This window comes from Pinus tabuliformis, chromosome 6, assembly GCF_031772625.1.
Source record: "Pinus tabuliformis cultivar Carrire ecotype Pingquan chromosome 6, CPIR1, whole genome shotgun sequence".
Lineage (NCBI taxonomy): Eukaryota > Viridiplantae > Streptophyta > Pinopsida > Pinales > Pinaceae > Pinus > Pinus tabuliformis.
In genome coordinates this window covers 392,058,439-392,202,617 of record NC_142292.1, presented here as the reverse complement: position 1 = coordinate 392,202,617, position 144,179 = coordinate 392,058,439, and positions in this window count along the sequence as shown.

Genomic DNA, 144,179 nt, shown 5'->3' with positions numbered 1-144,179 from the left:
CCATGCAAAGGTGAAGCTATGATACACCAAGAGCACTCTTATCATTTAGCAGCACTACAGCTTGACATGGACAACACCATCAGCATGGACATACCAGCACTATTGTTTCGATTCATGTCATGAGTCATCTCTGTCGCATCACTATTATGGGCCATACTGTTGTAATCAATGTAATGTAACATGGAAGTCCAAGATTCCCACATGTAAAGTTAGAGAGTCATGTAAAGTTGAAGAGTCATGTAAGTCAAATAGTCATGAGGGAAGTCGAATAGTCACAAGGGCCAATTTCACCCTTGGCTATATATACCCCTCATTTGTACATACAAAGGAATTTTAACCTTGGCTCCTCCCACATAGCCTTGAGATTCTGTAATATTTTCTTTGAGGAGCGAGCAGTGGCTCCAATGACCCGCTATTGGGGTTAGTGATGTAATGGTAAATGGATGTGTCTTGGAACTTTCTCTTAATTCAGAATCATGTTAACAGTCCAGCGCATTTTCACACATGTATTGTATTCGTTTGTAAGACTATTCTTTGGACTCTTGTAATGCATGTTGCTTTAACCTGTATTAAGACAGTTGGACTATTTCGGCTGTTTTAGTATATATGTTGTTGGAAATGTGTTGTATCAGTTGTTAACACTGTCTCGTTTGTGTGGGCTATCCCACCGGACACTCCACAGATTCATTCTCGTAAACTTGTTATAACGCACGTTGCACTCATGTGGACTATTCCACTCAGTGTTGTGCATGCTATCTTCTCACCTTGTGTTTGGGACTATGCATCCATGTGGACTACTCTGCCGGAAGCTATGCACGTCCTGTCGTGTTGTGTGTCTCTAGCAGAATTGGGACTATTCCCTTTCAACATGAGACTCGCTTTCACCCTCTCCCTCTGTAGTGAAATAAATTTGACACGAGCGGCACTAAACATTCACCAGGCACGTGAACCTTGTTGTTCGAAGACAAAGTAAACCACTCTCATGTGCTGACAAGCAACAGCTAAGGAAAATCTGTAAGATAATGACAACCGGGCCATCGTACCGGATGAGACTCCTACACCAAATGGTGTGAGGTATATTTGGGACTTCATACTAAGGAGATCTCCTGAATGTTGGCAGGTCCAGAACTGTCAACATTTCTAGTGCTAGAAGGAGGGCCAAATGACAAGCTGAGTCCTCACAATCTGTTTTGAATATCTGCATACTTATCATGACTAAACACATAATTTCTCTTCTGGAGTGTATGCCTTATGGAAATGACCTTGAAATCTCGAAAGAGATTTGGAATAACTTTTCACGTAAGAAAATCGATGGTGGAGGCCAAGTAGCCTTGGATATACATGCGATTGGCGTTGTAGGCTCCTGTGAAAGGCATGAAATCTTTGAGGATCACATGATCTGAGTGTTGTTCACATACATGCTTCGAGGGAACCCACTGCATTGGTATGACATGCTGCCTGAAAAATCTATTCACTCTTTCCATCATCTGATCGTAGAGATAGACTGTTTTTTCAATCATTTTGCCTGTAAAGTGCTCAATAAATAAATTCTGAAATTACGAAAAGCACCTGATGAATCTGTTGAACAATTTTACATGCCCCTTCATAATCTTTCATATCGATTTCTTGAAGATGAAATTTATTGGGAATTCCTCGATGGAAGATTTGAGTATCTTCTTTACATATCTAAAAAATCCACAACTCTTAGAACCATTTGAACCCATCCCAGCGTACTTCGGTGATGGAGATACACAATCACAGGTAGATACAGTTGCTGTCACTAGTGATTTTATGCCTCCCCCTCATCAAACAACTCCACCCCCACAGAGTGATGTGGGAGAACATGCACACACATCTGTTGAACTATCACATCCTCCTACCCCACCTGCTCTTGATATCTATGCCAATTTGGCTTGCAAGCCTATTGGTTGTCATGTGGACTTGTTACTTCAACCTCTGTCCCCGCGCTTTGCTGATCCTATGGACTATATTGTCTTGTGTTCTTCCATTCTGGACTCCACACTTATTGTGAATGAGGATCAAGTTGTTGATGGAGTTGGTGTTGTGTAGCCAACCTAAGCTATCATTCATGATGAGTGTGTGTAGGAATCTAAAGAAGAACCTGCAATGAAGGATGACTCCCTTCCATCCATGCCTCATCCTCTCTATCCTGGCATCCCTTGTGATCCTGCCACTTTTGATCCTCCCTGTGAAAACTCATTTTCAGATATTTCTACTTCTGATTGTTCACAGGACACACCGGATGTTAGTTTGTCATTACATTGTAGAGAGGACACATCTTCCTCCGAAAATATGCCCCATCCATTATCTATCATTTCTGAAAACACAGAGGGTCAACATCCTTGCTTCTCATCTACTTCATCAAATCATGAGGATGTCAACTAACATCCCAAATTTTCTAGTCATGGTTGTCATGATCTCTGTACTTCTTCATTTGATCACGATGTTGATTCACTCGTTGTTAATCTATCTAAGCCACTGGTCTCCGATGATCTACCTATTCATGAAGTGGAAAACCCGCAAGCTTTCGAGGCACTTCAGCCTAGGCTGATGGTCATGTTAGGCCCTTGCTATCGTGAGGTTGGTTCCACTTTTGATAAAAAAAAATATGAAACACCCAAGGCTCCTCATCACTCCTTGCTTTGCATTGAAGATCAACCAAACACCTAGATTTTGCTTCCTCCACTCGAATCACATGATCCCATCGCTCAAGCTTTGGAGGAATATCACACAATGAACACGCTTGCAAATCATAAGCTATTAGTATTTCTCATGTTCTCTTGTATGTCACAGTCCAAAGAGTGTGTATGTTTACCATCTGCACACAGTGCGTCGCAACACCATGGTACGTATGCATAATGTTTGTTTTGTGCATTCACTCTTTTCTATTCTGTGGATGTTTTAGAACTCGGAGAGTGTTGGTATTTGTTGATCTATCTTTCTTATTCGTCATTTTACATGCATATATTTATTATTAACCATGCCTTCAACAACATGGACCAGCCAATGCATCGGTGGATGCATTGGAAATATCAGTAGGCCCATGCATTGTTTAGCATAGGAGTAGGAGTAGTCTTCACTTCTTTATTTGCTTTGCTTTCTGGTTTGCATGTTTGTTTTCTTGCTTAATTGGTTTTCTTGCTTGCTTGCTTTTCTTACTTTTTTTCTCTCGCTTTACTTATACTTTTTTCTTTTTTATTTCTTTACTTGCTTGTACCCATAGGTTAGCCTCTCGTGAAATCGTGTTTGGATCTTGAGAAAAGATGGGGAAATCTAAGAGGACTTGTACATCTATCAACACTTGGTTATTTGTTGTCCTCTCCCTTTATGAAGAGCTTGTTGTCTTCAGTCAATGATACCTTGATGGAAAATGCATTCTATTCAGAGCAGGTCTTGGTGAAAACACAACACTTGCATTGTTAAATACTACCACCTACTCTAATCAATTCTTTTGGGTTAACCCTTGTTAGCTCAGTCAAGTAAGGTGAAGGGGAAAACCTTAACAAGTATGTTAGAGGTATACATAACATACTTATCTGGAGGAAAAACCTCTTTTGCACTCAATAAGTTGAGATCCCTCTTCCGCCTCTGAAATAAATAAGTTCCCATGCACAGTTAAAAATAAAAATAAAAAATGAATAAGGTGAAAGAAGAGAAAGTCTTCATGGGTAGAAAGGTGATGTAAGTAACTCTGTTGGGGTACTGACCAAGCTCATTGGTAGCGGAGCGATGCTTGTGTTCTTGCACGACTCTGTTGGGATACTGTCAAGAACAACTGGCGATGGAGCAACACTAGATATGAAACTTAAACTCTGACAATCATATTACTTATGCACCAATATACCCCTTGTTGTACCTTAAGAAACCAATTTCCTGGCTGTGTAGAAATTGTGCTTAAGACATTAACGTTTATAATTATTGTCACTTGTTTTTCACTTAATTGTATGTTGTATTCTCAAATGAATGACCTGAAAGACTTGGTTTTAAAACCTCAATACTTAGGTGACATGAAAATCTTAGAATTCCATTTGATCACTGAATATAAATGATGAATGAAGAAAGCTTGAAGAAGTCATAGACAATATGTTGTTTTACACAGAATCTACTATCTGTGACACTTGGAGAAGTTAAATATAATATGTTGTCTTACACAGAAACTACTATCTGTAACTTAGAAGATTTGTAGCGGTGGGAACTTCAAGTATAGGAGCACTTTTTTAAGGGATTTTAACTTCATTTACATAAGAAAATAAATACCTGCAGCTTCATTACCATACTTAAAGTAAGAAAAAATTTAATGACACATAAAAGATAAGTCACAAAATCATACCCAACAATGTGTGGAAAACTTCTGATTCTTTCATTAATCAACAGTTTTATCAAGAATACAGTGGCCTATTCTCTAGGTTCTCCAAAGTTCGAACCCTTTTTTTTCTATAATATTTCCTCTTTATACATCATAGGATAATTAATAACCACCCATAACTAGCAAACTACCTAACTATCCTCTAACTGCTTTGAAGTAAAGATCATTACAAAATATTACATTTGAGGGTAAAAACACCTCATTCATTTTAAGAAAACAAGATAATAAGAAGTAATAGAAATCATAGAATGATGGGAGATTGCTGCTCACTGTTAGAATCTATAGCTTGAGCCTGTGGTTATGCTGATGTATCTCTGTGTTGCTCTACCATCCATTAATGGGGTATGAATGATTGAGGAAGAACTTACTTTCTTAGTCATGGCGTCTAGTGGGTCATGTGGGCAATTAACAGATGAAAGTGGTGGAAAATGTGGAATGAGCGACGTGGGGCGGAAAGCTTTGGGAGCTCACCACGGGGATAAAGAATGTACGGGAGCTTCAACGAGGTTGAACCCGACAGTAATTTCAGGCCACACATTTCGGTCAACCATGCTAACATCACGGTCAACTGCGGGGGTTGAGCTTTAATTAATCTTCGTGCTCATTTCTTCCTTGCAACACACCTCAACGTACTTATCAAGCTATCGCTTGATTGCACCTCCTGAACCTGCATGACCTTTACACAATGGATCGGTTATTATGGAACTCAAAAGAATTAACACTCTGGTTCATAAACTTGTCGCATCTGCCTTTTCAATGACCCTTTAACTCTCATACAGACCCGATAGGAAATAAAAACTGCCAGTTAATGATTTATCGGGTTCGATTTTAAAGATAAAACCTGATTACTTTCTGACCCGATATCCATTGGATCCTGTCTCTTTCGATGGACGACTGAGATTGGCCCGGACTTCAGCGAATTAAACTATATTTGATACACCATCGTGTCCGATTTGTGAAATAAACTTCGTTCTAGTTACCCACACAATTGTCATCAGATCTATGGCCTATTGATCGGACGACCCAGATCTTCTCATGGGGTTATCACTTTCAAAAGCCATTAATAATATACAATCAACCATTTCTTTCAAATCTTCGCATTTCCTTTTATTTCCTTTATAACATAATATTTGGTTTTTCTTTCATATTTTTTATTTTTCTTTCATTTTGTGATAAAACTGAAAATAAAACTTAAATAACAATGAATGTTACAACATCTGGCTCCAATTGGGTATAGTGCTTTTGCCACAGAAGCACTAAGAATTACAAATCAATGCCTTCACCTTGGGCATGGAGTCATATATTGCTTAACCAATTCAAATTCTATGGCGTTTGTACAATGAATTCACTTCGATATCTACAATGATAGGATGCTTATGCTTCAGAACTGGAAGTAATGATTGAGGTACTACCCATTGACAGGCACCTGTAGAGTTTCACCATCAAGATTCTCTGCAGTATTTTTCTTAATGATTCTCATCAAAGTTTTGTTAGTGGATTCAACCAATCCATTTCCTTGTGGATTATAAGCAGTTAAAAAGATAAAATGGCATTATACTTTTGACAAAAGGCAACAAACTTACTCAAATTGAACACTTGAGCTTTTTCTGTTATGACTTTGACAGGGCATCCAATTCTGTTGCACGTGATTTCCTCATATGTATTGAGATCCTCATAGGACCAAGCCAAATCATCAGTGTATTGCCTGAAAAGCTTAATATATCTCTCCTTATAATTAAGTGAGACTTCCTTGAACAATTTGACCAGCTTGGGCTCCTTCTGGGTTCCAATATTGTGATCTTGAATCTGTTCATCCTGTGAAAGGAAACCATCGTCTGTTCCTTCTTTAAAATAGGCTCCATCAAAGAGGCACTTCCACACCCCTTATGTTTGCAGCTCTGTATTTACACAAGATGAAGTAAGCTTCCTCTGGTTATCTTCAGCGAATTTTGCATTGTCATGCAACATGAAGCAAGAGAAGTCATCATTTTCCTGGCCATATACAGGTGAATTACTTGCTTCATTATTTGTGATTTTTCTAATAAATATTGTTTCTCTGTACAACCTCCTTTCTTCCCCACCAAAAATTGGTGCCAGCATAAGAAAAATCTAGTTTCAAACCACCACCCAATTTAGCCCCCCATGACCTATATAGTAACATTCCAAACCTAGTAGGGATATCTCCTACCACTACATCCATTACCAAACTTTTGGCTGGAATCTGGGCTAATGCCACCACCATACCTTTAATGCCCCCAGACACTTGACTTTATGTGAATAAGAAGAATACAAGTCTCTATAAGGTTTAGTAACTTGTAGGTTTAACTGTTTCATCACTGATAATGGCATAAGGTTATGTGAGGCTCCGGAATCAAACATACAATTGTGCAAGAGTAAATCATGAACCAATAAGAAATGTAGAAAGGAGGTTTTGAAGAATCTACCTCCTCCACATGTAAACCAAAAACCACCACTGGTTTATCTTCTTGCAAATTCACAATGTCATTTATATTCACATTCTGAGATGGATTGATAAACTCTGTAATTTCTCTCTGATATGTTGGTGTTTTAACTAACTCTGTGAGGGGCACTTGAATTCTGATTTTTTCTAATTCTTTAGTTAAACTAAACACATGACCCTGTTTAGTGTTCTTTTCATCTTCATCTTCACTTCTCTTCATGACTGAAATCTCTTGTGGAATGGAAACAAGTTTTTCTAAAGGAATTTTTTCACTTTTTTCTTGAATAGACTCACCTTGAAGAATTTGAGTCTTGATACTTGTATTCTACTACTGCTTTCCTTTATTCAATTGTTTTGTAGGTTGTGGTTCTTTTTCTTATGGAGTCACCTTTTGTAAGGGAGCTGGAACTTGCTGCTCACCTTCATCTTCTTGATTTCTAGATCTTTTCCTTGATCTCAAGTCATATTTCTTATGTAGTTCTGCCTGCATAAAATCAGAAAACCACTTCCAACATTCATCAATTTCATTATCATCATAGATGACATCTGTTTCACTATATTCTCCTCCCTCAACACCTAGTTCATCTTCATCTACTACATACAATGTGAAAATATGGTCATCATGATCCTTGGAATGCTCTGGTACTCCATCAGGATCTGCCTCTATCTACAGTGGTGCTTGGATATGATCTTGATCATTTCTCTCCCCCTGTAAAATTTCCAGAGGTTGTCTACTATATTGAGGATTAAAATTTCTATTTTGTTGTACTTGTCTTTGAGAATTATTACTCTCTAATTCCAATTTAATCAATTTATTAGACAAATTTCTAATTACATTATTCATATCCTCTAATGTTTGATCTTGAGAGGATTCTACTTTAGTCTTTCCCTTATCTTGGATGGGTTGTGCATCTAGTGTTTTACATGCAGCCACCAGATTTTCTTCTATCTCGAATGCATCTGTTTGGATCTGATCAAGGGTTGGGGATCTCCTCTCCCTCAATGTGAATCCAAAATTTGACTCAAAGCTGCAAAAGTTATTTTTGCACCACCAGGAGGGGGCTTAATTGACATTAGAATACTATTGTACAATTTATTAAATCTTCTGACAAATTCAACTACAGTTTCATCAGATTTCTTCTTTATAGCATTAAACTCTGTGAGTGAATACCCATGGTCTCTTTTTTCTCCCCATCTCTAGGTGAATAAGCATTCCATATCTTCCCAAGAATGAATAGAGTTATTAGGAAGCCCTTTAAACCATTTTCTTGCTTCTCCATCCAAGGATTGAACAAAAAATCTTAGAACAACATCTGGATGTTCAAAATTTAAGTTTTCTGCAAAATTACAAAATATTGATATATGATTCTCTGTTGTTTGTCCATCCTCCCCTATGAAACGAGGAAGAATCTTCAAGTATTCTTGTGGCATTTGATTCAACTATTGTGGAAATTGAAAAGGTGCATACCTATTCATCAAAAATGCAGGTGCTACCATATTTGCTCTTGAATTTATTGAACCTTGATTACTAGAAAATGTAGAACCTGACTGAGGAGTAAATGGAGTGTGAAAAAATGGTAATGTAGTTATAGGTTTAGGCTGAATAACTATAGTAGATACTGAAAAAGAAAAAAACTCTAAAGACTGTTCCTGATAGTTGGGTTCTTGGAATGAATTGGATGTAGAAGGTGACTCTTGGTCAATAAAAGATGAATGTGAAAGATGTAATGAACTGCTGCCTGGTGGAGACAGTGTAGGACTTGGTGTAACTGGAGTTTTAGGCCTTCCAACCCTCTCGGAAACTATCCTCTCAAGATTTGAAAGGGCTTGAACTTTCTGCTGTGAGGTATCTGACCTTGTATGGGGTCTCTTTGGAGCCAGAGTTATTGCTTTTGTTCAAAAAACCAAATATTTCCTCCTCACTGAACAACCAGAGGAAAATATTGAAAACCTAGGGAAAAGTGTTCTTATCTTCTCTCCCCGGCAACGACGCCAATTAATGTTGTACCTTAAGAAACCAATTTCCTGGATGTGTAGAAATTGTGCTTAAGAAATTAATGTTTATAATTATTTTCACTTGTTTGTCACTTAATTGTATGTTGTATTCTCAAATGAAGGACCTGAAAGACTTGGTTTTAAACCCTCAATACTTAGGTGACATGAAAATATTAGAATGCCATTTGATTTTTGAATATAAATGATGAATGAAGAAAGCTTGAATAAGTCATAGACAATATGTTGTTTTACTTAGAATCTACTATTTGTGACACTTGGAGAAATTAAAGATAATATGTTGTCTTACACAGAAACTACTATCTGTAACTTAGAAGATTTGCAGAGGTGGGAACTTCAAGTATAGGAGCACTCTTTTAAGGGATTTTAACTTCATTTATATAAGAAAATAAACACATGTAGCTTCATTACCATACTTAAAGGAAGAAAACATTTAATGACACATAACAGAGAAGTCACAAAATCATACCCAACAATGTGAGGAAAATTTCCGATTCTTTCATTAATCAACAGTTTTATCAAGAATACAGTGGCCTAGTCTCCATGTTCTCCAAAGTTCGAACCCTTTTTTTCTATAATCTCGCCTCTTTATACATCATATGATAATTAATAACCACCCAAAACTATCAAACTACTTAACTATCCTCTAACTACTTTGAAGTAAATATCATTACAAAATACTACATTTGAGGCTAAAAACACCTCATTCGTTTTAAGAAAACAAGATAATAAGAAGTAATAGAAATCAGAGAATGATGGGAGATTGTTGCTTGTTGTTAGAATATATAGCTTGAGCTTGTGGTTATGCTGATGTATCTCTGTGTTTCTCTACCATCCATTTATGGGGTATGAATGATTGAGGAAGAACTTACTTGCTTAGTCATGGCATCTAGTGGGTGATGTGGGCAATTAACAGATGAAAGCGACGGAAAATGTGGAATGAGCGACATGGGGCGGAAAGCTTTGGGAGCTCACTGTGGGGCTAAATAATGTATGGGAGCTTCAACGAGTTTGAACCCCCGCAGTAATTTCAGGCCACACATTTCGGTCAACCTTGCTAACATCAAGGTCAAATGAAGGGGTTGAGCTTTAATTAATCTTCATGCTCATTGCTTCCCTGCAGCACACCTCAACGTACTTATCAAGCTATCGCTTGATCATGCCTCCTGAACCTGCATGACCTTTAGACAACGGATTGGTTATTATGGAACTCAAAAGAATTAACACTCTGGTTCATAAAACTGTCACGTCTACCTTTTCAACACCCCTTTAACTCTCATACGGACCCGATAGGAAATAAAAACTTCTAGTTAATGATTTATTGGGTCTAATTTTAAAGATAAAACCTGATTACTTTTCGACCCGATATCCATCGAATCTCATCTCTTTCGATGGACGACTGAGATTGGCCCGGACTTCAGCGAATTAAACTATATTTGATACACCATCGTGTCCAATTTCCGAAATAAACTTCATTCTAATTACCCATGCGACTATCATCGGATCTATGGCCTATTGATTGGATGGCCTTGATCTTCTCGTGGGTTTATCACTTTCAAAATCCATTAATAATATAAAATCAACCATTTCTTTCAAATCTTTGCATTTCTTTTTATTTCCTTTATAACATAGTATTTGGTTTTTCTTTCATATTTTTTATTTTTCTTTATTTTTGTGATAAAATTGAAAATAAAACTTAAATAACAATGGATGCTACAACACCCCTCATCCCCAATCAAAACAACTGAGATGACTTGACTTGGAATGTGTGTTGACCAATCAAGAGCATGGCAGGTGCTACATCTTTCAATCAAGCTAGTCTAGAAACCATGATGATCAAAGAATCAAACAATACTTCCAGAAGGCTTAGACTTGCTTTTCAAAAAACAAGGTCCATTCAGAGAGCTGGAGTTGTACGAGTGTGTTGCCAAGTGTTGTAGCGGCTACAAAAACCCTCCAAAATTTTGGTTCGCATGAAAATTTCAGAGCCTACCTTCGATCCTGTGATTGATCATCCTTAGTCACTTATTGGTAAGATTGTGATTTCAAGCTGCCCTCATTGAACATAAGAGTTGTTTGCGTTCTCATCTTTATGCAGCATGTTTCATCATCGAGCATAGTGGTTTTTGTTTGTCATGCAAAGGGAATGTTGTTTTTCTTCAAGGGAAAAAATGTGCACATGAGTGGTTGTCATCACATAGACATGTTTCACACTCACTTCATGCACTCTTGTCACGAAGGTTTTTGCATCAAGAAAAGTATATCTTATTCTATCTGGATGGTCTATGTTATGTCACTAAGTGTTCGTGTACGATCATAATCAAGTCTTATCAATGTTTAGATATGTTTCAATGATCCAACTTCCAGGAATTGTGTGCTTTGCTTCTGCAACCACCAAGCTTCCTCCCTTACCTGTTGAAACCCCATAGTGCACAGAGAAACCAACCTCCCTTGCCTGCTGAAACCCCGCATTACGTAGAGACACCAACCTCCCTTTCCTGTTGAAACCTCGGAGCCTGTAGAGGCCCGAGGCAGCACTACTCTCTAAAAATGTGCAAAGCAGTTAGACAGCCAAGACTGCTCTCCATAAATGCGCAGAGTAGTCTAGCTGCATTGCACTCAGAAATTGTGCAGGGGTGTTATCCCCGGATGCCCATCCTGCAGCAGTGTCCTATGCCTCAAAATTCTGCAATGTTGTCCAAGCTGCCCTATCTATCTTGCATGTAGAAACTATGCATACGGGCCTCCTAGGGCCTCGTTCCGACAACAGTCACTGTCCACTGAAATTGCGAAGATCTACCTCTGAGTGACTACTCGAAAAGGTGAAATGCTGAAATCACTTCCAAGGAGTTGAGGAGAAGGACCAAGGAACCAAGTAATGGAAAAGATCAAGACTGCATGCAAACTCCGTCAAATGCATGATCATCTTGAGGGTAAGTATGGTAAGTAAAGAACACCTTTTGAAGTTCATCTCTTAGTTGAGTTTGCAAGACTACTTTTCATTGTCATATCATCATGTCCTCAGTAAGATGCATGTGCGCAAACAAGAAAGGTTATTTTATGTGTTTCTTCTACATGTCTTGCTTCCTTTTCACTTGTTCAACCAATTGGCGTCTTCAGCATGTTGATTGTTATGTCATGCTTGCGACCTCGTTCTAGTAATGTTGAAGGTTGTGTTTTAGTTGTGTTTGCTATGTAAACATCTATTACACTTACACATGATGTTGTAAGTACTATCGTGCAAGCGTCATTGTGGACATCCGAACATCTATCACAAGTGTCACGCTTGTCGCTCACACCCATCGGTCAGTCACACTGAGTGCATGTTGTCTTTATTGTTTGAGGTGTCTTGTCATCAAGTCATGTTGAGTGTGTGTTCACAACTTCATACATGTATGAAGTCACTCATTCACATACTTAGTCATTTTGTCGAAACCTTGTCGACCAGACCACCCTCCAACAACTAGACCTCTTTTGAGTTGCACTACACAGTCTCAGCCCTCAGTGATCATGTACTCTTGCCCAAAAGTGCAGAGCTTGAGGTTGTCTCCTTAGGTAGTCTGCACTATGTAATCCTAGAATCGACCCAATTGACTGTCACCCAAAACAGCGTAAAATTTTCCTAGCAAGTCATCCCAACTGCGCTGCCTGCAAGTAGATCCATCAAACCTCCATCTGGTCAACCGAAGAGTTTGACCAGGCAGTGACCCTGAGCCTCACTCCAACAAAAAATTGCGTAGAATCTTCCAAGAATTCCCTATTCCGCTGACTGATGAAACTGTGTAGACCTGCCAAATAGACACCCATTGCATGTCATTGAACTTTCCTAAAAAATTGCACAGTTTTCTCAGCCAGTCACCCTGTCAGCCGGCCTATTGCTCCTCCTGAAAACTACACAGTTTTCATGGGTAGTCTCCTAGCTGCTTAGCATCTCGCCCAACCCAAAAATTGTGCAAGGATGTCCAGCAAGCCAACCTCCCATCTTTGCATATTTTTGGCTAGCAGCCTCCCACAACATGCTGCCAACCTCCCTGGAGAATCTGCGCAATTTTCACTACCAGCCTCCCCTTGCTTCCTGCATTGTCTTCTTGGAAAAATTGCACAGATCTTCCCTCCAGCTGAGCCAGATCCTGTGGACAGTCACTGTTGATCCAAATTTCCCATCTCAACCCCCTAGTGACATCTACACAATTTTCACTAACAGTGCCTAGAGCCTGCATCCCGGATCGAAATGTGTTTTTTGTAGTTTTAGAGCCTTGTCCTCTCTCCCGGTCACCTGCATCCGAAAACGAAAGATGATGCATCATGATAGACTATGAGATTTATGGATTTGATGTCATCTCATCATGAGTGATTGCAGATATAGGTACATGGATGATACATGGTGCGACAACAAACGAGATGAACAAGGAGTGCATGTTAGGAGATGTGTTCACGAATGAACGAACACACAATGAAGGAGACACATGTGCATGCATGAACTATCAAGCAAACACCAAGACCAGCAAATATTTCACACACCTTTCCATGCAGAGGTGAACCTATGATAAACCAAAAGTACTCTCATCACTTAGTAGCACTGCAACTCGACATGGACACCACCATCAACATGGACATACCAGCACTATCATATCGAGTGATGTCATGAGTCATCTTGGCCACATCACTATTGTGGGCCATATTGTTATAATCAATGTAATGTAACGTGGAAGTCCAAGAGATCCACATGTAAAGTTAGAGATTCATGTAAAGTTGAAGAGCCCTGTAAGTCAAATAATCATGAGAGAATTAGAATAGTCACAAGGGTCAGTTTCACCTTTGGCTATATATACCTCTCATTTGCGCATGCAAAGGAATTTTCACTTGGCTCCTCCCACATAGCCTTGAGAGTCTATAATATTTTCTTTGAGGAGTGAGCAGTGGCTCCAATGCCCCGCTATTGGGGTTAGTGATGTAATGGTGTACTGATGTGTCTTGGAACTTTCGCTTAATTTAGAGCCCTCTTAACAAGCCATCACGTTTTCACACATGTATTGTATTCATTTGTAAGACTATTCTTTGGATGCTTGTAATGCATGTTGCTTTAACCTTTATTAAGACAGTTGAACTATTTCGATTGTTTTAGTACATATGTTGTATCAATTGCTAACGTTGTCACGCCCATGTGCACTATCCCACCTGACACTCGACAGATTCATTCTCGTAAACTTGTTATAATTCCCATCGCACTCATGTGGACTATTCTACTCAGTGTTTTATGTGTTATCTTCTCATCTTGTGTTTGGGACTGTTGCATCTGTGTGGACTACTCTTCTAGAAGTTTCGCATGTCCTGTCGTGTTGTGTGTCTCTAGAAGAATTAGGACTATTCTATTTCAACCTGAGACTCACCTTCACTATCTCCCTCTACAGTGAAAGAACTTTGACAGAAGCAGCACTAAGCACTCATCGGGCATGTGAACCTCGATGTTCGAAGACAAAGTAAACCACTCTCATGTGTTGACAAGCAAGATCTAAGGATCTTTAATATAATGGAAACTAGGCCATCCTACTAGATGGGACTCCTACACCAAAATGGTGTGAGGTCTACTTGGCACTTCATACTGGGCAGGTCCCCTGAATGTTGGTGGGTCCAACACCATCAACACGATGAGGGATTGTAAATTGATGAAGGGTATGTTCACTATTTGTGCTACAATTCTTTATTATGTGAGTAAATTTTTTAATTGAATTAGTTTGTTTTCATGCACATGTTTTATCTAATAAAATTGTCACTCTTGCAATAAAAGAAAATATCACACTTGCAGAAATAAAGCTAAATTAAAATGTAGAAGTAAATAAACAAATCAAATCCAAATTCTCTTTACACTTGCAGAAAAGAAAACTAATCTAAAATTGCAGAAATAAATATCACACCAGTAAATCTAGATATACTTCTCACTAACAAAAATGAAGCTAAATCCAAAATTGCAGAATGAAAATATAACAGTAGTAAAACTGACACTGCCAAAGCCTTGAAAAAAATTATACTTCAAATTGATCAAAATTTTCAGGTGAATTATAGATCCCTTTTTCGTCATCCTTCACATAATGAAATGATTAAATCTATAAAAGAAATCTTCAGCAAACTTTGTTACAAACTTTTTTTTCACTATCATAATCATTCATTGAAAATACAAAAATGAAAGATTAGCTGAGATAATCTAATGCTACAAAATTAAAATACAAAACTGAAATATTAACTAAAAATAAAATGAGACCTTACAACTCCCAGGGGGCCCTCCTGTGATTTGAAGGTATGTAGTGATCAATCAGAGATTAAACATGCATTAATACACAATGCACAGAGGAATAAAAAGATCAATTTTATAAATGCAAAGAGTGTTTCAAAATAATAATCAGTTTGTCATCATCGTGCTGAGAGGCAGGTTTTATAACCTCCTTCAATAATTTGCTTGTAGATTTTTAAGCTTATCCTACTCGACATAAATTCTAAAAATAACATAAGATATTATGAAATAACGATTCTTCATGATTTTCTATCAGAGAAGCAAATCATGCTTCATCCTTATCATCGAGCTTCTTGCTCGACTGATTCATCTTTGGTTCCTTTTCTGCTCGGTTGACTTCCAGGTTGACCTTCTCATACGACATCCTAATCATCTTGGTGGATCATGAAGATAGGTGGATATCATTATGCCAGTTGGAAGCTACCTTACCATACATTTCGTTCATCCACTGGTGTTTCAGAACCTACATATTCTTCAAGTAAGTTGCAGAATCAATCATTAGCTACAGAATTGATGCAATTCGATAGCTTATGCAAATATTAAATCAAATAATAAGGAAACAATGAAACTATGAATAAAATATGATTAGGTACCTATTTTTTCCAATAACCTTGCAAGATGACACCTTATTGAGATTATTATGGTCAAAAAGGAAGGGAATGGAGTGAATGGAGTTTAGGGAAGGTGTAAAAAAGGAACACTTTTGGTCCTCAACATTCCCCCACACAAAAGATAATGAATTTCCTCTTGCACAAAATTTCAAAATTTGTAACCCACTATGTCACTCAGCTACCTCCAAAGCTTGAGAAAGAACATCTAAGTCAGTATTCTCTATTTTTCTGATTTTGGTTCTGGTTGCCATCCTTGGTTTCTTCATTAAAATCCTGCATTGAAAACCCCTGATTTTACTTTTGAGAAGTTTATTTTCATCCTTTAAATTCTTGTTTTTATTGTACAAGTGGAATATATGTAAGAGAATATTATCATTTTGAGTCCTTTGAACATCATTCTATAACTTCATTGCTTCATATTCCTGCTTCAGAAACTTGTTTAACACTTATAATTCATAAATTTCCTGTTTAAGAACATTTTCAATTTTGGATTCTTCTGGAGGGATGAAATGAATTCCTTCACTCATAATTTCTTCTTGATTTGTGGATAAATCAACAGCTTTCCCTTGGGCTTTCTGTTCAAGAGATTTTATAGAGTCGTAGATTCCTTATTGAACAGGGTCAATTTTAGGGGTCTTTCTTGTTGGAATTGCAATTGGTGATGGTATTTTCTCTGATTCTTCTTATTCTAAATAAACAAAACCTGGAGACTTTTTAATGGCTGATTTAATAAGTCATGCACTTCTTCTTGATGGTTTTTCAATAGTAAAAACTCGCTTTTTCTTGCTACTTTTGTTTTGCTTTGTTCCTTCCTTTGATGGACCTTCATGTGTATCGACATATTTATTCTTTCTAAGACTCTCTAAAACATTTACAAGAGGGTGTTCATCATCAGAAGTGTCTTTTGTGTGCTCATCTTGTGGAATTTTGTCAGGCCAGGAGGTAACTCCTCAAATCAACTTTGTTTATTCATTAATATTGTTCATGGTTATATACATGAGGGAGTGACTCTTGGGTTTCACCTCCTGATGATTCTTCCTTTTCCATTATTTATTATTTACATTACTTACTAGTGTTCACCCAATCCCCATGATTAGGTGTCAACATTCCGCCCCTTAATCTGAAGGGATGTTGGTGAGTCCAAGCATCATTCTAAATATTTCAATATTTTCTCTTCCAAGCACTTTGGTGAAGATGTCTACAATCTGCTCATTAGTGGAACAATGGCATAGATGGATTGACTTGGCCTCAACATGATGTCGAATCAGATGGTATTTTGTATTGATGTGCTTCGTTCAATCATGGAACTTTGGGTTCATGGCCAACTTTATTGCAAAGTTGTTTTCAATCATCAGTGGAGTTGAATGTATTTGTTTTACTTGCAAATCTTCCAAAATTTTTCTGCGCCACACAATTTCTTTTGTTGCCTTAGCTCCTGCCACATATTTTGCCTCTATTGTGGAATCTGCTGGAATTGATTTTTTGCGTGATCTCCAAGAGATAGATCCTGATCCAAGAATCATAGAATAACTAGAAATAGATACCCCAGTTTCTTTGTATCCATTAAAGTCAGAACCAGAGTATCCAATCAAGCTAAAGTCACTCACCTGTGTATACTTGAGTCCAAAGTATTGAGTTCCCTTCAAGTTCTTTAGAACTATTTTTGTAGCAGACCAATGTCCCTCACAAGGCGTTTTCATAAACATGGAGAGGATTCCAACATCAAACAAAATGTTTGGTTTGGTAGTAGTCAGGTAGTTGAGACTTCCTACAAGTTGTCTATACTTTGTTGCATCCTCAAATTATTTTCCTTCAGTGGATGTGATCCTTAAGTTTTGTTCCATTGGAGTAGTTAGAGGATTACACTTAGCCATGCCAAACCTATTCAAAGGATCTCCAATGTATTTCTTTTGAGAAAGGAATATAGACTTTAGATGCTGAGTTACTTCAATACCAAGATAGTAATGAACATAGCCCAAATCAATCATTTCAAAACATTTCCACAATTCCTTCTTTATGGATGCAATGTAGCTCTCATTATTCTCTGTCATCAAAATATCATCTACATATACCAGAAGATATACAATTATTTTGTGAACTTTCTTGACAAACAAAGTTGCATCATCAAGATTATAATGTTTGAAGTTGAGTTTCAGAAGATGCTCAGTTAACTTTTTCTACCAGGATTGCGGAGCTTACTTGAGGCCATACAAGGATTTCACAAGTTTGTATACTTTATGTTCATGTCCTTTCATAGCAAATCCTTCAAGTTGGAACATAAAAACATTCTCTTTTAGATCTCCATTCAGGAAAGCAGTTTTTACTTCCATTTGATGGACTTTCGAATTGTTTTGAGCTACTAGGGAAAAGAGTGTTCGGATGGTAGCCCATTTTGTTGAGGGGGGAAAAGTTTCCTCATAATCAACCCATTCCTTCTGTGAAAAACCTTTTTCCACAAGCCTAGATTTGTGCTTTTCAAGTGAGCCATCAACTTAATACTTGTTCTTGTAGAACCACTTGCAGTAATTGGTTTGGTTCCCAATGCAAGATCAACCATCTTCCAAGTGCCATTCTTTATGAAGGCATCATACTCCTTTTGCATCGCTTCTTTCCATTCATCATGAGAAGCAAATGCTTTGAAGGAAGTTGGTTCAAAATATGTAGACAAATTCAGTTCACAATCATAAGAAACATCCATATCAACAGGTGAATCAGAATCATCTACATCACCTTCATTTTGCCTAGTTGAATTTCTTGTTCCCGTCTTCCCAACCTCATCAGGATGAACAGTTTCAAGTGTCTTTGTCAACCACTTTGGGGGACCTTTCTAAGATGGTCCAGGCTACTCAATTGATTGAGTTGGGATTGAATCAAGATTGAGTCTCCCAATTCTGTCAATCACATCACTCAAAGTATCACCAATGGTTGAGTTTCATGTGGGGGAGAGAGTGCTTCAGAATAAGATTCCATAGATTGATCCAGTATAGGAATCCCCCCTTCAAGATGTGGAATCTGAATATCAAATTCTTGAGATGATTTTACATTTCCAAATCTATCCAAGTGATCAAGTTGTTGCTGAACAACATTGTCATCTTTGGAAGATTCAATAAAGATTGCATCTCTAGATACAAAAAAAATTATTAACTTCATCATAGAGATGGTATGATTTGTAGTTATTTGAATACCCCAAGAAGATAAACTTATGACTCCTTGCACCAAGTTTGTTTCTATGTAATTTTGGTATCAAGGCATTGCAGGTGGAACCAAAGACCTCGAGATGCTTTACCAAAGGAATGTGGCCATACCACATTTCATAAGGAATCTTGTTTCTAATAGCATTGGATGGACATCTATTCTTTACATATACAACACATAGAATGGCATCAACCCAAAACATCAATTTTACATTCTTGAAAAACATCATGGAATGTACCATATTTAAGATTGACCTATTCATTCTTTTAGCTACTCTGTTCTGTTAGGGATTATAAGCACAGTTGTTTGATGTTTGATCCCATGTTGGCGAAGATAGTTTTCAAATTCATTTGAAGTGTATTATTTTCCATTATCAGTGCGAAAAGAGCCAATATGATATTATGCATCATTTTCAATGCATGTATGGAAGTTCTTGAATGTTTGAAAAGAATCAGATTTGTTCTTCAATAAATAAACCCAACACATTCTGGTGTAGTCATCAATAAATGTCATCAAATATTTATTTCCATTTGCAGAAAGAACATGCATTGGACCACATAAATATGAATGAATCAGTTCAAGTTTTCTATGTGCTCTGGAATGTGAATCATGAAAAGACTGTTTTCTATGCTTTCATAGAATGCAAGCATCAAATTGCTTAAGTTTCCTAGGAATTGTAAGCAAACCAGTAACACCATTTTTCTCAACAAGTGAAGGTTGTCATAGTTCAAGTTTCCAAATCTAGCATTCCATAATAGACTTGATGGGAATGTACCTTCATCATAATGAGATTTGTATGAGAATTTTTTTGCACAAGCAGAGTTACCTTGTAGTTGGAGAAGCCTTTCTTCTTTTATCCCCATCATGACAAGTGAGTGATCTGATGCTTTTATCACTTCAACCTTGCCATCAAACATATGAATGGAGTGTCCTTGCTAGCAGATGTGGACCAAGGACAACAAGTTTCTCCTCAGCTATTGGAGATATAAAACATCAGAAGAAAGTCTGGAAGACCAGGAAATTTGAGCTTAATTGGGCCAAGCCCTGATGGCTTCAGTTTTGATTTCTCTATAAAGTACTTTTCTCCATCAACATTGTCAGTAAATTCTTCAAAAAAATCTCTTCTAAAAGCTGTCTAAAAGTCATGTGGCAATTTTCTCCTGAATCAAGCAACCAATCATTTTTCCAAGAAGCAAGTGAAGCATTAAACAAGTCTTCATTTACTCCAATATTACAATGTGCCACAACATAGTGAGCGGATTCAAGTGCTTTACCTTTCTCTTTGTCATTGGTTTTACCTTTGGCTTGATTTCTTTCCTGCTCAATTCTGTCCCAAGGCAACTTGCATGTGGATGCATCATGTGATCCATATCTATTGCAACATATGCAATGCAAATTAGACTTTTCTCCTTGAGAGTGTCTGCCCCCCCTGCCTATGAAATTTCTTCTTCCCCTTCCTCTTCAACCACCTCTTCCTATGGAAGAATATTGAGAAATATTCTTCTCTCTATGTGCAAGACACACAACTTCTTCAGAATACTGAGGAGTTGTCTTGTTCCCAAAATATTTCTCTCTCTCAGCAAATTTATTCACAAGGGAGTCAAAGGTAATTTCTTTGAGGTTTCCATTTGCTTGCAATGACTCAAGATAATTTGAATAAGTGGGATAAAGTTCCTTGCAAAAGCTATCAGAGGAATGTCTAGTTCAACATTAGTGTCTTTCATATCATGCATAATATATTTTACTTCTGATGCGAGAGAAAGAGGATCATCATTTTTTAATTCAAGGCTAAACAATTTAATCATTAGTTAGACAACTTCAAGCATAGAGTCTGAGTCATAGAGTTCCTTCACTTTTTGTAAGGCTTCAAAAGCATTCGAAAATGGTGAAATATGGCAACTCACCTCTTCATTTACAGATGATGCAATCAACTAGGCATAGACCTTGTTGTTCTTGTTTTCCCAAAGGGAAAATTCCTTGTCTAAGGTAGGCTTTGTTGGTTCATTATCTCCTTCTCCTACACAAACTCCTTTCCACAGCTCATTGAAAATGAGAGTATGTTTGATCTTCCGGGACCATTCTAGATAGTTCTCTTTGCCGGTGAGAACCATTCCCACAATAGATATCAATGAATGAATTTTAAAATCTATGTACTGTAAAAAAAATCTTCTGCTACCAATAAAATATAAGAAATTGCACCTCTTCTGATAATATATTGTGAAAAGTTTCACTTCTATTCTGGTGTATTTTTTTTTTGGACAAAGGTATTATGTGGGGGAGGGTTATATGGGAAAGGGAATCTATGGGAAATCGGATAACATATAACAAAATAGGAGGGCCTACTGTGCAAGAGCGGGAGAATATAACAAAATGGGAGGGCCAACTGTGCAGGAACAAGACTAGAAGGAGGGCAGTGTATGTATATGGAGGAGGGGTCAGTTACCATAGTTATAAAAAATGCAGTTAGGCTTCACATATCCATGAACCATTATATGATGCCCCTAGCCACTGCTTGAAATATGACAATAAAATTTGAACCAAAATGACCAACACATACCATACATATCACGGTCATTCAACGCACTGTGACTATTTCAGTGAGGGAGAAACGATCTAGTGAGGGAGCAGTGATTCCAACGATTTAGTGAGGTGAACTGATACCATCGAGTCAGAGGGCCTACTTTTCAAAGGGCCAATTGTTCATAGGGCCAACTATTCGGAGGGCTGACGCTTCATAGGGCCAATTGTTTGTGCCAATGGAGGGTCGACTGTTCGGAGGGCCGCACAGTGGAGTGGAGTCTCTAGCGTTCAATGCATTCAACACGTCATTCAACACATGCAGGAGGCATAGTCGAGGTATGCGTAGAATATGGGTGGATGCACAGTCGAGGTATATCGAACCAGAACGTTTGGGCCAAGAAACACATATGATAATGTATGGAAGGTGGGTTTAGGCCTCAGGATCATGGCAGAGGTGTCATTTCTGCAAAATAGGCAGAACATAGGTAAGAGGGAGTTACAAGGGCAAAGAGGGAAGCCAAAAATGGATTTGGATATGATACCATTTCAGGCGAGGAGGTAACTCCTCAAATCAACTGTGTTTATTCATTAAGATTGTTCATGTTTATATACATGAGGGAGTGTCTCTTGGATTTCACCTCCCGATGAGTCTTCCTTTTCCATTATTTATTATTTACATTATTTACAAGTGTTCACCCAATCCCCGTGATTAGGTATCAACAATTTTTTTGTGTAGGTACTTCATTTTGAATCTTAGGGTTTTAAGAAAGTGTTCTTCAACTTCTTCTTGTCTTAGAACTAGACCCATCTTGCTCAACTTCCTTAAAATGATTTCGAACTAGAAAATCCTCCCAATTATCCTCTTTACTCTTCAAATGCGTTTCAATTAATATTTTTACTGTCAATAGAGAGTATTTTTCTTTGGATATTAGCAACCGTTTTTATTAAACTACAAAGCAGGAAATATGTCAAATTGATTTCATTGCAATCAATAAAATGCATCATCAACCGAGCATGGTAAAAGAACATATTCCCAAACCTACCCTCACATGTTATGAACTTCTGAATTATTAACAACAAATTTCTCCATTTAATTTTAAAGCTATTACTGAAATTCCCTTCTCAAAAATGGAGGTGTCCAATATACCTAGGCATTATAAGAACATTTCCCAATCTTTCTCTTTGATTTTTCAGGTTTTAAACCAACTTTCCCCATTTCTTGGCAATCCTGTAGCTTTTTCCATGAATGAATTTGTCAAAACCAGCCTGATCTCTCCAATTTCCACTTCTATCCTATCATAGGCTCGAGAAAAAATACTTTGTAACCTCTTTATCATGCCCATCAAACTTTTCAAACAACGGTAACCATCGTGTATGTTGCAATTGTTTCTTTACTTGTGGATAGGCTTCAAGAAACTTGGCTCCATTTGGGTCAGAACGCACAATAACTCCCATGGTGAGGAATCTTCAGTCCCTAATTTCCCTTTTTGACAAGATTATGGAGTGTAGCAAGGACGGGAATGAAATTTAGGTAGAAATTGAGGTGTTTTTGGAAAAGAAGAATGAAACAGAGCCTAAGGAAGTGGGATATAATGCGAAGGAAATGGGATAGTGTACAAGATAAATAGGATATATACAGATAAAGGTAATTGAATTTAAAAGATAGCAAGTTTTTAATGTAATTCAAATTTCGTGATGATTATCAAAATTTTATGCATTGAATGGCGAAAACCAACATTATGTCATGACAAAGGTAATCATTACATAATATGGTGGAGGCAACGGTTATAATCATCTATTTATATCATAACTCAATGTTTGTCCTTTATTATTTAACTAATATTTACATACCTTTCATTTTGCCTTACTAATTTTCTCTTTTTGTAGGTTACTCAAGTTGCTTTAATTGTGGTCTCCATTCAGGTTGCTTTGGCCATGATCTTCATTTTCTTTGGTTGTAATATGTCATGTCAACTGTGGAATTTCCATGGGGGTTTCACTCAATAAACCTCTAACATAGCACGTGCATTCGTGGCATACTAAAAAATACCCTTAATTTGATGACATATTGGAAAACACCTCTAAAAATCCCATTATTTAACCCTCTACCAATATGAACCCAATACACCTTCCCAATTTAAAAAACCCCTACTTTCATTAGATATTGTAGGTATCAATGTTTTCATTAACATTTTTTATACCCGTTTGTATTTTTTCATTAAATTTGAGCTTTGTTTTTTATACTTGCCAATATAAAGACCCTTTACCCCCTATTATATGCTCAATATATTATGTCATTTTTTGCTCAATATATATCCCCCAATATGAATGCATATGGTATAATATTGCTCCCCTGTGAAGACCTCGTGGGAATTTCAAGAGAGCTGCAGATTATTGACAATTATGTAGTTGTCTTATTTCTACAAAGAGGAATAAAATGAATCAGACAAGAATAGGGAAATTAAAAGAAAATCTAGGCTACCAAGAATTCTTGGTTTTCAACCTATATTTTTTGTATAAACATGCCAACAATGTTGGCTTTCATGTTTATATATATATATACATACATACATACATACATACATACATACATACATACATACATATATATATAATTTAATTATTTATTTTTCTTTATTTTTCTTGAAAAAGAAAGTAAAAAGCTAAGTTGGAGAGGAAGAAGAGTCTTCCTTGACCAACTTCAAATCAAGATTATCTTTTAGAATCTACAAGGAAAGTCACTTTTTCTTCATCAAAGGTTTTAATTCTGGCTGCTCCATTATCAAAGACAATTTCAATCTCATAAGTACCAAGCCAATGAATTTGAAATTTTCCTTGAAAATCTTTAAAATTAGAATAAAAAATCAATGCCCAATCGCCCGACTTGAACTTCCTATCTTTGATAAACTTATCATGTCATCTAGATCTTTGTTGTTGAAATATATTGGTTCTATGAATATCATGTTGTTGTATCTCATAAACTTCATTCAATTGCTCCATTCTTTGTTTTTGGGATTCTGATAGATCAAGACCCAATTTGGATGTTGTTTTGACTGTCTTTATTTAGAACTCAATAGGAAACATGACTTTCTTCCCATAAACAAGTTCATTAGGAGTATGCCCCGTTGTGTTTCTCCATGTGGTACGATATGTCTGTAAAGCTCCTAGAAGCTTTTCTACCCAATCTCTTCTATTCAAATGTACAATCTTGGTAAGAATTGCTTCAAGTACTTTATTAGTAGCTTCAACTTGTCTTTGCTTGTGGATGATATGGAGTGGACTTTTGATGTTTGATCTTGTATTCCTCCATTATATTTTGTATCAACTTGGATGTAAATTGAGTACCTTGATATATCACAATTTCCCATGGAACACAAAAACGAGTGAAAATATCCTCAAAAATAAATGAAACTACAACATTTTCAGTTGCAAAAGGAAGTGGTTTAGCTTCTACCCATTTTGTCACATAATTTGTGCAAACAAGAATGTACCTTTTTTTCCTTGATGGTGGATTGATTGGACCAACAAAATCCAGAGCCCACCTTTCAGAGGGTTCAATAAGTACTTGAGATTGTAGAGGCATCTCATCTGAAGGAACGTGATTTCCCATTCTCTCGAAACTATCACATCTCTCAACATATTCTTTGGCATATTTAAAAAGATAAGGCTAATAATATCCTAAGAAGGATTTTACAAGAAGTCCTTTTATCAACAAAGTGTCCTCCACATGGTTCATCATGGCAAACCTTTAATATTTTTGGTACTTCATCTTCTCTAACACATATTCGAATGATTAAATCAGGTCATGTTTTGTACAATTATCCATTTATCCATGAATAAGATGCATTGGTTTGAATAAATTTCCTTTCCTCCCAAGGAGACAAATATGAAGGTAAGTTTCCTGAATAATTAGTGATATCTGTAAACCAAGGAGATTTAATAGATACTGCAAAAATATATTTATCAAGAAAATTATCTTTTACAGGAACATCCTTATAATCATTTTAGGTTCTAGATAGAAAATCAACAATCTTATTCTCCTTTCCAGGCCCATCCTTTTAATTCTTGTAATAACAATAACCATCTTGTAACTCTGCCATTAGTAATTGATTTATTCATTAAATATCTAATTGCAGAGTGATTTGTGTGAACAAAACTTTCATAACTAGTGATATAGTGTCGAAATTTATTAATGGCATGTACAATAGCTAAAAATTCCTTATCTGTTACAATATAATTTAACTTTGCAGGAGTCAACTTCTTACTTGTGTAATAAAAGGCATACGGAGTCAAATATTTTTGTCCTAGTACATCTCCTAAATTTGTATCAGCATCATTAATTGAAATATGAAAATAAATACTCAAATTTGGTCCTCTTAAGATAGGTGCTTCATAAATCTTTTCTTTCAATGTTTCAAAATATTTTTGGCAATTAAAATTCTAAATGAATTCATAGTCGTTTGTAAGTAATTTGAAAAGTGGAGAGGCTATCTTTGTGAAGTTTTTTATGAATCTTCTGTAATAACCAGTAAAACCGAAAAAAATTCTAACATCTCTTTGAAAAATAGGAACTCATAATTTAGAAATAACTTCTACTTTAGATGAATCCACTTTAATTCCATCTCCTGAAATGTGGTGGCCTAAAACAATTCCCTCAGTGAACATCATAAAACATTCTTCATGGCTTAATGAGATACTTTTTTCTTTACATCTAATGAGAAATTTTGATAAATTTTCAAGAGCTTCCTCAAAATAATTACCATAGACAGTAAAATCACCCATGTAAACTTCCACACAATCATGAATTAGATCAGGAAAAATGCCTAGGACTTCCATTTGGAATGTTGTGGGTGCATTACATAATCCAAAAGGGAGTACTCGATAAGCATAGGTTATCCATGGATAGGTAAAAGTTGTTTTTTCTTGATCTTATAGAGCTACTTGGATTTGGTTATATCCATTAAAACCATCCACGAATGAAAATTACTTTTTTCCTGCCAATGTATCAAGGACTTGATCTATAAAGGGAAGTGGAAAATGATCTTTCAAGGTGGATTTATTCAATTCCCTATAATCGATGCATACTCTCCATTTTCCATTTTATTTGGAACAATCACTAATGGTGAGACCCACTAACTATTTGATATTGGGTAAATGAAATTCACATTCAACAGTTTTTGTAACTCCTCTTTAACAATTTCCCTTAAATTTGGATTCATCCTCCTTTGGGGTTGTCGAACTGGTTTGAAATTTTCTTCAATATAGATATGATGGATACAAGTGTTAGGATCAATTCCTTTCATATCAATGTATTCCCATGCATAAGTAGAGGAATTTTCTTGTAACATCTTTATCAATTCTTTCTTTTGGGATTCTTCCAAATTACCATTAATGTTCAAAATTTTCCCCGAAAAGATTTCTATTAAACAATTGCCAATTGTTTTCATAGAATGCAAAGCCATTTGATGTAATGATATATATTCAACCTTGTATTGTTCTTGAAAATTTTGGTCTTGTTCACAATATGAGGAAGAATCATTATTATTCATTAGATTTAAAATTTGATCTTCTTCATCTATTTTTGAAGTAGCAAATATTAGTTTTATATCAAAATCTTCATTATCATGATATATCCAAACTTCACTTTCTACTTCTATCCTTATTTTTGCAGGAGGGTATAGTGTGAATTTCTTAGTAGAGCTTCCATCAGAGATAAACATATCACCAGATCTACAACTTATAAAAGCATCAGTTGTGGCTAACCATGGTTTTCCTAGAATCAATGGATGTCCTCCTAAACTATTATTGGGAGTTAAAATCATAAAATCAATAGGATATTCCCAAGAATCTAAGGATACAGATACATCTTCTAGTACACCATCTGGTTTGATAATATATTTATCTACTAACTGTAGCAATGTTGGTGTGTATTGAAGATTAGAAAGTTTTAATTGATCCATAGTTTTTTTACTCATTATATTGATAGTTGCTCCTAAATCGATCAATGTGTTTGGAATAATGACACCATTAATGTGTGTTTTTACAATGGGACTACCTAGATCTAGGTATTTTTGAACTATTGGTTTTCCCATCATAATATTTGCAATTTTTCCAATCAACTGAATTTTTTGAACTTTTCTTTTTCTTCATGGTTTTTTAATGCTTAACTCCATGATTGTATTTGAAAATATTGGTAAGTCCCTTATACCTTGTAACAAATTAATTTTGATGCAAACATTATTAAATTCATCTAACATATCATATTTAGGAAACACAATTTATTTTTCGATTCCTTTGTCAATTTTTAGCCTTTCAAGAAATGGTGGATTTTTAACAAAAACAGAAGGTTGTGTTGTAATGGGAGTTGAGTTTATTGAGGTATCATGTATAGGGGTTCCCTCTTTTTGAGGAATTTCTTCTTGATTAAGAGATGTTTCTTTTTCAAGCGGTTCATCCTCTCTGAATTCCCAAATAACAACAGATGGTAACTTCTTTTCCAGAACTCTGCCAGATATAAGTTGGACATTGTTTAGATCTAATGGAGTTATCATACAAACTTGGAAATTATGACCTTCTATATTGTAAACAGATTGTGAATTTTTATTATTCGGGTTTGGAAGTGGCTGAGCAGGTAGTTGATTGGTTTTTTAGGGTATGTCGTGGATGGTAATTGAAGTGGTTGATTAGAAGGATGAGTTTGATTTTAAAATTGTGGAAAAGTCTTTGATTGAGGAGGATAGTATGGAGGTTGATATGGAATAAATGGCCATTGAAATTGATTATATTGAGGATTCTAGGAGGATACTACCAACCTTGTGTCCATAATGAATTTTGAGGTTGCCAATTTTACCAGGAATTGGAGTATTCCAATTGTTCTGAGGTTGTACAAATGATTTGTATTGAGGATTAAGACCTTGTACCATATTTGGTTGTTGTGGTGGCCATGGTCTTTTACCAATACAACAAAGTGACTCAACTTGGCTTGCTTCAACTTCATTTTGCAAGACTACTTTAAGTCCAAGAATTGAAGGGAATTCCTTTGTGTCATGACTTTCTTCATAGATAGCACATATTTATACACTATCAAGAGGATACTCTCTTAGATCATGTTTCTTTTTGCATTTAGGACCAAAAATTGTTAATGCAACATTTTCAGCGTCTTGCTTGTTTTGAAGCTTAAGAGTGTATATTTGTTCACTAATAGTCCCTAAGATATATGTTTTGAAGTTGTCTAGAAATTGCCTATTTTTGCTCTACTTACTGTCCCAGTTGCAGATTTATTAATCCTAGACATAACATGATCTCTTGGATTTTTCCCACTTCCAGCCTTTCCTCTTGAAATGTGTACACACAATTCACAATTTCTCTAAATGATAATTGAAAAACATCTCCTTTGCCCATTAAATTTAGAATATTTACGCACTCATCTCTAATGGATTTTAGCAAAAGAGATTTTAGAGTTTCTTCATCTAGATTATTCATTTTAGCCCTTTTAACATTATAAGCAAATATTTCAATGAAATCTTCAAGATTTTCATCCTCTTTTTGCATCATTTTAAAGACTTCATCTTTAAGGTTATGAGACATACAATAGTCTTTGTATTTTTCTAGGAACACATTTTTCATTTCCTCCCATGTTCTTATGGTATGTGTTCCTAATCCCATAAACCATTTAAGTGCCCAGTCTTTAAGAGTGGCTGGAAACAATTTTAATTTTTGAGAATCAAGCAAGTAGTCATAAGATATATACAAAACTTCAAACTCAAAAAGAAATGTTTCAGGATCCTCATGTCTTACTCGATGGAAATTAAAAAGGATGGAGGGTGAGATATCCTTCATTGTAACTATGGTATCTTCATCTAATATGGGAAACCAAAAAGGTTATGATTCTTCCCTACCACCTCTTCCTCCACGTTCTCCTCTACCTCCCCCTCTACCTCCTCCTCTATTACCTCTTCCACCTCCAATCCTAAATTCACCATTTAGATTATGTACTTCTTCTTCCCCTACCATTGTAGATTCTTCAGAGCTAATGTAGGGTTATTCAATTGGATTTTCTAGCTCCTCTTCTGGTTCTTCTATCAATGGAATAAAATAAGTTTATTCTTCTTCACTAGGAATTTCCAGTTCTTTTCCTAGAATTGGTTCTCCAGTTGAAGATAGAAATATTACTCCTTCTGTTGGGGATGTAGGCTCGTCTACTATAACTTCAGTAGAAGAAGTTGGTGAATGTTTTGGTTGTATTTTTTTATCTTTGTACTTCAGGAGGCCTAAGTCTACTTGCAAATGATGGAATATGATTTTTGATGGATGGAGTGGAACTATGAGGTCGTGGTGGGGTGAGTGGTGATGTTGGAATGGAACTCCTACCTCTAGTTAAACCTACCCCTAGAATATCTTTCCCTATGCATAAATATGTTTTTATCATTTTTTTTAATAAAAAGGCTCCTAAAAGAACAAAATCCTAAATACACTTCCTTAACAACAGTTCCTTGAAAATGTTTGGTGATTTAATTGACTTTAAATTACTGCATAAATTATCGACCAAGGCTTGTAAACTGATGAAGTGTATGTGCACCAGTTGTGCTAGGATTCTTTATTATGTGAGTAAATTTTCGAATTGAATTAGGATTTTTTCATGCACATGTTTTATCTAAGAAAACTGTCACTCTTACAAGAAAATAAAATATCATACTGACACAAATAAAGCTAAATTAAAGTACAGAAGTAAATAACAAAATCAAATCCAAATTCTCTTTACACTTGTAGAAAAGAAAACTAATCTAAAATTGTAGAAATAAATATCACACAAACAAATCTAGATATACTTCTCACTGACAGAAATGAAACTAAATCCAAAATTGCAGAATTAGAATATCACACTGGTTAATCTAATTCACACTGACAAAGCCTTGAAATAAATTATACTTCAAATTAATCAAAATTTGCATGTGCATAATAGATCCTTTTTTCTTCATCCTTCACACAAAAAAATGATTAAATCTATAAAATAAATCTTCAGCAAACTTTGTTCTCACTGTCATAAGCATTCACTAAAAATACAAAACTGAAAGATTAGCTGAGATAATCTAATGCTACAAAATTAAAATAAAAAAATGAAATATTAACTAAAAATAAAATGAGACCTTACAGCTCCCGGGGGGGCTCCTGTGAGTTGAAGGTATGCAAATATCAATAAGATATTAAACACACATTAATACACAATGCACAGAAGAATAACAAGCTCTCTTTTATAAATGCAAAGAGTGTTTCAAAATAATAACCAGACTGTCATCGTTGTGCCGAGAGGCAGGTTTTATAACCTCCAATAATTTGTTTAGAGATTTTTAAGCCTATCCTACTCGACAAAAATTATAAAAATAACATAAATATTATTAAATAATGATTCTTAATGATTTTCTATCAGAGGAGAAACTCATGAGGAAAAATATCAGCTTCATCCCTATCATCAATCTTCTTACTTGTCTGAATCGTTTTTGGTTCCTTTTCTGTTGGGTCGACTTCCACGTTGACCTGCTCATACAAAACCATTATCATCTTGTTAGATCATGAAGATAGGTGGATATTTTTATGTTGGTTATCAACTACCTGTCTATGCATTTCATTCTTCAACTAGTGTTTCAGAACCTACAGATTCTTCAAGTAAGCTGTAGAATCGATCATTAGCTATAGAATTGATGCAATTTGGTAGCTTATGCAAATATTAAAAATAATAATAAGGAAACAATGAAACTATGAATAAAAGATGATTAGGTACCTTCGTTTTTCAATAACCTTGCAAGATGACATCTTATTGATATTATTATGGTCAAAAAGGAAGGGAATGGAGTGAATGGAGATTAGGGAAGGTTTCAAAAAGGAACAATTTTTGTCCTCAATAGACAACATGAGAGATTTTGTGTCAATGTAATATAAAAAAGCTATACCAAACTCATGGAACTCCAGGTTTTGAAGGAAAACCCTAGCCTCTTGGGAATCAATGACCAAAATAACCCAATAGCCAATTGTTAACTTCCCAACATATATACGTGTGGTAAGAAGTGGAAATAATTCATACATAAGAAATGGTAAAAATATATTCATGGACTTGAATCTACATTTCATGAGCATGCATGTCTAAATACATGTTAACAAGGAACTATAATACAAAATGAAAAAAGAAAAGGTTATCGGCATATTGGAGATTGGATTTCAAATATCTAATGAAGCATCCTTTAAGATCATAAGCTAACATGCAAATAAGCCAACTCTCTTGTGCAATAAAATTTACTACTAACTGGTCAAGATGAACTTGGATTTGATGGTCTTCATATTTTTCATAAATGCATGTACCTCCATGACAACTTTGGACACTACTAGCAACGAGTTAGCTGGATGGCAAAGGTTCTCAAGGATTCAAAACTGAGATTTCCATTGGACTAAGGTTGCACCACACCTTTTGCAGCTTGCCCATGCAATCTAGGTGAAGTGCTAGTTGTAGGGATAATAGGTCTCGTGGCTAATGGAACTGAAGGATGTTGGAGATAAATTAGAGCCATTTGACTAGAATGCACCTCAGTTAAACTCAGAGAAGTTTTTTTTTTCATGTTTCATTGCATTTACACTAGATTCCAATCCACTTTTGTGAGTTCTAATACTAGAGGATAATTCCATACACGGGCTTAGTCCACTTGGATTTCTCATCCCTTCTACCATATTGCCTCCTGAGTTTTTCAAGATTCCTGAATAAATATGTATAGAATATGCCTGAGGAGAAGAATCATTAAAATGGTTTCTGTTCTGAACAGAGGATGTACATAATTAGCATAATTTTGTAACATTTGAACTCCATTATTTGATCTTGATTCAAAACATCTTCTCAAAAGTAGTCAAACAATCAGTAGTTGATCAGGAAGAGACCTTTATATGACACACGCTTGGAAAGTATGTGTCAAAAAATTGTTAAATCATTAAATAAGTGTTTTCACCTACAACAATGTTTTTTGCTCTGCGGGATTTTCAGATACATTTGTAAATATTTTCTTCTATTGAGAAGGTAGAACTGCATGTGAGCTACCTGACTACTGTTGGCCATTATATTGTGCATGTAAAACTCCAAGAGAACTACCATGATTAATATTTGTGGAGCCATTATATTGTGAATATGGTCTATCTGGCTGATGTTGGCCACTATAATGTGCATGTAAATTGACTCTTGTGGCTAATGTTCGAAAGGAAAGCGACAATGTCCCAGAATTGGATGATGTTGATGAACTTTGTTGCATTTGTTACTAGTGCTCCTACTATTGATGTAGATGAGGATTACTAAAAGATGTTTGTGGGGATTTCGACCCCCAGATTTTTGTTTTTGAGGTGTCTAGATACTTGATGAGTGTATTGAGGTGAAAACTAGTATTGTTGTATTTCTTGCTGTGGCAGATATAGACTATGGGTAAAAATCAATTATTGTGGATTGAAATGAGCCTTGTTATGATATGGTGTTGGCAGTATGATACAGGTGTTGTCCTTGATGGAAACTTAGTAAGATAACAGATCACAGTTTAGGCTCATAGAATGAAGAAAAAGAGATATACGCAGGTTCCCTTTGATAGAGACACGTATACACGTGGGTTAGCTGACCTAAAGGTGTGTATACGTATACACGCACTTTCATGCAAGGGAAGGCGCGTACATTGGGTTTTGGTCCATGGTACTTAGTCCTTGGTATTTGGACCTATGGTTTTGGACCATGGTATCTCGTCTGAAATGTTGAACCCAACTATTTGATCCAAGGTATTGATTCTTTATGGTTTTGGACCATTGTATTGAGTAAGGCGTAAGGCTATAAAGGGAGGAGAAGATCATTAGGAAAATACACTTAGAAAGTTTTGAATATCTGATGAAGTATGAGATCTAGTATGCAGGTTATGGGTTCATGATGCTTGCTTGATCTGGGCTAAGGAGGAATCTCACTGGTTGATGGAGAACAAGATCTAAGGATAGATCAGGATCAAATGGTTTGAAATGAATCATCTCTATATGGTTTGATTATTCTTATTCTAGATCTGTGTACTGACGCATGTAATGTTCTGATCTGGGTATAACTTAAGTTTGAAATAGCTGCAACTCATGAATGAATATTTACATATGTATACGCTGGTTAACTTTGATAAAAGCGCGTACATATGTAGGTTATATACATCTAAGTAGCGTATACCATATACATTATGATATTTGAAGTTACAGGTGGTTCTGGTAGTTGATGCAAAGTCTTAGTTCTGGTGACTGTTTACTGGTGTCTGTATTCTGCATATTCAGATTGGTTGATTATGTTTAGCTTCAGTATTGATGGATGAGATCTATAATGGATCAATATCATAATGACTTATCTTTATGTGATCTGATGGACTAGATCTGGTTGCTAACATGCTTATTATCCTTGTATATGTAATGATTTGGTTATGTCTAAAGTCAGGAAGTGCAGCGAAGACATAAGTAAGTAATTAATGACATATACGCTGGTTCGCTTTGGTGAAGTTGTGTATACACGCTGGTTCAGCTCTTCCAAGTAGCATATGCACTCTGATGCATGCTTTTTGATGATACAGTTAGATCTGAACATTGTTGCAGAGTTCTGTGTTTTTCTCTATGTTCTAGTGATTGCAATTTGTTGACAGGGTTTCAATGTTTCAGTATTGGGTGATTCAGAGATTGATGATGCTAGTGTTGATTGATTGTGTTCTTCAATGATATTGATGGGTCCAGTATGAAAATTGGATGAAACGTGGCCTTCAGATTATGGTGTTGTGCTTTAGGAGTATCCAGTCTGAAAATTTATGAAACGTGGTACCTAGAGGAAGAAAGAGAAGGTTGTAGCCTTCTATAGGTCTGCACCTACATACTAGTACATCAGGTAGTACAAGATCAAAGGGGGTGGTAGCTCCCTTCCAGTAGTAGCTGGAAAATGAGTGAAGGTTGAAGCATTCAGTAGGCTGGCACCTACGTACTAGTAAAATGATCGACTGATACAAGAGCTAAGGGGGTTGCAGCTCCCTTCCAGGAGAAGCTGGAAAATGAGAGAAGGTTGTAGCCTTCTGTAGGTAGAAGCCTGTGTATTGGTATAAGACTACACCAGTACAGAAATATTGTAAAAAGAAGTTTCTTATTAAAGGAAGATAGAAACGACTTGCAGCAGGTGGTTTTCACCCACATTGGGTTTCCACCTTACATCATGGTGTTCATGTGTGCTTCTTGTGTGTGATGATCTATTCTGTTTTTACTACACCTTTTTACAGTTCATATGGTTAATAGAAGTTATGATACACTAACTAAAGATAAATATTTAATGGATTAACTGAATCATAAGTTTACTGGATATACGCTAGTTGCATTAGACACAGTTGCGTCTACACGTGAGTTCCCTTAACTGAAGTAGCATATATGAATCTGAGTATGGAAATGAAAAAGTTATATTGATTTGATAATACTGATTCACCCCCCCCCCATTAGTATTATTTCCAACAATTGGTATCAGAGCTAGTCCTTTTGTAGAAGATTGATAGCTTGAAGGAGATCCGTAGAACAATGGGAAAGAAGCTTAAGAAGAAAGTTCCTAAGAGGAAGAAGACATCTTAGAAGAGCTATGACAGTGGGAGAATCGATTTAGGAATATGTGGAAGAAGCACTTCAGATTCAGAATCACTTCAGAATGAAGATGAATACGCAAAAGAACTATCAGGTATGAATTTGTTATCCTCTGGTGATACATTTCTCCATCCATTTGAAGATGATGAAAGTGATAGTGAAACGACTAAATTTTCTCTTATGGGTGAGAAAGAAAGATATCAAATAGAGGTAGAATTTAAAAGGCTTACAGACAAAATTAGAGATCAACAAGATCTATTGCACAAAATGGAATGTATCTCCAAAGAAGAAGTTACCAAACTAAAAGCTCAACTAGAGGAAGGAAACAAGGTAAGGAAGCTATTCAAGGAAAAGGAAGATCAATGTCAAAAGTTTCAGGATGAAGTGACATCATTAAGAAATGAAGTGAATGAAAGGAGCACAACAATCAAGAAACTCAGAGAAAGATCCATTTACTATGAAAGTCTTGAAGATACGATCCTCTCTCTAAAAGAAGATCTTGAAGAATCAAATAAGCAGAATAAAGAACTACTTCAAGCTCTTGAAAAAAAAGAAAACGAAGTTCTTGAATTAAGACATCAGTTGGAAGAAGGAAGAAAAGTTGAAGAAAACATGCAGAAGTAGTATCGTGAAAAGGAAGAGCAACTTCAGGTTGAGGTAAATATTCTAAAAGATAACTTAGAAGAAAAGGATAAGCTCTTACGATTTCAAGATAGTACTAAGATCATTGATGACATTCTTAGTAGTCAAAGGTCCCCTGCTATCAAAACTAGTCTTGGTTTTCATGAATCTGTTGAAGTTGAATCTAGTTCACAAAATAAGACAAGGAACTCTAATGCACAAGTTGAAATACTCAACAAAGAGATGAGAGGTCAATCCCATCAACAACCAAGGAAAGAAATTCTTCAAAGAAAATATTTTACTCCTCCGATGAATAATGTTGAATGTTATGTATGTCATAATCTTGGACATGTTGTAGCCAGATGCTGAAGTAGAATGGTTCAAGACCATCACACAGAAAGATCATCACGTTCGAGGTACTTTAAGGGATATTTTTTTTCTTGCAATATGTTTGGGCACACAGTTGTTGATTGCTACAGAAGCAATATAAAACATGTAAGATGTTATGCATGTAACAAGCTTGGACATATAGCAAAGGAATGCAGGAACAAAGTACAGGCACCATACCAAAAGGAGAAAACATCATCAAACCTGAAGATATGGAAGAAGAAGGAAGTACAGTCAGAAAGATGTGGCACAGCACAATGTACAGACATGACCAACTCAGAGGAAGCTGAAAGTGTAAAAATTCAGTGTTCTCAATCTCATACACAAGTTTCATAAATACAAGTCATGTATATATGCGATTTAGACAATGCACAGTCGCATATATGTCAGTTTGAGAAAAGTAGTGAGACAAGCTCAGGAAAAGGGTCTGATATGATTCAGTCCATTATTTTCTCTGTTTGATAATGGTTACAATCTGTTGATGATGTGTGGAAATGTCTTGATACTTATAAGTGTTCTGATCCTAACTTGATGATGCTGATACCTTGATACTTCTTGCTGATATATGCATGATCAGATCTGACAGTAAACAAGATGGCACAGGTCCAGGGGGAGCATATACTTTTAATAATGCATTGTTGGCATTATGGTTAGTAGTCCTTGGTGATGATGCTTATATGGCTAAATGATACATCTTGCTATCATATGGTTATGAGTTGTCCATGACAAAATCTCATATGATTCTTGGGGTTACATAGTTGGTGTTCAGATCCGATTTGTGGGTGATTCTCTGATGATGTATATATGGTACTTACATGGTGATCTTCATAAGGATAAGGAGAAGATTCCTATAGTTCTTGGTGCTCACATGGATGAGGATTGTTGCTGTTGATGATATCAAGAAGTCTTGACAAAAGATCTTGAGCTTAAGATACTTAGTGCTATATACAGTATGCTAGATACATGGATGATTACTCAAAGTTGCATTTTTGGAGACATGATGATGATGAGTTCTTACCTATATGATGATAGGTTGATACTTACATATGTTGATTGATGCAGATGTTCCCTAGTGATGATACATGGATGATATATAAGATCATGCAGATCTTGATGTTGATGAGATAATGTGAATGATTTGGATGAGTTGATATCTATATGTAGACATACCTTGTTACAGATTGATGACTTATACACTAATGGACATATACAGGTTGCTAGTCTGAAGTTTGTTGATAGAATGGAGCAGATCATACAGTGTATATGATAGTTGTTGATGACCATCGTGGTCCTGTTTAGATATTTGGTCTCTGTTATAAATGTCATATATATCATTCAATGTAAAGGTCATATCAAGACTCATGATGTAATAATATGTCTCTATCTATTATAGTCATTTGATGAATCCCTTTTGGTCATATGATGTAATTTGTACCCCCATTATGCATAGGAAGGATGATGTAATATTTCAGTCATGTATAAACTATTGGTATCTGGTGTATCCCCACTTGGTTGGGAGATGGATGTATGTATGAGTATTTGGTGATAGAAAGGTCATTTATGATGTATAGAGTCATGTTCTTCTTGTAGAACATCGTTTTGCAGACCTTGCTTACAGTCAGGGGGAGCATGAACATCACACTTCAGCAGAGCAGAGATTTTAGCATGTAATCAAAGGGAGCATGGACAGATTGGTACACCTTGGCATATACAAAGGGAGAGCTAAATCAAAGATTTCAGTAGGTACTCAGGGGGAGTATGGACAACGGAATGTATATCAAGGAAGAGAATATCTTGGTCTGCCCTTTGTCCTTGATGTCAAAGGGGGAGAGTGACTTGGTATGGTTGTTGCCATCATGTCCAAAGGGGGAGATTATTGGCATTATGATGCATGTCTTGTACTTGATGGCAACCCACTTGTAGAAGAACATCTCACTTATATATAACTAGAAGAATCTACAGAAGAGAGATGAGATGTGACAGAATACATGACAGCTCAAAGGAAGCAATTCAAATGTAATGTACAATGACAACTCATTAAGATGAAAGTTCTTAGTATGGCAAGTTAACTTTGCCATCAAGTCCAAAGGGGGAGATTGTTGGCATTATGATATAGGTGTTGTCCTTGATGGCAACTTACTAAGATAACAGATCACAGTTCAGGCTCACAGAATGAAGAAAAAGAGATATACATAGATTCTCTTTGATAGAGGCACGTATACATGCGGGTTAGCCGACCTAAAGGTGCGTATACGTATACACGCACTTTCATGCAAGGGAAGGTACATACATTGGGTTTTGGTCCATAGTACTTAGTCCTTAGTATTTGGACCATGGTATCTCGTCTGAAATGTTGAACCCAGGTATTTGGTCCAAGGTATTGATTCTTTATGGTTTTGGACCATTGTATTGAGTAAGGCCTAAGGCTATAAAAGGAGGAGAAGATCATTAGGCAAATGCATTGAGAAAGTCTTGAATATCTAATGAAGTATGAGATCCAGTATGCAGGTTATGGGTTCATGATGCTTGCTTGATCTGGGCTAAGGAGGAATCTCACCGGTTGATGGAGAACAAGATCTAAGGATAGATCGGGATCAAATGGTTTGAAATGAATCATCTCTATATGGTTTGATTATGCTTATTCTAGATCTGTATACTGACACATGTAATGTTCTGATCTGGGTATAACTTAAGTTTGAAATAGCTACAACTCATGAATGAATATTTACAGATGTATACGTTGGTTTACTTTGATAAAACCGTGTACATACACAGGTTGTATACATCTAAGTAGCATATACCATATACACTATGATATTTGAAGTTACAGGTGGTTCTGGTAGTTGATGAAAAGTCTAAGTTCTAGTGACTGTTTACTGGTGTCTGTATTCTGCATATTCAGATTGGTTGATTATATTTAGCTTCAGTATTGGTGGATGAGATCTATAATGGATCAGGATCATAATGATTTATCTTTATGTGATCTAATGGACTAGATCTGGTTGCTAACATGCTTATTATCCTTGTATATGTAATGATCTGGTTATGTCTGAAGTCAGGAAGTGCAGCGAAGACATAAGTAAGTAATTAATGACATATACGTTGGTTCACTTTGGTGAAGTTGTGTATACACGCTGGTTCAGCTCTTCCAAGTAGCGTATGCACTCTGATGCATGCTTTTTGATGATACAGTTAGATATGAACATTGTTGTAGAGTTCTGTGTTCTGGTGATTGCAATTTGTTGACAGGGTTTCAGTGTTTTAGTATTGGGTGATTCAGACATTGATGATGGTAGTGTTGATTGATTGTGTGCTTCAATGATATTGATGGGTCCAGTATGAAAATTGGATGAAGCGTGGCCTTCAGATTATGGTTTTGTACTTCAGGAGTATCCAATCTGAAAATTTATGAAATGTGCTACCTAGAGGAAGAAAGAGAAGGTTGTAGCCTTCTATAGGTCTGCACCTACATACTAGTACATCAGCTAGTACATGAGAAAATGGGGTGGTAGCTCCCTTCCAGCAGCAGCTAGAAAACGAGTGAAGGTAGAAGCATTCAGTAGGCTGGAACCTACGTACTAGTAAAAGGATCGGCTAGTACATGAGCTAAGGGGGTTGCAGATCCCTTCCAGGAGAAGCTGGAAAATGAGAGAAGGTTGTAGCCTTCTGCAGGTAGAAGCCTGTGTACTGGTATAAGACTGCACTAGTACAAAAATATTGTAAAAAGAAGTTTCTTATTAACGGAAGATAGAAACACTTGCAGGAGGTGGTTTTCACCCACATTGGGTTTCCACCTTACATCATGGTGTTCATGTGTGTGATGATCTGTTTTGTTTTTTACTGCACCTGTTTACTGTTCATATGGTTAATAGAAGTTATGATGCACTAACTAAAGATCAACATTTAGTGGATTAACTGAATCATAAGTTTACTGGATATACGCTAGTTGCATTAGACACAGTTGCTTGTACACGCGGGTTCCCTTAACTGAAGTAGTGTATATGAATCTGAGTATGGAAATGAAAAATTTATATTGATTTGATAATACAGATTCACCCCCCCCCCCCTCTCAGTATTATTTCCAACATATGGATGGCTCTTTAATCTAACTAGTTGTACAGATGCCATTAGGGAGACTGATTGTTGTGGCTATTGCTAGTATTGTTGTTGTGTAGGTTTTCCTGATTAGCTTTGATAAATATGAAAAGGCCCCAAAACATATGGTGTGCTCCTTCTTCCCACTGGAGATGAATTTTTGTTGGAGACAGGAGCTACATATTTATGTTGTGAGATGGCTCCTTTGCTCCCAGTTGTAGTCCTTAATGTTGGTGTGCTCAAAGACTTTGAAATGGAGGTGACCCAACTAATATCTATATATATATATATATATATATATATATATATATATATTAAACCTGCTTATATGCATGTTAATTATGGATCTATCAATTGTTAAGAGGGATTAAATTTAGCGAAGTGCAAACCTTTCCTCAAGTTTCACACTAAAAAAAAAGGTTTGCACCTTGAGAGATTTGATCCCTTTTAGCACTTGATAGATTTGAAGTTAAAATAAATCTAAGTTGGTGTAAATAAAACCAAAAATATATTCAACCACAAAGAGATGCCAAACATCATATTAGATATCTTTAAATTGCTTGAATCATAATGAATCCATTTATAGTATGCCCTCAATGAAAATTTCTATAAAAGTGATAGCGGAATAAATTCAATCATTTTATGTATTATTTGCTTGAATTATTATACTAGAAGAAAAATAAAGTATGTCCTTGATGAAAGGTTACATCGGCCACATTTCCATCTTTGGTAGTACTTTATGAAGTTTGCTTACCCTTTAATTTTTTCTAAATATTATGCTTCATCATCAATGTTTAATGTTGATCGTAATAGAGTGAGATAATGTTCCGAACTTAAACAAGAACGCAAAAAATCATAGATATGACCATAAATACAGAGATGCAGCAAAAATGACACTTCATTTCATTAATATCAAATACTGAAATATGCTTACAAACAGAATGGAAAAAAACTAGCTTGGGCGATGGTAGCTTATCTCTAAGAAGAGATGTGGCAGCTACATCCCTATGAACTCTAGTACAATGAGGCACGAAGGCCTATTTATTATTGATAAAAAATGGAAAACCCTAAACATCCAAAAACCTAACCCTAGGAGATGAAGCTCCAAATCTATGGGCCCCGTTTGGGTAAATTAGTACATCAACTTCTCGGGGACGTAACTTTGGCATACGATCTACATTTGACGCACACAATAACGGGTTAGAAATATATATGTGAAGACTACAAATTTTAAATGCAAACATGAGTCAAAGACTCATGTTTTCCGATTTTTCCCAAAAAACGTTGTTTAGGGAATCAAAACGGCTCTAGAAGTTTAGGACCAGAAAAACCCGAAAAATTGCCAAAAATGGTAAACTATGCTACAATTAAGGAAACTAAAAAAGTGAAAGAGACAATGTTGGGGGTCCAAGTTGAATAGGTGGTTGGACACCAATATCCACCTAGATCAGTCCTCCCCCTTAGGAAGAAATAGTCCCCATTGCATTGAGTGGCTCCATGAGATGGGGAAACTTCTACTGAACTTGGTCCATGGTGAGCCACTTGTCTGGGTGCAGGAGTTGGCCTACCCCTAAAGTAGGGAAAGAGAAAGAAGGTACCCCTTTGTTATTAGGAAAACTAGTGTCCATTCAGAGCTGCTAGTCCCACTAAGATGGGTAGCTATCTTAGAAACAAACAAACTAAAGTTACTTGTGTTTTCCTTTATGAGAGATAGATGAGAGAGAAGCAGAGAGTACCAACCTCAGTCTTTCACTTGGCTCCTTGCTTGTTTCCTCCCCCCTTTGACAGAGCTTCGCCACTCTTTCCTCACTTGTCTCGCTTCAAAGAACACCTGCAGAGTCAAATCATCATAATACCATCAAAGCATAGAGATCTATAACCATAAACAATATAGGATCAGATGTATATTAACCATACAAATGCATACACCAATACAAGATTTAGAAATATACAAGAATATGGAGGAAAACTCAAATAGCTTTATTGATAGAAGTAGTAGAAGAGAGGATTACAACCAAGCTATTTGATCTAGCACCATCCTCCCAGCATGAAAGCCCTCTTCACCTCATGAAAAGCTAGATCACCCAACAATACAATGTTTCACAGAGAAACCAATAGCACTTCCTTACAAATTACAAAATTCCAGCCTCTGGATCTCTAGGATAAGGGATCCATATATAGATATTTGCAGGTGGGTGAGTCAGCTTCTGGGATTTTGATTAGTGTCATTTCACTGATAGTTCTTGGTTCCACTTGGATATTTCATGATCTATTACTCATCCCTGGGTGAATTCAGAGAGGCAAGTGTCAAATGAGTAGTTTCTAGAAGATTCTCTGGGTTTCCACCTAGCAAACTTCCTTTTCCATTTGTCTGCTCTCACTCATCGCACCCTACAGAAGGGCTTTTTAGTATGCATCGCACCCTTTACATGTGACAGGTGAGATGCATCGCACCCTCAGCATGGAGCAGTCTGTATGGTCCAGTTTTGACCAGTTCTGAGCAGTTTTTCAAGAAGAACTTCTGGGAAATGATGTAATCAGCTGACCTTGCTCCTTTAGGGTATGAAACAACACTTTTAGGGTTTTAGAAGCCCTTGGTTTATGGACATATGTGATTGGGGTTATAGTACCCAAATATGTCTATAACACCCTTCTTTTTCTACCCCATCAAGTTCTAGTCCTCTCGATATAGAGCGATCTTATCCTATTTCCGCCATTCGACCACCTTCTCGAGGTATGCTATGGAATTCCTCGTACAATCCAGACACTTGATCCGCTCAAAATTATAACATTGTTGAGGATTTAGCTCAAGCACCATCAACTATGTTTGCTCTCAAGGTCCTTGAAAGTTTTCCTTCTCAACATAAATCATTACTGTCAGCTATTGGGGGTATTGATCCAACTGATTCTAATCTTATCTATTTTGATCTGGAGAACCACATTCCACGTCTGCCTCATCAGATTCCCTTTCTCATTCAGGTTACCATAAATGAGAAAACCATTCATAGGACCATCATCAATGAAGGTGCTTCTACCTGCATCATGCATGTCTCTTGTTAGAAGGCAATTGGTTCTCCTACTCTGCACTAGTCCCCTAATGCTTTGGAAGATTTTCATGGATGCGATTCACGGCCTTTCGGTGTCCTACCTAACCTTGCCATTACTTTGGAGGGCAAGACAATACACGTCAAAGTAGAGATCATTGACACTAATATCAATTATAATATTCTACTAAGACGGAATTGGACCCATGCCATGCATGTTGTAGCCTCCTCCATTTTCTACGTGATTCACTTTCCCCATCAAGGGAAGATAGTCACAGTCGAACAACTATCCTTCTTTGCCTCTTCCTCCTTGGAAATTTTCCTTATGTAAAGCACACCAGTGCTCCTTATGAGAGTGTGGGGGACGAGCTTTTTAAATATCCTTCCTTGATGGGTATTTTTCCGCTCCCACCTCCTCATGTTTTCTCTATCAACATGATCTCAATCAAGTTTGATCCTTGGGTCATTCCCTCACTAGATCTTGTTGATACCTGGGGCAAGGTTATGCAACTAAGTCTCACCAAAATTAATTATGTGGAGATTGTTTCGGCCTCAACTTCAGTATCCTCTGATCATCCTATTTTGAGTACTTCTCTTGACACGTATTCTCAAGCCCCACGGCTTTGTGCTAGCCCGGTGGTCATGTCTACTTGTCTCGAGAAGTTCTCTTCTCATTTCCTGACCCTACCACTTCAAACATCGATCATGACTCATGAATTTTGGTCAGAAGGGAACATGGTCAACATTACCCAAACGATTCTGATTGATCTTTCTGTCAAGCCTGGTATCGTTGAAAATGTCCATATCAGGGTAACTTGTTCTCTAGATGAGATCAAGCTCTATAATAGTCTGTTCCAAGAGTTCTAGGATGTGTTTGTGTGGTCATATGAAGAAATGCCTGACATTGACCCAATTATAGTCATGCACGAAATACCGACTTACCCTCATGCGAAGCCCATTCGCCAATGGCTTCGCCTAGTGCACCCTAGAAAAGCGGTTGCCATCAAGGGTGAAGTTGAAAAACTTCCTAAAGTTGGATTTATTTATTTGATTCCCCTTACATATTGGGTGTCAAATATTGTACCAGTGAGAAAGAAACAAGGCAGTATTCATGTTTGCGTCGATTACCGTGATCTCAATCGCGCCTGTCCAAAGGATAATTAACCCACTCCCTTCATTGATCAGATCATCGATCAATGTGCTAGGAGTGAAATATTTTCCTTTATGGATGAATTTTTTGGTTACAATCAAATTAACATTGTGTCAGCTGACCAAGATAAGGCAGCCTTTATCTATCCGTGGGGGACCTTCGCGTATAAAAATATCCCTTTTGTCCTTAAGAATTTTGGGTCTACATTTAAGAGAGAAATGTATTATGTGTTCCACGACATTCGAAACATTGTTCAACCTTACTTGGATGACCTTCCCAATCATTTTCGTATGCGCCGTGATCATCCTCATCATCTCTGGAATTTTTTTCTCCATTCTAGACACTACAACATTCGGTTGAATCTGCACAAATGTGTCTTGTGTGTTGAATCTGGATGACTCCTCGGCTTTATTGTTTCCAAGGAAGGCATTCGCCTTGATCCTCTTAAAGTCAAGGCCATTGTTAATTTAGCCCCTCCATCTTCGTTGCATCAACTGCAGATTCTGCAAGGAAGAGAAAATTTCCTCCATCGTTTTGTACTGAATTATGCTGATCTAGCTTCAGGGTTCACCCGGTTTCTCAAGCAAGGAACGCCCCTTATTTGGGATGAGGCTACCCAAAAGTATTTTGATGACCTCAAAGTTGTTCTCATAAATTCTCCTTTGCTGCACCCCCTGAATTATCATCATGATTACTTCCTTTATCTAGCTGCAGCCTCTAGTACCATTGCTATGGTGTTGGTACAAGACGATGATGAAGGCAATGAAAATTTCATTTACTACCTCAGTCACAATCTTCTTGAGACCGAGACGCTTTATGCTCATGTTGAGAAGTTGGCTTTGGCTACCGTACAGGATTTTCAGTGCTTGCGGCACTACATTCTCCTCCACACTACCACTATGATTTCTAAATGCAACCCCATGACCTACATTTTGACTCGTCAATTGATGGGGGGAAAATATTCTAAATGGATTGCCATCCTTCAACAATTCAATTTGGTTTTCACCACTACCAAATCTAAGAAATCACTGGTCTTTGATGAATTAATTTTCTCACTTCCATCTTCTTCTCTTCCTGCTGGTGTCGATGAGCAGCTCCCGGACGAGACTCTTTCCCTGATTAGCCCTCTCAACCCATGGTACGGTGATATCATAGTATATCTCCAAACATCCACCTTTCGGTCTGCATTGACTAAGGATGATCGTCGACGCATTTGGCATCAATCCCATCCTTACCGTATTATTGGAGACACTTTATATCGTGTCGGTGTCGATTCAGTTCTTCTCCGATGTCTAACTCTCGAGGAGGGTGAAAGAGTCTTGAATGATTGCCATGCTGGGGCATGTGGAGGTCATATGTCTAGATATGCTACTGCTCAAAAAATACTTCGTGCTGGTTGTTTCTAGCCCTCCATCTTAAAGGATTGCATCCTTATTGTTCGTAAATGCCATGAATGCCAAATTTACTAGCAAAATATGCACGCCTCACCCACTCACCCACACCCCGTTATTACCGTTGGTCCTTTTTCCAAATGGGGCATTGACTATATGACCTATAAACCTTGTTCGGTTGGGGGGCATGGTTATATTATCATTTTTGTGGATTATTTCACCAAATGGGCTGAAGCGATGCCTACATTCTCTGTGGACGGTAAAACAACGTCTCAATTTCTATTCAATCACATTATTTCCAGGTTTGGCATGCCTCAAGCCATTGTCACCTACCTTGGCTCCCATTTTCGAGATTAAATGATGGCTGAGCTGACCTCTACGTTGGGCTTATGCCACGATGGCTCAACCTCGTATTACCCTTGGGCCAATGGCCAAGCTGAAGTTGTGAACAAAGTCTTGGTTATGATGCTTCAATGCACCATTGGGATGCACAAGTCAAATTGGCATCTCATGCTCTTTTCAGCTATGTGGGCTTAGCGAACCTCGACCAAGGACGCAACTAGATTCACACCATTCTATCTAGTCTACGGTCTAGAAGAAACTTTACTGATTGAGTACGAAATCCCCTCACTCAAGCTACCTGTCAAACTTCTCCCTGAGACCTCACCTCAAGAAGAATGCCTCCTATATTTAGAATGACTAGATGAGACTCGCCATCTTGCTGCTTTGGTGATCGAAGCATAGAAGAAGCAGGTCAAGTCCCATTTTGATCAATCAGTCTCCCCTCGTGCGTTTTCTGAGGGTGATTTGGTTTTGCTATATCATCAGGCTAATGATAAGCTGGGGGCAGGTAAGTTTGAATCCATGTGGCATGGGCCCTACATTGTTAGACATGTGTTACAGAAAGGGGCCTATGAGATAATTGATTATGAGGGTAATCCCTTAGACAAGCCCTATAATGAGCTTTATCTCAAAAAGTACTATGCTTAGGTCATCTTTCATGGCTAATTTTTTACAATAATGTGTCATTCATTTTTGTGCAGTGTGGTTTGGTGTGCATCTTTCCTACTTATTTTGTTTTTACCTACTTTGCAGATGTTTGTGACTCCTCACATTGGTTTCGCTGATGGTGCTTGCTGTAGTACCTAGAATCTATCATCTGTGGCATGGGCCATTTATGACCCCCATGGTGAGTTGATTGATCTTCAATGTATTTGTTTAGTTTGAACAAATAATAACATTGTTGAGTATAGTGCAGTTATCGAATTGTTGTCAAAAGCCATTGCTCTTGACATTCGGGAATTGGTTGTAAACCTTGATTCACAACTTTTTGTTCTTCAACTCAATGGAAAATATTCCATCAGAAACCCTCAGATATTGAGAATGTATTTGCGTATTGGTCTACTCAAGAGAAATTTTGATTACATTACCTATCATCATATTCCTAAGCATATGAATACATTGACAGATGCATTAGCTAATTATGTGCTGGATAGAAATTTACGAAACATGTGAAAAACAAAAAGAAAACATTTGTACCAGAGTAAGTAAGGAAATATAGCATATATATATATGGCGATAATGTTTGATGAGCGTCATACATCAAAACCCCAAAAAAATAATAATATATGTGTTCAAATAACATTTGTGGCTTGCAGGCCTCATACATCTGTGGCTCGTAGGCCTCCAAAATGTGGAATGTTAGACCTATGAACTACTCGACATGATGCTCATGGTAACATGTGACTGCTCGTACTGCACGAGTCAGTAGTCAACAGATCCGATCTGATACCCCCACTGTGTGCCTCTGATACTGGCGTGGGATGTCACCCACCTGAGCATACTCTGGGAAACCATGGGTCAATCCCTCGACGTTCCCCGCGATCTCATTTTCATTATTGCTTCCTTCCTGATAAGGAGCGACATCGAACTATTGAGCAACACACCTGAAAATTGAGGACATCCCGACAGGATGCTCTAGCCCAACATCTGCATTTATAAAATCGAAATGTCATGAATACATATATTTCAAAAATAATAAAAAATTAAAAAATTAAATTGTTTGTTTTTACCTCCATCATCATAATCCTCTCCCTTAGGGAGCGGCATATCTGGATCATCGCGGAAGTCGGTATTGCTATAAGGCCAATCATCTACTACGATCAGCTGTCGTCGTAACCACGAGAAGAAGGCGGGCTTATATGACATAAGTTGGTCCCCTGTAATCCTAGGCATCAATGAACTCCAACGGACCATCCGTGGGTCTCATGGCAATGGTGGTTCCACCACAGCAAGCTAGTAGTGAAATAGTGGGACCCACTCCACAAAGAAGGTCACTCGAATGGAACTGTTGCAGAACTATTTTAGGTTTCCCACCTTGGCTTTTGAAAGCTGGTGCTTCATGTTTACCTTCATGGCTTTGGCCCAGTTGAAGATAGTCGGCGTCGTACAGTCTATAGCTTGGATTTGTTGGTTTCGTGTTGTGCTTGAGACCTAACCACTCTGTTTATGGTCAACATCAGCACTCTTTGCACAATATCCTGAACAATCATGATCTCTATCTTGCTGCTCTTTGATTTTAGTGCTTCCGGGCAGTGTTACGCAATTAACATGGTCACACTTTCCCCAATAGGCCTGGACCCATACAGATTGACTGGTTCCCCTCTTTGGGATAATATTGTGATGAAATAAATGTCAGAAGTTTCCAACTCCAGTTCTTGGTCCCGGATCATAAAAACTTCCCAATTGACATCCTAGAGACTGATCAGGTACCGTAGCAATTCGGGTTGAGCCCACAGATCTAGTGTGAGGAAGAACTTGAGGAGCCCACAATTCCTCAAAGAATTCAAGCAATTTGGGTTTGTCGTTTCTTGTGTGTCAATGTCCTCATGCTCGTGTTCCTTCAAATCAACCATGTTTCACGATGTTCTCCCTGCAAAAACCATAAAATCAAGTCAATGATCATCCTTGGCTAGGAAAATCTAGATTAAATCGGAGAAATTTCGACAAAGCTTGAAATTTTTATCTTCACGGTGTCAGTGTGACTTTTTTAAAAACAGTAGTGCTGACAGTGCATTTGATAGTGTTCATAACCCCCGATCAGTGTGATTCCGTGCTTGGAAATCCTGCTGACGGAGTGCAAATTTTTTTTACTAAATCCTCCTCAAGAAATCCAAAAAACAGATAAAAATAGGAAAAATGAGCATCAAAATGGAGCTAAAGGTCTTGGCTCTTACCTGCACTAAGGGATTGTCAAATGGCCTCCCAGATCTGCCGCAATCTAGTCATGAAGATCTAGGGCACAAATGAGTAAAAATGCTCTCCACACAAGGTAAAATGTGAAATGGTAAAAAATATTTACTTTTTCCCTCTTTTATTCATTTTTCATGAAATATTAGGGTTTTCCAAGTATTTTTAACTTATGTTTTGCCTTAGAACTTGGACAATGCATTTACCTTTTGTGTAGTGATAGGCGACAAATTCATGATGATGGTACTCGAGTTGTGTTTAAGCTCTTTTCTTAACTCGTAAAACTCAAATGAAAATATCGCTGAGTATTTTTCCCTTTTTAACTCGTAAAAGAGAATAAAAATGGGGGTCCGCTTTCAAGCTCTTTTCTAACTCTGTAAACACGAAAATATTGCTGAACTTTTGTTGTTTTGAACTCGTTAAAGGCTACGAAATGTCGTTTACCTAGTATACGTTTACCCCTTTTTCAGGCTGGGATAAACTATTTACGGAAAAGGTACTCCTTGACTGAAATGGTCAAGCGATTTTCTCAAGTATCGCTTTCTACCTTTTCAGGCTTGAGAGACAAAAATGTACGAAAAGGGACCATGTGGAGTTTTCTTTTCTGTGTCTTTTTCAAACTCTCTAAACATGAAAAATATACCGAGTTACACCATTTTCGAAATCATTAAAATATTAAATGGCATCAGATTCGTCACCATGACAAACATGAGCTTCTCCTTCCTAGGGCTCATTAAAAATACTAGGTCGAATTCATCTAAAGGAAGGACTTATAGTGCAAGAACATGCTATCCCCTTCAAGCTTGTGATTAAAAAATAATTGGGGTAGCTACCAGAAATTGTGGGGAAAAATGGGAAATTCTATCAGTCGTGTTGGCAGCTCACTCTTGAACATGACACTTTCTGCTTCGTGTCGGGTTGGGATATCCTCACTTCATCATTGACTTTCCTAGGTTGGGCCGTTCATTTTTTCCTTCCATTTGTTCCTTGCGACATCATCATGACCTCTAATCCTATGGATACAAAAGCTACCAAACTCCAGGGTTGTGTCGCTGATATGTTCAAGAGTTGTCCTTCTCCAGTTACACTCATTCCTGATTCTCTGTATCATCCGAAATCATTTGCATCCCTTTGTCTCATGTTGATGATGTGGGATACATAATGGCCCTCCTTTGACACAGTCGCTTCATGTTGACTTTAGCTCATTATCCAAGAAGCTGGCAGAGATACTCCCTTCTGGTACCTTAGAGCTCACATGCCTCAATGGCGAGTTCTTCTCACTCGATGATAAGTTCACATCATTGGCTTTCGATCGGGTGATTTCACGGGTGTTCAACATCAGTTCCTTTATTCAAATTCTATGGATTGTGCTACTGGTACCTTGAGAGCCATTGTCATTATTGGTGGTTTCTCTCACACTTGTTAACAGTTCATATCATTGACCGGTAATCAAGCACCGTTCTAGCATGTCCGACGTCAACACATATGTTCACATGTTGGAATTTGTATTTTGATCGGGTCGTGTTGGAGTGCAAGACCCTAGACTCAGATTATAGAATTCCATGTTGCAAGACGATGTGACATGATTGTACTGATATACATGTCTCTTTCAGATGGATGGTTCCGACGATACCATGAGTTGTTATATGTGATCCTTCTCATTATTGGATGGTTGCGACCATACCTTGGTTTCGATATAATCCTCTTTATTGGATGGTTGTGTCCATGCCTGGATCCATTTACATGATCATTCTCTAGATGGATGCATCCATACAACGATTCATGTATCGTTTGACATAGTTTTCAGTGATGTATATGTATCTGCACTTGCTTGCTGGTTTTCCAACAACGGAATCCAGTTCCCCGCACTTATTTGTAAAGAATTTCACCCCTCACTCTAGTTCGGCCTTCACGCTTTAGGGGAATCTGTTACACAACATTTTGTCACTGTCCCTGTACTCCTCGTTCCACGATCATGGAGGACTTCTATAGTTAACCCTGCATGCTTTCCCATGATGAAGAAACTCCCATCATGTCCCTCTACATGAGCAAAACAATTCCCTTTTGCATCATTTCCCAAGAAACTTCCTTTTACCCCAGTTTACAAGACTGGCGCTAATGACCAGTTTCCTCCTCACGCTTATTTGCAAAGATTAAAACCAGCACTAGCTTTGTATAGAGCAATTGAGCCCTTTTTCAGTTGTGTCGATCCTCTTTTGGAAAGTTTTTTTAAATATGGAGTCAAAGCTTCTAGGTCTAGAAGCTTCGTAACGGAAGTGTGGTAAATGGTTGAGCTGGATGGAGCCGAGGAAGTCAGTTTGGGCTCCTTTCCCTATTAGGATGGAACAAACCCAAGAGATAAGGTCTTCTCCCATGATAAGGGGAACCATCTCCCCTCCATCCAATCTATATAAACGTCTCTTTTTCCCAAGCAAAAACTAGTTGGAGTTTTTGGTTTTGGAGTGAGTTTGAATAATTAGCAAGACATCTATAGCTTGTAGCTCTTTAGTTTATGTTTGAGGGAGAATTGTGTGTTTGGTTTGGTTTGAGATTAAAGGGAAGAAGCCTTAAAACTTCCATTGTTGGGGCTATCCATGAGATGCTAGCAGAAGTGTGTGAACCTGGATATGTCGGAGGAGACTAATGATGTGAAGGCATTGGTTATAACCTCTTTCTGAACTTCTATGAATACATTATTGATTGATTTCCTACATGAAGCGTTATCTTACATCTTTATGGCTTAATGCTCCTTGACCTATTAAGTAGGTTGAATTCAATTTGTATGTTATCACGTTTGTTGTTTGTTATTGTTTGCTTGTTTTAGGTATTCGAAGGAAGGAAATGAAAGATAGCTGGAGCAAGGAAGCAGGATCATCACCAAGAGTAATAATGTACTAAGAGGTAGGCCCTCTTATTTTACTCTAGATTAAGGAGATTTTCCATAGATTGTTTGTTTGTGGCTAGACTCACTCTCTCAGGCTAAAGGAATTGTTTGTGTCTGTAATTAGAATTTACCTACACCACAATGCACCAGAAGGAACTCGAGTAATGAATGCTCATTAAATGTCATAGAGGTATGCTAAGTGTGTGAGGAAAACCATGTCATGGATAAATAATCTTATTTGCATGGTTTAAAAGTTGTAGACCAAGGGGCAAAAGGTGGGGATGAGAAAATATGCTTTATAAATCAAAAGATATCTCAAGGACCTTGGCCATACCAACAAGGCATGCAATGTGAGGTCCCTATACTACTATTGTGGCCCCTTATTGTTATTAATGAAACCCCCTTATTGTATTGTTGTGCCCATGTAGTCCCCATATTGTTATTATTGTTCCCCATAGAAGCCCACTATTTTATTTTCATGCCCTTAGAATATTATTGTTATGTCCGTTGTGATTATATTGTGACCCCTTATACTCCTATATATAGAAAGGAGGTCTTGTCATTTGTATCATCCAATAATTGTCCATTTGTGTAATGTAAAGGAGTTTTCCCCCTCGAAGAGGCTGATTTTGAAGTAGTTGATCTATTTTTTCTTCTATTTGGTGAGCTCATTGCATAACATTTGGTATGAGAGCTTTGTATTCTAGTGTTTCGCTGCTCCAAACAGGTCATCATGGAATTTTCACTATAACTTTGTTTCTACAACGTTTTAGAAGATGAAATTAAAACACACTTGAGCCAAAATATTGTAAACCTCGAGGCTGAATTTCAGATATGGTCTCTCTATTGAATTTTGTGGCCTACTGGCAATGTAGAAACACCAAAGATGGAAAACTATACTATGAAGGTATTAAGCTCGCGAGCCAATTTACCCTTCCTGATTTGAAACACTATGATCTAGCTTAATCTTGTGTTGTGTTTGATTGAGTTAGTACAAGGTGAACCATGTCTGTCCATGGGGTAAGTGGGGATGCCAAAGTGATCTGCACAACAAATCAATACTCCCTGAAAGGCCAAGGCCTTGTGCTAAAATGAACCAAAATAGAGAAGTTGGTATTCAACCAATTTGTTGCCAAGTGTTGTAGTGGTTGCAACACCCTCCAAAATTTTGGCTTGCATGCATATTTTAGATTTTTCCTTAGTTTTACCTTTGATGGTTTCAAATACTTGAGCTCACCCCATGAGCTCTTGTGAAGTCTTTCCACCCTTTTACTTGTTTGACCAATGGTCGTATTTTGGCATATTGATTGCTTTGTCATGCTTGCGATCTTGTTCTGGTGAGTTTGAAGGTTTTTCTTTGTGTGCTTCGGTTGTATTCACTATGTAAACATTCGTCATACTCGCACACAAAGTTGTAAGCATTGTCGCGCAAGTCTCGTCTTGGTCGTCCGAAGGCCTATCTCAAGTGTCGTGTTTTTCGCTCTTGGTTCTAAGACAATGTAACTAAGGCCATGTTTTATCTTGTTCTACTGGTGGTATATGTTGTCTTGTCATCGAAGTATGCTAACTGTGTGATCAAGATGTCATGTCTGCACAAGTTCACTTGCTTTCAACACCATTTTCTTGAAAATTTGTCCGACCAGGCAACCTTCTTCCACCGAACCCTGACTGAGCTACATTGCGTAGTCTCAACGCTCAGTGACCCTGCTCTTATGCATGAAACTGTGCAATGCTTGAGGTTGTCCTCCAAGTTAGCTGCACTACGCAATCCTGGAAGTGAGCAGCCTATCTACCTCCCAGAAAAATGAAGAAACTATCTCCATGTCTAAACTGAATTGTGCTTTTCTCAAGCACGGTCATCAAGCCTCCTTCTAGTCTACTGGAACCTTACATTGCACTAGGACCTGGGTCTACACTGCTCTCCAAAACTATGTAGACATGCCCAACTGATCCCCTTGTTGCTTTCTCTGCATTGCTTTCAGAAACTGTGAAGTCATGATTAGCTAGTCTCCCACTACCTTTCTGTTACACTAAAAAATGTCACCTTGACTACTTACAGTTAGTATGGCTCAAATCAACAGTCATGCTACCCTCTTAGGCAAGTCTCATGCCTCTGTTATCCATCTCAAACTCAAAATAGAGAGAAAGTCTTGTAAAAATCATGTTTATCTCTGGGGTCGCAGGTTCTCTCTAGTCTTACCTGCGGGGACGCGGACCTTGTTCACAAAAACTGCGTCCATGGACGCTCTGTATGTAAAGGGACAGGTGCGTCCCTCTGTAAAAGACAAAATGCGCGAGTTTTATCTTGAAAAAGTTACTTGTGGTTACTTCTAGAACATTCTAGAGGTCGGTTTGATGAAATGGATTCGCCTCCAGTTGGTTCATGTATCTCTATTAAGGGGAGTCTTATCCCATCAATAAGGGAGCTATCCCACCCAAAGAGGGGGATGATCCCATTGATGGTGGACCAGAATAACCTCTTTACAGCACTATAAATAAAGGCATTGAGCCAGGAGGAAAGGAGGTTGGAGCTATACATTTTCTTTGGGTAAATGCTGCAGGATTTAGGTCTTCCATTAGAGCCTTTGTGAGGAGAGATTGTCTTCACTTGATTCTACTTGGGAGAGGGTGAGCTTTGTCAAAGAAGAGGAAAACCCTTGATGGACCCTGGGAGGAACTTGCACAACACCAAGGCCAGGTTGTAAGAGTTTCTTTGTTTCGTTATTAATACAAACTGGTTTATTTTTCTCAATAGCTTATGTTAATGAGTTATTTCATGTGTTCCTTGCTCTGCATGTTGAATACATGTTTTATTATATGAAATGCAAGTGCTTGGTAATTGTTTGATTGTTTGTGGTTGCAGGAATTGACTTGAAGGAGGAGCTCATCCGGATCGTCAAGAACGGACTTCAACAACAGCGTTTTGGAATAAGGTAAACCTAAACACTTGTAGTTTTCATGTTATAAAAGGTGTATTTAGAGAAAGATCACTCCTTTTTGTCTTGTTTGTCATTAGAATGTCTTAGACTTCTAGGAAGGTCAGTCGTGTCCGCACCCTTGACAGTTTCCGTGTGACAAATTGGCGACTCCGCTGGGGTTCAACGTGGAGTCTCCTTTAGTTTTTTCAGACTCTCTAAAAATGAAAAACGCCGAGTTTTTCCTATACTGGGCTCGTTAAATTTTTTACAGTAAAGGACCTGTTCAATTAAAGGAATTGACTTGAAGGAGGAGCTCATCCGGATCGTCAAGAACGGACTTCAACAACAGCGTTTTGGAATAAGGTAAACCTAAACACTTGTAGTTTTCATGTTATAAAAGGTTGGAGCTATACATTTTCTTTGGGTAAATGCTGCAGGATTTAGGTCTTCCATTAGAGCCTTTGTGAGGAGAGATTGTCTTCACTTGATTCTACTTGGGAGAGGGTGAGCTTTGTCAAAGAAGAGGAAAACCCTTGATGGACCCTGGGAGGAACTTGCACAACACCAAGGCCAGGTTGTAAGAGTTTCTTTGTTTCGTTATTAATACAAACTGGTTTATTTTTCTCAATAGCTTATGTTAATGAGTTATTTCATGTGTTCCTTGGTCTGCATGTTGAATACATGTTTTATTATATGAAATGCAAGTGCTTGGTAATTGTTTGATTGTTTGTGGTTGCAGGAATTGACTTGAAGGAGGAGCTCATCCGGATCGTCAAGAACGGACTTCAACAACAGCGTTTTGGAATAAGGTAAACCTAAACACTTGTAGTTTTCATGTTATAAAAGGTGTATTTAGAGAAAGATCACTCCTTTTTGTCTTGTTTGTCATTAGAATGTCTTAGACTTCTAGGAAGGTCAGTCGTGTCCGCACCCTTGACAGTTTCCGTGTGACAAATTGGCGACTCCGCTGGGGTTCAACGTGGAGTCTCCTTTAGTTTTTTCAGACTCTCTAAAAATGAAAAACGCCGAGTTTTTCCTATACTGGGCTCGTTAAATTTTTTACAGTAAAGGACCTGTTCAATTAAAGGAATTGACTTGAAGGAGGAGCTCATCCGGATCGTCAAGAACGGACTTCAACAACAGCGTTTTGGAATAAGGTAAACCTAAACACTTGTAGTTTTCATGTTATAAAAGGTGTATTTAGAGAAAGATCACTCCTTTTTGTCTTGTTTGTCATTAGAATGTCTTAGACTTCTAGGAAGGTCAGTCGTGTCCGCACCCTTGACAGTTTCCGTGTGACAAATTGGCGACTCCGCTGGGGTTCAACGTGGAGTCTCCTTTAGTTTTTTCAGACTCTCTAAAAATGAAAAACGCCGAGTTTTTCCTATACTGGGCTCGTTAAATTTTTTACAGTAAAGGACCTGTTCAATTAAAGGAATTGACTTGAAGGAGGAGCTCATCCGGATCGTCAAGAACGGACTTCAACAACAGCGTTTTGGAATAAGGTAAACCTAAACACTTGTAGTTTTCATGTTATAAAAGGTGTATTTAGAGAAAGATCACTCCTTTTTGTCTTGTTTGTCATTAGAATGTCTTAGACTTCTAGGAAGGTCAGTCGTGTCCGCACCCTTGACAGTTTCCGTGTGACAAATTGGCGACTCCGCTGGGGTTCAACGTGGAGTCTCCTTTAGTTTTTTCAGACTCTCTAAAAATGAAAAACGCCGAGTTTTTCCTATACTGGGCTCGTTAAATTTTTTACAGTAAAGGACTCGATTGCTGGGATTTGTTGTTTCAAAAACCGGCATTCGCGTCGATCCCTCGAAAGTCGAGGCTATCATCAAATTGCCTCCTCCTTCGAGTTTGCGCCAACTCCAGAGTTTGCAAGGGAAAGCAAACTTTCTAAGACGATTCATCCCGAACTACGCCGAGGTCACTAAGGGTTTTACACGGTTGTTGAAACAGAACACACAGTTCTTTTGGGACGAGATTGCCCAACAATCTTTTGATGCATTGAAACACGCGTTGACCCATGCACCGTTATTGCATCCTCCCAACTACAACCAGGACTACTTCTTATACCTCGCAGCTTCGCATTCCACCATTGGAATGGTGTTAGTTCAAGAAGATGAATTCAAAACAGAGCATGTGATATATTATCTTAGCAGAACCTTAAACCCAACTGAGTTAAAATATTCACATGTGGAGAAATTGGCCCTGGCAGCCGTTCAAGCTGTCCAGCGTTTTTGTCACTACATTCTTCTCCGCAAGACTATCGTTATTTCGGATTGCAACCCTATGATTTATATTTTGACAAAACAACTGCTAGGGGGCAAGTACTCTAAATGGATTGTTATCCTGCAAGAGTTCGACTTGGAGTTCGAGAAGTCCAAGTCTAAGAAATCTTTAGTTTTTGCGGAATTAATGTGTGATTTCCCGAGTGCTGACACAGAAACTGTGGCAGAGGAGTCCATCGTGGACGAATCTTTGTTTCTTATTAGCACTTTAGATCCGTGGTATGGGGATATAATCACCTATCTCCAAACCCAAACCTTTCGGCCTGAAGCTTCCAAAGAAGACCGTCGGAAAATTCGGTTTCGATCCCAGCAATACAGAATTATTGGAGATACACTTTATCGCCGGGGGGCAGACTTAGTTTTTCGACGTTGTTTAACTCACGAAGAGGCTGAAAGAGTTTTGAATGACTGTCACTCTGGAGCATGTGGCGGTCATATGTCTGGGTACGCCACAGCTCAGAAGGTGTTGCGCACTGGCTACTTCTGGCCGTCTATGTTTAAAGATTGTATCCTTGCTGTAAGGACGTGCCACAACTGTCAAGTTTTTGATCGAAAGATGCGCGCTCCACCTGCTCCTCTCCACCCTATAATTGCCGCTGGTCCATTCGCCAAATGGGGCATTGACTTTATTACTTGTAACCCTCACTCGGCCGGGGGGCATGCGTATATCATCCTCGCGGTTGATTATTTTACAAAATGGGCCGAGGCGATGCCTACATTCGACGCAAGCGGCAAGACAGCTGCAGTTTTCGTATTCAATCATATCATAACTAGGTTTGGTGTCCCACAAGCAATCATTACTGATCATGGGAGCCACTTTCGAAATATCATGATGACAGAACTTACAAGCCAGCTTGGTTTGCGGCACGATAGCTCTACTCCTTATTATCCGCAGGCCAACGGTTTGGTTGAGTCAATCAATAAAGTGCTAGTCGTCATGATTCGACGGATCATTGGTATCCATCGAACGAATTGGCATAACATGTTATTTTCGGCGCTATGGGCATATCGAACTTCGGTGAAAAATTCAACAGGTTTCACCCCTTTTCAGCTAGTTTATGGCTTGGAAGCTGTGTTACCTATTGAATGCGAAATCCCATCGCTTCAAATGGCTGTCGAATTACTTCCAGCTACTTCCGCAGAGGAGAAACGGTTATTATACTTAGCTAAATTAGATGAGACTCGACGTGACGCTACTTTAGCTATCGAGACTCACGCGAAACGAATGAAAGCTCAGTACGATAAAAGTGTGACCCCTCGAAGTTTTTCAGAAGGAGACCTAGTATTATTATATGATCAAGCTAACGATAAGCTAGGTGCCGGAAAGTTCGTTCCTATGTGGCATGGGCCCTACATTGTAAAGCGCAAGCTAGCAAAAGGGGCTTATGAGTTAGTTGATTTTGATGGGGACTCTTTGGGTAAACCCAGAAATGGACTTTACCTAAAGAGGTATTATGCTTAAAATGATGGGTATGGAGAAATTTTTAGATAGGTTAGATTTTCTTTCTAGCTAGCAAGTGTGTGTTAGTTTAGTCAGTGTGCTTAGTTTAGCTACGTGTGGTTTGTCGTCATTATTTTGGCTCATCTTGGTTTTACTCTTGATATTGTAGATGTCGACGCCTCTCCAAACATACATTGGATTTGCTGATGGTGCTTGTCGTAGTACACGGAATATCTCTTCCGCAGCCTGGGTTATCTATTCACCCTCTGACGAGTTAGTTTCTATGCATGGGGTAAGCCTCGGTCAAACAACGAACAACATTGCAGAATACAGTGCAGTGGTTGAATTATTATCCGAATCTATTTCGTTTGGAATTCGACGTTTGATAGTGAGGTTAGATTCTGAACTTGTTGTATTACAGCTTAATAGAGTTTATGCCATTAGAAATCCTGTGTTGTTAAGGCTGTTTTTGAGAGTGCGTCTCTTGGAACGTGAATTTGATTACATTGAATATCAACATATTCCGAGGTCTTTGAATACATTAGCAGATGCAATTGCTTCTCGAATGTTAGACAGATATTTACGATAATCATGCAAGTAAATTTAAAAACATTTCATCACATATGTTAAACAAAATAAGCCGGTAAAATAGTGATATATATAGATAGGAGTGTGTCAAAAAATATATACATCGTCTTCGATCATAGGTTTAAAACACCTTATGATCGGCAAAATGATAGTACAAAAAATCAAAATGTCACATGTGACTACAAAGTGACTAGTCAATCACTGGTGGTGCTCTCTGTACGACACCACTGCGCGGGCTACCTTACGTAAAAAACCTCTAAATGGTCCAGGGACCGCGACCACGAAGCGCTGAAGCCTCATTGGGATATCATCCATAGTAGTCTCAGGTATATCTGCCGTGAGACGCTCTAGATCATGCTCCAAGTCGGCTAGTACCTCTGCTGTCGCATCCTGTGGGGCCGGTGCCAGAGCAGCTGGATGTAGTCTATCATAAGGCCGGAGGTTGGCTGGTCGCTGTGGGCCAACATCTGCATTTTGAAGAATTTACTATTAGTTTTGGGACGATATATATAAAAAATACAAAAAATACATAACTAGAAAACTTGTGAAAATAAAAAGTACCTCTGTCATCCCATTGTTCTCCCTGTGGAAGAACCATGTCCGGATCACCTCTGAAATCTGTTCCGGCATACGGGAAATCCTGTATCACAAAAAGCTGGTTCTCTAACCAGTCAAAATAACTATCTGAGAATCGAACTACTGTCGCGCCCTCGTCAGGATGCCGGGCCATTACCGCAACCCATCGTATTAGCTTTGGCTGCTGAGGACCCAGAATATCAACGGTGAGTTGCTGAGGGATCAGCAATGGAACTCTCTCCAAGGCAAAGCTCACGACTATAGGCCCATATCCAAAGGTCTTTAGTCGTCCGTTCCTTGCCTTGGTTAGTTGGCTCTTCATATGAGCCGACACAGCTTCACACCAGTTGAAAATGGTGCCTTGGTAGCAGTCAATTGCCATCCGCATTTGGGATCCGGAAGCAATGTGTAAAGCGGCCGCGCCGCAAATTCTGGTAACCGTGAACGCTATGACTTTGAGTTCCGGCAGAGTGATGTGTTTTATCTCTATGCCTTTTGAATGGTGAGCTCCCGGTGTGCACCAAGTCTCGCGGAGACTATCAAGGGATTGGCCACCCGGCCTAGTCCCCGCAAGGTTGAGTTGCTCACCCCTGTTTGGCAAGCCAGTGAGAAAGTATACATCCGAGGGCTCTATCTCGAGCTGGTGCCCTCCTATGTAAAAGCATTGTTCCTGTACGTTCCATCGCTCAACCAGCCATTCCAAGAATCTTACCTGGCCCCTCATGCCCGGTATGGTCCAATATTTGTATAAACCGCATGCTTTTAGGGCATCCAGAGAAGGTTGATGATTTATTGCAACTTCATCTTCCTCTACGTGCTCTCTTTCTCTCCAGTCTAACATGATTAGTGCCTGCATATCAAAAAATAGCATTAGAAATTAATTTGGGAATTTTTGGTGGTTTTTTGAGGGAGTTGGGGTTTTGAAATGCGCGTTTCTCGGAAGACGCACCCCGGCTTTGTTGCACAGGGCGCCCGGACGCAGCTGGCCTGAAGGCGGGCTGCGTCTTCCGACCGTTTTCCCGTAAGAGAAAAAGTCGGGGGACGCGGGTCACCCGAAGGGCACCTGCGTCCGCCGAGAGGCGCATTCCAAAACCAAAACCCCCCCAAAAAATAAAAACAAACCCTAAAAATTGATTCTAAACGGATAGAAATGCAGAGTAGGATGTGTAAAATACCTGGATGAGACGGCGTTCGATTCCAGCGGTCAGATTTTCCGCAACAGCCACGGGAAGTTTTCTTGTCAAAAGCCCTTTTTCAACCTCAACAGTGAAACGGTAAAAATGACATGGTAAAAGCTCTTTTTATAGGTTTTTTGGATGATTTAGTTCATTTTTTACCATGAAAAGATATTTTTGGATGTATTTTTGCCTATTTTAAACAGGTATGAGTAATGGGTCGCTTTTGTGCAGGACAAGGGGATTTCGAGGGAAATTGTAAACTTTTCACAAACAAAATTGCAGAGTCATCTTTTAAGCCCTTTTCTGACTCCTAAAAAATGAAAAGATCGCCGAGTGTTTCTTTTTCACTCGTTAAAACAGAATTAAAAGACGGTCCCCTTTTAGCTCTTTTCTGACCGCAAAATCAGGAAAAGATTGCCGGGTTTTTGTCGTTTCGAACTCGATAAGGAAATAAAACGACGTGTCCTTGATCACTTTTTACTTTTCAGATTAACGACACTAATATGAAAGTACTCCTTGGTCGCAAGATCAAGCGGTTCCCCCAGGTATTATTTTATACTTTTTCGGGCTTGAGGGACACAAATATACGAAAAAGTTCAACGTGGAGTCTCCTTTAGTTTTTTCAGACTCTCTAAAAATGAAAAACGCCGAGTTTTTCCTATACTGGGCTCGTTAAATTTTTTACAGTAAAGGACCTGTTCAATTACAAACAGGAACGAACCACTCCTTCCTAGGGTTCGAATTTAAACTAGGTTGGACTCGTCCGAAGGACGAGCTTACAATCAAGCATATGTTATCCTCCTCAAGCTTGTTAAAAAATAAAGAGGTACTTGCCAGAAATGGTGGGGGAAAAAGAGAAGAATGAACCTATTTGTCACTTTTTGTCTCAGAGAAACTTTATTACCGCTCTTGAACACGGCACTTGTTATTCACCTGGGTTGGGAAATTTTTCACCTCACAGTTGACCACGTCACTTTGAAAGTCTTTAACCGGGTTTCGGGGATTAACTTTGAGTTATTCTTCACCAAGCCATCTGTTGTGTCGTTATGTGTTCAAGAGGCCTGCAAATAACAAACTTTCATCTGCAAAATACTTGTCATCCATTTGACCATCCCTGAGTCGGTCCTTACAGCAACATTTCTTCAACTTGAACAATGATTTCATGTTGCGGGCTTGCCTGCAACGGGTCGCTTTCTATCGACATCGACACATTATCTAGAAAGATGACTTAGGAATCGACAGTACCTTGAAGTCTGCATGCATCAATGGCAGATTTCTCGCCTTTGACGTCAGTTTACATCATTGACTTTCGATCAGAGGATTCCGTGAAGTGTTCGACATCAAAACATCTATTCACATTTCGCGGGTTGTGCTTGGTACTTTGAGGACCATTGACATTACTGGTGGTTTCTCTCACGCTTGTTAACAGTTTACATCATCGACTGGTAATCAAGTGGTTTCTACCATGTTCGACATCAAATCATTTAATCACATGGCTAGAATCGTACCAATTCGGGAAGTAGAAGTGAAGACCCTGGATCTAGTTTCTACCATCAAGGCTGCGAGGAGTTTTGTATTCATTATCTATGTAGGCTCATCATAAACAGATGGCTGCGTCCATACTGTGTCTACAAAAGTCTATAAAAATGATGTATTGCAAGATCATTCCTGTATCAGAGTAGTTAGTTCATTAGTTAAAAGTTTTAAATCTGAGTATGGGAATGCCTACCTCAGTGATGATATATTCTTATCCATGTATTTTGTGTTGAAAATTGCAGGTTCCAACCAGGCCATCCACAAGGTAATCCTCGAAATGATAAAGCGCTTCACCCTTCCTAGAATTACAAAACCCCATTCTATTTCAGGCTTCGCACTTTAGGGGGCAATCTGTTACACTAAAAAATGTCACCTTGACTACTTACAGTTAGTATGGCTCAAATCAACAGTCATGCTACCCTCTTAGGCAAGTCTCATGCCTCTGTTATCCATCTCAAACTCAAAATAGAGAGAAAGTCTTGTAAAAATCATGTTTATCTCTGGGGTCGCAGGTTCTCTCTAGTCTTACCTGCGGGGACGCGGACCTTGTTCACAAAAACTGCGTCCATGGACGCTCTGTATGTAAAGGGACAGGTGCGTCCCTCTGTAAAAGACAAAATGCGCGAGTTTTATCTTGAAAAAGTTACTTGTGGTTACTTCTAGAACATTCTAGAGGTCGGTTTGATGAAATGGATTCGCCTCCAGTTGGTTCATGTATCTCTATTAAGGGGAGTCTTATCCCATCAATAAGGGAGCTATCCCACCCAAAGAGGGGGATGATCCCATTGATGGTGGACCAGAATAACCTCTTTACAGCACTATAAATAAAGGCATTGAGCCAGGAGGAAAGGAGGTTGGAGCTATACATTTTCTTTGGGTAAAAGCTGCAGGATTTAGGTCTTCCATTAGAGCCTTTGTGAGGAGAGATTGTCTTCACTTGATTCTACTTGGGAGAGGGTGAGCTTTGTCAAAGAAGAGGAAAACCCTTGATGGACCCTGGGAGGAACTTGCACAACACCAAGGCCAGGTTGTAAGAGTTTCTTTGTTTCGTTATTAATACAAACTGGTTTATTTTTCTCAATAGCTTATGTTAATGAGTTATTTCATGTGTTCCTTGGTCTGCATGTTGAATACATGTTTTATTATATGAAATGCAAGTGCTTGGTAATTGTTTGATTGTTTGTGGTTGCAGGAATTGACTTGAAGGAGGAGCTCATCCGGATCGTCAAGAACGGACTTCAACAACAGCGTTTTGGAATAAGGTAAACCTAAACACTTGTAGTTTTCATGTTATAAAAGGTGTATTTAGAGAAAGATCACTCCTTTTTGTCTTGTTTGTCATTAGAATGTCTTAGACTTCTAGGAAGGTCAGTCGTGTCCGCACCCTTGACAGTTTCCGTGTGACACTTTCTCTATACTCCCTCCAAAAACTGTGTATTCATGTCTAGTAGTCCTTCTACTGTCTATCTTGCACTTTCCTAGAAAACTGCGTAGACATGCCTGAGCATGGCCCCTTGCTGCCCCTCCTGCACTGTCTTGGAAAACTATGCAAACATGCCCAACATGGCCCTCTGCTGCTTCCCCTACACTGTTCCCCAAACCTGCACAGTCATGATCAACAGTTCCCCTATAGCCTTGTCATGCACTATTCCTAAAAACTACGAAGAACTTCCCTGCAGCCCTATCTTTCCTTCCCTTCAGAAACTGTGCAGAACTGACCAGTAGTTTCCCACCTTGCAGTTGCCACTGGTGTCCTTCATTGCGTAATTTTGCCTCCCAGTGGTCACTGCGTAGTTTTTCCCGATAGTACAGGTTTTCCAACTAGAGTCCGTCATTCCAGATTGAGATGCACTCTGTGCTATCCTAGTGAGTTATTCTCCCTACATGTCACCCAGTACATGAGAAAAATGGATCATGCTAGACTACGAGGTTTTTGAATTTGATGTCATCCCATCATGAGTGAATTGCAGGAATAGGTACACTGATAGATCATGGCAAGATGAAGAATTGTATGAAGAAGGAGCGCACATGCCAGAAGACTTGCTTGCAATTGGATGGACGTACCAACCACATCAGCAACAAGAAAGAGGAATGCATGCATGGAACCATCAAGAAAATACCAAGACCATCGAATACCCCGCAACACTATGCCATGCAAAGGAGAATAAAAAGCATATCAAGAGTACATCCATCACTTAGCAGCACAACAACTTGACATGGACACCCTAGTTAGCCAATAGATGTCATCAGTTTCATTTCGATTTGTGTCATGAGTTGTCTCAGCCACATCACTAGTATGGGCCATACTTGTTGTAATCAAATGTAATGCAAAGTGAAAGTCCAATGGACGCACACATGAAGTTGAAGATTCATGTCAGTTGAAAAGTCATAAGAAGTTGAACGGTCATGAGGGAAGTCCAAGAGTCACAAGGGCCAAGAATCACCCTTGGTTATATATATCCCCTCATTGTATGAGAAAAAAAAATTTCATCTTGGCTCCCACATGGCCTTGAGATTCTATAGTCTGTTCTTTGAGGAGTGAGCAGTGGATCCAACATCCCACTACTAGGAATAGTGATGTATGGTGTACAAATGTGTTTTGCGACTTTTTATTAATTCAGAAGCATGTTAAGGCCAACACGCTTTCATGCATGTTTTGTAGATTTTTGTAAGCCTACTCTTTAAACATTTGTAATGCATGTTTTCTTAACCTATACTAATATAGTTGAACTACTTTATTTATTTTAGTACTTACATTCTTGAAGATGTGTTGTATTCTTTATCACCACTGTCTCATCTATTTGGACTACTCTGCATGACATTAGATAGAAAATTCTTGTTTACTGGTTATAAAGATCGTCACCTCCATATCGACTACTCTACTAGAAGGTGTTAGAGCCTAGATTTACCTCAGGCTGAAAAGGTAGGATCTAGGGCCAACATCAAACCATGCTTAGCCTGGTAGCTAGCCCTACTAGGTCAGGAGAGGGCTCTCTTCGGGTCAATCTCAGCAAATTATGATCGATGAGGGCTTGAGATGACTAAAATATCTTCTGATATTAGGCTAGGTATATGTGCAAGAGAGTTTGATTGAATAAAATGATGATTTTTTTTGCTCATATGGAAAAGCAAATTTTGGGTGCGGGGATTGAGGCTCAATCCTACAGAGATCTCAATGGGGCAAGGTAGGCAATTGTTTTGGGCACTTAGAATTGAATGAGATGGAGGGAATAGATAGGTGAGGTTTTGAAGAGGGCAAGAGCAATCATGGATCCTCCCCAAATAGCTGAAAACATTAAGAAACTAAAGCAAACTTCAAGTAGAGCACTGCAATTTCAATGGATTCTACTTACACTCTTGTTTGTTTATTTCAAAAGAAACAAGATAGAGAATGGCATACATAGCATATAAGTAAATTCAAAATTACAAAGAAAAGAATTGTACCAAGACAAATTGCCACATGGATCCCAAAGAGTGCTGCAAACCCTGGTCTCAATTCCTTAGCCAAAATGCTGATATGAATGTATAATGAAGCTCAATGATTTCTCAAAAGTCCAACCATGCTAATGACTGAAAAACAACATAGTATAGACAAACATAACTCATCCTTACCTCTAGGGGTCGATCTCACAAGTTTAGGAGCTGTTCCAACTAATTCTAAACTGAGAACTACAAATTAGGCAGTGGAACAACATGCCTCTAAAAACTAGGGAACTAATTCATTCAGTTTCAAACAACCTTTAAACTGATGAATCTACCTCTGCAAGTGAAAATTTAACATATTTACATCATGATCCATCAATTTACATAAAATTACATCACAAAGTTTCCATTAGGAAAGTGAAAAAGTCAAACTAGCCAAAGTTGGGCGAAAAACAGAGCAATACTTGGTCAAACTGGCAATTTTTCCTCCATGCGCCGCGCCTAATTCTCTATGCGTTGCGCCTGTTTGGACCCACTTTTGGAGGCCTTCCCGGTGTCCAAATGAGCTACAGGTGTGCTTCTTGGAAAGCTCTGCCTGTCTACTTTCCAACCCAAGTGGAATTTTTCAATTTGGCCTCCATTTGCTCCTCCAAAAGTCCATTCTCCCAACACTTCTTCCTGTGTGTCAAAATAGGGGCAGTGAGGTCATTTTTTTAAGTGTTTTTGATCTTTTTGAGGGCTCAAAACCTGTCCAAATTTCTTGGCCATTGGTAGGAAAGAATATTTTTTCATGTCAAATCCAAAAATGTTGAGTTTTTGTGCTTTGGAGGCTCCTAGCAAAAGCGAGCACCACGTGGCGCGGCGCATAGGGCAGAAAAGTCTGTTTTTTAAGGCAAAAATTCCAAAATTGCAAAAAGCGTTCCAAATTTTTTGAAATATGGGTTGAGTCTTCTTCATCAAGCATTGTGTTGGGCCAAGGAAGCCTCAGCCAATATCTGAAGTCCTTCATGCTCCTTTTGCCTCCTTGATGCTCTCTTCAATTTTTCCTTCAAGCTCCTGATTCTAGCTTGGCACACCATGTTCCTCGACAAATAATGATATGACATGTTTCTAAGCATATTCTTCTCATTGATGGCCTTTTCTAGCTTCCTCTCCAAGTGGGTATTGGCTCTTTCAAGACATGACTCCCTATCGGCATTAACCTCCTTCTCAAGTGAAGTGAACTCCACCCTCCTCTGGGCAGCTTGGCGATTCTCCCGAATGTTTTGCAACTCCATCATCACTTGCTGGCCCTAAAACTGCTTATTCCTTTGCTCCAGGTACTATATTGGCCATTGGGCTCTATCCAAGTTGGTAGACAAGGCATCAATGTCCCCCTGCTGCTCCTGAATGATTTCTCTAGGATTTGTGCTTTGCGAGCCCATATCAGTATCATCACCCTCAATGAGAATTAAATCAGTATCCTGCTCACCTGATGGTCCTTCCTCCTGCAGTGGTCTCTTGCCTCAGTCCTGAACCTATTGTATTGATGAAGGAAGTGAGGCCCCTTCCACCCCGGGTGGAGATAACACTCGCTTTACTGCTGCAAACAACCGTCTAGTGCCCTTCTAATAGGTGATGAACACTGGCATGCTAGCGGTCTATGTCTCATGGCCCTCATGCTGATAAGAAGGTCCACCTATCTCATGTAAAGCCTCTAAAGGTCCCTGTGGAGCTTTGAAAAACTCATGAGAGATGAAGTCCTCCCAAGTGATGCCCTATAAGCCAAGCTGATGAATGACCACAATTTTAATGAGAGCAAAATGGTAAATACTGTTGAACTGCTGCTGAGGAGTCTTGTGTTGCACTAGGGTGGTCATCTTCTCTATGTTTCAGCACATGAAGTAAGGGATGTTCATCATCCTTACCCTGGTAAAATGCATCAGTAGCCTGATATGATAAGCATACAAACGTGAAAACCAGCCCTCACAACTGAAATACCTCATGATCAATTTCATCAAAGGAGCATAAGCATCTTTGAGGTACCAGAAAGGAAATACTCTGCTGAGTTGTCTCATATAGCCAGGTTTGATGTATGGTTCATAATGCTGCCGGTCAATTTTCTGCCTCTTGTTCCATTGCTCTCCAATGTTGGGAATACCGGTTGCTAGTGAAATGGATTCTGGTGTTAATGTGAAAGTGACACCAGCTAGAGTGGCTTGACCATCATGTAAATGTAGCACAAACAAACGAGCCAACTCATGATGAAACTGAATGCTAGCAACCTTCTCACAAAATTCATAACATGATTGATGTTGGAAACAAGAGATGGCAAGAGGGTAGGCCTGTAATTCAGCAAGAGTGGTTGGTTCTTCTCTAATATGTTTGCCACCTCTATGAGGCCTCCTAGGTGCATGTCCCTCTGTAGGTGAGTCACTGTGGGTCTCCTCTTCATAATCATATGAAGGATCAGATGCCATGTCTACTAGTGGATAAACTGTCTTGGAGCTGCCTTGATGAGAAGTAGGTGAGCTATGATGTGTTGAACTATCTTGATGGTGTGCTTTGACTTTTGCCACCAAGGGAAGAGTGATATAAGGGACTGTAATGGGAGGGAAAATAGTGAGGGTTTTAGGGACAGTTGGGATAGGGATTAGTTAGGGAAATATGGAATGTTTTGGGAGTTTTTGTATAGGACTAGGGTTTGGGAATTTGCATGTGGGATTTTGGGAAATGGGATTTGGGATATGGGATTAATGAAGTTAAGGGTGTGTGGATTTATGGGATAGGGAAATCAGGGAAATAATGGAGTAAGGGAGTGGTAAGGTGAGAGGATAACTTGGTAGCAAAACAACAATTTGAAACCCTAGGCAGCAATTTTCTTTGAGAAATTTCAAATGATAGGGTTTGGTTTCCTTTAAACACTCACCATACAAAAAACATCATCACACAACCATCAAATTTGGATGAAAAGCAGTGACAGAGGGTCAGCCTACTTGAACAAGTGATGATCCACAAGTTTCGGGTGATTGGAGCAAGTTTTGGTAGTTTTCGGGCTTTCTGGCTATGTTCACTACGCATCCAACCTAATGCGCCGCATCCAGTGTATGCGAAACACCCGTGTCTTTTTGCACTGAGAAATGCGGCCCAATCCGCCACGCCAGTTATGTGCGCCGTGCCACCTACCCAGTGCACCGCGCCTCTGGTTTTTGACTGATTTTCTCCAACTTTGCTTTTCTCACCCCAAAATGTCTTTGCCTTGTTTCCACTTTGCAAATGAACTCTTGAAATGAAGAAACGGCTTATAAACAAGGAGCTTTTAGATCTTTGGCTCATAAAACCCATTTTTACAATGGTTTTTGAAATGACTTTATTTTCAAACTCTGTTTTTTGTACTTTTTCACTTCATTTGAACTTTGTGATGAACTAAATGACCTGTGATTTGTTTGTTTTGAAGGTGATTGAAGCTACTAGAGCTAGGGAAAGTGACCAGGGTTACAGATGAAGGGATTTACAATGAATAAAACTAAATTTCATGATTTTTGTATAATAAAAGTAAAAATAATATGTCTTTTCCTCAAAACAAAGTTTTGAGGAAAAACACATTTTCGAACACTTGATGATGAAATTTATTGATGCTGAAACCTCCTCATGTACCTGTTGGTTATTATTGGACACTTTGAAACACCTTTTGATGAAACCCTAATGAAACCCTAGACCTAATTGACAATGAAACCCTAAAATACATGAGGGAAACTGTAGGAAAGTCACTACCGTCCGATGATCCATGCGCCTAATGGAATGCAGATGACTGGGCGAGACACCTAATATGCAATGAAACAAGAGGATTTTATCTCTAACAGAGGGATGAAGATATTGTCACTAACAGAAGGTGTACCTGTTTTCCCTTGCACTTCGGTTTTAACGATTGCCGCATCCATTGTAGAATACTCCACTGGAAGATGAATAGACTCTTGTTGGTTCGCATGTGTCTCTCCCTAGGTGGTACTCCTACCTCTCATCTAGAGGCTCACTTTTACTCTCTCCTCTTACAATAAGAGAACTCAGACGCAAGTTACACTACGCACTCAATAGGAATACCCACCTCACTTTTCGAAGTTACAAGCACAACACTCTCATGTGCTGAACAACAAGAGCTAAGTAAAATATCTAAGATAATGGCAATTGTGCCATCGTACTGGATGGGATTCCTACACCAAATGGTGTGAGGTATAGTTTGGAGTTTATACTGGGTAGATCTCCTGAATGTTGGCAGGTTCAACACCGTCAACACTTTATTAACTTTATTACATGTTTTAACCCGAAGTTGTTACAAAGTAGTTGGTCAGCAGATTGGTCATTGTATGGACACCATTGTTGGCACCTATTTTGAAGAAAACTGCAAGTTCTTTTTTAATTATCAAACCCCCTTTCCATTAATTTCAAAGGAGGAGATAAGAAAAATGTTAGGAGAAATAAGGAGGAATGATTATTAGGAAAAAAGGGGAGGAACAATGTGTTGCCACCAATGCCAAAGGGGGGAATTGTTGGAAAATTGTCATTGATGGAAAAGGGTGTTGAAGGTATGCTTGTTGGGGGTATAATTACCCAAGCCATAGCTGAATATGTCTAATGATAAATTTGTATTACTACTAGTATTTTCATTATGCTTTCATATGTTGTGATGTTAAGGGCCATGTTGAGTTCGTTATTTTGCAGAGGTATGTTGTAGAGGTATGTTGCAAATGTTATAGATCTCCAAGTTGAAGAAGTGATCAAAGAAGTTTTGATGTGAATGGTTGGAGTGTTCCTGTGGCAATTTAAGGTTTCCTAATCACACAATGTAATTATTTTTCATTCAGTTCAGTTCCTATCCATATGTTCATTGACAATATGCTTAGTTTAGTTTGAATGTTCAATGAGTAACTTTTTTCATTAATGTTGTTGAGTATGTATTGTTGAGTAATATATTTAGAATGTAATATATTGGAATATGCCGTCAAGTGTAGAGGTGCATGAAGGTGATCAAAGTTCATGATGCAGAAATTCCTTGTAGATTCAAACTACTTCTGTAATATGCTAAAACAAAAGAATTGAATTTACTCCACTCATTAGCGGAAAAAATTAATCGATCGAGAAATCACAAAACATGAGACAAGATTAGAACACATATGCTCAGATATTTATCTAAGGGGAAATCATGTTGCTCAAAACCCCTTCCTATATGTATATTGTGTTAGATTAAAAAATAGAGAATATTTACAATTCTTGCTCAAGCCTGAGAAACCTCTGCACTAGTACAATCTATCTAACTGCCTCACAAGTTGACTCTAGCCACTACTTAGCCAATTATGTTGCCTACAAAGCTCCTATTTCCTTGCATTTTTTCTCAGTAATTAGCCCCTTATTAATTAGGAAAATCCCCATCTTCAATTACGCAATCCCTATAGGCCCTTCTTTCACTACATGCAACACCTATTGTTGGCTTGCGGGGGTTTGGACCCAGGTTCAAAGTTAGTTGTGCTAACCAACAAAACCCTACACTACTGACCCTTTCGGCAACAACCCGTGTAGCATAGGTTGCAATCTCACTCGAGGCAGTATTGGGATATTCTGAAACTAGGCTTCTACATCCAGAAGGCTATGTGATGTGGTTTAAGGTGTTTCCTACAGTTTTAGTTCTGATCTGACCTTCGCGAACCCTTATTCATGAACTTAAGTGATTTTCAGTTAAAGAAGGTTTTAAACTACGCATAAACATATAATCATGCATAAAATAATATATAACAATGGATCCAGATATTCAAGGAGTTCTAAAGATAAACTATAGACAAATTTCATTCGGTTGTGAAAAAATACAAAAAATACACAAGTTCGTAAACTTAGATACATAGTTGCTTCAAATATCTTTTATTAATTTAGATCTTCCTTATACAACTTTCCTAACCCTGCGCACACAGCTGCAGGGGCCCGCACACTCAGCTGCGGACTTACCAAGGTCCCCACACACTCAGTTGCAGGAGCCTTCCCTTTATTCGAATACAGAAAGATCTTACAAAATAAGAATCAAAAGTATTTAATCCGTCAACTAACTGATTCCCTTAGACTCGCTAAGACACCTTTTTATAATCTTTTCTATTACAATACCATGGTCCGCAAACCGTGGGCAGGTCTCAAAGAAATAACAAAATATAAGGGGTTTAAAACACCTTGATCCTATTTGACCTACGCTACTCATGCTCCGCTCCTCAAAATGCAGAGACTTACAATATTTTAACAAAATTGACCCATGGGACCCCATCCCAACATGCCCCCAACACAATTATGTGACTCGTCCTCGAGTCACTCCACTTGTATGCTATGGATATTTTCTTTTAGGTTGGTGAACACAAACTTTACTGGGTGAATCACCTCCATGCATTAAATGATTGCCTTTCAAACTTATTAGACCAGATTTTGCGTAGTTGGCCCTTTTGCTGCTAAGTCGATGGTTCGATGTGTTTGTTGTGTACTCTTGAGCGTGCCTTCCATAGCCTGTGAGAGTTGCCCTGCTTTTCTTCCCACAGTTGCATTCGTGCTGTGATGATCTGCATCTTCTTCTATAGCTCCTCAATCTATCCTTACATGGATGTCCCCTCTTTTAACCGGGCAAACCATTGCACAGGGGCTAAGGTGCGCTTCATTGCCTTTATCTCGTCATACTGCAACTTCTTATCCCAAATGGTGACTTCGATATTTTTCACCTGTGGGTCCTCTTGCAGCAAGGCCCACAGTTCTAGAGTCTCTTCAAACAACTGGCTACACTCCTTGACTACAGCGTCGAGATTTTCCCTATCTGTTCTAATGGCAGCCTTGCGCTGCTCTTAGATCTCTAGTGGTGTGGTGAGTTTCAGCTTCAATTGAAGCTCAAAAATTTGTAACTGCATATTGAAGTGAACTTTATCCACCTGTGCCTTTGATTCTCTAAACGCATCTACCAGCTGCTACACTTTGTCTTCAGAAGTGCTTCTGACTGAATCTGGAGCTCAGGGAGCTCACTGCATACTCTGGAAATGGCCCGCTCTAGTCGTGCCCTTCTTGCAGTTGCCTCATCATGATCCTGGAGATCTTTGTGCTTTTCATCGCACATCTGTTGACTGGTGATCTACACATCCTTGATCACCACGAGATCCCATTGCTCTTGCACCTTAAGCTCATCTGCTACACCCTGGTGTAGCTCATGCAATGTGGATAGGGGAAGTGTCGCGAGGTTAATACTTACATATTTAGGTAGCTCGACACTCTCACATTTTGCGACATCATTCCAATGTAAATATGCATCAATCAACGGTACAATGTGAAGATCTAAAGTGAGGACTGACTACATGTTACCCGATTTCGTTGGCTTCTTGCTCGCTTAAAACTGGCTCGCTTGAACCTGGCTCACTTGAACCTGCAACTTTGTGAGGCCTGACTAGGCCTTCATCAACATAGATTGATATTGTTCCTCAATATGGCCCCAAATTTCTTTTGTCACAGGCCTAATAGTATCTCCAATTTCATCAAGTTCCCCCTCAATGAGGACCATGGCGTCCGCATTGGCGGAATTATCAGACTTGCGCTTCTTTCATGCACCTCTCGCAGTTGAATTTTTTCACCGTTTAAGAATAAAGGGAGAATCAACGTTCTCCAAGTCTACAAAGGGGTCTTCGGTACCCTGATCTAATTCTTTTGTATGCTTCTCTTTTTCGTGCTCACCCTTTGGTTCCTACATGGTATTTTTCTCTAGGTCGATGGTCATCGTCTTCTTTTCCTTATGTGCCTCTTTACTGGTGCCTGCTGCGGCCTCTACACTAGTCCCTATTATAACTTCGACAATATTTGTTGGAAGGAGCTAGTCAGTCAGCCACGAAAGGACTAATTGCATGATATCATCCTCGGTGAACAAAATTGACAACAATTTCCATTTCTTAGTCAAATTGCATCTCACACGGATGTATACATGATGGAAATTGGCCTCAAAATCTACAATGCATTGATATTCCTTGAACAGAGTGGGTGACAACCGTGGTTTCTAGTTAATCACCATACACAATTCCATTTCAAGCATCACCTAGAACATCTTATTTTCAATGACATGGGCAGGGTCCTTCACTGCCCACAGCGAGGAAAATTTTGTAGCCTCGCACAACTCTGGATCTATCGTTGGGAACTGGGAATCCTATGGCATCCTCCAAGCTATAAACATGATCAATAATAGAAGTCATGTGTAGTGGAATTTGTTTCCTTCCTCTTATGCTTCATGACAATCATCCAAGAATTATGGGCAGAGGTACCTTGCCCAATTGAATTAGTCCCCCTTGCTACATTGTGCAACCAAGAATACCATTGGTGTTGGTACTTCATCGGCATGACACTTTCTCATGATTTTTCTTGCCAAGATCTGTGCAGCAAACCGCACAACTTCATCCGAGATAGAACTAATGGCATATCCCCGCGACTTATTCACCAACCCAAAGTCACTTTTCATTTGGTCCATGAGATTTTCTCCTGTGACTTCCCCACAAAATCATATGCGGGGTTCGTGCCCTGATATGGTAGCACTGTGATTCTGTGGATCAACATATCATCAATTGGGATGGGCCCTCCCAGCCAGAGGCACCCATCATGAACCAGCACCAACAACTGGTGCACACAAATGGTATTAATAATGTTATGGCTAAAATGTGGGACATACAACATATTGAGCAACCCTGCATGCTCAATATCGGCCACCCACTTCATCGTTTCAAGTCTTGTAACACCCGCCTCCTCATAGTAGATTGTCTTCAATTATTTACTAGGTTCCAATTGTGGAAATTTCTCATGATCACCCAAATCCCAATTCTTTGTCTTCATAAATGGTACTTGAGCCAATAAGTTACCCTAAATGGGAACTTCCTCTGGTAGCAATGGCGTGAATATCTTGAATTTCACAGAGTTAGGATCCCTAGGTACTTTTGTGGTTGGTTTTTGTCAGGGTATATATGACAACAACTGAGAAATTGACTCTGCTCCTTTTGCACTGATATCCTCAATCTACACATTCATCTCTTCTTAGTCCAGGTCCTAGGGTCCCATAGGCTGCTAGTTTTAATCCATATGACCCTTCTTCCTCTGCTCAGTTGAGATCTTCCACAACGATTGCCAAACTGGGGGCTATTGTGGCTTTTTCTACTTTTTCTCTCCTGTTGCGGAGGCAGTAGGCTTTGGCCTCAATGACCTGGGTGTTGCAGAAAGGACTAGTGGTGTTGCAATCATGATGTTTCCAACCCCTCTCTTCAATAATTCTTGCTCAACTTCTACCCAACTCAGGTAACTGAACATACAACAATACACTCATCTCTTTAAGTGCAACAACACATAACAAATTCTCAAGAAGAAAAGTGGCCAAGTGTGGAGTGGGGTGTGATATTTATAATTGATTTTGAATTCAAACTATCTATTCCCCTGTAAATCTTTCTCATAAATGCGATTTTGGCGGCAGATTCTCCCATATTTGCGCCTTAAGTGAACTTCCCCCAATCCTTTTAAGGAAAAAATAGCTATCAAATCAATTGTAGTTGCTCCAAAGGTCACTTTTTCAGCAAGATGCGTGGAAATATTCCTTGTGGCATGGCTATCTCATCACGTCTTCCATCTGCGCTCTCTTTTAACATATTACACAACCTTCCTTCTTCGATAAAAATTTTCCTTGGCAGAGTAGTTTATAGTCCTGCGCTTTCTTTCAACTGCCAGAAGCACTAAGACTTTCCTACGTCCATGTAGTCATTGCGCAGGGGCGGGATTGTCCCTATAAACCTTCAACCTACTCCCATTAATCTTGCTCGAAAATACTTCCCCATTCAGCTTCGTGAGTTGAACTGTGCCACCATCCGAAATGTCCTTAATTACATATGGTCCTAGCCAGTGCATCTGAAACTTCCCCGGAAATTTGGTAAACTTGCTGTCATACATTAGTACCAAATCATCATTTTTGAAGGTGCACTGCTTGATGTGAGGATTGTGCCATGCCTTTTCTCTAGAGTTTTTCACCTGCTGATGAAAGCCAACCAAAAAGCGGTCTTCGTCTAATGCCAACAACTGCGTGAGGCATTCTTCCATGACGTCATGATCTTCCATCTCAGTTACTGTTGCAATTATTAGGCTTGACACTATGTATTCCATCAACATTACTCGTTCTTGTCCATAAACTAGTTGAAAGGGTGTTTTCCTAGTTAATTTCTTACAGGTAGTCCTATATTCCCATAGAACCACTAGTATGCACTCATCCAAATCTTTCCTATTAAAATTATAGAAATTTGTAAGGACATAATCCAATATCTTGTTAAAAGCTTTGACAGTGCCATTTGCTTAGGGGTGATATGGGATACTCTGTTGATGGTACATTGGGAACTCTTTTGTTAAAGCTATGGTTGTCTCATTCAGGAAGTGTGACCCTTTGCAATTATCAGAATCTTCGGGCATCCAAACCTTGGAAAAATAAACTAAAATATGAACTTCACAGTAGTGTCCGCACTACAATCCTTCACAGGTTGTGCCTCAGCCCACTTAGTTAAGGATTCTGTCATGGTGATAATATAACGCGCTCCCATATCTTTTCCTGGTGGTTGAATAGGTACAAAAAAGTCAATTTCCCATTTATCAAAAGCTTGTAATGTGACTTGTGGATTTAATGAAAGTTCATCCCTTCATGATGGTCTCCCAGTCCTTTGACACACATTCTGTGCACTACATTATTCCTTGGAATCCTTATGTACTGTTGGGCATCATAATCCTACGCGTAGGATCCTCTGCACAGTAGCCTTGCCGGCATAGTGTCCTCCAGTGACAACACCATGTTCTTAAGATATAATACTGTGTCTTTCATATTTATGCACATATCGGTGTAGAACTTCATCCGATCCCATATTATATAGTTGTCTTGAAATCACAGAAAAATCGATAGCCCTGACAACTAGTTCCTTCTTTTGCTGTGTCGTATAACTGTTAGGAGCTACGCCAGTAGATAAAAATGAAATTATGTGTGCAAAATTCTCATCTGCAACATTGACAGTGAATAGCCGCATGTCAGGTAATCCTTCCTCAATATTTTTAGCCTCTTTGCCATTTTCAATCTGAGAAAGGTGGTGTTTTCCAACATTCAATCTCCCAAGCTTCACTATTGCTTCAAAATAATATTCTTGGAAAAGGAGAAACCATCTACATATTTCCCCCCCAACACAGGCTTATTGACCAAGTACTTCAAAGCAGAATGGTCCGTGTACATCTTAAAGTGCACACCTAGCAGATAATGCATGAACTTCTGTAGTGCATAAACCATGGACAAAACTTTGTGCTCTATGGTTGAGTAGTTCCTTTCAGCCTTAGATAGTTTCCGATTGGTGATGGAAATCAGGTGATCAATATCTCTTGCCCCTGGTTGTGTTAAGACGGCTCCAAATTCATTCAAGATGCATCCACATGTAAATGAAATTATTTATTCCAATCCGAGAATACTGGGATTGGCACCGTAACCATCCTCTCCTTGAGAGTATCTGAGACCTTCTCACAATCATCATCCTAGAAAAATGTAACATCCTTCTTTAACAACTTCTCCATGGGTGCAATGATCTGTGCATATACCTTAATAAACTTCCTATTGTACCTGGTATGACCCAATGTCGCGCTTAACTGATTTGTGTTCCTTTGGGGCTCCAGATTGATAATAACGGCAAGCGCAGTAGGGTCTACCAGAAATCCCTGCTTACAGACAATGTGGCCTAACATATTCCGTAAGGTACAGATAAAATGCATTTCTTTAAGTTCAGAGAGATCTGATACCTCCTACATGTATCCAACATTAGGCACAGACTAGAGACATGCTACTTGACCAGCCAAAACACTATCCAATCATCAAAGTAGACTTCCAAAAACTTTTGAATAAACTTGTTGAACGTTGTGACAACCACCCCCTAGAACATTGTAGGAGAATTTTTGAGTTCGAAAGGCATAACTGTATACTGGAATGACCCCCATTCTATAGCGAGGGTGGTCTTGCTTCTATCCTCCAGTGCGATATTAATTTAGTGGTATCACGATAATCCATCCATAAATTAATAATCTTCTTATCCACCAACATTCTCGAGAACATCATCTGTAAACAACATAGGGAATGGATCATGGAAATATGCATCATTTAACTTCCACAGATCTACGCAAATCCTAATATCGCCTTTTGTTTTCTTCTCTTAGATCACCATAGGACTGACCCACTCAGATTCTTCTACAGGCTTGATTATTCCGGCCACGAGCACTTTATCGAGTTCCTCTCATACCTTTTCCTTGTATTTTGGGTTCAACCGATATGGGCACTACTTAACTGGCTTCGCATCAGGTTTTAAATTGATCTTCATCACCCCCAAATATCCTACTATCCCTTTCAAATCAGAGAAATAGGTTGGAAATAAATCTTGATATTCATGTAATAATTCAGCTACCTTATCCACTGTATCTTCATCCCAATAGTCGCCAATGTTCACAAATTTTGGTTCTTCTTCTGAACCAATGTTCACCTACTTTGTGTGCACTGATTGCAAAATATCATAGATCTCTGCACTAGGTCCACCAACTTCACATTGTCCCCCTAATTCAGGGATATTAATATTCCGCGGATCCTCATCAGCTTCTTCCCTTGTAACATTGTAACATTCTAAAGCATGTTGCAGCTACATACTCCATTCAGTTTGTACCCACGTGATAGGTTCGATAGGTGTTCAGAATATTGTTACTTTAATTTCCTGAAGTGCTTCATCAATACATGTGAACCCATCTTAAAAACTGAATGTCAGTAAGAAACTTTCTTTCATCTCATTCTAGTAAGTGGTCTTGTGTCATAGCTCTATTTCTAAATACCAGTTCTTCGGGATAACATCCAAGGTATGAATAAAGATATGCGCCCACTTAGGTTGAGGTCTCTCACTCCACGCCTTAGTCCACCGCACCAGATTTTTATGCTGATCATCCTTCCTTGTGTATTTTTCAGTGATTCAAGTGTTCGCATAGCCAAATATTAATCACATCATTCGATGATATTCCTTCCAGTCAGAAAAATTATCCATGTAAGTACCCCAAAATCTTGCAATTGTAGCTCTTAACGTTAGATCTAAGGCCTGGAACCGATGTTCCTCTGGTACATCCCTTTAAAAATGTTCAAGAAATATATTGACATCACCCAAGCCATCATAATAAGGTAAATTACATACCTCAGTAGATACACAACATAGCAATTTTGTAAGACGCTTACATCTCAGCATAGAGACCTCATGCAACTGATTATGCCAGTGTTCTAACTCTTCATCTCAATCCAATTGGCAGGAGTTGTCCTTCTTCCAACTGATCCTTCCATCCGCAGTAGGATTGATCCAATCTTCATTTCGTACAATTAAGTTATAGATGTGCTCAATATTGTCATCTTCATAATAGACATCGTTTAGTTCTGTGTATCACGCACCTTCAGCTGGATCCAACGAGACAATTACTCGAAGTTCATTCTTTTCAAATACAATGCTTCACTTCTTTAAGTTAATGATTGCATTCATGTCAAAGTCCCAATCAATCCCAAGCAATGATGGGTATGGATTTCATCGGCAATCTCAATAACTTCGAAATTATCCACTGCTCTTACACCTTCGATATCTATTGTTATTCCGTGCAAGTTCCCCAATATAATTATCTTTTGTTGATTCGACGTGCGCATTTGAATTGGCGACCACTGTAACTTAGGCTTTTCCGTAAGTTCCCAAGTCTACTTCAGTAGTACATTAGCATCGTAGCCCAAGTATAGGATTATCTTAACCATTTCAAAATCATTGATGTGCGTAGTGAGACGCATCTCCCTACCAGTTCTTTTCTTGCTTTGGTTTACATTATTTACTACACGTCGTCCTGGTAATGGCTTATCCTTGCTGGCACAGTTAACTATCAGTTCTTGCATTCTCGCTACTGCCTTCTGATCCCGTAGGAACTTCATGCAAGTTTGCATAAATGATTTCAATACTGTGGGATCTTAATCTTGGGTTGCAGTAGCATCTTCAGATTTCTCCTTTCGCAATACTATCAGTATCGGGTTCTGAGATGTAGAAGCACCTGGACTCATAAAATTCTTTCTTGCCTCCATGAATGTCTCTTTTTCTTTATGTAAATCAAACTCATCATTCTTCTCACCGGATTTTCGGAACCATGACTTTAATTTTGGTATTTTGCCTTCAACCTTGTCTTCACCAGTGGCTACACTGTTTCACGTGACTATGTTGACAATGGGATCATCTTTGCCCGGCTCAGATCTCATCATTTGAATATTATGTGTCGGTTTCTAGTTCTTCTTCTCTTGCATCTTCGCTATTAAGATCGGGAAGTGTTCTATAACATGATTAAATTGATAACAATATTGATACGAAGGGTGCATTGGAATCCGACCGTCTTTAAAGGATAATATCCAACATGATGTTTGCCTTTGGGAACCTGATTCATTAGAGAAGGCATTCAGGTTAGCAAGAAAAATGGAAAGCAAAATTATGGCAACCAGGAAGCATACCACTCACAACTATAAAGACGGAAGTGTTGTTGCCCCTAGTCTTCCACAACCTATAAGGTTGACACCACAACAATTGGAAGAAAAAAGAGCAAAAGGGCTTTGTTAAAGTTGTGATAGCAAATACACTAAAGGTCATAAGTGTGCTGAGAAGAAATTATTCTACATAGATTGTGAAGAGGAAGAAGAAAAGGAGCAAGAAAGGTCAAAAGAAGAAGATATACTTCAGGAACAAAGCCTAGATGAAGAACAAATAAATCCGACCATATCTTGTAATGCATTGGCGGGAATTACCACTCCTCAAACCATCAAGATAGAAGGACAAATCAAGAAGAAAAAGGTAATAGTGTTGATTGATTCAGGAAGCACCCACAATTTTATTCATTGTAGGGTAGCAAAAGAATTGAATTGCTTCCTATATCCAGCACCAGAGTGTCAAGTGATGATTGCAAATGGAGGAACAATAAATTGCTCTGGAAAGTGCCATAATATCAAGCTATCCATGGGAGAATATGTATTGACTAGCCCAATGCTTTCCATTCCAATGGGAGGTGCTGATGTTGTACTAGGAGTCCAATGGCTACAATCCTTGGGTACAATAGCTTTTAATTTTCAAGAACTTTTCATCAAATTTTCTACGGAAGGAAAGGAAGTTGAATTAAGGGGTATTGCAGGGAAACCAGGAAAGATAATCAGCTCTAATGGTATGACAAAGCTTCTAAAAAAGGAGCAAAGAGGTGTAATTGCACAATTATGTTCGCTAGATGTTTCCACATTGGAATCATCTATTTCTCCAGATCTCCAAAAAGTCTTGGACAATCATTCCAAGGTATTTGAGACTCCCAAAGGTCTCCCACCTATGCGTGATCATGATCATGCTATTCATCTGATTCCAGGAAGTGTTCCTCCAAACATCAGGCCGTACAGATATCCCTATGTCCAAAAAAGTGAAATTGAACGTATGGTTGCAGAAATGCTAGAGGCTGGTATAATTCAACCGAGTCAAAGTTCTTTCTCAGCTCCAGTAGTATTGGTGCACAAGAAGGATGGATCATGGCGCATGTGTCCGGATTATAGGGAGCTCAACAAGCTCACTATTAAAGATAAGTTCCCCATTCCTGTTATTGATGAATTACTGGATGAATTGCATGGATCAATTTACTTCACCAAGTTGGATCTTCGTTCGGGATATCATCAAATCAGAATGAAGATTGAAGACATTCCGAAAACGGCATTTAGAACTCATGAGGGTCATTATGAATTTTTGGTCATGCCTTTTGGCCTTACCAATGCACCTTCAACATTTCAAGGTTTGATGAATTCAATTTTCAAACCATTCCTTAGAAAATTTGTGTTAGTATTTTTTGATGATATACTAATCTACAGCAAGTCTTGGAAGGATCATGTTGAACATGTTGACAGGGTGCTACAACTATTGGAGGAGAAACAATTATATGCAAAAAGATCCAAATGTTTCTTTGGAGTCCAGGAGGTGGAATATTTGGGTCATATTGTATCTCATGAAGGAGTTAAGGTAGACCCTAGCAAAATTAAAGCCATTAAGGAATGGAAAATCCCCACATCCATAAAGCATCTGCGAGGATTTCTTGGGTTGACAGGGTATTATCGCAAGTTTGTTAAGAATTATGGGAGAATAGCAGCACCTCTAACAACATTATTGAAGAAAGATTCATTTTCATGGACTCCGGAAGCAACAAAGGCCTTTGAACATCTTAAAGAGGCAATGTGCCAAGCACCGGTCTTAGCTACACCGGACTTCACAAAAACCTTTATTGTGGAATGTGATGCTTCAGGAAATGGAATTGGTGCTGTTCTAATGCAAGATGAAAGACCCATTGCTTTTGAAAGTCGTCCAATCAAGGGAAAGTTTTTAAGCAAAGCTATTTATGAGAAGGAAATGTTGGCAATACTCCATGCACTTAAGAAATGGCGACCCTACCTAATGGGAAGACACTTCAAGGTAAAAACGGATCATGATAGCCTTAAATACTTTTTAGAACAAAGATTATCCTCTGAAGAGCAACAAAAGTGGGTCACAAAGATGTTGGGTTATGACTTTGAAATCATCTACAAAAAAGGGAAGCAAAATGTGGTGGCAGATGCACTCTCAAGAAAGGATGAGGATGTGGAAGCATTGTTGTGTGCCATTTCTATTATCCAACCAGATTGGATAAACGAAGCAAGGGAGGAATGGAAGAATGACGAAGAAGTGTGGGCACTTATTCGAAAGCTACAACAAGATTCCAGTACTTCTGATACATTTAGCTGGAAAAATGATTCGTTATGGTACAAAGATCGCTTATACCTCTGTAAGAATTCCCAGCTAAAACAAAAGATTCTTATGGAATTGCACACTTCTCCCTTAGGAGGGCACTCAGGATTTTTAAAAACTTACCACAGGGTTAAGAAGGAATTTTTTTGGGATGGCCTTAAATCAGATATTCAAAAGTTTGTGGCGGAATGTTTGGTTTGCCAGCAAAATAAAGTTGAAACAATTAAGACACCGGGTCTATTACAACCTTTATCCATTCCAAGCCAACGTTGGGAGGAGGTTTCAATGGATTTTATCACAGGTTTACCCAAGTCTGAGGGAAAGAGTGTCATCATGGTGGTAGTTGACAGACTTACCAAGTATGCACACTTTTGTGCATTATCACATCCATTTAAAGCCAGTACAGTTTCTACTGCATTTATGGAAACAGTTCAAAAGCTACATGGAAACCCAAAGATTATTGTAAGTGACAGAGATCCCATTTTCACTGGAAATTTTTGGACAAAATTATTTTCTTGTCTTGGTACTCAGTTAGCTCATAGCTCATCTTATCATCCTCAATCTGATGGGAAAACTGAGATAGTAAACAAATGTTTGGAAGGATATCTTCGTTGCTTTGTATCTGATAAACAGACACAATGGGTCAAATGGTTGCCTCTGGCTGAATGGTGGTATAACACTTCCTTCCATACAGCAACAAAAATGACCCCATTTATGGCACTTTATGGGTATCAACCACCATCCATCACATCATATTTAAGAGAAAATTCTAAGGTTCAGGCAGTGGAACATCACATCGAACATCAACAACAAGTCCTCCAACTCTTAAAGGATAACCTCGTGTTGGCACAAAATAGAATGAAACAACAGGCAGATCAACATCGCAGTGAAAGAAGTTTTGATGTAGGTGATTGGGTATTCCTACGGCTACAACCATATAAGCAAATGTCCCTAAAGCAAGCTAAGAAGGATAATAAATTATCACCAAAGTATTATGGTCCGTACAAGGTGTTGCAAAAGATTGGTACTATGGCATACAAATTGGAGCTTCCTGCAGCTTCTCGATTGCACCCAGTTTTCCATGTTTCATGTTTAAGAAGGTTATAGGTGACAAGCTCCCAATTCAAACAATATTGCCAGAACTTGACGAGGAAGGAAAAATTATATTGGAACCGGAAGCAGTCACAGAAACAAGAACTCGACAGCTACGAAATCGATCAATTTCAGAGTATCTTATCAAGTGGAAGAACTTATCCGCTGAAGATTCCACATGGGAGGATGAGAATTTTATGCAGAAGTATCCAGAACTACTCAAGCGTTGAGGACAACACTTTTTTGAAGGAGAGGGGCATGTTGGGTCCCTATAATACTAGTGATTACCCCATTACTATTGTAGTTATACCCCTTATTTATATTGTTGTGCCCCTATTACCCCCATATTGTTATTTATGTGCCCGATAGAATCCCTCTATTGTTATTTTTGTGGCTTTATATTATTATTGTTAGGTCGGCTGGATTATATTGTGACTCCCTAGACTCCTATATATAGAAAGGAGGTTTTGTCATTTGTATCATCCAAGAATTGTTCATTTATGTAATGTAAAGGAGGTTGCCCCCTCGAAGAGGCTGAATTCTAAGGCGTTGATCTATCTTTTCTATCTTTTCTTGAGCTGGTTTCATAACATACTGTAATGCTAATTGCGATATCGCAATTCAAATTGGGTCGTTAAATAGTGAATCCATACAGGTGAGGATGGTTTTGGATAGGGGAGGAATGACCTGTTGTAGAGTTTTGTGAACCCAACGTTTCGGACTACAAAGTGAGTCTATCATCAGGGGATGCGACAATAGATAATCTTCAACATTAATGATGTATCCAAGAGCTATGATTATATATATATATTGGATACATCATTAATGCTGAAGATTATCTATTGTCGCATCCCCTGATGATGGACTCACTTTGTAGTCTGAATCGTTGGGTTCACAAAACTCTACAACAGGTCATTCCTTCCCTATTCAACTTGGGTCGTCGATTTTCATGCTTGATCGACGGTCCTTGTTGATCCCACTGATCACTATCACATATACCATGTGTTCTCCACCAATGGCCTCCGTTGGCCACTACCGTAGCTCTTGGATACATCATTAATGCTGAAGATTATCTATTGTCGCATCCCCTGATGATGGACTCACTTTGTAGTCTGAAACGTTGGGTTCACAAAACTCTACAACAGGTCATTCCTTCCCTATTCAACTTGGGTCGTCGATTTGCATGCTTGATCGACGGTCCTTGTTGATCCCACTGATCACTGTCACATATACCATGTGTTCTCCACCAATGGCCTCCGCTGGCGACTACCGATTGATATTTGCCAATCGGATCTGGACCATTGATCGGCCAGATCCGACGGCTCCTATGCATTGCTCCTTTGACCACTGATAAGCCTTTTTTCCACTGTTTCTTTGTGTTTTTCACTCCCCATAGTGTTTTCTACCTTTTCTAAGGGTTTTTCCTCATGCGATCGTTTTGATCTTTTTAAAGATTTTGAAGACTTAGAGGGTTTGTTTGGATCCATTTGGATCACGCCTTCCCACTGAAAAAGGCTTTTGGACCACCAAAATTTGGTTTTTAAGCATCAATCAAGTGAGGATACAACTTCCTCACTTGTCCAATCTCTATCCATCTTGCACTGCTTGGTTTTGAACCTTTGAGTCCAATTCTGAGGTACTCAACATCCCCTCTGCGCGTAGTTCTCACCTTCCTGTCCAGAACTGTATCTTCCTGCAACTCATTGAGATATTCAGGAAACAGATCATCAATAGAAGGCAACTGACTTTTCTCTTCAGGATCTTCAATCAATGAAGGTTCAAATAGTCTCAAGTTCTCTGCATTAACTACTGAATAGATGTGCATGTAAGCTGGCAAATCAAGGAAAAAATCATTCTCACCAATTTTCTCAAGTATCTTGAAAGGCCCATACATTATCGGTTTCAACTTCTTACCTTCACCTTGCTTTTTGTCCTTGCTAATGTACAACCAGACTTGATCACCAAGTTTGAAGCTATGCTCCATCCGATGCTTATCATGCCTTGCCTTGTACTTGGCCTGGCTCTGTTCCAGCTATTCCTGCACTGCCTCGTGAATTTCTTGGATCTGTTCAATGAACTTGGTTGCTTTTTCCACATCACTGTGTCCATCAACTTCTATGTCTTTACTAAAGACAAAATCCAAGGGAGACCTTGGTATAAAACCAAAACAAGTCTCAAAATGAGATCTCTGTGTAGAAGAATTCTTAGTACAGTTGTAAGCATGTTGCACATAACATAAATGTTCATCCCAAAGCTTAGGATGCTTGCTGCAATAACCTCTGAGCAACTGGATCACTATCCTGTTGATCACCTCTGTTCGACCATCTGTTTGTGGATGAAAGGTTGTGCTCTTCTTCAATCTGGTATCCATCAACTCCCACAGACTTGACCAAAACTTCCCAAAAAATTAGGAATCTCGATCAGATACAATGGAAGTGGGTAACCCAAAATGAACCCACACATGCTGAAAGAACAACTTCGCTATTTTTTCAACTGTAATCTACTTGTTACAAGGTAGTAAAATACACATTTTTCAAAACCTGTCCACAATAACATATAAATAATCATGACCTTTTCTAGACTTTAGCAATCCCCCAACAAAGTCCATGGAAACACTTTCCCAAGGACGAGAAGGGATGGGAAGTGGAGTGTACAAGCCTAATTTTCTATTGCTAGGCTTGCTTTTAGCACACATGGTACACCCTTTAATATATCTAGAAACTATTTCATGCATTCTTGGCCAATAAAAGAACCTTTGCAACTGTGCAATTGTTTTACTTACACCAAAATGACCTGATATTAGAGAAGTATGTGCTTCTCGGATTATGTTAACTCTTTCAGTTTGAGGAATGCATAACTTTCCCAAATGATACAAAAGTTGGTCCTTAACATGATAATCCAATTCTTCTACTTGTTTGCCATGACTTAAAGTTGCATATACATCTTTAAAATCCATATCTTGAGCATATTGTTCAATATAGCTTTCAAGCAATACTGAGTTATGATTAAGTATAGTAGATGCATTTATGATTGGTCTGGACAACCATCTGCAACTTTATTGTGTATGCTTTTCTTATACCTGATGACAAGATGAAATTGTTGTAGGAAACCCATCCAGCTGTAGTGTCTCGATTGCTGCAATTTAGTTTGTGAGTGCAAATATTGAAGTGGTTGATGATCAATATGTATAACTGTTTCTTTGCCCATTAAGTAATGTTTCCACTTTTTCACACTCTGTACTAATGCATACAATTCTTTATCATATGTGGGATAATTAACTACTACATAATTAAATGTCTCAGAATGATAACATATGGGTTTACCGTGTTGCATCAACACTGCTCCCATGGCATAGTCACTGGCATCTGTTTCAATCTCAAATGGTCTTTGAAGATCTGGCAATGCTAGTACTGGTGTTGTACTAATTTTTTCTTTCAAGGTGTCGAAGGCTTTCTATTGTTTGCCTCCCCACTGAAACACCTTGTTCAATCCTGTTAAAGCATGTAAGGGAGTTGCAATCAAGGAAAAGTTAGCAATGAACTTTCTCCAATATTGTGTTGCTCCTAGGAAGCTTCTAACTTTTGTAGCAGATTTGGGTTTAGACCATTTCATAATGACTTCAACCTTAGAGGGATCTATCTTTAGTTCACCACCTCCTACAATATGACCCAAATAATTCAAAGATGTTTTGCCAAATTCACATTTTGATAACTTAACATAGAGATTTTCTCTTTTCAAAACATCTAGAGTCTGCTTTACATGCTTCAAATTTTCTTCCCATGTTCTACTGAAAACAAGAATTTCATCTAAATATACAATTACAAAATCATCAATAAAAGGCCTAAGTACATCATTCATAACTCTCATGAAAGTGGCAGGAGCATTAGTTAAGCCAAAAGGCATAACTAGCCATTCATACAACCCTTGCTTTGTTTTGAAAGCAGTCTTCCATGCATCTTGTTCTGCTACTCTGACCTGATGGTAGCCACTATGCAAGTCCAACTTGGAAAAGTAAACTACTTCTTTCAACTGATCCAATAGATCATCTATGCGAGGAAGAGGATAACGATTCTTGATCATTATTTTATTTAGTGCTTTGTAATCAATGCACATCCTCCACGAACCATCTTTCTTTCTCACCAACACGATTGGAGATCCACATGGTGATGTGCTTGGTCTTATGAACGCTTTTTTGAGTAGCTCCTGTACCTGCTTCTTGATCTCTGTATTCTCTAAAGAGGATAACCTGTACATTCCAATGTTAGGCAATGGAGCATCTTGCTGCAAATGAATATCATGTACAATTTCCCTTTTGGGTGGCAGACCTTTAGGTTCTTGAAATAGCATATCATATTTTGAAACAACTTTTTCTAAATCAACTTTCTGTTTAGCATCACAGCCTTCAAGTATATTGGTTTTATCAGGGTTCTTTTCCTTTACAACCATTAGTAAAAATTGCTTGCATGAATGTACAATTATTTTCATTTTCCTTGAGTTTATGAGAGTGTAATTATTTTTGAGTTTATGAGCTCTTACAATATATTCTATTCCATCTTTGGTGAGTTGATACTTATTTTCAGCTCTATAGAAAATGGCTTTTCTATCATACAAGTAAGGACTTTCTAACACAATTCCACATATATCCAAGGGAAATATATCTAACTCAACCTCATCTACAAATGCTGACCCAAAAGAAAACCTAGGTTTACACTATCTAGTCGCTTGTAGCTTTGCTTTATCACATACACAACCTAATGGATATGGTTTCTCGTGAGGTGTGGTTAGTAATCCCAATTTCTTTACAATTGCTTCAGAAATCTAGTTTACTTGTGATCCACTATCAAATAAAGTATCAATATTTTGATGCTTCGAAATAACTCTAATATGAAAAAGCTCATGCCTTTTCCTCTCATTTCATTCATTATCAACAATTTGTGTAGAATTACTAGTAGATGCTTCAGAATTTTTACTTTTATACCTGTAGCTGTGATTGTTGTTTCATCATCTCAGTCTGACCCCAAATATTTCTGAATAGCAGTAGCAGTATTCTTCTTCTTGCCATTGAACTTCTTGGGTTCCAGCTCCAGATGCAAAGACCAACAATGTTCATCATCATGTCCATCCTTCTTGTAGTGAGTGCATGAAGGTTTGTTTTTCTGTACAGAGTTTTCCTTCCTCTCTTTCCATTTCTGCTTATTCTTTTCCTTTTTCTTGCTTGTAGTGGGTTTTGATGATTACACAATCTCTAGGTTCACATTCTTTCCTCTAGCCTCTAGATGTGTAGCCTGAATGGATACCTCATCTATGCTAGAGGGTTAAACATGAGAATGGTGTGCCTCAAATAGCTATGCAGACCACCTATATACTTCAACAAAGTTTCAGGTGAGTCTAGAGAAATGCCTAGAATTAAAGCTCTTTTTCTAAATTCCTCGGTATAGCTTTGTACACTTTGCCCCTTTAATTAGCGAAGAGTTTGCCAACTCATCATGGCTTGATGCATATAAGCTAGTGGGTAGAATTGTTTTTAATGGCATAAACAAATTCACTCCAAGTAGAAAGAATTTTACCATGCTTCTTCAAATTAGCTTGTGTCCTACCTTCCCACCACACTAGGGTAGTTCCTCCAAGGTGAAGGCTAGCCAGCTAAATCTTTCTCCTTTCTGATTCGATGTTCTGCACCCTGCAATATACATCAATCTATCTAATCCAGTTATCTAGCTTTTATGTATTTAATTCTCCATCACATATTGGAAAATCAAATTTTACATCTAATTTAATCAAAGATGTTTTCTTCTTTTTATTTTCAGGGCTACAAGGAGGTGTTGATGGAGGAGGCTCTTCCCCTTTCCCTTTGACTTCTGAATGGGCAACTAGAAGGGGTTCCTCTACTCCTTTGCCTATTTGAGATGCTGAGGGGCTTTCCCCTTGGCCTTTCTTAAATTCTGGATACATCTCTTCTACCATGGCTCTCATGGTCATGAAACTATCCATGAACTGAGAGTATGATTCCAAGGGAATTTCTTCTATCATTTTCCTCCTAAGATAGACTCTTCCAATTTCTGGGTTAGCCTCAACTAGCTTTCCTTCTCCTAATTCGAGCTTTGACCTAGTTAGCATTCAACAATCCAGCACAAGCTTGTCTAACCTTACAAACCTAAAGCTCTAATACCACTTGATCCGAAAATGAGATCTTAGACAATTATTAAGGTATTACAGACTCATGTGCAGGGATATGCCTATGTTAATTTGTGCAATGGATCAATAAGATTGCGAAATACATAAACAATGAAGCAGTTGAAGAACATAATAGACAACACACATAAACACAACAAGTTTAATAAGGAGTTCACCACACACTCTTGGGCTGCATCTTCAGGTCTAGCCTTTTGTGGTGACCTTTCTATTATGTCTTCAAAAACATAGTTTTACAACAATGAGCTCAATTTGAGCCTCACACAACAGACACAAAACAATAAGGCTTTACTTGGATCCCCCAAGTCTCCCTGAGTACACAAACCCTCCTCATTGACTCTTTGTCTCTGTTTTCTCTCTGTCTCAACACTACTTATCTCTGCTTCTGTCAGTCTGTGGCTTTAAAGCCAATTAGCGTTGTCTGCTCATTTCACCTCCTCGAGCACTCTGGCTCCGCCTCTGTCCACTCAGATCCCCCTCCGAGTGTTAGAAATCATTGCTAAACGCTTTCAGGGATGGTGGCCACCTAATCTGTAACGGAATGGGTCATCAGGCCTTTGAAATCCCTGAAATAAACATTCTCTGTTTACACAGAGAAATACATTCGAAACTGTGAAATTCCATCAAATTTTCATTTATCGGACTTGAAACATTATGAACCTGCCTTAGAACTCCTATCGGGTCCACATGTATATCGACATCGCGTCTCCACCATTGATCTGGGAGATCCAGATCCAACGATTGTGGTTCATTTCAGGAGGCTCTTTTGTATGGGGGTTAACTGCCCGATAAGGGTGGTTTTCTCTCTCCTTAGCCTGGACACATGGTATCCAGTGTATGGGCTCGAGCGGAGCCTGGCCAAAACCACTTACTGCCTTTGACCCGCCCGAAATCCCACTTGTATCATGATTTCCCTTTTATATTTAAAATACATTAAAATATGAAAATCCTACTCATATCGGACTTGAAACAGTATACAATAGCATTAAAAAACCCTTTCGGGTCTATTTCATTGCATCGACGCTTCCCTTCGTATTTCGTTTAATAAACGAAATACGTGAAATACATATAAATCTGCCATTTGATGGATCTCAAATTTTATGAAATATCCCCTATATCTCCATCAGGTCCAGCTATCACATCATATATATGTAATGGCCCCGCTCTATTGTAATGTTGATTGCGATATCGTGATTCAACTTGGGTCGTCAATCTGCGCGCTTGATCGATGGTCCTTGTTGATCCCACTGATCGCTGTCGCATATACCATGTGGTCTCCGCCGATAGCCTCCACTGGCCACTACCGATTGCGATTTTCCGATCAGATCTGGACCAAGTTTATGAAGGATTTTCCGGCGAAAATCACATGAGAAACCATTTGTCGACGCGTTTCGAACCAACCAGTGTGGTTCATCGTCAGGACAAGTTGAAGAACAGATCCAGCTTAGCCTGTTTAAATAGCTAGAGCAGAGACACCAACGGTTACCTAGGCAAAAAGTTGACTTAAGGAGCAAGGTCAAATTTAGTTATATTAGGTATAAAATAAATAAATATATAAATATATAAATGAAAAAATAAAAATAAATTATAAAAGGTATCATTAGTTAGGTAAAACTAAAGGGAAGTAGTTACTTAACGGAACTTCCCTTATAATATAAATATGTAAACAAATTAATGGGTTAATTAATAAATAAATTAGAACAATAGAATAAATAAATTAAATAATCAAATAAGTAAATAAAAAGAGGAAATAAGGATTAGAAAATAAAATAAAATAATTATAGTTAGTTAGAGGGATTAAAATTAAAATTAATTAATAAAGTAAAGTAAGATAAAAATGTAAGAATAATTAAAAATAGATATTATTAGTTAAAAGTATTAAAAGTAATAACGGACCTTTCCTTATAATAAACATATAAATGGGTTATTAAGATGAAAGAATAATAAATAAACAAAAATAATAACAATAATAATGAAAGAATTAAGTTATTAAAGATAAATAAATCCATAATAATAATAATAATAGAATTACGTTATTAAAAATAAATAAATAAATAATTACAATAAATAAATAAATAATTAAATAAATAAATCATAATAATAATAAAAATATAAATAAAAATAAAATAAGAGACAAGAAAAACGATTACTAAATAATAGTATTTAGTAATAGCTTAAAAATAAATAAATAATAAAAATATAATAATTAATAATTAAGTTATTAATTAAATAATAATAATAATAATAATAATAATAATAATAATAATAATAATAGAATAAATAAATAATAAATTAATAAATAAATAATAATAATAATAAAAATATAAATAATAGTAAAAAGAAAATAAGAGACAAGAAAAACGATTACTAAATAATAGTGTTTAGTAATCGTTTATTATATAATAGTATTTAGCAATAGTTTATTATTTATATTTTATAATAGTAACTGTTTAATAAATAAAGTAATTGTTTAATAGTTTCTTATTTGCATTTTTAATAGTAATTGTTTAATAAATAATAGTAATGGATTAATAAATAATAAAAATATGGAAAATAATAAAAATAAGAGACAAGAAAAACGACTAAGAAGAAAGTGCTGGGACCCAGCACCTACTGATTTTCCAGCCATCATCTCTATTGAGATTGTTGGGTCTCTTTTCAATCTCAATAGCTTCCCTAAATTTCCGATGATGGAAATGCGAAATCTTAGCGATAACACTAGCTTCCTCAATGCAAACATGATGATTGGTTTTTTCTACATGTTCAGCAAAAGCGGAAGACTTAGCTCTTCTATGCTTAAGGTCAGCAGCGTGCTCGCTAATCCTCTGATTAATGGAGCGACCGGTCTCACCAATATAAGGGGTCCCACAGGAGCATGGGATAATATAGACCCCTTTCATATATTTGGGGTCAATAGGATCCTTAACTGATCTGAGGGACGAACGAATGGTGCTAAGGGGCCTAAAGGTCACGGGGACACTATGCATCCTGAGAATCCTTGCAACCTTATCAGTGGTCCCCTGAACGTAAGGAAGATGGACAACAGGAATCCGTTCCTTCGTTTCCCTTTTTGCTAGAGAATTCTTGGCGGCTTTACGGAAAGCCTTCTGACCCAAGTATCTACTATAACCATTCTCAACAAAGACATCAAGGAGATGGGAGTTTTCTTTCTCAAAACTCTTATTATCCGAGATCCTTAGGGGCCGAGTAGCAAGGGTATTGAGAACACCCATCTTTTGAGCTGGGAAATGATGAGAACTGGCATGAAGATACTGCTCAGTATGAGTTTTCTTCCGAAAAACCTGGTGGGCGATGGAACCATCACCATTCTTCGAAATAAGAATATCAAGGAATGGGAGGCACCCATCAACCTCTTGCTCCATAGTGAACTTAATGGCAGAGGATTGATTGTTGAGATGCTCAAAGAAAATATCTAATTCTTTTTGGCCATGAGACCAAATGACATTAGTATCATCCACATACCTTTTCCAGAGCTTAGGCAAGAGACGGGAAGAATTCAGAGCCTTGGACTCAAAATCTTCCATAAAGAGATTGGCAACAACAGGGGACAGGGGGGAACCCATGGCGACACCACAGGTTTGCTCGAAGAACTCCCCCTCAAAACTGAAAAAGGTGGAAGTGAGGCAGATCTCAACCAACCTGGCAGTGTCAGGGTCAGTTAGGCGGTAGATCACCTCCAAGGCCTCCTTAATAGGAATGCAAGTGAACAGGGATACAACATCAAAGCTAACAAGAATGTCCCCAGGGTCAAGCTTAATGTCCTTAAGTTCATCAATAAAGGAAGCAGAGTCTTTAACGAAGGACTCCGTACGACCAACTAGGGGCTTAAGCTTTAACGCAAGAAACTTAGCAAGAAGGTAGGTAGGACCTCCAATAGTGTTGATGATGGGCCTCAAAGGAGCTCCTTCCTTATGAATCTTGGGGAGACCATAGATTCTCGGAGTAATAGGGTTGCTCTCAATGAGTTTATGGTGAAGGGAACTCAACGAACTAATGGATTTAATGGCAAGAGCCACATTCCTAGAAACCTTCTTTAAAGGATTTTTGGGAAGCTTTTTGTAGCTACCACTATTAAGAAGATGGTCCAACATTTTGTTGCGGTAATCAACCCTATTGAGGATGACAGCAGCACCACCCTTATCAGCCTTAAGAACAATGATATCTTTGTTATGGTTTAAGGACCTGAGAGCTGCTGACTCTTCCTTGCTAAGGTTGCTCTTAGGGGGTTTAGCCTTTCTTAAGACAACCGCACAGTCTTGCCTAATAGTATCCTTGATCCTATCAGGTAAACCTCTGATCCCAAATTCTATGTCACAAATAATATCATCCACAGGGATCTTCTTAGGGGCTAAGGCAAAATTTAGCCCTTTACTCAAAACATTAAAAACGCCAGGGGGAAAGGAGAAACTGGAAAGATTGATCACCTTGTTATGAGAGGAAGGGGGAAGATTAATATTATTAATACTATGACTATTATATCCTTTTCTAGAATTATTCCTCCTATCTTTCTTAATCTCGACCATCATATTATTATTACTACTAATATTAATATTTTCTTTGCTAGAATTATTGCCATAAGAACTATGATTATTACTATCCTCAATAATATTATCATTACTACTAGTATTATTATTATTCCTATAATTATTACTATAAAATAAATTATTAATATTATTAAAATTGTTAATATCTACACTATTATTGTTATCGTAATTAATATTAATATTATTATCAATATTAATAACTCTATTATAATTATTAATATTACTACTATATTTATTAATTACATTATCAATATTAATATCCACACAATTCTCATTAATATTAATATTATTATCAATATTAATAACTCTATTATTATAATTATTAATATTATTACTATATTTATTAATAACATTATCAATATTATTATCCCAACCGTTCTCCTTCATGCAGTTATTATCATTGTAATAATTCTTATTGTAATTAACGATACAGGCAAGCTTATTAGACAAACAACAAGCAGGGCGGGGAGAAGGGAACGAACCCTGATCGCTCCCATCAACGGATCCCGCTACAACAGCGCAGCCTGCCACATCGACTTCTGAGGAATCCAAAGGAGAAAATGCAGAACAAACCGCCGGATCAGAGATTCTAACCGCTGGTCTGGACTCTGGAGCCGGCGCCACGAACTTCTGCACTGGAATCGAGCTATTCTTAACCAGGCTACTGTCCGTTGCAACCAGATTAACAACAGGAGAAGCGCTGCATTCGATTGGGCAAGCGACAGGAGGAGAGCCCGCAGAAACCACGCCGGCACCTAAATTCGAACCGTGAAGGGCACTGGAAGCGCTGCCTTCTTCTGCGCAGAGGGGAAAGTGGTCTATATGAGAAGCCAACCCAGAACCGCAGGAGGCACGGGAAACCCTGCCTTCGTCTGAGCGGGGGTGGCTACGGTCCAAGAACTCAATAAAAACGGAACCCAAACCAGATAAGGGAGAGATTGGCTTAAGCCCCTAGTTGGTCGTACGGAGTCCTTCGTTAAAGACTCTGCTTCCTTTATTGATGAACTTAAGGACATTAAGCTTGACCCTAGGGACATTCTTGCTAGCTTTGATGTTGTATCCCTGTTCATTTGCATTCCTATTAAGGAGGCCTTGGAGGTGATCTACCGCCTAACTGACCCTGATACTACCAGGTTGGTTGAGATCTGCCTCACTTCGACCTTTTTCTATTTTGAGGGGGAGTTCTTCGAGCAAACCTGTGGTGTCGCCATGGGTTCCCCCCTGTCCCCTGTTGTTGCCAATCTCTTTATGGAAGATTTTGAGTCCAAGGCTTTGAATTCTTCCCGTCTCTTGCCTAAGCTCTAGAAAAGGTACGTGGATGATACTAATGTCATTTGGTCTCATGGCCAAAAAGAATTAGATCTTTTCTTTGAGCATCTCAACAATCAATCCTCTGCCATTAAATTCACTATGGAGCAGGAGGTTGATGGGTGCCTACCATTCCTTGATATTCTTATTTCGAAGAATGGTGATGGTTCCATCGCCCACCAGGTTTTTCGAAAGAAAACTCATACTGAACAGTATCTTCATGCCAGTTCTCACCATTTCCCAGCTCAAAAGATGGGTGTTCTCAATACCCTTGCTACTCGGGCCCTAAGGATCTCGGATAATAAGAGTTTTGAGAAAGAAAAATCCCATCTCCTCGATGTCTTTGTTGAGAATGGTTATAGTAGATACTTGGGTCAGAAGGCTTTCCGTAAAGCCGCCAAGAATTCTCTGGCAAAAAGGGAACCGAAGGAACGGATTCCTGGTGTCCATCTTCCTTACATTCAGGGGACCACTGATAAGGTTGCAAGGATTCTCAGGATGCATAGTGTCCCTGTGACCTTTAGGCCCCTTAGCACCATTCGTTCGTCCCTCAAATCAGTTAAGGATCCTATTGACCCCAAAGATATGAAAGGGGTCTATATTATCCCATGCTCCTGTGGGACCCCTTATATTGGTGAGACCGGTCGCTCCATTAATTAGAGGATTAGTGAGCACGCTGCTGACCTTAAGCATAGAAGAGCTAAGTCTTCCGCTTTAGCTGAACATGTAGAAAAAACCAATCATCATGTTTGCATTGAGGAAGCTAGTGTTATCGCTAAGATTTCGCATTTCCATCATCGGAAATTTAGGGAAGCTATTGAGATTGAAAAGAGACCCAACAATCTCAATAGAGATGATGGCTGGAAAATCAGTAGGTGCTGGGTCCCAGCACTTTCTTCTTAGTCGTTTTTCTTGTCTCTTATTTTTATTATTTTCCATATTTTTATTATTTATTAATCCATCACTATTATTTATTAAACAATTACTATTAAAAATGCAAATAAGAAACTATTAAACAATTACTTTATTTATTAAACAGTTACTATTATAAAATATAAATAATAAACTATTGCTAAATACTATTATATAATAAACGATTACTAAACACTATTATTTAGTAATCGTTTTTCTTGTCTCTTATTTTATTTTTACTATTATTTATATTTTTATTATTATTATTATTTATTTATTAATTTATTATTTATTTATTCTATTATTATTATTATTATTATTATTATTATTTATTTAATTAATAACTTAATTATTAATTATTATATTTTTATTATTTATTTATTTATTAAGCTATTACTAAATACTATTATTTAGTAATATAATAAACGCACGAAATACTATTATTCAGTAATCGTTTTTCTTGTCTCTTATTTTATTTTTATTTTTATTATTATTATGATTTATTTATTTATTTATTTTTAATAACTTAATTCTATTATTATTATTATTATTATGGATTTATTTATCTTTAATAACTTAATTCTTTTATTATTATTCTTATTATTTTTGTTTATTTATTATTCTTTCATCTTAATAACCCATTATATGTTTATTATAAGGAAAGGTCCGTTATTACTTTTAATATTTTTAACTAATAATATCTATTTTTAATTATTCTTACATTTTTATCTTATTTTATTTTATTAATTAATTTTAATTTTAATCCCTCTAACTAACTATAATTATTTTATTTTATTTTCTAATCCTTATTTCCTCTTTTTATTTACTTATTTGATTATTTAATTTATTTATTCTATTGTTCTAATTTATTTATTAATTAACCCATTAATTTGTTTACATAGTTATATTATAAGAGAAGTTCCGTTAAGTAACTACTTCCCTTTAGTTTTACCTAACTAATGATACCTTTTATAATTTATTTTTATTTTTTCATTTATATATTTATATATTTATTTATTTTATACCTAATATAACTAAATTTGACCTTGCTCCTTAAGTCAACTTTTTGCCCAGGTAACCGTTGGTGTCTCTACTCTAGCTATTTAAACAGGCTAAGCTGGATCTGTTCTTCAACTTGTCCTGACGATGAACCACACTGGTTGGTTCGAAACGCGTCGACAAATGGTTTCTCATGTGATTTTCGCCGAAAAATCCTTCATAAACTTGTTATGGATCACAGAAGCCTCAACTCTACAATTGAATCCTTGCACAGATCTGGACCGTTGATTGGCCAGATCTGACGGCTCCTGTGCGTTGCTCATTTGACCGTCGATAAGCCTGTTTCCGCTGTTTCTTTGTGGTTTTCGCTCCCCATAGTGTTTTCCACCTTTTCTAAGGGTTTTTCCTCATGCAATAGTTTTGATATTTTAAAATATTTTGAAGACTTAGAGGTTTTGTTTGGATGCATTTGGATCATCCAATCCAAACTCCCCACATTAATATTAGTGCTCCCCGAACCATCTTGTAGGTATCTTTCTCGAACATTGTTTTTACACCTGCATCATCCAACTTTCTTATAGAAATCAAATTTCTGGCCAATGCAAGAATATGTAGAACACCCGGAAGTGTTCTAATCCTTCAACCTTTCAAATTCAACTTGAATTTTTTACGATTGATGATTCTAGCCTTCATTTCATCCCCTAAGAAGACATCACCACCATAATATTTTTCATACTAGCAGAACCACTCCCTATGGGGAGTGAAGTGAAAGGATGCACCTCAGTCAATCAACCATGCCTAGTACACATCCCCACCAAATACACATACCCACCTTCATCTAAGGTGGTTTTCGCCTTTGCAGAAGGAGCATCATCAGATCCCTTTCCTTTCTCACGAGCTTTAAATTTACAGTCATTTTTGAAGTTCCCTTCTTTTTTTCATTTCCAGCATACCTTTACAAGCTTTCCTAGAGATTTAGATCTCCTACTAGAGGAATTATTTTTGTTTTTGTTTTGGGACTGTCCTCGTATAGACAAGGCATCACCATTCTGACCCTCCATATTTTTCTGTCTCATCTCCTCTGATAGCAAGGATGAGACTATTTCATCAAACTACAAGGCAGTTGCATTGCTACCTCTTGCAACAACCAAACTATCCCACAAATCTGGTAGAGAGCACAACAAACTAATGAACTTATCTTCATCTAAAATTTTAATATCAATAGATAATAACTAGCTTACCATAGTATTAATGGCATTCAGATGCTCTATCACCAAGTCTCCATCTTTCATCCTTAGATTATACAACGTTTTTTGTAGGAACAATTTATTCACCATAGACTTAAATTGGTACAAAGTCCCTAATTTTTCCCACAAAGCCTTCGCCGAAGCTTCCCCTAATACATTTATAAATACTGAATCTGAGACGCACACAATTGTATTGATCTCTTTGCCTTCCAATCCAACTTCACCCAGTATTCAACTAACATTGTTGTTGGTTTAGTACCCAGATATGCCGCGATCCACTGATATTTATCCACGAATAGATCCTCCATCTTGAGTTTCCACAACTCAAAAATCTGACCATTAAATTTCTCGATCTCTATCTTTCCACTCCTTGTCATCTTCTTTCACCAAAATAATTGATCTCGTAGATCTCCCACTGAAAAGGGTCTACCACAGGTCTGAGCAAAACCCCTCAGTAGCAAAGGCATCCCCTTGAAGCCAAAATAAATCTGATACCAAATATTGGTTTTAACCCCATACAGAAATTAGTTGCATATGAATTCTAAAAAATAGAAAATAAACAATGGCGAGACCATAAAACATAAAACATATATACACATATATTTTCCCCTGGATCCCAAAACTGGGACTACCAGATTGATTTTTCAGTATATTCCTTTCAATGTTACAATACATATATATACATGTTGAAGCATCCATAAGCCCCAACCCATTAACCTTGGATTAGAAAATAACCATAATTCCCTTGACCAGATGTACAAAATACCACGGACAGAAAACCATCATGCCCAAAACCATGTGCGAAATCCATGCACAAAACCATAGGTAGGTCCATGCATGGGGTAGTCATGGAAAGAATATAACACACATGCAAAAATGTACTAGTTCTCCGCAGTTGTAACAAATAATCTGTCCCCGACCTCTTCCAACTCCTCCTCCTCCTTCTCTTCCCCATCCTTGAAATCCTCCACAAGCTGTAAGTGAGCCTTGGTCATTATGCGCATGGATTTCAACCTACATTCTATACAATGGAGTTTTTTCCATCATCAGTTCATAGATTCAACAATACCTCTTCTCATGACCAACTGATTTACAATAGTTACAAAAAAATTGTTTTGGAGATGTTATAAACTTTTGTAATAGGGAACAATTATCGGTCGAATTTTTGTCCCGAAACTTGGAAATTACTACACCAAGTACTTGCACCAGTGCATGATCCAGTGGAACACTCTGGTTTTAGCAGGCTAGTTCCTCTGACAACCATATAATCCTAGAATACAGGGCATTGATCCTTATGATGACCTTCAACCTTGCATTTTGTGCACCAAACTTTAGAATGTGTCTTTGACTTAACCTCCTTTCCCTTCTTCAGATCCTGCAACTCCATATGCAAGCTTGCTAATTATGCTTGGATCTATTGAACTCCTACATTTGTATCTTGGATCAGCGAGGCTTCTAGCTTCATTGTGATATCCATTGCTTAAGTGTGAGACCCAATCTTATGCTGAGATAACAATAATCTTAAGTGAGGTAATAACGAAGATATATACCAGTCCCTATGTTGTTCATCTGAGATCTGAAGGTTAGCTTGACTTAGTAAGCACTTCAGTCATTGATCTATATCCCACATAGATTCATTAACCCTCTGCTTAATCTCCTTGATCTCAGTCACACACTGATCTTTTGACTTCGGCTTCGTAAATTTCACATTCAACACATCCTTTGTATTAGCCAATGAAGCAGCCGAGTGAGTCATGTTGTATCTGATATACCAAGTAAGCGCCATGTCCTGTAGCACTGTAACCAGTTGTGTTTTCTTCATATCATCATCATTGATCTATTGTGCTTTCCACATAGCTTCTGCAATGAACCAAAACTGTTCAGGATCCTCTGATCCCTGACCCCTAAATACAAGAATTTTCATTGTATTTTCCATACTGAATAATGGAGGTAGAGGTGGAGGTGGAGGTGTAGGTGTATGAGGTGGAGGTGAGGGTGGAGGTGGAGTGGTTAGATGTTGAATTATTGAAGTACCCTGATCTACAGTTTGTGCCACACCTCTGGGTGTACTAGGGCTACTTCATTCTTCTTCAGTTTTAGACTCTCCCAATAAGGGACTATATTCACTTCCAACAAATTTGTCTTGATCTACTCTGAATCTCTTTTGACTTCACGTAGATCCAGTCAGACCCCTCTTAAACATTAAGGTAAAGGAATAACCCTCTTTTCAAACAAAAGAATTTTAATCCAAGTTTTTAGCAATTGCAGGTACTTACCTCTCAAACCTTTGAAGAATCATCATTCAGCTTTGTTATAGGACACTTATGCATCTATTGAAAATTCAGCGATGAAGATGCCCAATATACTATCAATCCAGTAATCAATGGGCCTCGCAGCCTTATAATCATATCTTTCAAGATGTTTGACTAATTCTGGATTCCACACAATAGGATCATCGTGCTTCAAGTTAAGTTCACTATCTACTAGTTTGGACAACCACTCATATAATTTGCAATGGAAAAATGAAAAGAACACTTCGTGTACTTCTGTGCAAAGATACCTCTGTAACCACTTTTTCTTTTGATAAGTGTGGATTCCTATTCTCCTAGCCTGCAAACTCATGCAACTTTCGATCTATACACTTCTCAATTTCCTTCTTAGTCGATATCCACTTATGCCACTTCACACATCCCTGAGATAGATCCCGGTCCCAGTAATAGAACGATTTGTTGGATTGAGAAGGTTTGGACCTAGGTTCCCAGTTAGTTGTTCTAACCAACAAAACCCTACACTACCTGCCCTTTTGGAAACAACCCATGTAGTGGAGGCTGCGGTCTCACCCGAGGTAGTTGTTGAGCTCCAAAAACTGCCTTTCCCTTAGCAACTTTTCTCATCCTTCCTTCTTTGTTTTTCCATGAAAAATGCATCCTTATCATCAAAAACCATTATAAATTTCCTCAAGGAGTATATTTCAATGATTTATATGTTATACTTTTATGTTTTCTATTTGAATAAGTTTTTGTCTTTTAGCTACGGAACGCAGCCACATTCTACAGCTAATCAGTTGTTTCGTAGCTAATTCCATGCTTTTTTAGGTTCCAGGTGTCAAGAGGGGAAAATGACTACATGGGTAGCTTGGAAAACATCAGGGCGTGGATCGTATCCTATTCATCTAGCCTAGATTGACAAGGAATACTCCAGTCAAAGGGAAGTCAAACATAGAAACCTAAGGCAAAGATGACTCTGTTCTGTACATGTTTCTCAGTGATGGGATCCGAAGCAGTTTCCTAAGGCCATGGACTTCATCTGCCACCTGCAAAAATTAAATCCAACAATCATTACCATAGATTTATGTTTCCAAGCAACCAAGGACAATAATTCCACATACTTTCCTACCTATGTGTTTCGCTGTAGCTTATTTTTCTCCTCAAAACAGTTTTATAATTTCTCTATAAATACCTATGTGAAGAACGTAGGACAAGTTTGATTTTGCTCAGGTCTTAAGTTTAGATTTCCGCTCTGTAGTTTGAATAACTCATTCTCTGTTTTTAATATAAAGACTGTGTTTCCTGTATACCTGAAAGCATTGTTGGAGTGTTGATTAAGTGCATATAACCCGAGACCTATGTAGAGGGCCCCTGCGCTGGTTAAGGTTACATTTTATCTTTGTTTTGTCTTTCATAGTTAAACTGTAAATTCATTGTGTTTTCCATGATGTTTATAACCATTTTCTAGCTTGGTTTGTAATGTAGTTTTTGTCATCTTCTTACTAACTCAAAATAGTTTTATTTCAACATAGAATAGTTCTTTTTTTTCACTACTTTCTAGTTTCTTATCAGTAGCTTGAAGTTGAGTTCAGTAGTGTAGAGTAATTCATTTCATTTGTTGTTCATTAGTCTTTAGATTTTGAATTAAACTGATCAATGCCATTTTATTGTTAGTTTAGTAACTCATGTTGTAAGTGAATGTTTCTAAAAGCCCTTTCAGTTGATGGTTCATCTTAAAACTAAGTGGTGAAATATTTCATTTATGAATGAGTCTTTCTCTGCATTTTTATGTTTACTTTCTCTTAGAACAATGAAGTATGGAATCCCTCAAAATGTTATCACAAGGAGGTTGTTCTCCCAAAATTGTGTAGCAGAGTGACAAAACACTTCTTTTAGTTTCCATAGTATATTAGCTGTCATTTCACTTTTTATGTGCTTTTGTATTTAGTTTTTTTTCTAGAACAATGAAGTATGGAGTTCCTCAAAATGTTATCACAAGGAGGTTGTTCTCCCAAAATTGTGTAGCAGAGTGACAAAGCACTTCATTTAGCTGTTATAGTAGACTAGTTGCAATTTCATTTTCAGTCATAGTTTTTCATTTAGTTTTGTTGCAATTCCATTTTTAGTTGTTCATTAAGTTTTGATTCCACAATAGAGTAGACAATAGTTGTAATCTTATTTTTAATATTTCATTTTAGTTTTTGTTTTCATTATAGATAGTTGCAATCTCATTTTCAGTTTTAATATCTCATTTAAGCTTTGGTTTTGTAATTGATTAAATAGTAGTTGCAATTTCACTCTTAAGTCCTTTTAGTTCATGTTTTGGAAACAATCATAATAGCAAGAATAGAAACTCTGTTTTTTTTCTTTTCTTGACTAAAAGCTTTACTTCCAAATCTGGCCTAAAGCACTCTTAGTCCTCATTTCATTAGCAGAAGTAGATTTAAGGTCTTGTTAAATACATTGTACATCATTAAGGATTAAAGGATTAAAAACCCCAAAACAACTTAAAACTCAAAAACACTGAAGTAGGAAGGGCCATCTAGCACATATAGTGCACTACACTTCATCAGTTTACGATACTCGGATTGATCATTTCTATAGAGCAATTTAGGACACTAAATTAACTAGACATTTTGGTGCCATTTTTGGGGAAGTGTAACTAGGTAGCCTTATCTCTTACAATCATAAAAAAAAAAAAAAAAAAAAAAAAAAAAAAAAAAAAAAAAAAAAAAAAAAAAAAAAAAAACCAACAACAACAACAACAACAAAACAAAACAATGACATGCATAGAGAAAGAGATTCTAGGGGTAGATTTATAGCTAGGGGCAGAATTTCAATTCCCACAACTCCACCTACTCCACCAAGAGTTAAAAAGGACACACCTCCATCCCAGACTCATATTCCCAGCCATAGGATTCCTGGAATTCAAGGGGCAGAAACTCAATCATAAGATTCTCCTACATCATCCACCAAAATAGTCCTACGAGAGAAGACTTTTTTCACCTCTACAAGAGATCCTATTGTAGTTGAAGAACTAGGAATACCTGGTGAGGAAGAAAAAGCAGAAACTCCCTCTCATAATCCATTGATAGAAGAACCAGAGGAAGAGGGAATAACCTTGTAGGTTGAGCCCTATACTGTCTCTGAAGAAACTATAATGGTAGAAGAAGAAGAAGATGGAGAATTCTCATTGTTTGGAGAGGGGGTAGAGGGATAGGTAGAGGAAACAATGGAGGAGGTAGAGGCAATAATGGAGGAGGCAGAGGAAATAGGGAAGTAGATAACTCATTTGGATTCCCTATAGTGGATGAGGAAACACATACCACAATGAAAAACATTTCACCATCTGTCCTCCCAAACTTTTATGGGTTGAGATGTTAGGATCCTGAAACATTTTTGTTTGAGTTTGAAGTCTTGGGCAGAACATATGACTATCTAGAAGACTCTCAAAAACTCAAATTGTTCCCTTCAACACTAAAAGGGGCTGCTTTGAAATGGTTTATGGGATTAGTCTCTCAATCCATTAGAACATGGAATAACATGAAACAAGAATTTTTGGATAGATACTTGGATTATTGTATGCCTACTAATAATAAAGATGAGGTGTTCAAAATGATACAAAAGGAGGATGAAAACTTAGAGGATTTTCTTGAGAGATTCAATTATAATTTGAAAATAGAAAAAATGAACAATTTAGATGAAGAAACTTTGAAAGCTCTTTTGTTAAAATCCATTACAGATGAATGGATAGACATCCTTAACATGATGGGGAAGGGAGATATCTCTCAACTTCCATTAAGTGACATAGCAGAACTATGTGTTCATCTCTCAAGAGGGAAATATAAAACTGGGACAGGGCCAAGAGATCCTTCTCTTGTTAGAGCAAACAAATCTGCAATTGGATCTGTAAGTAGGGAAGAAATTGGCAATATGCTTGATGAGTTTAAAACTGACATTTTAGGGAGCCTTAGTGAGCAACTAGACACCCTTAAAATTCAAAACAAGCAGAAAACAGAGGCTGATGCTTTAGCCATCTTTTGTTCAAAATGTAGAAAGAAACATGTTCTAAGGGAATGCCCTTTAGATGCAAAAATTGTAGAAACTTGTATGATTTGTTCAGAAATTCATGAGACCAAGGGTTGTCCCTTAATCCCAGGTCTTAAGGCTATCTTTCAAGAGGAAACAACCCCAAATTTTGGAGAACCTCTTTGTTTTGTTGCAAGAACACCTTGGCAGGGGCCACAAAATCAAGGATTTAACAATCCAATGTATCTTCAGCCCCCACCAAACTAGAATTCTTGGCAGAAATCTTGGCCTCAACCTCAATCACAGTATCAATCTCAACTGTGGGCACAAGGGGTACAAAATCCTTATGGGAGATTTTCTCAATATTATCAATATCCTCCATCTTATCAGAGTTATCCTCCCCCACAAAGTCAACAGCAAAATCAGCAACCACAACTTCAAAATCAAAACCCTCAACTTTCATTACCATTTCCACAACCACCTCCACAACAAAGTCAAAAACCTCAACTCTTACTTCCATTTCAACAAAAACCAAATCAGTTACCTGCCCAACCATTTCCAAACCCCAATAATAAAAACCATCATAATGCTTACATCGTACAATGACAACAATTTCCAAACTACATGATTACTCCTCCAGATCTTAATGATGTTCAACTTAGATCTGGTAGGATATTAGAAAAGGAAAAACCTTCTATAGTCATTCAAGAACAAGACACTTCTGAGGAGGATTCTCTAAAAGTCAATAAATTTTTTGAGGGAACATCCCTCCAAAACCAAAACATTGAAAAATAAAAACAAAAAGAATCAATAAACACAACTCCTATCATTGAGCAACAACCATCTACTTCTACACCTCCTTTTCCTGAGAGATTACAAATTGATAGAGGGGTATAAAAACAAATCTTGTTGCCCAATTATGATTTTCTAGATGAATTGAAGAATGTTTGTATTAAAATTCATTTGTTACAAGCCATTAGAGAAATTCCAATTCTATTCAATACAATAAAGGAGTTGAGCATCAAAAGACCAGGAAGAAAACCAAGAGAAACAAAAAGAATTCACCTAGTAGGAAAGATAGCAGACATCATGATGTAGAAATATGTGGATCCAGGAAGTCCAATTGTCAAGACACATATAAATGGGATTGAAATTCCAAACACATTGATTGACTTAGGAGCAACAATAAAAATTATGAGTAGACAAACTATGGAGCAGCTTAAACTTCCTAATCTTCTTTACACACCTACCTTGCTACAACTTGCAGATAGATCAGTAATCAAACCAGATGGTGTGCTAGAAGACATTTCAGTATCCTTCGATTCTTGGGAATATCCTCTTGATTTCATGATTTTAACTCCCAAGAATAATATTGGAGGACACCCACTCATATTAGGAAGACCTTGGCTAGCCACAGCTGATGCTTTTATTAGTTGTAGATCTCGTGACATGTATATTTTTTATTATAATTCAAAAAAGAAATTTACTTTGTATCCTCCAGCAAAAGAAATCACAGAAATAGATGACATGGAATGGATCAATGAAGAAGATGATATTCAACCTCTCTTTACTATGTCAGAAATTAGTGAAGATAGTCAAATTTTGAACACATTGGAAAATTTTGAAACATCTTCGGAATATGATCATGCACAATTCCAAGGAAAATCTAATGTTGAATACTTGTCATCTAGGCAGATGTCTCTCTATTTTATGGAAGAGTTTCATAGCTCTACAATTGAAATTTTTCGAGGTAGGACATTGAACATAAACAAAAACTTGGAGAAACTACAACAAGAAAAGCTAACCAAAATATTACAAAAAAATTATGCTGCATTTGCATGGGAGTATACCGACATGAAAGGCATTGATCCTAAGACTTGTATCCATCATATCTATATTGAGGAAAATAGTAGACCAATCAAACAACCTCAAAGAAGAATGAATCCAAATCTTAGGGAAGTTGTGAAAGAAGAGCTCCAAAAATTACTCAATGTAAACTTCATTTACCCAATTTCAGATAGCCAATGTGTTTCTCCTCTGGTAATTGTGCCTAAAAATAATGGTAAATGGAGGGTGTGCATTGATTACCTAGAATTGAATAAAGCAACTTGAAAGATCACTTTCCTTTGCCCTTTATAGATCGGGTATTAGATACATTAGCAGGTAAGAAGTATTTCTCATTCTTGAATGGTTTTAGTGGTTATAATCAAATTCCGGTAGCACCTGAGGATCAGGAGGAAACCATGTTTACTTGTCCATCGGGAACTTTTTCCTACCGAGTACTTCCTTTTGGGTTATGTAATGCACCATTAACATTCCAAAGAGTAGTACTAGGAATTTTTTCTGATCTAATACATGATTGTGTAGAGGTATATATGGATGATTTTACAGTCTATGGTAACACATTTGAAGAAGCTTTGGAAAATTTGGAAAAAATCCTTAAAATATGTAAAAAAACAAACCTTTCACTAAGCCATGAAAAATTCTTTATGATGTTTACAAAAGGTATTGTTTTAGGACATCACATTTTAGGAGATGGGATCAAAGTTGACAAATCTAAATTTGAAGTCATCTATAAGTTATCAATTCCAAATTTCCAAAGGGATGTTAGAAGTTTTCTAGGATTTACAGGATACTATAGAAGATTTATAGAAAACTTCACTAAAATAGCATCTCCACTCTTCAAATTGCTTACAAAAGATTGTGAATTCAAATGGAATCCTGATTGCCAACTAGCATTTGAAACCTTGAAAGCAAAAATATCTAAAGCACCTATCTTAAGAGGACCAAATTGGAAACTTTCTTTCCATATTTCTATAGATGCTTCAGATATAGCTCTAGGAGCTGTATTGGGACAACAAGATTTGATTCCTTGTGCCATTTACTATACAAGTAAAAATTTTACTCCCACTGAGTTGAATTATACTATGACTGAAAAAGAATTCTTAGTTGTTGTTCATGGAATTAACAAGTTCAGACACTATATAACAGGCTATGAAACCTTTGTTCATACAGATCACTCTGCAATTAGATATTTGATGAATAAACCTATTACTAATGGCAAAGTTACAAGATGGCTTTTACTTTTCCAAGAATTCAACATCACTGTGTTAGATAGACATGGAAAACAAAACACAGTTGCTGATTTCTTGTTTAGGATTCAGAATATCAAAGAAGAGTCTCCAGTTGAAGATAAGTTTCCTGATGATAGTTGGTTGTGGAGAGGTGAGAGCAGGGATGAACAACTAGGGTTTACTGGCTTTAGCAGGTGTTGAACTCCATGGAAGGGCGCAAAGGAGGGAGCTCCACTCCCTCCTACAAGTAGGTCGTGGCCAGCCGAGGTAAGAAACCAATAGAAAATGTCAGAGGTCCTGCAGAAGAAGGGAAAAGGAGCATGGAAGAGGAGCAAGAGGGAAACAAATTAGGGGAGAATAATAGCACAAAAGAAAAGGAGGAAGAAGACAAGGAATATGGTGCAAAAAACAAAGCACAAAAGGGACCATGTAAACCCAAAGCTGAGGTCACTCCCAGAGTAGTTCTGAATGATCTTGCTCTGCAAGCACATAGGGACCACATGTGGACATATGTTATCATTTGTAAATTCATGGGTTTATGGCCCACTGAAAAGGCATTACAGACATGGATTAAATACCACTGGAAACCAAAAGGAAGCATTGACCTACATCTTGGGTCAAAGGGATTCTTTACTGTGGTCTTCACAAATATTGAGGATAAAGACAGGGTGTTTGAAGGAGGGCCCTACTTCTACGCAGCAACAGGCCTCTACATGCAGCCATGGATGATGAACTTTGTCCCGGAGCGTGAGACTTTCACTTCGGTTCTGGTCTAGGTAAGACTTTACTCCCTCCCTCTTGATTACTGGCAAACATAATCGTTAACTGCCATAGGAAATAAATTAGGGCATTTTGTCAAAGCTTCTGAGGCCACTAGAAGGGGAAAATACACTTCCTTTGCATGAATTTGTGTGGAGATGGATCTCTCCGGAGCTCTACCGGATGAGGTTATCTTGGAATTTTTTGATGAAGAATGGGTGAAAACAGTAGATTATGAACATATTCCATTCAGATGTCATAGATGCCATGAGCATGGGCACCTATTCAGGGATTTCCCTCTCAATAAAATAGAGAACAAGAGTAAAGCTACCACAATGAAAGATACTGAAAGCTTTCACAAAGTGAGTCATAGAGGAAAAGGGGGCAAAAGGGGACTAAAGCAACATCACACAGAAGGGCTACAGGCTAGTCTGAATAGGTACCAAGTCCTCGAAGAAGAAGAAGAAATAAAAAAAGTAGATTAGGGAATGGAGGGAAGTCCAGTGGAGAAGGAGAAATAAGAAGACAATGATCAAACAAATGATATTAATAAACAGAAAGAGACGATGATGAGTGATGTAGAACTATATATGGACCATGAAATGACCCAGAGTGATATGGAAATGGAGGACTATGAACTACAGGAGATTCTTGATAGAGAACATCTAGATTTGGAAGGGTTCTTGAAACAGGGAACCATGGGAGGGGTAGACTCGTTACCTCAAGAAGAGCTCACTAGAGTACAGTAGTTGTTCATATGGAAAACTCAGGCTAAAGGGTTGGATAGGCAAAGAAACATAGAAAGACAAGGTAATGAAGGTGTGAAAACTATGAAAAACATACTAGGATTAGCACCTAGAAACTTGGGAAAGAAAATAGGCAGGAAAAAGCATAATGAGCTATTGATGGAATGTGGAAAGCTAATGATAAATTCAGGTAGGATGAAAGACCTAACCAGCTACTCCTTTACAAATCTTTGATGATGAATTTCACTTCTTGGAATATCAGTGGTCTAGGTAGTAAAAGAAAGCAAAGATTACTTAGTAATATAATGAAACAAGAAGCTCTGGATATGATCTTCATCCAGGAAACTAAATTTTCCATTCAAAGAATAAAAAAAATATATAGCAAATGGCTCAATCGATTTGAGTTTCTAGAAGTCAAAGCTGAGAATATAGCAACAGGCATACTAACTCTTTGGAACCCCCAAAATATTGGAATAATAGATGCTGAGGCTTCTAGGAATTATTTATCAGTGGTTATTCAGCCTGTGGTGATAGGGAAACTTATTTGGTCACAGATGTTTATGGCCCTCATAGAATGGATGATAAACTCAGGTTTCTAGATTCTCTTGTGGATCTCAGAGAGAGACATGTAGGAATACCATGGATCATGGGTGGGGACTTCAATATGATCAAATCACTTTCGGAGAAAAAAGGGGGAACCAGAACTCTAAACAAAGACTCTTTAGCTTTTCAAACTTTTATGGATAATATGAAGCTAGTTGACATTGATTCGAGTAATGGTCTCTTTACTTGGAACAATAAAAGAGGAGGAGAGTCTCAAGTAGCCTCAAAGTTAGATAGATTCATCATCTCAGAGGACCTTATGCTCATCGATAAGGAAATGGTAGTGAGAATTCTCCCCTTTGGAGGCTCAGATCACTGGTCGGTTCAACTGGAGGTTCAGGGCATTGGTACCCCCAGGAATAGACCTTTTAGATTTGAGAATATCTGGCTCACCCATCCAGATTTCATCAGCAACATTGCAAATTGGTGGTCTGAAGATTTGCATATTCAGGGTACAAGAATGTTCCTTCTACACAAAAGACTAAAGCACATCAAGCTCAAGCTTAAAGATTGGAACAAGAATGAATTTGGCAATATTTTTGAGGGAAAAAAAAATCTATTGAAGACAAATTGCAGGAACTCAACCAAGCCCTTATCATGGTTGGCTTTGATAAAGTCAGAAATGATCAAGCCACCAAATATTAGCAAGACTAGGAGAATTTATGTAAACAAGAGGAAATATTTTGGAGACAAAAATCTAGAGTTCAATGGCTAAAAGAAGGAGAGCGAAACACTAGATTTTTCCACAGATCCACCTTGGCAAATAGAGCTCATAATAGAATCTCTTCAATCAAGGATGAGGGAGGGAAACTTCTTAATTCCCACGAAGATATAGAAGTTGTGTTAGTTCAGCACTTTTGTGGTATAGCAAAGGAAACCATTTCAGATAGAGAGCATTTCATCAAGGACTTAACAAGACATATACCTAGGCTAGTGTCTAGAGAGGATAATTTCAACCTCAATAGGCCAGTGACTGAAGAGGAGGTTAGTGAGGTCCTCAAGGAAATGCAGAATGGTAAAGCGCCAGGCCCTGATGGTTTCAATGTGGATTTCTTTAAATCTTGCTATAATATTGTTAAATAGGATATTTTGAATGTTGTAGAAGATTCCTGGTTGAATAGAACTATTTTGAAAGTGCTCAACACCTCCTTCATCTCCCTGATCCCTAAATAGGACTCCAGATAAGTTTAGACCCATAGCTTTGTGCAATGTGGTTTACAAGATAATATCCAAGGTTGTTGCCAATAGACTCAAACCTCTTCTTCCTACTCTAGTGTTTGGGGAACAATCTGGTTATGTGGAAGGCAGGCAAATTCTCAATAATATCATTCAAGCACATGAGGTGGTGCAGTCACTGACTAGCAATAGAAAGGCTGGAATGATCATGCAACTGGACCTAGCCAAAGCTTATGATAAGTTGAATTGGACCTATATCAGGAGGGTTCTTATTGCTTTTGGGTTTGATCATAACTGGGTTAGATGGGTCATGGCCCTGGTAACTTCTTCCAGCTTTTCAATTTTGGTTAACGGTTCTCCCTCCAAGACTTTTATTCCTTCAAGAGGCCTTAGGCAGGGAGATCCATTCTCTCCCTTTCTCTTCATCCTCATGATGGAAGGACTTAGTCAGTCCATCAAGCATGCAAAAGATGTTGGCAAAATCAAGGGTCTCCAACTCTCTGAGAATGGACAGACCTTGACTCACCAACAATTTGTTGATGACACCATGTTGCAGGGAATCCCTACGGTCAAATAAGCTCTTGCATACAAACAAATTCTGAGTGAATTTTCCATGGCTACACATATGGAAGTTAATCTTTCCAAATCTTAGATTTTTTTCTTTAATACCAATATTGCTATTCAAAGGAATATCTCCATAATTCTGGGCTTTCAAAGGGATGTCCTCCCCTCAAAATATTTGGGAGTTCCTCTAACTACTAAACCTTTGCACAAGAGCATTTGGGAGCCAGTGATTAATAAGATGCAGGATAAAATCAGGAACTGGACTATTAGATCTTTAAACTTGGCTAGTAGGTTGGTGCTTACAAAGGTTGTTCTTCAATCAATCCTAGTTTTCATGTTATCAACACTCCCAGCACCAAAAGGAGTCTTACAACAATTCAGAACCATTCAAAGAGACTTTATTTGGGGTAAGGGGGAGAAAAGAAAGAAATGGGCCTTGGTAGCCTGGGAAAAAATTTGCAAACCTAAAAATCATGGGGGTCTTGGATTGGATGATCCAGAGGTTCTAAGTAGGGCTTTAGGGGAAAAATTATGGTGGCGTTGGGTAAAAGACCCAAAGGCTCAGTGGGCTAGTATCTGGAAAGAAAAATATGCCAGCACTTGGCAAATTAATGATCACATAAGGATGTCTGGAAGTATAAAGGGCTCACACATCTGGAATAAGGCCTGGGAGAACAGAGGCTTAGTACAAAAGAACAACTTCTGGGAAATCAGAGAGGGAGATCTTGCTTTATTTTGGGAGGATAAATGGAAACAAGAACCTATACTGTTAAAAGAGGAATTTTTGGACCTCAAGAAAGAGACAGACACCATAGGGTTATCTAAGGTTAAAGATTTTTGGGATCAAACCAATAGTGCAGGAAAATGGAGAACCTGGAGGAACATTGATTACAGGGATGACAATCCCTTGAAAGCAAAAGTAGAGGCTCTTATGAAAATGTTGGAACAAAGGAAGATTCTAGTAACAGGGGGCATGACCAACTTAGATGGGGCAACAATAATGAGGGTACCTTTAATCTTAAGGAGGCAAAACGCATACTCCTTGAGCTAGATTCTCATGTTCCGGATAGGATTTGGCAGAACCTATGGAGGCATCAAGGTTGGATGAAGATTAAACTCTTCATGTGGCTGGTTCAACATAAGAAAATTCTGACTTGGGATAACATTCGAAAGAGGGGTGTTCTGGGGCCTTCCAGATGCCAACTCTGTGAGGCCCAAGAGGAAACTATGGAGCACCTTCTCAATAATTGCATCTTCACCTCCAGGTTGTGGGATTATTTTGCCACCATTTTCCAACAGACCGACAAGGACAGAGGGAGTATTATCAATACCCTAAACAACTGGAGGTGAAACTTTTCTGATAATGAATTTCTTGGCTCAGCTTGGGCTCTTACGCCAAGCTTCATTATATGGAATGTCTGGAAAGAAAGGAACAACAGAATCTTCAAAGATGAAAAGAAGCCCTCCCATTGTCTTTTTGAGCAGATCTTAAAACAACTTAAGGAGATGGTTGGCACTTTAGTGCTAAATCCCCCTAAGAATCCACCTTTAGATGCTGAAATGAGGATACTCCGACAGTTGGGTATGCAGGGGCTTATTCCTCAGGGCCTGGACAGGAAGGTAAGGAAAATGGATACTGAGCAGGATTACTGGTATCCTCCCCCCCAGGGTTTTTTGAAATATAACATTGATGGGGCTTCAAAAGGCAACCCGGGCACTGCTGGCTTTGGAGGGGTGCTAAGGGATGAAAATGGAAATATCCTTTTCATCTTCCATTGCCATTTAGGTAGAGCCACTAACAATATGGTGGAATTAATGGCTCTGGAGCAATGTTTAGAACTCCTGGAGTAGGATAATCGCCAAAATGTGATTGTCGAAGCTGATTCTAAGTTAATCATTAACTCAGTCAAGAGAATTAGTTGTGGCATGGAGTCGGAGAAGGTCTCAAAACATTGGAGGTTGATCCAGGTCTTTCAACGGATCCAACTCCACCTCCTTGGCCTTCGCACAGTAAGTTTTAACCATGTGAGAAGGACGACCAACAAACTAGCAGATATTCTGGCCAATCAAGGAGTGCATTGTACCATCAACAGGGTTGTGATGGGTTGGAAAGGGTTGCCTTAGAATATACTTAAGGCACATTGTCACGACCAGGAAGATGACGACATGATGGTATTTCGAAATAGATCCATGGAGTCGGGGTCTAGATGATTTGGAATCATTATGATTTGTATTTTTTCCACAGTCTGGTCCTTCAGGGGTTGCTTGGCAGACTCTGCTTCTCGGGCAGCTGGCCGGAGGGTCGGAGCTTCTTTTTATAGGGGTTCATGACCTGGCGCAGAGGGGATGGAGTGAGTTGCCAGAATCCGGGCTTTCTCGGTGGCCGAAATACCCCAAATTTTCTTCATATGGACACAATACTGCTCGCGGGGTGGTATTCGTTTTATCGCGAGCCTTTCAAGCTAGAAGAAGTTTTTATGAAATGGGAGCGATTCCACTCACCATGCTACACGTGGCCGAGGGGAGGGAATGAATACCGCCCTCATCACATGCTAACTATCGGTGCTTTAGACTCGTGCGATATGATCCTCAGTCGTCGGATCAAGCACGGAGGATCTACGGTCAGGAATAAATGAGCATGTAAGTGGGTCCAAGCGGTTAATCGTCGGGCTTCTAGGTACTGTGATGTTTTCCTTAGCCGTTGGATCGGGCGAGGAGTTTTGACGGTTAAGATTAAGGATGCAAGTAAGAATGAGGATTATTTTCCGTTTCTTGGCAAGATTTGATGTTTATTAGCACACCATTTGTTCGTGGGTTATTCCCCCATTCGAACCCGCTTTCCTGTAATTTTGGTCCCTTTTTCAGATTTTTGTGGGTTGATCATATGGCCTCGATACCGTTTGACTTTTGAGGGTCTTGCAGTTTGGTTGGTAAGGTTCAAGGTTTTTGGCCCTTAACTCATTGCCCTTGGTTTTTAGAGATTAGTTTTTCGTTGGTCCACAGTTCCACGTGGACTACTGTATTTAATGTAATTTATTTTTGGTTATAATGATAAAGAAGGTACTACTCTTGCTTTAGCAAAAAAAAGAAGATAAGTTTCCTAATGAATATCTCTTTGCAGTAACTACTCAAACTCCTTGGTTTGCAGATGTTGCTAATTACTTGTTTACAAGGATGTTACCTTCACATTTATTTCCTAGAGAAAAAAGAAAGATTATTCAAGAAAGTGCGAGATATTCATGGATCACTAACGAATTGTACAAAACATGGCCAGATCTTATGATTAGAAGGTGTGTCAGGGAAGATGAAATGCTTGATATTCTCAAAGCATATCATGATGAACCATGTGGTGGAAACTTTGTTGATAAGAGGACAACCTATAAAATCCTTTCTTTAGGATACTATTTGCCATCCATCTTCAAATATGCTAAAGAATATGTCAGAAGGTGTGACAGCTACCAAAGGGTAGGAAAACCTGCTCCCTTAAATGAAATGCCATTACAACCTCAGGTACTCATCTAACCCTTTGAAAAATGGGCTTTAGACTTTATTGGACCTATTAATCCTCCATCCAAGTAGAAAAAGTATATATTGGTATGCACTAATTATGTCACCAAATGGGTAGAAGCCAAAGCATTACTTTTTGCTAACGAAAAATCTGTAATTAGTTTTCTTTTTGAGGATATTTTTACTCGCTTTGGTATTCCAAGAGAAATTGTGACAGATCAGGGATCTCAATTCACATCCAACATGATGGAGAGGCTTATGGAGGAATATAATATCAAGCATAGGAAATCTACTCCTTATCGTCCACAAGTAAATGGTCAAGTGGAGTCTACAAATAAAGTGATTGAAGGAATCCTCACTAAGACTATGCATCTACATAGAAGAGATTGGGCAGAAAGGCTTCCTGAAGCCTTATGGGCCTATAGAACTACATGGAGGAATACAACGACACGTACACCCTATGAACTTGTTTATGTGAAGCAAGTCCTATTCCCCATAGAGTTCCAAGTCAAAACTTTCAAGATGGCAGTTCAATTGGGGATGGATTTATCAGAAGCTCAAAAGCATAGAATGGAGCAATTGAATGAACTTGATGAAATCATACAAGAGGCAGTTCAAAGGACTGGTCTAGTCCAACAATAGAGAGCTAAATGGCATGACAAATACATCAAGGAAAAGAAGATTCAAGAGGGAGATTGGGCACTATTATTTGATTCAAAGTTTAAAGATTTTCAAGGGAAATTTCAAACTCATTGGCTTGGGCCATACGAGATTGAAAAAAATTTCAGTAATGGAGCAGTAGGGATCAGAACAATAGATGAAAGTCAAACTCCTCTCCTTGTGAATGGTCATAGATTGAAAATTTATCAAAAACCAATCTCAAAGGAGGAGTTCATCAAGATCTTTTAGAACAATTCTGAAATGAAGTTGGTAAAGAAGAATCCTTATTCTCCACCAACTTAGTCTTTGTTTTTCCTATCTAAAAAAAACAAAAAATAATAATAATAATAATAAAATAAATAAATTGTATAAGGTTGAAAACCAATCATTGATTGGCATGCCTATACAGAAAATACAGGGTGAAAATTAGAAGCTTCTGACACCCCATATTTTCCATTTCCTTTTCTGAAAAAAAAAATGGTGACTCACTTTACATTCTGCAAAATTCATTTTTTTATCTCATTTCACTCTGATTTACTTTTGCAAGTTTCACTTCACTCCACTACCATATTCCACCAATAAATTTTTCCTCTCCAGCATTTCTTCCATCTTCATTTTTTTCATTTATCATCTTGTCATATTTTCACTCATACAGCCATTTCCATTCCATTCATTCATAAGCCATATTTTGTTCCCTGATTTACATTCTGCAGTTGTTTTACATTTTGCAGTTTTTTCCACATTCTGCAGTTATTCTCGTTCTGTAGCTAATCCTATTTTGCAGCCAATATGATTCTACAGCAACAGTTTGATTATCAGGCCAAGCACAAAAAGGCCAGTTCATAATAAAATCTCATATGCAGGTAATTGAGGAGAGAACAACTTTGAAGACCAATCACATCTAAGCACATGTGGAAGCAAACAACAAGATATTAGCAAGCGGAAGGTAAGGTTCCAAAGATAAAAACAAAAACTTATTCCAAAAAGCAATACAAAAACATAAGTTTGTACAACTCATATAATCACATGAATCCTTGATTTATCATTATGTGATTTGACTACCATGATGATTTCGCCACACCTTCCATCTTCAATGCCAAACGGTCTAATGATGCAATCTCCGTTTTAAACTCAATGACTTGTACTTAACCAGACTTCTACAACACACCCGTTAAACAGTTAGATTAAGGACATGACCTATTTGAATACGAATCTTCAAAACCCTGATTGTTCATTTATTACACCAAGTTTTTCTCTTATACTTCGGCAGCCTTTTTGTGCATGCGATCAATCTATTTTCATATATTTTGTGCAAATGGCCACTCTGTTTTCATATACCTTGTGCACACTCTGTTTCCACACATTTTATGCATACAACTACTATATTTTTGTATACCCTGTATGTACAATCATTTTATCTCATATTCATAGTCGTTCTACTTCCATATATTCTATCATTCCATCTCCATATCCATAGTTATCTTGTTCCTATATACCAGTTTCTTCACTGTCGTATACATAGTCCTCTTTACGCAGTCACTCCATTTCTCAAACAGTGAAGGGAATTTTGAAGAATAGCCGAGAACAGAGTTGACGAGGCTCATCGTTAGAACTGAACCCATTGGGGTGAAATACATGGAGGGTTATCTGTAGCTGAAAGGAATGTTACAAAAGGCTGGTTGGTTGAATTTCATTGAAAAATTCAACGGTTACCATAAAGAAATCACCAAATCCTTTTCCAAGTCATTTGATGGAATGGACGTGGAAATAGGTGACATCAAATTTGCAGTTACCGAGTCCTTTATAGCTAAAGCAACCAAACTACCAAGGCTAGGAGAGAGGTGGTTTAAGAACAAAGAGTTTCATGATGAATCCTGGAAGGTCATTCTCAAAAATATAGGTATGGACACTTCAGTTTTTAGAAAAGGGATTCCAATCTCTGCACTTAAAAACAAATGGAGTAGCATGTTATTAATTTTGCAAAATTTTATTACATGCGAAGGGACGTTTGGTTCTATGTACGTATATCGTATATGACTATTAATGAATTTTCGAGAAGATGGAACCCTCAATATCCCATTTTTCCTATTGAATAGTCTAAGAATAATGGCAACTAATGTTTAGAAGAAAATTGAGTCAATAGAAACCACTCTATATCACCATGGACTAGTAAAGATTTTATTTGAATTTCATTTGAGAAGTGTAGGGGACACATGGGAGGACTTTTTGGTAAGAAACTTCTTCCAAGATGCTCCATAATTGCCTGAAGGAAGTCTTGTAAAAAGAAGTAGGAGAAGGAAGACCAGTCTCACCATTCAAAACACCCCTAAAACTTCAACACAGAAAAACAATGAAGAAGAGCCAATCTCTGAAACATTAACAGAGATTAGAAAGCAGACAAAGCAGAAGAGGAAAATGAAAGAAAAGGTTGAGGAAATCCACAAGGATATTCTTGAACCTTCATCACCTAAGGAGGATGAGTACCTACTTTCTAAGAGACTTATTAAAATCAGAGAACAAATCAAGAAAGGTAAGGAGAAAGGAAAGAGGAAACAAGTTATAGAAGAAGAGATCATAGGCTCCCAAAACTTGAGGAGGAGTTCTAGGCTCAGGGGCAAAGTGAAGAAAATGAAATAAAAAGAAACTCAGTTTATAGATTTAGAGGGAGGAACTCCAACTCAGTCCCCTGACAATATTCCATATGAGCAAAGCCCACAAAACTCTCCTCTACAAAACTTTGAGAGTAGCCCAAGAAGAGCCTCTCTAGGCATTGATCCAATCCAACAAAAAATTTATGACTACATTGAGTCATTGGAGAAAAAGAGTACATTAGTAGACCCAGGGACTTTAGCTAATCCCGAGCAACTTTTCACCTCACAAGAAACTTTAACTAGCTCACTTAAACAAGAGATCTATGAGCTAGAAGTTCTAAATAGGCACATCCAAAGAGAAAATGAAGCCTTAAAAGAATAGAACAAGTTGGATAAGGTTATCCATGATAACACTATGCTTCACTTGGGTTTATGGCACAAGAAGAACAGAAAACTAAAAAGAAAGAATAAGAAGCTAAACAGGGAACTTATTAACCTCAAGTACAGATTTCTCATGAGGAAGCCAAGGATGGTAGTTGGTGCAAATAAAAGTAAGAAGAGGTTGGATGTTTTGGTTTAAGTCTTAGAAAAAATGCAGTAGGAGGATGGAGTTCACAATTTTGATTGCATGGGGACATGCAATAGTCTTGCAGTGGGGGTATGTTGAGCTCCAAAAACTGCCTTTCCCTTAACAACTTTTCTTATCCTTCCTTCTTTGCTTTTCCATGAAAAATTGCATCCTTATCATCAAAAACCATTATACATTGCCTCAAGGAGTATATTTCAGTGATTTACATGTTATACTTTTATGTTTTCTATTTGAATAATTTTTTGTCTTTTAGCTACGGAATGCAGCCACATTCTGTAGCTAATCGGCAGTTCCGCAGCTGCTTTCACACTTTTGCAGGTTCCAGTTGTCAAGAGCGGAAAATGACTACATGGGTAGCTTGGAAAACATCAAGGCATGGATCGTATCCTATTCATCTGGGCTATATTGACAAGGAAGACTCCGGTCAAAGGGAAGTCAAACATAGAAACCTCAGGCAAACAGGACTCTGTTCTGTAAACGTTTCTCAGTGATGGGATCCAAAGCAGTTTCCTGAGCCCACAGACTTCATCTGCAACCTACGCAAAATGAATCCAATAGAAATTACCATATATTTATGTTTTCAAGCAACCAAGGACAAGAATTCTGCATACTTGCCTGCCTACGTGTTTTGTTGTAGCTTATTTTTCTCCTCAAAACAGCTGTATAATTTCTCTATAAATACCTGTGTGAAGAACGCAAAACAAGTTCGATTTTGTTCAGGTGTTAAGTTCAGATTTCTGCTCTGTAGTTTGAAGAACTCATTCTCTGTTTCTAATATAAATATTGTGTTTCATGAATACCTGAAAGCGTTGTTGGAGTGTTGACTAAGTGCATATAATGCAAGACCTTTGCAGAGGGCCCCTGTGCTGGTTAAGGTTACATTTTATTTTTGTTTTGTCTTTCATATTTAAACTGTAAATTCATTGTGTTTTCCATGATGTTTATAACCATTTTCTAACTTGGTTTGTAATGCAGTTTTTGTCATCTTCTTACTAACTTAGAATAGTTTTATTTTAGCACAGAATAGTTCTTTTTTCCACTCCTTTCTAGTTTCTTATTAGCAGCTTGAAGTTGAGTTCAGTAGCGTAGATTAATTCATTTCATTTGTTGTTCATTAGTCTTTAGATTTTGAATTAAACTAATCAAATCCATTTTATTGTTAGTTTAGTAACTCATGTTGTAAGTGAATGTTTCTAAAATCCCTTTCAGTTGATGGTTCATCTTAAAACTAAGTGGTGAAATATTTCATTTATGAATGAGTCTTTCTCTGCATTTTTATGTTTACTTTCTCTTAGAACAATGAAGTATGGAATCCCTCAAAATGTTATCACAAGGAGGTTGTTCTCCCAAAATTGTGTAGCAGAGTGACAAAACACTTCATTTAGTTTCCATAGTAGATTAGCTGTCATTTCACTTTTTCTGCGCTTTTGTATTTAGTTTTTTTCCTAGAAAAATGAAGTATGGAGTTACTCAAAATATTATCACAAGGAGGTTGTTCTCGCAAAATTGTGTAGCAGAGTGACAAAGCACTTCATTTAGCTGTTATAGTAGACTAGTTGCAATTTCATTTTCAGTCATAGTTTTTCATTTAGTTTTGTTGCAATTCCATTTTCAGTTGTTCATTAAGTTTTGATTCTGCAATAGATTAGACAATAGTTGTAATCTTATTTTCAGTATTTCATTTTAGTTTTTGTTTTCATTATAGATAGTTGCAATCTCATTTTCAGTTTTAATATCTCATTTAAGCTTTGGTTTTGTAATTGATTAGATAGTAGTTGCAATTTCACTCTTAAGTCCTTTTAGTTCATGTTTTGGAAACAATCATAATAGCAAGAATAGAAACTCTTTTTTTTTCTTTTCTTGACTAAAAGCTTTACTTCCAAATCTGGCCTAAAGCACTCTTAGTCCTCATTTCATTAGCAGAAGTAGATTTAAGGTCTTGTTAAATGCATTGTACATCATTAAGGATTAAAGGATTAAAAACCCCAAAACAACTTAAAATTCAAAAGCATTGAAGTAGCAAGGGCCATCTAGCACATATCGTGCACTACACTTCATCAATTTACAATACCCGGATTGATAATTTCTATAGAGCAATTTAGGACACTAAACTGACCAAACAGCAGTATTGGAGGATGCTAGAACCAAGCTTCTGCATCTAGAAGGCTATGTGATGTGGTTTAAGGTGCTTCCTGCAGTTTTAGTTCTAATCTGACCTTCGTGAACCCTTACTCATGAACTTTAGTGATTTCAGTTAAAGAAGGTTATAAACTGCGCGTAAGCATATAATCATGCATAAAATAACATATAAAAACATATCTCAATCTTCGCGGAGTTCTTAAGATAAAATACAGATAAATTTCATTCGGTTGCACAAAAATACAGAAAATACACAAGTTCATAAAATTAGACACAGAGTTGCTTCAAATATCTTTTATTACTTCAGATCTTCCTTATACAACCTTCTTGACCCTACACACACAGTTGTAGGGGCCCGCGCACTCAGCTGCGGACTTAACAAGGTCTCCACGCACTCAGCTACAGGAGCCTTCCCCTTTGCTTGAATATAGAAATATCTTACAAAGTCAGACCCAAAATTATTTTATGCATCAACTAACAGATTCCCTTAGACCCACTAATATACCTTTTATACTCTTTTCTATTACAATACCATGGTCCGCAAGCCATGGGAAGATCTCAAAACAATACCAAAATATAAGGGGTTTAAAACCCCTTAACTCCTATTTGACATGCGCTACTCGTGCTCTACTCCTCAAAATGTGGAGACTCACAATATTTTAACAAAATTGACCTGAGGGACCTCGTCCCAACACCTATACAACTCGAAAAAGTATACAACTAATAGTACACTGCCCTTGAACTCCAATCTCAACTAGGTAACTCGAATTTCATGCATGCATGAGTTAATTATGGCTAATTTATTAGTTAAATGGATGAACACATGAAGTTGCACCCCGCTACTAGACCTCCTACTAGTTCCTCCAACAATTGGAGCTATTTTAACAGACATTAACTCAGTTTAACTGAATTGAACTATTACAAATCAAATTAAGCTTAACCCAGGCTCCTAAAATTTAGGAGACAGTCTACATGACTCAAGTTAGGCACTCAATTTGAATCAACTAAGCCAACTAAGTGAAATTAACTTAGTTAACTCATTCTCATTGTCTTGTGATGTGAAATTACAATTTTCTCCTAATTTAGTTCAAGGGAAAATTAAATCAAGATTTTCTTGTTACCATTTTCAACACTCCCTCTCAACAATAAAAGGATTATCTACTACCCCTATCCTGCCTCTATGGAACTTGAATTTTCATCTCGACAATGCCTTGCCAAAATATATGCATCTTATTCCTCTATAAGAATGTACTCCAACAACATGATTCTCCTCTGCACCTAATCTTGTAGATGGTGATACCGAATGTCCATATGCTTTGATCAATCATGAAAAATTGGCTTTTCAAAGAGTTTGATACAAATTTAATTGGCACAATAAATCATAGTGGGATCCATCATCTGACCAAATAACCCAATAAGAATCTTCCTCATCTAGATAGATTAACATGATGCTTGAATAGTAGTCATGTACTCTGATTCTGTTGAACTGAGTGCAACTGATATCTGCTTCTTGTTATACCAAGAAACTGTTGCTGACCAAATAATGAAGATGCCTCCTAATTTTCTCTTCATGTCTGATGGACTACCTGCCTAATCTACATCTGTGAAGCTGTGTAGCTTCACTCCCTATGTCCACTTGTACCAAATACCAAACTGAGTGGTGCCTCTGAGGTATCTCAACACATGTTTGGATTCCTTTCAATACCGTTTTGTTGGCTTAACCATTTCTTGCTAAGTTGGTTAACTTCATCACACACGTCTGGTCACGTGTTCACCAAATACATAAGTCAACCCACAAGCTGCCCTTAAATAGTAGTCTCCACTACTTCACCTGAAGTAGCATCTTCCCACTGGGGCTTCACTTAGTGAACCTATGACATATCACGTCCGTTCATGGCATATTAAACAATACCCTTAATTTGACTACATATTAGAAAAACCCTCTAAAAATAATTTTATTTAAACCCCTACCAATACGAACCCAATACACCTTCCCAATTTAAAATACCCCTACTTTTACTAGATATTGTAGGTATCCATTTTTTCGTTAACATTTTTTTATGCCCCTTTATATTTTTTCATTAAATTTGAACTCCATGTTTTATATTTCCCAATATAAAAACCCTTTACCCCTATATATGCCCCAATATATTATGTCATCTTTTGCTCAATATATATCCCCCAATATGAACCCACGTGGTATGGTATTGCTCCCCCAGTGAAGCCCCAATGCATCTTACTTCCTCCAATTCCCTACTAGAGGAGTCTCCATGGGTTTGGTCCTCTCCATGTGGAATTCTTCAATATCTCATTGGCATACTTTACCTGAGAGACAAACAATTCCCCGTATCCTTTCCATACTTTCGTATCAAGGAAATAATGCATCAGCCCCAGGTCCTTCATCTCGAATTCTCTTGCAAGATCCTCTTTGTAAGATTTGACCAACTTCTCATATCTTGTTAGAATTAAATCATCGACATATAATACTATAATCAATAATTTACCTTCAAACACAATATGGTAAAGGTTTGAATCTGCTTCACTTTTGGTGAAGCCCAACTTAGTGAAATAGATGTCAATATGGGTGTACTAAGCACGGGGTGCTTGTTTCAATCCATATAGCACTTGCTTGAGTCTGCACACATGCGACTCTCTATTGAAGGTCTCAAATCCTTCTCGATGCTCAATGCACACCTCTTACTCAATCACTCCATTGAGGAATGTTGTCTTCACATCCATCTAATGTATCTTCCATCCCATCTATGCTGCAAGAGCCACAAATGATTTGATAGAAGAGTACCTTACTACTGGAGCAAAGGTCTCATCATAATCAATTACCTCCACCTGAGAGAACCCCTTGGCCACAAATCTAGCCTTGTGTTTCACAATGCTTCCATATGTTTGCTTGCTTCACCTTGTAGATCCACCTAGAACCTACCACTAACTTGTTCTCTGGTCTTGGGACAGCTTCCCAAACACTCTTTTTTACTATGGAATCGTATTCCTCTACTATGGCATCAACCCATACTGGCTTTTTCACTGCTTCCTTAAATGAGGATGTTTCTATCTCAAGTAGCTCACTCATCAGAGACATGTACCTAGTGTACTGATTTGGTGACCTCCTCTGCCTGCACTGTGATGTGGATGCTCCCACATTCTCTCTAGTGTCGTGCAATAATCTGTCAACTTTCCTAGTGCATTTCCTTCCATCTCTGGATGTCTCTTCATGAATGGGTGCTTCCACTCTTTTCTCCTATGTTTGTGGCTACTCCGCATCATCCTGAGGTCTTCCTTAGGAGCCAAAATCTCCTCATATGCATGTAAATGAAGCTCCCGCCCAAGGGATCATCTCATGGCCTTCTCTTCATCGAACTTCACATCTCTACAGACAATTGTCATTCTGTGAGATGGCAGGTACACCTAATAGTTGTGAGGTGTATCAATGTACCCCACAAATATTCCCAACTTAGCTGTCAACTCTAGATTTTTTCTTACATCCTTGGTAACATGACAGTAATCTGATGAACCAAATATCTTGAAGTGTGACACATCTAATTTCTTCCATGGAAAATATTCTTCAAGGTGTACTCATCCTCAGAATCCGATGAGGACTCATGTTTTGCACATATACAACTATTTTGCATGCTTCAACCCACAAGTGCAACGATAGGCCCTGATCATGTAACATTGCCCATGCATCTCCCACAATACTTTTGTTCTTCCTCTCAGCCACCCCATTCTACTATGGGTTATGGGGTGCTAGTAACTCCTATCGAATGCCTTTTGATGCACAGAAGTTCTTGAACTCATTTCACACATATTCACCACTGTTATCACTCTTGAGAGCCTTCACTTTCCTATCGGTGTCTTTCTCAACCAGTGCTTTAAATTCAAAAAATTTGGAGAATGTCTAGCCTTTCTTTTTTATGAAGAAAAACTAGCACTTACATGAGAAATCATCTACAAATATAACATAATACATGTGCTTGGATATGGAGGCTATCAATAAAGGTCCACACACATCTGAGTGAACTCTTTCAAGGACTACTTGCTCTCTACTATCCTTATCATGAAAGATGGATTTGGTGTACCTCACCAATGTAGAATCTTTGCATGTATCTCGCTAATCTAGTGAACCCTTGGGAAGTCCTATAGAAATTTGTTGCATGATCTTCAAGGCTACATGGTGCAAATGACCACGCCTTCTATGCCATAATTCACCAATGTCTCGGCTCTGCACCTTCTCTTCTTTCGTGCTCAAGGAAACACAGTATTCTACATCTAATTTATAGAGATTCTTCACCCAAACCCCGGTCTGCTTCACTTTTCCTATGGCGATATGTCTAAGGAAAGCCTTTCCTTTGTTGAATATCACATCACGGTATTACAACATAGAAACTGAAATTAAAACTTCTTTAGACCTGAAACATACATGCCATATTTTAATGTGAGAGGAGAACCATACTCCCTCTCAAAAGTAACTCTACTAATACCAGTTGCATTATACCTTGCATAATATCCCATCTCGATGTGCATCTAGAGGTCCTTATCCTCCAAGTCATTGAAAAATTCTTTGTTTCCCGTCATATGGAATAAGGCTCCACTATCCAGATACCACACACTACCCATCACCGATATGGATGCAATGAGTGTGAAATCCAACTCGAATCATGAAGCTAGAGCTTCACTTGTCGATCCTCCTGAGGGATTCTTGTTGGCCCTCTTGTGCAGACACTTCGTGGCATAGTGTCCCAGTGCATGACAGTGAAAACATTTAATCTTCGACAAGCCATTCTTCTTTCCCACTTGAAAATAAATTCCTTTGGATTTGGATTTATTCCCTTTCTCTTTCTTTGCCTTTCTAGCCAAGGCACAATTATCCCCAACGTCATGCTTTGATGAGGTTCCATCTTTGGTGTTCTACCTTATCTATTCTTACACCAAGTCGGACCACAATCGCTCTGAATTTCATAGCTTCTCTCTTCCATTTACCGAATCTTGGTAGCTCTTCCATCTCTTGGGAAGGCCTAGAAATTCTAGGCTTACCAGATCATCTTCAACAAATGTAATACCAACTCTCCCAAGTTCATCCCGACATTGGGTGAACCTGCTCAGGTAATGTGGTATTATGTCACCCTTATCCATCTTGATTTTCCAAATCTTGTCCTTTAGTGCCAGCTTCCTGTGGTATGTTGTTGTGAAAAAAGTCTATCAAGGCCTTCCACATTGCATATGGAGTGTCCTTCCCGTGGATATTCGAGACAATATGATCTATAACTCCTTCTAGTATGATCCTCCTCACCTTTGCCACACATTTATTCCACTCTGCCAGATCTTGAGCATTGCTTGTTGGAGTCTTGGGAATATCATTATCTATGAGTTCGTTGAGCCTGTTATCTTCCAACATTGCCTTCGTCCTATCCTTCCAAGTAATATAATTCAAACTACCCTTAAGGGCATACTCGAGTCTCAATCCATAAAACAACATCTCACTAGCTCTAAAGAATGATCCTACAGATTTGATTTACCTACAAAGAAAAAACTCAAATTATTCTCTTTTATTGTGATTCCTTCTTCGACACCATGTATAAATTCCTTGTAGAATCAAAATACTTATGTAATATGCTAAAACAAAAGACTTGAATGTACTCTACTCATTAATGGAAACAATTAATCGATCAAGTAACCACAAAACACGAGACAAGATTCAATCACATACGATCATAGATTTATCTAAGGGGAAATTTTTCTTCTCAAAACCCCTTCCTATCCGTATATTTCATTAGATGAGAAAAATAGACAAGATTCACATTTCTTGCTCAATCCTGAGCAACCTCTACACTAGTACAATCTATCTCACTGCTTCATAAGTTGACTTTGGCCAATAATTAACCAATTATGTTGCCTTCCAACCTCCTATTTCCTTTCATTGTTTCCCAAGGAATTAACCCCCTATTAATTAGGGAAATCCCCATCCTAAATTGTGCAATCCCTATAGGCCCTTCTCTGATTGCATGCACCACCTATACAACTAATAGTACGCTGCCCTTGAACTCTAATCTCAACTAGGTAACTCGAATTTCACGCATGAATGAGTTAATTATGGCTGATTTATCAATTAACTGGTTGAATACATGAAGTTGCACCCCATTTTTAGACCTCCTACTAGTTCCTCCAACAGTTGGAACCAATTTAACTAACATTAACTCAGTTTAACTCAATTAATCTATTAAAATCAAATTAAACTCAACCTAGGATCCTAAAATTTAGGAGACACTCTATATGACTCAACTTAGGCCCTCAACTCGAATTAACTAAGCCAACTAAGTGAAATTAACTTAACTCATTCTCGTTGTCTTGTGATGTGGAATCACAATTTTCTCCTAATTTAATTTAAGTGAAAATTAAATCAGGATTTTCTTGTTGCCATTTTCAAAACATGAAGATGTTCAAATGATGTTCTCCAAATGTAGTTACATTAATTGGCATTTTTCTTGACAATAGTTTATCCACGGTTTAGGAAATCATTAGATTTGGATGATGTAAATATTTTAATATTATTGGGAGGATCATTGTTTTTTATATTAAATCTAAATGTATGGAAGGAATAGATGGAATATAAACTTTTTGATTCTTGATTGGAATACAAACAATCAACAAAGTTTGTTTAAAAAAAAATATGATTTTGGATGGCATAAATATTAGAGAGTGATAGAGATGAAAGAGGTGTTGTGAGATACCTAACATAAAGAGAAAGAGAAAGAAGAGTATGTGCGAAGTAGATTTGAGGAAGAGAAGGAAGAGACAAAGAGATGGAGATATGCATAATTAGAGACCAGGTAAACCAACACATTTTTTCTTTCATGTATCAGGGGATTGTAGTCTCCTTTTAGGTAGTAGCCTGGAAAATAGTAGGTTGGAGCTTGTTGAAGACAGAATAGGAGCTTCCTAGCAAGTAGTAGATTCCAAAAATAACTTGAGGTAGAAGCTTGTTGTAGGTTGAATCCTACATAAAACTATTGTAAAAGACGAGTTGGAGCTTCCCACCAAGTAAGCTTGCAAAATAATAGAGAGGTTGGAGCCTCCAAAAGCTAATGTAATAGAGGAAGTAGGAGTTTTCCTTTGCATCACAACAATAAAAAATTCATGGTTTTTCTCTTTATGGATTTCCACTTATATCTTATGTCCACATGTGTTATTTCTATTTGTGTCTTTGATGTTGTGATTTAAATGTTGTTTACATGTTAAATCTTCTATTCATATGATTTTTCGTTGGTCATTTAATAGTCCAAATAAATATTAAAAGCAAAAGTAAAAACATAATTTGATTTCCATGAATGCACTATACTAATTCAGCCCCCTTCCCCCTCCCCCCCCACTTTAGTATTGTCAAGTTTCCAACAATTGCTAACCTATCGATAGGGTAAAATGGAGTTATATATGCTTTAAGCCAAGAGAAAAATTGTGAACCTAAGCCTATATATATAAAGAGAGGTAATCATAACAAAAATTTATTAAACCATGCAAAAGCTTGATCTCTTCATCACCATTCACAAATTCATATTATACGGGATTTTCACAGTGATATTTATAATTTTTTTCCTTGAATTGATACTAATTTGGATTCAAAATTGATAGATAAACTCATTTTTTATTAACATGGTGGATTTTCAAGTAAGATGACTTTAGGTATCATAAAGATACAAACCCAATCCTAGGGTACCTTAGCTTTTTATAGAACTTGAATAAATTCTTAAGGGATTTGGCCTTTCCATAAAATGCATTAGTCAAAACTAAGGCTTATCCTAGGTAGCATAATTAAAATGCATTGGTCAAGAGTAAGGCCTAGACTAGTTAGAATAATTATTGGCATACTATAAAGCCACAAATAAGGATAATGCAATGGTAGCCTTTTAAGGCTCTCATGATATATATTGAATTTTATTATGTTACTAATCACATTTTTATTAAATGCAATCAAACTGTATATTTGAATTATTTATACGTATAATAATAAATTTGAAATAATTTGTATTAAGAGTGAGTTGATTTTATTGGGTTAAATTGTTATGGTATCATTCATCTCAATGACTATAGAAGACCACTTGCATCTAGTACAAATCTAATCACTTTCATTAGTGATGTTGAATTTACATTAAACCTCTTCTCTTTATTAGTACCTATCTCCGCTAAGGACTATAGCTTTTGCCTCGTGGTCAAAGACCCTTGAACAAGTTTTTTATAATTTTAACCGAAGTTTTCAAAAAATGTTGAGTATTTCCATTTTTTCGTAAATCAAAAAATGCAATCAAACTATATATTTGAATGATTTTATATGTATAATAATAAATTTCAAATAATTTGTGTTGATTTTATTGGGGTAATTTTTTTATGGTATCATACATCTCAATGACTATAGAAGACCAAACTATATATCCAAGAGATGCACATCTTCATTTGGGCTTTTATTTCCAAAGGAATAAACATCGAAATGATCTTAAGACAAATTGAGAAACAAGGGATCGAGAAATGAGAAGGTTGTGTGAAGCATGAGCTTAATTCCAGAAATTATGGCTGCAACAATTTTTTCTCTATTCACATTTCTTTCAATTTGGAATCTGGATCGTAGAAGCTTGAGAGATGAGTGAGGTAGGAGATTATAATTTGGAGTTCCCCAACAGCGTAATGCTGGTCGAAACCAGAAACTTGCCTATGTATCGGGCTCCCGAGAGGCTATTTTGGGAGCCACCATTTGAAACCCGATATCCAACAGGACAGCGCCATGTAAGCACATTGGTGGGGACCATGCTATGCATTAGGTAGTTTGGCAGAGTTAATGGATGCGCTACTTGTTGCCCGAGACACTCCCTCCGCCATTGATTTCGTGACGCTGCCACTACCAATTCATTTCTTTTTCTTTAAACATATTTAATTTATGGAGGTCCATAACACATAGTTAGTGGTTTAAGTAAAACCGCCTTATAGTCAAAATCACATCACTATTTCAAGCATGTATATGATTTTTTGAAGGAGTATTTGACCTACTATTGATTTATGTATATATTAAAAAAATTATACTATAATAAATTCAATAAGTCCAAGGATCTATAGAACCCAAGCTAAGATTGCAGTAAGGGTAATTCTACCTAACCAAGCAGGTACAACATGAAACAAAAAAGTCAGGTACAACATGAAAAAAAAGTCTTTGTTTGTGGTTGAAAAATAAATAATTCGTTCAAGTTTGCAAGAAATTTTGTAATGGAGTATAGCAAGGAAAGGTTATGTTTGCAACTTTTGATTTATTGACATGACATATTTTTGTAGTTCATAGCCTTTTGTTTTTCTAATTTCTAAAAAATGAGTCAAAAAATTACTATGGGCATCTCTACATCATGAGCTTGCCTTGAGTATCAATCTTGTTACCTGGATTTCCAATAATCATCTGCAAACTTTTATAGATTGTTGGAGCCATTTGAATTATACCTTTTTAAGCTTTTACAATGTACCACTGCATGATACACTTGTTATAGGTTTTTGGAATGATTCTTAACATAAATTGAGGGTTGATCAAAGCTATAAAAGATTGTGAGTCTTTTATTGGTGAAAAATAATTGAGAATACAACACTAGAAATGAGAGAGAATATTGCAATAAAAACACATGAATGTCATAATTGGTAACATGAAAAGTCACACAGATGGAGTTAGTGCAAAACATGTTTGGTTGTAATCATTATACTTAGAGGGCCACTTTGGAGTTATAAGAGATTTGTCTAGCATGAGGAGCCCCATCTATTGGTTCTTGCACTCCTAATACTAAGCCATATTAGATTATGCCAAAAAAATGTAAAGTATCTTATCATCATCTAAAAGACATAGAAACTAGCCTTTCACCCCAAGGCCAATTTATTAGTTTTCATATCTTTGAGACTTACTTGGTAACCCAATGATAGGGTTGATGGCATATTGACCCTTGATGCCATATCTATGATAGCATCAGTGACTTAGATTGTGATTAATATGATGCGAATATACTCATTGTTTATATGTCTTCACCCTTATGTTTAAATGAAGTTGCATATGCTTTAAGCTAAGACAAAATTTGTGAACCTAAGCCTATATACAAAAACAAGTAATCATAATTGAAAATTTATTAAACCATGCAAAGGTTTGATCTCTTTATCACCATTCACACATTCATATTATTGTGAGATTTGTAAAAATGATATTTAGATTTTTGTTCCTTTGAGTGGATACCAAATTCGATTGAAATTTGATAGCTAAACTCGTTTGCTATTAACATGGTGGCTTTTCAAGTAAGATGACTTTAGGTATCATAACTTGATACATGCCCACTCCTAGGGTAGCTTAGCTTTCTATAGAACTTGAATAAATTCTGAAGGGATTTGACCTTTCGATAAAATACGCTAGTCTGAACTAAGTTTTTTTCTAGGTAGTATAATTAAAATGCATTGGTAAAAAGTAAGGCATAGACTAGTTAGTATAAGTATTGGCATACTATAAGGTTGTAAATAAGAATAATTTAAAGGTAGCATTTTAAGGCTCTCATGGCATATAACCATTTTTTTAGTAGGTTATGACATCCTAGGGAATGTATGGGATGAGCATGGTGCTTATCTTGGAATGGATGGCTTGGAGATTCCTTATACAATAAATCTTATTGGTTTTGCACCTTAGTTTATTTTTAATATGTAAAGCTTATACATTATGCAACTACCATCCTTTTTTGTGCTTGTTTAATATTTCATTATTATCAAAATGCACTTTGTCTCATTGGCATTATGTATTCTTGCAGGGAATCCAAGCTGAAAATGGACCCTTGTTATACTATATGCCAGGTTATGGTTACCCTCAGCCTACTTATAGTCCTTATAATGCATACTTTCTTAGTGGTATGCTGGGGGTTGATGGTCTTCTTGATCATCAACCATATTATCCTAGTCCTATCTATCAACAACCCCTCACTTATCCACCATATTTTCAGCCTCCTGTAGCACATGGATCGGAAGTTACACCAGCGTTTTCGTGGGACTCAAGACTTGTAGTTGCAGATCGAGAAAATGTAAATACCTTCAATGGAAGTGCAGCAGGTGGGCCAAGAATAGGCCATTCCACAGCATTTGTTGTCTCTCAGGTGCCATATTCGAAGGCTATACCACCAACATAGAAACAAAATGTTGCATTGGATTCAAAAGGATCAACTCAATCATCTTTGGGACTACAATAATCACATTCAGTTCCTACAGGTCAACCTAATATTCACTCTATAGGCACTCAAAGCGAGAGTGTGAGGCCTGTGACTAAGGTGTGTATTGTTTTTTCATTTGGAGCTTATCCTAAATTGTATCCAAATATTTGTTTTTCACTATCTCATAGATGTGTTTTATTTTTAGATCCCATCACATGGTTATATTGGTCAAACTGCAGCTTTACCAAAGGCTATGTTATGTTAGGAAAGTTGTAGGTTTTTCAAACCAAGTCAGGGCCAATGTGTTGTATCCTAATAATGCTACAGATTTCAAACCCAGCGGGCATGAATATCTTGCTGGCGATAGATTAAAGACACGAGAAAAGGTAATCCGAGATGGAAATTTGGATGTCCTCAACCGAACATTGTAAAGTTAATATTAACACAATGTCAAAATAATCAGTATAAAAATTTATTACATATTCAAACACCCTCATCATCGAAAATGCTAATTGATTGAACATTCTCCTTTTTCACTTCAAGAAGCAACTTTACCTATTCAATTTGCAATTCAGGAACTTCAAACTCTTCATTTGTTGGAAATCATAAAGACTCCCCATCATCGCTAATCCTTATTTTCTCACAGGGAAAAATAATACACAACTTGAAGAAAAATCTAGTTATCTCCTACCTTTGTGAAAATTTTCTTTGCTCGATCTGCCCAATGGAGAGTATTTTGTGTCTCTGAGTATGCTAGATTACTAACACTAATATTCACAATCAATGTTGTCTGACAATCCCCTCCTAATGAATCCTTCAATTTACAAAGATCTATTATAAGTTAGTGAGGATAAGCATCCATGCCTTCTCAACATAAAGTAGGATGACAAAAAAACTCAACACTGGACTAATCAATGTTCTCATATTCCCCTGATCACTCAAGAATTGTTCATTTTATATACTTCTGAATCTCTCTAAATGAGTAGTTAAGCAACAACCTTTTCCAAAAAAACACAAGAATATTTAGATAAGTAGTTAAACAATAATACCATTCACACCTTGAGAAGTTGGGTAAGTTTAGAATTTATATATGGAATGTTCCTTTTCCCTTCAACTAGAGAATTTATGCAGCTACTGAGGGCAAGGAGGGAACAGTTTATGTTGGGCCCTTCTAGAGATATGACTTCTCTTTGGTCTGTGGCAAGAGCTATCCCAGAACCAACCAAATCTACAAGAGACAGTTTTCCCACACCAGTGACAATGCTCAATCCCTCATTTAATTTGCATTATAGCACAACCTACAATGACAATAGGTCATTTAACAATGATTATATGCGTGGAGATCTACTGAAAGATATTTGTGTAGAAGGATGTCTAAGGAATATGGCATGTTAAAATGGCGGTCAAAATACAAGTCCAAAGTATCATTACCTACAAGATGGCATGAGATTGAGATGAAGTTTCATTAACTCAAGTTGGATCTATTGTTCTACTTTGATTACCTTGATGAAGCAAGCCCATCACCTTCAACCATCAATCACAAGAAATTGACATGATTCAACATCTTTAGAATATTTTTGTATAAAGTTTAAACAAGCCAGATTCTCAAGAGAAACCATAACTTTTCAACAGAATATGTCCGATAATGTGTAAGACTTGTAGCTATAGTACCCTAAAAAGAACTGAAGAAATTTTATATCATCCAGGTCAAGAACAGATTTCAACTATTCCAAAAGAGATCCAACTAGTCACAAAAGGCTTCATGGAATATATACTTTTTTATTGTCTCTCAAAACAGGAGGCCATCCTGGTGACAACAAGTCCTTGACAGATTCATTGTAGATCTCTAGACATATGGCACCTTTCAACTTCTCTAGTTTCAAATATCATTGAAAACATGGGAAGAAAACTTAATAGATCAAGAAAGGTTAATCTTTGCTGCAAAGCAACATGAAGATGGAATAACTCTTGCAGCTTACAATATAGAAAAGGAATCGATCCTCCACCTTGTTTTTTGACTGCATGGTGGTATGCAGATTTTGTAAAGACGTTGACTGCAAGACTATCACTCTTGAAGTTGAGAGTTAAGGATAAAGAGGAAATTCCTCCATATTAACAGAGTTTGATATTTGCAATGAAACGACTTGAATATAGAAGGACACTTCCAAATTACAATATTCAGAAGGAATCTACCTTGCATTTGATCCTTCATCTTCGGGGAGGGTTTTAGAGGTTGTACGGAAGACCTTAAATTTTAGTTAGGGTACAGTTTCTTAAGAATTATGTTTGTTTCACTACTTCAGTTTATTTTGGAATATACAATGGTATTCACTTTTAAGGTTGTTGACTATTATGTTGGGAATTTATGAAGTTATTTTTGTAATCGGTTTAGTATGCATCTTCATAAAAAAAAAACTTTGTGATTTCCCATTTGGAAAACTCAAATTGGATGTTGTGTTGGGTCTGCAATATATATGTTTATGGACTTATGTAAATGGTTCATTCGATTTATCCAATAGTCAAATTTTATTCGTTAATAGAGTGAAATGTTACTACAAATGCTTTATATGAATGTCAATATGAGTTTAAGCTATTTATAGAGAAAAGTATGTTTCCAATAATTTATCTGTTGGATTTGAGAGAGTTATATTTAGTGCAAAGTCTTGTAACTTTAGAGTTGTGTCATATATTTTCCATTGTCTTTCATAGATATAGCTTGTATTTTGCATGCACTGTCTAAGCCTTTCTGCATGCTTTCTAAATTCTTAAGGGGTATGAAATGTTACTACCAATAGTTTATAGGAATTCCATATTTAGAGTTGTCATAAATTCTACTGGTTATTAGATTGCACTTGTCTTTCATAGGTATATGTTGTATTCTGCATACCCATTCCAGGTCTTTTTGCATGCATTGAAAGTCCTCAAGGAGTATGAAGTTAGAGTCTTTAACTAGTACTAACTGGTCATCAATTTGCACTTGCATTTCATAGGCATAGCGTGTAGCTTGCATGTTCTGTCTATATCTTTTTTCATGGGTTCAAAGTCCTTATGGATTATGAATTTTGGGACCTTAACTATATTGTTCACCATCATTTAGTGAGTGCAGCTTCAACTTGGTAGCGAGGAAGCACATTATGAAACTTGTGCTGCATACAATTTTAATATTGGGTAGTCTAGTCACCATTTTGCAAAGCACTCACTGTAGAAGATCCACATCCAACACATGCTACTTATTTTTTTGGGTTGTGAATTTGATTTTCCAAACAAACTCTTTCTCCTTGTGTTTTTCTAAATGATGCATATGCCAGACATGGGGTAGAACAAATATAGACCCCAAACTCTAACTTCTCCAGTTGATTACAAGAATTTTGAACTCTTCTATTATGTTAGTGTTTCAACTTGGCAATGAGGAAACACATTATGCAACCTGTGTTGCATACAAATTTAATAGTGGGCAGGTTAGTCACCATTTTACAGAGCACTCACTGTAGCAGACCCACACCCAACACAAACTACTTATTTTTTTTGGGTTGTGAATGTTATTCTCAAAATAGGCTCTTTCTCCTTGTGTTTTTCTAAATGATGAATATGCTAGACATGGGGTAGAACAGATATAGAACTTAGTCTCTAACTTCTCCAATTGATTAGAATAATTTTGAACTCTTCTATTTTGTTAGTGTCTCTCTATTTTTATTTAATCCAGGTGGATATTGGTGGCCACTCGCCTATTCCACTTGGACCCCCAACACTGTCTCTTTCATTTTTTCAGTTTCCTTAATTGTATCACAGTTTACTAATTTTTGCAGTTTTTCGGGTCCTAAACTTCCGAAGCCATTTTGAGGCCCTAAACGACGTTTTTTGGAAAAACTGGGAAAATTTGAAAGTTGTAGTCCATAGATATATATTTCTAACAGAGATCATATGCCAAACTTACGACCTCGGGAAGTTGATGTACCAATTTATCCAAACGAGGCCCATAGTTTTGTAGCTTCATCTCCTAGGGTTAGGTTTTTGGATGTTTATGGTTTTCCATTATTTCTCAATAATAAATAGGCCTTCGAGCCTCATTGTAACAAAGTCCAGAGGCATCTAGCTACCACATCGCTTCTTAGAGATAAGCTACCATCGCCCTAGCTAGTTTATTTCCATTCTGTTTGTAAGCATATTTCATTATTTGATATTAATGAAATGAAGTGTTATTACTATTGCATCTTTGCATTTATGGTCATATCTATGATTTGTTGCATTATTATTTAAATTTGAATCAATGGTATCAGATTGATATGCTCTTTCTCTATTTTTCTTTGCATGTCCCCAATGAGGTCAGGATATAAGGAGTTAGGGCTCAAATTGGTCGAACCTTTGCAAGACCAGCCTCAAAAATCCCAACGGCCTCCCATGGTGGAAGAGAAGAAAGATGAGGGGAAGGATATCCTTTCAAAATATTGCTCGAAGAAGCCCTCGAGTGACAAAGGAATGTGATGATGGACAACTTTTCCTAGATCCTTTAGCGACTACCCAAAGATGACACATCTTCTTCCAGTAGCCACTCTAGAAGTGCCATGCCCTTTAAGGTAGAAGTTAACTTTGACATCCCCATATTTGAAGGTCAAATAGATGCAGACGTCGTAGATAAATGGTTAAATGTTCTAGAAGGATGTGTTTTTGTTCATGATTTTTCCATTCAGGAAAAGATTAATTTTTCACTTCTAAGAGCCGCCCCCCACGTCAAGGATTGGTGGGAAACCTACTGTGAGAAGAAGGTCGAAAGTAGACCCTCACTATTTTCAGCCACACCCACTTGGAATTCGTTCTGGGATGCCATCAAGGAGAAGTACTACCCTGTCAGGAGCTATGAGGATAAATACATAAAGTTGACCACACTACAATAGGGAAGGTACCAAGACATGTTAGAGTTTACCAATGTTTGTCATACCCTTCACACAAAGTTGGGTATCAAGGATTTTGAGCGACTTTTGATACTCAAGTACTGCGACTATCTACACAAATATATCCAGGATGAGATGGAGTTCCTGGACATCTCCTCACTCGGCACAACGTATCGATAGACTCTCAAGATTGAGCACAAGTTTAAACAGAAGAAGCGAGACTTTGGATTTGTGAATCTGAAGCAAGGGAAAGGCATCCAAGGTGACTCAGGACAACCTATCGAAGCCGCAAGAAAATAACAACATCTTGAAGGCAAAGAAGGAAACTGGAAAATGGTGTGAGTTCCATAAGAGATCCACTCACATCACAAGTGAGTTTCGGGCTAAGCAGTCACTGGTGGTCGAGATGAAGGCTTCTGAATCATACACATGTTTCAACTCTAAGTCAAAACCCGATAAGGGGAATGATAAAGGGAACCATATCATTGACGCGGAGCCTAGTGCCACCGTGACCACCACCAAGATCTAGAAGAATGGGCCTGAAGATCCAAAGGATGGGGAATGCCTCTTCCACTCACAAATGTGGGTGAAGGGTTCTCTGCTATAGTTCATTATCAACAGCGAGATCTAAAAGGACCTCATTTCAGTAGAGGTTGTGAAACGGATGGGCTACTGACTATAGCGCATCCACGACCATACACCATTGGGTGGTTTCACCAAGGAAAAGATCTTTATCGCCTTCCCTACAACATCAAGCCCTTCATGGATGAGGTATTGTGTGATGTTGCTCCTCTTGAAGTTTGTGATGTATTATTAGGAAAACTATACTTATGGAAGCGACATGCGGTATGCGAGTCTAGACCTCGCTCCGTGATTATTACTTTTGGAAATAAGTTGTACAGTATTTTGAGGTAGCCCTGCCTACTACCATCTCTTTAATCTCTGCAAAGCAATGCAGTAAGATCATTTCACAGACTAGGAATTTTTATTCTCCTTATGATTCAACCTCAGGGAAATAAGGAGATTGTGGACATGGCTTCCAAACAGGGCTCCTCCACATAGCAACAGCAGATGGATATGGTTGTGGAGGAGTACAAGGACATTTTCACCTCACCTACGGGGTAACCTTTGTGCTATCAGGTCAAGCACCCCATCGATCTGACCACGGCCATGTCACTACCTAATGGACTAATCTATCGATGCTCTGTTATGGAGAATGATGAGAACAAGAGGTAGATTCAAGAGTTGTTGTAGAAAGGGAACATTAGGTCAAGCTAGTCAACCTATGGGAGCCTGATTATATTGGTACAAAAGAAGGAAGGGAGTTGGATACTTTGTATTGAATATTGGGTGGTGAAAAAGATCACTATCTGGAATATGTACCCAATCCCATAGATTGATGACCTTTTGGACCAGCTTCAGGGGGAAAAATATTTCAGCAAGATTGACTTGAAGTCTGGTTATCATGAGGTGCCAATTGAATCTTCTGATGTGTAGAAGAATTCCTTTAAATCCAAGGATGGCCTTTTCAAATGGTTCACCATGCCTTTCGGGTTGATGAATGCCCTTGCAACCTTCATGTGATTTATGGAGGACATCTTGCAACCCTTCACCAATTCATTCGTGGTGGTTTATTTAGATGAGATCTTGATATTCAGAAAGACTTGGGAAGAGCATCTCCACCATATTCGACAAGTCCTCCAAACCCTGCGACAACACAAGTTGTATGCCAGTATGGTGAAATGCACTTTTGGCATGACCCAGGTTCAATATCTAGGGTACATCATTGATGAGCAGGGTGTGAATGTGGATCCAACCAAGATACAAGTCATTCGGGATTGGCTAGCCCCAACCACTATAACAGAGCTCTGCAACTTTTTGGACCTTGCCAATTTGTACCGCAGGTTCGTGTTGGGCTTCTCTCATATCACTTAGCCTTTAAGTCAATTCACCAAGGGTGGAGCAAAAGAAAATTTATTTTGGTCCAAAACCCAACAGAAGGTGTTTGCTAAGTTGAAGTAGCGCCTCCTCTCTACACCAGTGCTCACACTACCAGACATAGAGCAACCATTTAAGATTGAGATAAATGCCTATGAGTATGTTGTAGGTGTAGTTCTTACTTAGCAGGGACATCCAATGGCTTACCATAGTGAGACAATTTCAGACATAGTCTAAAAGTATCGCACCTATGACAAAGAAATCTATTCCATTGTGCAGGCCTGTCGTCAATGGAAGCATTTCATTATGGGGAAGGAAACAATCATCCACACAGATCACTGACCCCTGCAGTTCATACATACATAAGGGAAGTTGTAGAATGATTACCATCAGAAATGGTCCACAGACCTGCAAAAATTCCATTTGAACATTAAGTATAAGAAAGGAAACACCAATAATGTTGTAGACTGCCTCAACCAACCACTAGTCATGGCGCCGATTATTGTACTCGATTCCTGTGGGCACTAGACTTCGGGTTGTCGCATCTTTAAGAGATCGATCCAGAATTCGGTGGCACATACCAGACACTCCTAGAAGGTAAGAAAGTTCCAAATTTTCACCTCCAGGATGCATTTTTATGCTACCTGGGACACATCTGTGTTCCTACAAGAGAGTGTGCCAAGATGATTTGGGAGGCTCACTATAGTTAGGTCACTGGACATTTTGGAGTAGAGAAAACAGTGGCAGTATTGTAGAAGTATTTTTATTGGCCGAACCTTCTTCAAAATGTTGGGAGGTGCATTAAATCCTGCATGACCTACACCATTGCTAAACCAACCATCAAGAAGCAAGGCCTAAATACTCCTATGCCTATCCTAGTCAACCTTGGGAATCCATCTCCATGGATTACATGTTGGTCCTTCCTTCTATTAAGCACAACAACGACTATGTTTTCTTGGTCATCGACAAGTTCTCTAAGATGCCATTATGGCGGCCTGCAAGAAGAGTATCACAACAAAGGCCACTGCTAAGCTCTTCTTTGAGTGAGTGTGCGTACAGTTTAGGATCCCATAGTCCATTGTTTGAGATCGGGATAGCAGATTCTTAAGTGAATTTTGGTCACGTCTTTGGTTTATGCTCGATACCAAAATCACTAAGTCCACAACTTTACATCCCCAAACTGATGGCCAAATAGAAGTCGTCAACATGATGATCGTACACATTCTATGCATGTACAACTCGAAGCATCCACACACATGGGATGAAAGCCTCCCCTATGTCCAACACAGATACAACAAAGCTCTCCACAACTCAATGGGCCACAACCCCTTTCAGGTAGGGATGAGATTTCAACCATTATGTCCCATTGATGTGGCCATACCATTTGCAGCTACTCAAGAAGATTCGACTCATGTCCAGTTTGAAATATTGAAAAAGAAGAAAAGATTCAACCCCACCAAAAGAAAGAAAAATAAAAAAAGAAATAATACTGAAAGTGTTGCAAGTCTAAATGCCACTACTCATAGATAACTTTGCTTCATCATTGAAAAATAAAAAAGATTGTGTGTAGCTTGTTCAAAATGCCCCAATCACTAGTTTTTAGTTTAATCATATAGTGTAATCATGATTAAACTCCTTTCAATTTCTGTAAATTAGGTTAGTGAATAAAGATTTGTCCAACATTTTAATCTGGGTAAATCAGTAGTTAGGTGGAAAATGACATTGATTGAACTGTTTAATCTGAATCAATAGGAGAAATAAGGGATAGGTTAGATAGTTTTCCATTTTGTATAAAATAAAATAAAGTGGGTTTGCTAGTCTAAGTGCACCCTTTAAAAAATAAAAATGCCAGTCTAGCTAAGGGTAGGTAGATTAGATGATTTGTAATTTTTTTCATATGTAATTTTTATCCTAAGTTTTAAGGATATGGTGAAAGGGCCAAAAATATGCGCCATGGATAAAGTGTTTCCACATATGTTTTATAATTCCCTTATCCTAAGTCAGAAAGGAAAATATTAAAGCGCATGTAGACAAACTTGGCTTGTTGTATATGGTTAAACTACATCTCAGTCAGCGGCATCGAGATCTATTCCCAAACATAATCAACGACCCTCATCCGACTTCGGTGCCCACTCTCCATCCTACCTTTACCATCGTGGGGGGTCTGAAAAGTTGTTTCTCCCGCTGGGCTCCATCCCCTACATGTCACCCTCTTGCGATTTTTCACCCCCCCACCGAAACCACATACCGCCTACTACCCCCTCCGAAAACCACAATTCCCTCGCCCGCTCTACTACACCCCACCGCGACTCCTCCACCACTCTCATTCTGCCACGTTGCATAATCGTTAGCCTATTGAATGCCCTCCCAGTAAATAACCATTCAACATTAATTTGATTCTCCTAGGTAACCGTTCGAAACTAACAGTCCGTGCCATTTTCAACGGAACCTTCCTGACGTTTAAAACCTTTTGAACCCATCACTTTCCTTTCTTTACTGCTCATCCTATCACTCTCTTTCTTTTTACTGTTTGTTTTCTATTACTGATAGTTTTACACAATGATCACTCTCGCAGCTAGTCCTGCAATGAGACCACAACAAAAAACTAACAGTTCCCTTTCCTTTCACCCGACAGGTTGTTATCCAAACTCTTTCTTGGTAAGCTCCTCTGATTAATTTCTTCTTATTTTTCACTAATACAGTCATGCCTCCGAAGACTAAGACTCAAGATAAGCATGTTAATCCTTTGATTCCCCCTCCTATAGATTTAGATCATATACCTTTAGTCGATAGGGATTACAGGATTAATGATGCCCAATGTGACTATGATTTTCTAGAATTATATTGCTAGTTAGAGGATAAACATGCAGATAAAATGAACGAAATTGAGCTTTGGGAGTCTAATCTTCCCCATTACATTTTCCCCATCACATTCCAAGCCCCAGAGTTTACGAGAAGGTGTTAGGCATGCTATGTCCCTGCCTAAAGAGCTATCATCACCCCTACAGGTGGCATTCTCTTCACAATTACTGCCCAATCCATTGACCAAATGATGTTGGCTCTCACTATTGAAAATACTGCTCCTTTCTCCCTAGAATCCCTCACCCATCTTTATCAGAAGCTAGATTTCACCACTAGAGCCAGAATCTTTGAGATCTTCTTGCCTAAGAATGCCCAGCTACCCAAAAAGAATACTTCATATCCTTCCTCCGTCTTCCCTGATCATGCCAAACAAATTATATCAATGATTTCCTACATTTTAGGTTATTTTTCTGATCAATGGGTAGATGAGCCCATTTTAGGATTCCTCTCAATAGTTTACACAGACAGCAAGCCTTCCATTGTGTTCAATTTTAGTCAATTATTGGCTGACAATATTCATGAACAATTCATAAAGTTTCCCATAGAGAAAGTGTTCAATTACACCATTTTTATTTATATGTTTCTTTACTATCAGTCAGACAAATTCAGTTTTGCAATGCAGAAGCTTGATGATGTAGGAATTCGGCATCCAATGATCTTTTGGACCTCATTGGTCATGAGAGAATAGTAGGAATTCACTTATAAGCAGTTCATTGAAGATTTTGTTCATCCAACCGTGAACATCCTTAACAATGCAATTCAACCCATGATCTGTGAGGAAATCAAGAGAATCCTACACCTAACTGATCAAGCAAAGACTAGTGATTGGTATTTATGCCAAAATAATATAGAAATCAGGGTGTATGGTTGTGAATTGGCACACTATAAACTCCCCAAATACCTCCCAATGAGGATTTTTTCCCTGGAGTATATTAGATAGATGCTGAATTCGGATGACATCCTTTTTGTATTGGCCAAGAAGAAATCAAAGTTCATAATAAAGACACAGGTGGGCCCTTTTATGTGTAACAAAATGACAAGAAGTGAAGAAGCAGATAGAATGCTTAAAGAAATGAAGTTCAGTTTGATCTTTACATGGTCTTATGACCATTGTGGCATTATTTCAAAGCTCATAGCGGAGAATAAAAGAACTCCTTAGATTCATAATTCAAGGCCTGAAATAGAGCAGTATGCCAATCAACTGGAATGGGAAGAAAACACTTTGCAGGAAGCTGAAGAACAATTCTTCTCCAATTCTAGTTTATAGACTCCTACTCCTCAGGAAAAATCAAGCAAAAGACAAAGGGAGGAAGGGTCATCCTTGACTAGAGGAAGTGAAGCCAAACAATTTAGAATCAGTTACACGAAGAGGACAAAGTTAACTCCTAGAGTAGAATTGGACAAAGAGACTGAGGAGTAGGCTGCCATCATAATCACAGATTCACCACCTGCAACCAACAAATTCACAACATCTCCTACTGAACCTTCATCTTCACAAAGTCAGAAG